The 144,179-nt window shown below is 37.0% G+C and overlaps 2 protein-coding genes and 1 pseudogene across 4 annotated transcripts; all 3 read right to left on the bottom strand.

Annotated features, from left to right (window-relative positions):
- Positions 1-13,569: 13,569 nt before the first annotated feature.
- LUM (lumican) lies at positions 13,570-20,662 on the bottom strand. The gene is made up of 3 exons (XM_037147483.2): positions 20,433-20,662; positions 17,143-18,028; positions 13,570-14,363 (listed from the first exon to the last, which is right to left on the bottom strand). Exons 2-3 carry the CDS (start codon positions 18,005-18,007, stop codon positions 14,209-14,211), a joined length of 1,020 nt encoding a protein of 339 aa, XP_037003378.1. The 5' UTR covers positions 18,008-18,028; positions 20,433-20,662; the 3' UTR covers positions 13,570-14,208.
- Positions 20,663-49,825: 29,163 nt separating this feature from the next.
- Positions 49,826-90,524, bottom strand: DCN (decorin). Of its 3 annotated transcripts, none has more exons than XM_037147481.2 (8): positions 90,283-90,524; positions 86,144-86,399; positions 73,379-73,491; positions 66,291-66,504; positions 65,379-65,492; positions 60,688-60,781; positions 57,544-57,682; positions 49,826-50,210 (listed from the first exon to the last, which is right to left on the bottom strand). In XM_037147481.2, the coding sequence occupies exons 2-8, from the start codon at positions 86,364-86,366 to the stop codon at positions 50,016-50,018; spliced, it is 1,092 nt and encodes a 363-aa protein (XP_037003376.1). In that variant the 5' UTR covers positions 86,367-86,399; positions 90,283-90,524; the 3' UTR covers positions 49,826-50,015. The 3 variants fall into 3 exon arrangements, with proteins under 3 accessions (XP_037003376.1, XP_053514776.1, XP_037003377.1); XM_053658801.1 differs by lacking the exon at positions 90,283-90,524 and adding an exon at positions 87,237-87,337; XM_037147482.2 differs by lacking the exon at positions 90,283-90,524 and adding an exon at positions 87,194-87,335.
- Positions 90,525-116,484: 25,960 nt separating this feature from the next.
- On the bottom strand, positions 116,485-118,150 carry LOC119050951 (asparagine synthetase [glutamine-hydrolyzing]-like; annotated as a pseudogene).
- Between the last annotated feature and the right edge of the window lie 26,029 nt (positions 118,151-144,179).

Below are 144,179 nucleotides of genomic sequence, written 5' to 3'. Positions count from 1 at the left end.
AGAGAGAGAGTTGTTTGTTCTGAGGACTTACATAGTTGGCGGGGTTGGGCTGAAGAAATTACATATTGATTAACAGGTAAAAGTGGTGCCAGCTTTCCTGGGGGAACGTGACTACCCAAACTTAAGTATGTGTGGGGGGTCTGTTAGCCGAAATCCTTATTTTGCTCTAGACCACATTTGTTCATCTTGTCGTAAAACCAATGCGTGACAGGGGGCGGTTAATTAAAGTTGGGGCAGTTATCCAAAGTTATTTATGGTCTCTTTCTGTAAGCACTAGGGACTCCCTCATAAAACAGATAGTGGCCAGATGTAGGTTAATTAACCGAAGTTGTTTTACGGGCTTCTTCCTTTGGGCACTGTGAACCCTCTCCTGCCTTTCAGGCCTTGGGTTGAAAGCACAGTTTCAAAGTCTTTCTTTCCCATTTAGTGGAGACAGTACATAGAACTTTAAGGACTGCCTTCCTCCCATGTTAGCATGGTGTTTCTGGTCATGTTGGAACACCTGGCAATGTTATTGGACCAGGCCCAGGACTGCTGAGTTAGTGGTGAAACATGTCTCCCTTCTCCTCTCTGCCTTTGTTTGCTATTCATTCTACCTAAGTGATAAAAGGTGTTTCCTGGCAACCAGGATGATAGATAGACACTGGCCAGTAACAGAGGCACAGTCTCCAAGTCCTTCCTCAGCTGTCTTCTGCCTCAATTTTACTCCCCACTAAGTGCTCTTTCTGTCTACATGGAACCTCTTACTTGGCCTGGAAATTCTGCTTCCTTTTCTGTGGGGGCGACTTTTCCCTCAAGTCCCCCAGTCTGCCACAGATGAAAGTAAACACTATGAAGACATGATCTGCTTGGGGAGGAGAGGTGGCCGATCCCTCAAAGGGGAAGGGCCTCGAGCCCCTTCCTCCAGGGGCTTTTATTGGGTTGTAATACACAGGAATACAGGGCAGCAAGGATCAAATAGTAGGTAACATTTCAAAAAAATCTGAGGGCTTAGTCTGAGTGAGTGTCTGTCAGGAAAGGGGTTTTGCAGAAACTTTGGGGTTTCCTGCTTGGACCCTTAACATATGAATGGAAGCACTGTTAGCAGAGCAGGTTTCACAGGTTTTTTAGGAATTCTTTGTGATGCCAGATTTTTGCTTTGGGATCTACTCTGGCAAGGCAAGGAGCTGCACCTCTCCCCATCAGGTATTCAGGCTGAAGTGGATTAGAGCCAGGAAGCGCTTCTCCGAGATGATGTGGGGACTCAGGCTTTGTCACATAGCTGGGGGGCAAGGGTCCATTGCTCTTTGTTGCAGCCCCCTAAGTCCTTCCATAATGGCCTCCTAAGTGATCATGTCTGGCTTAGGTTGCTGCTCACTGTGAGGAGACTTACCCGTCATGGATATCGACCATCCTTTGGGGGCAGGGGAGCAAACTGAGGCAGCATGTGGTACCAGGGACAAGCTTTGTCTTCTGTGGCTTTCATTCTGGAGGTTGCTCATTGATCCTTAACTATGGGGGGGTAGTTACAATTCCTGAAACCAGGCAGAGCAGTCCACAACACTCTTCTTCATTTCAAAAATGGGTATTTATGTCTATATGAAAGACTGATAATGCTCATGGTCTTTTGAATGAGACAGATCTGGGTTTAAGTCTCAGCTGCAGAATTTGCCATCTTTGTGAATTGGGCTGGCTTGTATAAATTTTCCAGGCTTCAAATTCCTATTTATACAATGTGGATAGGGTCTACCTTATGGAACTTCTGTGACTATTAAAGGGTAAAATGACATAAGACTTTTGAGTAAAACTGTTAATCACTTTTTTAAAATAGCTTATTTGGCTTGTTTGTATACATTGAAATATTTATTTTATTGATGTTTATGTTTGTTGCTATGGCTTACATGGTCTTTGGTAAAGAAGAAAGAGAAGAACTAGAAGGAGGAGGGCAACAAGGAAGGGAAGGGGCAAGAGAAAGGGAGAGAAAAAGAAGACTAAGGAGGAAAGGAAGGGCAGAAGAAGGAAGAGGAGAGGGAGAAGGAGGGAAAAAGATAGAGAAGAAGTAAAAAAGAAAAAGAAAAGAGACAGAAGTGGGAGGATCCATCACCAAAGCTTACATTTCAGAGGAATAATCAAACCTTCCAGCTCTGTCTCCACTCTAAACTTCAGACAGAAAAGGTACAAGTAACAGAGGATTCTTTTATCTTAAACTGAACATCCTCATCCTCTCAGGGAGGGAGATCTTGAACTCATGCTTTTGGAATTTGCGTATCTAATGCTTTAGCTCTGCAGGTGCTGGATGGGTTTACTTGAGAAACAAAGAAAGCGTTTTACTTCTACACAGAAGAATTAATTGGACCCTGGCAGACTGCTGCCTGATAACTCATCTCTGAAGAGAGAATTAGATACAATTTAGAAAAAAAGTGCACAATGAAAGACTTCTCTGGTACTGAGTGTAGAGACTTTTATGGTGGTTACAAATAACATTAAAGTGTATCTCCAATTGCTTTTTCAAGGTCTAAGTGAAGTCTAATTTTACATGTTTCTTATGTCTGAGGAAGGATAAAGAAAGGCTAAAGATAAAGTAAACTCAGAATTGTTGTCCTGTTTGAAATTGAGAATAGTTAAAAATATATCTATTGCAAAAAGATAAGCAAAATTGCTCTAGAGTTACTTTCTGGCATTCATTAGGCTTACTTTTAGGTGTTTTTTTTACATGCTATTACCTTTACAGCTTAATAACTCAAAGAGTGAATAAAGTAAATAAAAGAACAGTAAAGTTTTTTTTTTGGGGGGAGGAGAAAAAGTATGCTAGCAATAGTTAAGGAAATACCAACCTTATCAATAGCTGGAACGGCAATGAAAACGGGCATGAACTGGGAGTTAGAGGTAGTTCTCAACATTATATAAGTCAAAAAATTCTCCTCCAGGGCCTCCTCAAATCCACATCTGAAAAGAAGGAAGGCGGGACCGCAGCCCTGTGCTTGCATCAAAGGCAGGCAGTCTTTCCTGCCAAAATCTTAATGCCTATTTGCTAGGCAATGGGTCTCATTGACAGGATCTAAACTGTGAGTCTTAGCCATGACCCTAAAAAATCTTTCTTGGTTAAGAATTTGGAGAACTTCAACATTTTTAAGGCTAAGGCATTTGAATACCTTTCTACATTTTAATATCCATGAATCATAGTACTTGTAATTTCTATCTTAAATTAATATGTTACTGTTTTCTTAGATCAATAAAGTTTAGTAAATAATTAAGTCATTTCCATGACTTATCTATAATTAGGAGGAGTACTGAGGAGAAGGGGTATAAGGAGACTAAATGGTAATGGGGAAAAAAAGGTTAAATCAAAAAATAAGATGAAATGAAATAAAATGATGATTAAAAAAAGAAACACAGGGGCTTGTACTCAGAACTAAGGGCCATTTTAAAGTTTTGAAATGAAATCTTTATCCCAGAATTTTTCTGGGAAAATGCCAAGGAATAAAAATAGAAATTCAGATGGATTTTTTTTTCTTGTCAGTGAGTTGACAAATCTAAAAGGTAACTGCACAATCCTGGAAAGCCTGACTTTCCAAAGAAAAGTCAGGCTTTTCCGAAGCCTGACAAACCGAAGAAAAGCCATGTGCCTATCCACAAAATGCTCAGGTCCCGTAAGAATGGCTCAGCTGTCCTGTCTATATTATTTGTCTGGGGACTCGAGCTATTCAAATAAATTAAACTAGCCCAGTGTAAGTAACAGAACAAATGACCTCTCCAGATCACTTCCTCATCTTTTCACAGCAACATTTAAAACCAAGTTGATGTAGAGCAGGAGTGCACATGACATCCACAGGAAAATGTGATACCAGACCATCTCTGATTTAGGTTACTCCAAGCCAAGGGCCCTACGAGTGCATGAGGGACTTCAGAAAGAAAGTTGCTTGGGAATTATCCAGCCCACATATTTCAGTGATGTATTGGCCCATGAAGCAGAACAACTCACCCAAGAACGAACTCTGGAAATCTGATAGGGACAGTGTCGCAAGCAGTTGAGAACACAGGTTTTGGATCATGTCTTTATGAAGATCTTCGAATGTGGTCAACGCATCAATGTGTAAATATTTAGTGGGGGGCAATTCATCCCATATCAGGGAATAAGAAAGGGAGCAGAAAAATGAATTAGAAGCCAGATTAACTGAAGTTCACACTGGGTATTTCAAAGTGGAGATAAAGAGAAAAATTTAAGATACAGTTTGGTGGCATAGTCATTATAAACTGCTGATAACCTGGATGTGAAGTACAAGTGTGGGGGCAACTTTGCCTGAAAAGTTCCCCTGTCAGCCACTGATGAAAGTAAACACTACCAAGACATGATCTGCTTGGGGAGGAAAGATGGCCGATCCCTCAAAGGGGAAGGGCCCAGACCCTGCTGCTCAAGGAGCTTTTATTGGGTTCGTCTGCACAAGAAAACAGGTAAGAATCAGACAATATATAGCATTCAAAGAACCATGAGGACTTATTCTCAGTCAGTGGCAGATAGCTAATGAGACATAAAACTTTGAGGAACAAACTTCTTGCTTGAAACCTTATCATTTAAATGAGAGCATTCTAAACAAAACAGGTTTCACAGGATTTTTACATATTCTTATGCCTGATTTACCCTGGATACCCACCCTTTCCAGCACAAGGCTGCACCACCTTCCCCATCATAGGTTTTTAGGCTTAAGTGGATTAGAACCAGGAAGTGCTTCTTCCAGAAGGAAATGGGGACTCGGGCTATGTCAGAATAGCCGGGATGAGGGTCCATCGCTCCCTCTTTGTTGCAGTCCCCCAAGTCCTTCCACGATGGCCTCCCAAGTGATTGTGTATGGCCTAGGTTGCCCCTCTCTGAAGGGTTGTACCTGCCATGGACATTGACCAAGCTTTGGGGGCAGGGGAAGAAGCAGAAGCAGTGCTTGCTGCCAGAGACAAGCTTTGTATCCTGTGGCTCGCATTCCAAAGGTCACTCACTCATCCTTAGCCATGGGAGGCAGTTACACCAGGCAGAGCTGTCCCCAACATACAAGAGTTAGAGAAAAAGCAAGGGTGTCCTTTAGTTTTTTATCTTGAGAAATCACTGGATGCCATCTGTTAGTTGTAAAACTTTGGACAAGTTACCTCACCTCCTATTTCCTTAGTTTCTTTTTTAAAAAAATATTTTATTTATTTATTTTTAGAGGGAGGGTAAGGGGGGGTAAAAGAGAGGGAAAGAAATATCAATGTGAGGTTGCCTCTCACGGGCCCAGTACTGGGGACCTGGCCTGCAATCCAGGCATGTACTCTAGACCGGGAATTGAACTGGTGACCCTTTGGTTCACAGGCCAGTGCTCAATCCACTGAGCCACACCAGCCAGGGTTCTTTAGTTTCTTTAATTTGTAACTTGATGATGTATCTCATGCATAGGAATGTTGAGTAGATCAAATATGTTAAAATATGTGTGAAGTACTGAGATATATATATTCGATACTATATTCTCTTGATGCCTGGTGCATTTGTGAAATTCACCATTTTTTGTAACAGTGACACTCATGGACACTACATCCAACACAGGGAGTTATCATTACCAGTAACCTCCATGTGCCTACTTCCTTACCCCTCTGCTACACTTCTGCTGCCCATTCCCACTATGAAAACCATTCTTACATTTTTATAATATTTTAATTTTTTAATTCATAATCGCATTGCATACACTAATGCATGAAGTATTCTCTTATTTTACTCAGTATTGAACTTTACCAAAAAATATATCACAGTCTTCTCAGACTTGCTTTTTCATTCAACATTTTATTACCAAGATTCATTCCTGTTAATTGCGTATAGTTATAGTTCATTCATTTTTATTACACTAAAATATTCCATGGGGCACTACCATTTATTAGTTTTTCTATAGATGCACATTTGGGTTTTTACCAGTACTTTGCTGATTTTAAAGAACTGCTATGAATATTTTATACACATTTCTTTTTGCAAACATGCAAAGTTTGTGTTTGGTTTATCTTGTTACTCAAATTGTGAGCTGACTGGCAGTATAAGTGTGAACATTACCTAGGAACTTGCTAAATCTTTTCTCATGCCTAAAAATTTGCAATTTACCAAGGACCTTGTTTTATGTATATGCACATTAAGGACTGAGAAATACTGTAGGAAGAGGATTGCTGGGTTATAGAGTATATTAACTTTCAACTTTGTAAGATAATGACAAATTGTTTACCTAAGAGGTTTTACCAATTGACATTCCCACCATTAAACGATAAGAATGGTTACATATCCTCCAATCTTTTAAATTGTCAGACTTAACTTTTGACAGCTAAAAAGGCAAAAAAATGACTTTTTTAACTTTTCTGTTGTTTTAATTAGTTTTCTTCATTTTCAATGAGTTAAACATTTTTATTTGTCGGTGTTTTCTGTCAAATCCTTAATTAGGATTGGGACCATTTTACAATTAAAATGTTTGTCTTTTAAAAAGTAATTTAGTGTGCTGCTTTATTATTATTGTTATTAATCTTTTATACTTATATACAATTTAATTATCATTTAGTTCATTTCTGCCTTTTCATTCATTAATTTTATTTATAGTAATGTCTATTACAATTGGAGGTTTTGGTAATTGACTAGTCCCCTTAATCATTGGCACACCTGATATAGTGTTTCCCCAAATAAATAATATAAGCTTTTAATGTTAAATAGCTGTGGCCATGCTTTGAGCCAGGGAAAAGGAAGTGACTTCTACCCAGGATGTAACTGGGGGCTAGTCCCCTGAGTTACAGCACCTGCGTGAAAGTTTGGAGTTGATTGGATCCACACCATGGGGCCACACTTGCCCAGACTCACTATGGCAGCCCAAAAAGCTGGGAGGGTGTGAGAGTCCTGGCAGGTATAACCATTTGTAGGAGGAGTTGGAAATGGGGCTGCAAAGGAGGTTGGGCGCAGAGATTTAAACCAAGACATGACAGCCACTGGGGAGGGAGCCATGTGGTTTTGGGTAGAGTTAGGACCCCCTCTTGCTCAGGTGAAAGAGTACCACTCAGCTTTGCCAGAATGGGGACCCCTGCAGCCAGGTGAGGAAGAAAGCCACAAGCTTTTAGTCAGAGTGCTGACCCCTGCAGCTCTGGTAGAAGAGGCCCATGTGGCTTTGGGGTGCTCCTTTTGGCCACGTGGCCTGGGAAGCAGGAGAGACTGCCTGGAAAAAATGGGTACAAAGAACTATGGCCAGGCATGATTAATAATCAGGCGGCCACGAGGTGGTGCCACATGGATTTGGATTAATTGGAGATCCTGCCTGGACAGCGACACAGCTGCCGGTGCCAGTGGCCTGAAATACAGACTTGTTCTTCTTTTCCTGAGATACGGTACCCTGAATTAGGGCAGGGGGAGAAGGAAGCTCTGCGGGCATCTGAGGTTATCCTACAGTACTTTGATATTTTTATGGGGACATTGGGTCACTACTTTAAGTCTATACAGCCTTAAATAAACCTTTCCTTTCCTTTTCACAAATCTCTGGCATTGAGAGATGTCTTTCCTCTGGCAGCAGACAGATGAGCCCAGTAGGTATTAGTATACCGTCCTTGGGAGGGGCCCCTGTTGTTCTGTAACAGTTTTTGGCATCCCTGGGTGGGACCCCCTTGGACCTCTGTTCTGTAGCAGTTAGAGCATCACCCCTGTGAGCCAACATTGCGGGTTCCATCTTCAGTCAGGGCACATACAAGAAGCAACCAGTGAATTCATAAATAAGTATTTCTCTCTTTCTCTCTCCTTTCCTCTCTCCCTCTAAAATTAATAAATAAAAAAATTAAAAATACTTTTAAAAAGAGTGATAGTGAATATCTATTCTATATTCTATATTTTAAAGAAAATAATTCTTATTTAAATTAAATTTTCTTTACATTAACTTTTAGTTTCTTAACAAGATTAAGGGATATAAATTCTCTTTGAATTACTAATATCACAGAATTAAACTCATTTTTATATATAACATTGTCACTATTATCTGCATTATATGCTTAGCCCTTTATTCAGATGGCTTCTTTGACCCATAAGTGGTTTACATTTGTTTTTTTAATTTTTAAATATATGAGAATTCTCTTTTTTGTAAACCTCTGGTATATATTTTTTTATTTCAAAGTGACACATGAGCTACCTATTCTTTTAAATTTGTTAGAACAAACTTGCTTTATGACCAAGTATAAAATTAATTTTCATAACTGCTCTATTTGAACTTGAAAATTATGTTGTCTAATTTTTCAATATGGACTATTATATCTGTTCATTAAACTAAGGTTGAAAAATTTGTAATTCTTTTATATTTTTGCTGATTTTAAATCTGTTTGAATATTAATAATTTAGAGAAATATTTCAAAATCTATTATATTAAAATTTTTAGCATCTCCCTAGAGTTATTAATTTCTATGTATAATTTGATACTATTTCATTAGTTGCAAATGTATTTAAAAATATTTTTTCTTTTATCTTGAACTTCATTTTTAGTTATGACATTGTGAAATTTTTCATTGCTAATGATAAATTTTCTCTTAAAGTGCATTTTGGCTGTTACAATTAGAGCTACACTAGATCTTTTTCTAGTAGTCACCTAATAGATTCATTACCATGCACACTTTTGTAGGGGAGGAATTTGTTGGCCCCGTTCATTGCACAAGGCCACTGAATCCCTAACACCCAAGTTGTTCCTGGAGTGTAGTAGATCTACAGTTCCTTGTTCAATTAATTAATGAAGAAATTACGGATGGAGGCACAACAGAGAGTTGTTAATTCTAGTTTAAAATTTTGATAAAGACTTTTTATTTTTATGATAAAGATATTTCTATAATAAAGGATATTCAGTCTATCTAAGAAGGTTCAGAGACTTTAATGACAAAGGGACAGAGGAATTAACATGGGTCTTGAAAGATGTGTCAGTGCTTCTAAGTGCAAGTGGCATAGACCCCAGGAAGAAAGGAGAGAGTTCGCACACAGAGCAGAGCAAAACTGGCTGCAGGCTGGCAGGAGTAACTACAGCATCCAGTTATTCCATAAGGTGCATCATGGGGCCTGGCAAGGCCTGATAACAGACGCGGCTCCAGAGGTCACCAGAGACCAGGCTCTGGAGCTGTGGAATCTTGGCCCTTCTGTGCTGCATTGAAGACCCCAAATCACATCCTGAAATGATGGTGTATTGTTGAATAATTTAAAACAGGTAAATAATAAAGGACCAACTTTATATAGGAAAACTCACTCTGATCACATTGTGGGTGATGAAGTTAGGCAAAACATGATAGTCTTCAGAAATCTAGATGAAAATTGAGCAAATTTTGAAATAAAGCAGTGGCAATGTGTGGGGGTGACTTCTTCACGAGTCCCCCCAAGTGCCGCGGACACTAGTGAATATGGCCGAGACATGCTGTGATCTGCTTGGGGAGGAGGGGTGGGCTGTGGCCAGTTTTTCAGGGGAGACAAAGGACAGCAGTGGCCAGTTTCTCCGAGGAGAAAAAGGCCCTGAGCGCCTTCCTCCATAGCCTTTTATTGGGTTGTAATACGCAGGAATACAGGGTGTCAAGGATCAAACAGTAGATAACATTTCAAAGATATCTGAGGGCTTCAGAGTCTGAGTCAGCATCTGTCAGGAGGAGAGTTGCAGAAACTTTGGGAGACATTCTCATTTCCTCTCGGACCCTTTCATATGAATGAAATCACTCTTAGCAGAGCAGATTTCACAGGTTTATCAGCAATTCTTTGTGATGCCAAATTCTCCCCCAGGACACACTCTAGCAAAGCAAAGAGCTGCACCTCTCCCCAACAGGTGTTCAGGCTTAAGGGGATTAGACCCAGGAAGCACTTCTCCCAGAGAACATGGGGACTTGGGCTTTTACAAAGCCGGGGGCAAGGGTCCATTGCTCTTTGTTGCAGCCCCCCCAGCCCTTCCATGAAGGCCTCCCAGGTGATCGAGTCTGGCTTAGGTTGCCCCCCGCTGTGAGGGGTCTTACCCGTCATTGACTTCCGACCAAGCTCTGGGGGCAGGGAGAGGAAACTGAGGCACTGTTTGCTACCAGAGACAGGCTTTGTCTCCTGTGGCTGGTATTCCAAAGGTCGTCCCTCTTGCCTTTAGCCACAAGGGGTCGAGATACAATTCCTAAAACCAGGCAGAGCGGTCTACAACAGCAATGGGAATAGAAAGAACTGTTTTATTTTTTTATGGTAAAAGTAGCTAAGGTTCATGCATATTTTTTGAAATGTATAAAGCATTCTCTTTTACAGAGTAGAACATACATTTTAAGGGAGTAGGACACAGGTTTAGGTGATACTCTTTGGGCCAATCAAAATGCGCAAGAGCCGCCACTGCACAGCAGAAGAGGAGCGACAGGGCCACCCACGTGCGGCCACCGAGTGAGATACAGGTGCGCGGGAGCGCACTCATTCTATGGTGCCTAAATTCCTACTTTTCTTTACCTGTGTTGCACTCAATTTCTTCTATCTTATTAATAAACAAAATCTATGAAATTCATGAGTGAATAAATATTTTTAAATGTATTTCTATGCATTTCATGTACTTACGTCTGTTCATTTGTATTGTTGTTTTTATATATACTTTCTGTTTTGGTAGTAACATTGATTTAGAGTTTGCTTTACGTAAAATGAGAGGTTTTTTTTCCGCTTGTGAGTAAAATGTTAAGCAAGTATTAATAATAGTTGCTTATTCAACCAAAAACATATCTAAGGCCATCATCATGATAAAACTACAGCTATAGAAAAAAAAACACCAAAACTTAAAAGGTCACAAGCAAAAAAAAATAGTCCTTTGTAAAACCAACATTTTAACCTTTCCGTGTTTCTGGAAACAGCTATTATCAGTTGGAGATCTTTTTAACTAAAAAAATCAACATTCCTCTGGCTCATTTGGTGCTCTGTCATCCATCCTAATGTTTTGTACTTACTAGGGAATGGTAATTCCTCACAGACCGCAAAGCCCTAGTGCACCATCATTCTCCTTCACCGTAAAGGTATAATCTAGCCCTGATTTTTAAATGGAGTGGTTGAGACTAAAGAGAGACTTTTCACATTTTTTCATTCCTAGACCCCAAATTAGGGCCTACAGTTAAGTCTCCTGTGAATCAGTTTTAGGAAAGAAAAAACCCATATGCATCATTGCTTTAATTCATGTATGTGATTGTTTGTCCAGGAGACAAAAAGCTAGTGACCTAATGTAACATACTTCTCACACATCTGCCACTCAGCTGTCTTGACTGATGACGTGCCTTTGTTGATGGGCTATTTTTCTGTCAACAGGATTAACTAAAAATGTGCTGCTAAAACATATGCTTTAGAGATGTTTCCTTTGTTTAAAATACATTTGAAACTATATGGAATAAGTATATTTTTAACTGCACAATGGCTCCCAACATTTGCTTCATTGTTAAGTAAAGCAAAGATTATTTATATAAATTACATGCTCTATTGTTTCCCATTGTATAGAATTATGGATATTCATAATATGGAGAGCTGAGAACTGTTATTACTAAATTATAAATTCTAAGCCTATGTTACAAATGTATTGGCTTCAAGGCAAATATATTTTTTAAAGTCTCATTTTCAGAAACTTTTATATACATTCAACATTTTTAATCCTGGGAGTCATCCATCACTTTTGCTGAACAACCAAGCAGTGATTGCTGAGATCTCAGCCACTTCTTATTTAGTAGAATACCATTGCATATGACTCATAAAACCAACAGGAATGAAAATAATAGCAAATATCCAAGCCAGCTCTGAGATTTAAACACTGTGATATCAGATGACCAATAACCTTGGTTGCAGTTCCTGGCTCACAGCTCCAAAGACCCTTGGAGTGTTCTGGGCTGAGAGTGACACAGGTATCTTCTGTTAGGTTAACAAGGTGCCCTTTGAAAAGGCCTCAGGTGGCCCGAGGAGAGGAGGCGGGTTGTGGGGAGAACCCACCCTGTGAAGAGAGGGTTGGGACTTCTATCCTGCACACCACCAGCTCTGGGAGGGGAAAGGGGCTAAAGATTGAGTCCAGTTGCTAATGGCCAATGATTTAGCTGATGATATCAAAGTAATGAAGTCTCTATAAAACCTTGAAAAGTCAGGGTTCAGAGAACTTTCAGATTGGTGAGCCCTGGGCAGTGGCATGCTTGGAGAGGGCAGGGAAGCTCTGGGCCCTTTTCCCACACCTTGCCTTGTGCGTTTCCCCCACCTGACTGCTCCTGAGTTAGGTCCTTTTATAATAAATTGGTAATCTAGTGAGTAAAAAAGTTTCCTGAGTTCTGTGAGCCACTCTACAAATTAAACTTAAGGAGGAAATATTGGGAGCTTTATTGGCATCTGAAGAGGAGGTACAGGCTTGTAGGACTGAGCTCTAAACCTGTAGAACCTGACACTATCTCTTGGTTCATAGCATCAGAATTGAGTCAGATTGTGGGACACCTACTTGATGTCCAGAGAATTGCTTGATGGTGGTGGGAGACCCCTCTCCTCATGAACTGGAATTGAGATCTCAACACTGTTAAGTACATAATGGAAAGTATGTTTAAAAATCTTTTGCAAATGGACACTAGAAGCAGACTATTTAGTAGGGAATTCTATTTAACATGAGTACAATATTGCAGGTAAGAGACAGTTTTTTAATTTTAATCTATTACAGCCATATACCACTTAATAGAGATGCATTCTGAGAAATTTTTCTCCAGGCAATTTTGTCATTGTGCGAACACCACAGAGCATGCTCCCACAAACCTAGATGGCGTGGCCTAAGGTTTGCGCAGCCACAGGCTGCGTGCTGTAGCCTCCTGCCCCTATGCTCAGGCTTGGACAGCCAGCTACTGTACTGAATACTGTAGGCAATGCTAAGTATTTGTATGTATAAACATAGAAAAGGAACAGTAAAAATACAGTGCAAAAGATAAAACATGCTCTACTTGTACTGGGCACTTAGCATGAACACAGCTTGTAGGACTGGGAGTCACTCCAGGTGAGTCACTGAGTACATGAGGAGTGAATGTGAAGGCCCAGGACATTACTGTACCCTGCTGTAGACCCAATGAATATTGTACGCTTAGGCTGCACTACAGGTACAGAACAACATGAGACTGCATCAAACATAAAAGAAGATGATGCACTCAAGAGAGATAAACATGAGATGGATGAGGCTGATGCTGGCATAACATGGCATTCTCTTTCACAAGAAACTTTTTAATAAGGAAGAAGAATACACTCTAAAATAGTGATAAGAAGTATAGTATGGTATATACATAAACCAATAACATATTTATTATCATTATTGAGTATTTTATACTACATATAATGGTGTCCTATACTTTATGTGACTGGCACTGTGGTAAGTTGGTTTATGCCAGCATCTCCACAAACACAGGAATAACTTGTGCTACCACATCACAATGGCTGTGATATCATCAGGCAATGGAAATTTTTCAGCTCCATTATGATCTTATGAGACCATCATCATAGATGTGATACATCGTTCACTGAAATATCATTATGTAGCACAGGACTATATTTTTTATATGAGAGACATAAATTTTACAAGAAGTCAAACACAATGATGCAATTTGCTATGTTTTATTTTTCTATTAGCTTGTTAAACATAACATGCAAATAATAAAAAAGGAAGCATACACATGACTCAAAGTTGGAAAATAATTATAGAAAAGTTTAGGTAACTAAAAAGTTCTCAATACTAAAACTTCTGCTTTAAATGTATGTGACCATGAATTCTGTTTAATATTTTTCAAAATCACTGGTCTTAAAATTTGCCCATTACATTTTAGTTAAACAAATTTGAATGTATCAAGATATTTGATGTTCATATGTATGTATTTCATGCTTTTGGGAACATTAGGTTAAGATTTAGAAATTATAAAACTCGGCTGACTTCCATGCAACCAGGAAAAGGCTTCACACATCATTTGACAGGAGAGATGTAAAAAACACTGAATTACCCAATAAAGCGTTAAGTTATTATATGTGTGTGTGTATCTGTGCTTGTGATGAAATAGGCCTGCTTTTCATCTTTTCTTTTTAAAATAGTAAAATGTTTACAAAACATTTTCTCTCAGAATTTAAAATTCATGGAAGTAATAAACAACAACTACAAAATTGAATACTATGAAAACCAAAACACCAAAAAATATAATAATAAAATGTTGCTCCAGGATATACTTCCATATAATTGAAATTAGCAGATATTAATTAACAGTAATTTCATTTGCTACACGTAGACATTCATACATATCAGGTGGCAAATTGGTATGGCTGATATTATTGCCATCCAAACGCAAATGTTTGATCTTGGAGTAGGATAATGGTCCCAGGATCCTACAGAAGCTTTTCACATCAAACTCTGGAAATCAAAGAATGAAAAACTTTAATCATTTTTTATTGTACAAGCTTAAAACAATCATTAAAGACAATCCTCAAGTGCACAGTACTATCTAATAGGATTTCTTCCCATAAAAACAAAAACAAAAACAAGGCACTTATTCAGTATATCTCTGAATTTGAAATTATTGAAAAAATTTAGACTACAAAATGATATAAATAATATTTAATAAAATAACTATGGTAGGTCAGAAGAATCAATGGAATTTTTCTAAGAACATTTATTATAAGTTTTTGGTTTAGAAAGACTTGAATAAAGAGTTTTCCAACATGCACACATCATGACAGATTCAAAACTCCAAGGCAAAAAGCAAGTCATACAGTGTCCATCACCTGAGCCACATCCTTTTCTGTGGTCAGAAAACTGCCACAAGAGAAAAAGTGATTTGGTTTTTAATGAAAACTAAGATTGTTACTAGGTGGCATGGTTTATATGTGTACATAGAAGCTGTCTATGGCTGCCCAAGTCTGTTTCGGATTAACCTTATCTGATCCTTTACCTTTTTTTTTAATTCTCAAATTCTAGTTAACAATGACTTCAGTAGAAGCCCAAATACACTCTGCTCCTTACCTGTATGATGCTGTATTAAATATTCCATTAATCAAATTCCAGGGATCTTTCTTATGGTACCTACCACTGAGAAAGTATGGGACGATGGAAAAAAACACAGGCTTAGGCCTCTGTTAGTTTTCTGCCTTTGCCATTTACCAGCTGGATGACTTTGAAATATACATCTGATCTTCTCGTGAGTAATAATGTATTTATCACACTGTGTTGCATGAAGATTACATTACTCAAGGTATGTAAATCACTTCACAGGGTGTTAGCACATAATATGTACTAAATAGTTATTGGTATTCTTAAATTTTGTGGTTTTTTTTAAAACTGCCTTATGTCACAGTGGGAAAATCTGTAACTGAGCTAGTGCTTAAACTTGTTAAGTTCAAAATAAGAAAAATAGTTTTTGACTATAGATTTCCTAATGGTAGAGAACAGTAAGGGGCTCTTTTATATTACAAACGTAGACAATTGGTATACATAATTATTACATGGCAAGATAAATTAAATTGAAGACATATATGCAAAGACAAATGACAAAAATACCTGAAATGTACATACCTAAATGTCAAGGATAAGGAAGCAAGGTAACTACTCATTTCCAAACAGCCACATGCGGTGGGCACTATGGTTTCAATCTCAACTTGGCACTGAGTGGCTGTTGGCATTTCTACTACAGACCACTTTCCCATCGCCTACATTGGTTCTATTTCTTCTAACCACATAATGAAGCCTGGTCTTTATCCCTCCAAAACCTCTCTTTCCTCTTTTACCTCACAGAAGGAGGTGGTCTTCTACCTGTTGCTAATCTCCACCCACCATGTGTGACAGGATCTCTACAATCCTCAAACACAAGCATTTTGGCCAGTGAAGTATCCTTCCTCCTAACCACAAATGTTTGTAATGTGGGACCACAAATTGCCACGCAGTGAGTTTTCTACTAAAAATCCCTGTAAGGGTTCAGCTCTGAAAGCTTGACTATATCTTGTATGACAAGCAAGTTTTGTAGATATAAGGAAGAGCATGTGGCATGTCAGAATTAGCAGTCATGGTCTCCTTCATGAAAATACCCTAACCTTCCTAGAAGTTATAGGAAAATATTGTGGAATTGTGAAGCATTATATTAATAAGGCATGCTCATTTTTCTAATAGAAATGCCAATATTCTTATCCACTATTACAAGACAACCAACTTTCATGGCATAATGTTGTTCAATTTCAATAGATTATGTTGCAAATATAATTGATTTATGTGTGAAGCAGGGTTTCCCACCTGATTTTTAATTTAGAGAGTTTATCCATGAATCATCTGCTTCCCTTCTGCCAAGCCTTGTTAAAGAGTAAGGTGGGGAATGCTAAATGTCAATTTCCCTAAATCTGTATTGATTAAATTGAAAAATGTCCCAGAGGACTAGAAGAGCATATAAATAGTCCAAGTGGATGAGGTCAAACTTCCACCCAGAAGATCAAAGAAAAATAAACTGTGGTAGCCAGAGAAATAAAGGGGTAACTGGAAAAAGCAAATGGGGTAAAGGGGTGTGTAAAAGAAAAGGAGCTCTGCATCACGACTTTAAAAATGTTCCAAATCCTTATCACATTCCTTCCCTCCTTAGTCTCCCACACAGCCTTCATAAGAGCACTGTGAAGCCGCACACACCATAGCAGGGATAACGGAGGTAGATGGCAGTCTTGACAGCAGAGCACTGCGTGGAGTTCCAAGTACACATGTCAGAGAAGACGGTGAGGACCTAGGGGCTGCTCTGTAACAACCGGGAGGGAGGTTTGAGAGCCACTGTTAGTTGTGCTTCCTCTGCACTTGTTTGGTGCTCCCTCAGCTAGACCTTGCCAAGAAATAAATGTCGGACACAAATCTAAGTCACCAAGGAGGCAATAACAAATAAATAGTAAGTGATAACACAGCAGTATTAATCAGCCCAGAATATTATAAGAAATTAATGATTAAATTCTTTGACCCTAATGGTTTCTTATCTGGACACTGCAAAGGAAGGCCAGATATTGGAAAAATAATCGAGCTAAGATTCTTCTACATTTCAATTAGAGAGAGATTTTTGGCATTTTAATTACTTTTTAATGGAGCCAGATGTGATATCTTGGTTGCACAACTTAGGCATTTAAAAACTTGAGGATACATCAATCAAGCAGAGGCACAACTTTCTACTTACTTTCAAGTTGATTGACCTCCAAGTAATAGTTTTCAAGGTTTTCATTGACAGTCGGGATGTTTTTAAGCTTGTTATAGGAGAGATCCAGCTCAAGCAGCGATGATACATTAAAAGAATTTCCAGGTATTCCACTGTCGGCCAGTTCGTTATGAGATAAACGCAGATACTGCAGTCCCTTAAAATGCTTGAAATACTCATCGGGAATGTTGTTGATCTTATTATTGTCTAAGTAGAGAGTTAGAAGAGACACTGGGAGTTCAGAAGGCAGTTTGGATAGCTGATTGAAGCTCAAGTCAAGGTACTCGAGTGACTTAAGACCTTTGAAAGCAGCTGAAATGCCATCATCTTTCAGTTGATTGTGATGAAGATGGACGAAGGTCAGGTTTGCCAGCCCTTCAAAAGGACGGAGCTTCTTGATCTTGTTATTAGTGAGCTGTAAGTCCTCCAGAGATTTGGGAAGTGGGCCCACTGATTCTGTCAGGTTGTTGTAATTTATATGCAGTTTCTTCAGCTGTTTCAGTTTAGAGAAAAATTTTCCTTTTATTTTGGAATTTTCAAGAAGGTTATGATCTAGAATGAGCCACTGTAGATCGGTGACATTTTCAAAGGCCTTTTCATCAATGTGGTCAATCTGGTTATGCCTGAGATAAAGGTACTTGATTCCAGGAGGCACCATTGGCACACTTTTCAGTTTCAGCTCATCGCAGTACATGGCCGATGGATAGCTTTCCGGGCAGTTACATTCCGGGGCACAGTTTGGTGAGGATCGCCCATACATCGACAGCAGGAAGTCATAGTCATCGTAGTACTGGCTGCTGGCGCCACCGATGAGTGCCACGAGGAGAGTAAACGCACCTAGATTCATTTTCGACGAATGATTTGAATCCTAAATAAAGTGGAAACATATTATGAAATAGTATGCTTTCAGGAAAAGGATACTAGATTTGTGATGTTAAAGATATTAGAAAATGATGTGTTTCATTATTTTGCAGTTGGCCTTGTTTTTGCTGCTTTTTTTAGTGAGCCTAAGGAATGTATTTTTAATTTTTATGTAAGTATGAGGATAAAGATGGATGTTTACAACTTGGAAGGTGGTGAACAGGCTTCTGATGAGACTGCATACACATGCGCCCCCTTCTGGGCGAGCCAGGCTTAACTGTTGCAGACAGTTTCTCCAGGTCCTTCCTTAATTACATGCTTTTCCTACAAGAGGTGTCTGGGTGGTGCCCATCGGCCACTACATTACAGCACTGCTTCAGAACACACTTCGCAACCACAAAAATGAAAATGAGAAGACAATTGTGAACTGTACACTCTACCCTACCATTCAACATCATTAAAACGTCTCATTAAGAAGACCCTTACTGGGAACATGAGCAATCTGTGGGTTTGCTGGAAGGAAAGCTGTTCTTATGTGTGTGGCAAGAGGTGGGGGTGGGGGGAGTACATTCCTTTAAAAATGTCTGGTTATTGTTGTTGGTTCTTGGTGGTGTTGGTGTGGATGTTACTTTAACTTTTGTTTAACATTCCATACTTTTAGTCACTTTACCTGGCTGTGTTCTGAAATTAATATTTAGTATATAAGTTTTAGTAAAACTAGTGTTTACTAATCAGAAAAATGTCACAAATTTTGAACATTCTTAAACCTAGAAAGAGATCCAACTGATAGAAAAATATATTCTTTTCCAACCTTTGAATAACTTTTCCTTCTTGTCAATAACTGACAAGTTCTCTACCTGCTTCATGCCAAAATTTAAGAAGGCATGGTTCACTTATTTGGATTTTAGTGCTTTTACAGAACAGAGTGGGAGAGGTCTGGACACTGAAGAAAGTCTGTATTTCACAGTGGCATTAGGAACAATGTGAAAAAGGATAAAATTGAGATTTTAAATTAAAAACAATTTGTAACAATGATCTAGTATGAACATGTTTCTCAGATGAAGCTGAATAAAGTATTTTTTAATTGCTTGTGGAAGTCCAGGGTCAGGAATTTAGGTTAAGGGCAATAGGATGTAAGCACTGGACTTTTGTAGAGTGAAGAGTATGGCTAAGGAGAAGTTGGTCACAGGGGAACTCTTAGTATGAAGCAGGCTCCAAATCCAATAGATACCATAAGGCAGTAATCTTCCTGTGTGAAGGATGGTTTATGCTTTTGGATCTGTGGAGTTTGGGATAAGTAGGACTTTTAGTATCAAGAACTTTAAACAGCTTTGTTTTAATTTGGAATTACAAGGCACCTTATTTTAGCAGATGAAACACAAAAAAAGGTGTGAGAAATACTCATATAGCTAACACAACTTAATCTGTAACCAGAGTCTTAGTATGTTATTTCCTAAGATAATGATGGAGTCATTTAATTTAGTTGACAGGACTTGGCCATAAGAACAATTAATATTGCTAATGTATATATAGGATTCTTTATGTTACAGTATGTTAATGTTGTAAAGATTTGTCTTGCTTTATTAATAAGATTTTAATTTATTTTAATTTGGTATACCCCAAAATAGATGTAGTAACTATAATATATTGAATAGTAATAAAAATGCTTTCATATTTTTTTTTGGCAGAGTGAAAATGAGGGCTCTTAATTCAAAGAGAATTCGTAGCCATATAAGGACTCCACTGTGAAGTAAAAGTGTGCTTTATTTAGTTTTCCCAGTTTTTGAAAATACCTGTGGTTATGGAAGAAATGCTTTTTTTTTTGAGAAAATAAATTATGCTTCCCAAAATTTCTTCAAAGCATATCCATTCAAACATACATCCCAAAACCCAAATCTTTAAAATTAACAAAATAGTAATAAGTAATCCATAAGAGGTTCTAAGTCCTTTAGCTCACAATTCACAACAACATAAAACATTTATGGCAAATGGTAACAAATTGCAACAACATATATGTGGCAAAATACTTTTAATACTGCTTGAAATGGCCTTTCTTTGCTGCAAAATCACTTCTAACAATATTAACACACATAACTCATTAGCATAAAATAACATTCTAATTGCCATACATTTTCAATGTCTAGTTTAAATATCTTCTCATTCCAACCCTGACTGAAACTTTTATAACTTCCTTTGCCAAGCAACATAGCATACACTGTATAAAATTTATCTCAAATCTCTAACTCATGGAAAACATATTAAGAAAAGTGTGAAAGTAAATACACAAAACTATAGATTTGCTGTTGAATAGCAATTGGCAGAGTTACTCTGGAATCTTTTCTGTTCCTGTTACAATAAACACTGTCCCAAACAGTCAGCATCCCCAGTGTTATAGTTAAAACAGCTCTTACCTTACTGTCCTGACTCTGCTTTCGTTAATTCTTAAAGCAGATGCACTATGGACAAGAATCCACCAATATATGCTGTGAACTCTGTCAGGACGGAACTGGCTGCCAGATTCTCAGTGATACAAGAGCTGAAGGGGGAAAACCCAGCCCAGTCGCGCCAGTCTCTGAATGGAGTTATGTCATTGTGGGGATCTTGTGGTGTGGCATGTGAACGCTCTGCTCTCTAACGAAGTGCAGGTGGACGTGGTGAGTAAGGACAGCCCAGCACATTCCCTATGGAATGGGAGAGCGGTGCGTGCTTCACTAGCCCAAATGCCATAGCTTTTAACCAAAACTTGAGTCCTGCTGCAAGGGAAGCATCTAGAGTGAGAACATTCCTCTTACAAAGCTCTTCATTTTTGTAGCTGTAGCAAAAATTAAATGCGATTCTCTCAGCCAACTCCCATGTTCATCTAAAGGTCTCATAAAACATAAACAGAATAAATAATTTCAGAAAAATGCAAATGAACAGATGTAGAGGAATTGAATTCTTTTGCCCATTACTTTTGAAATCTATATGGATTTATTAGTAATAACAATTTTTTTCAGGAGGGTAGCTTACATTAGTTTCTGAAACATGAAAATTACTCCATTTATACTCTGTTACAAATGATAAATAACAACCTTTCCAGCTTACTTCAAATTTTCAGGGGATCCATTTTATGCTTTTCAGGTCTGGAACCAATCAGCCATGTTCTGCCTGTTTCTTATTTTATAGATTTAATTTAGGAATTTATCCAAAACCTTACTTAGGGATACAATTCTATAGTTTAATGCCAAAAGACATAAAAAATGTATACTAAAATATCACAAAGCAATAATCTTTCACTCTGTCATTGCATGCTAGCAATATACTTTTTCCAAAACTTAAAATTATGCAACATTATAACTTCCTACAGGCTTAATTTGATATATCTTTTATTGCCAGTTTCTGATGCATGCATTTAGCAAATGAGAGATCTACTCATTTGCTTGTCTATTTCATTTTGTGACTGTATCAGCTGTACTTATAGGATTTTTGTTCTCTAAAATTCTCATGTACCCAGGTTTATAAGAACTCTTAGAATCAGACTTTTTTTTTAAGTTGCTACATTGTAAGAAATTTTTCTCTTAAAATAATTTAAATATGTCAATTTCTAACTATAAACTGTGAAAAGTTATTTAATCTTCATGACCATTGATGCATTTGCCTGAAAAATTAATATTAGGATAAATACCTTCTCTTTACCATAGAACCATTAGAAAACAATTAACAACCTTCCTGAAAGTAATTCATAGAATTATAAGGTGATTTATAGCATATTTTATTATTATTATTTTAGGAAAATTATAGAAAGGCCTTAATTTTATAATGGAAGAAATGAATGAACTTAGAAGAAATCAAGAAGAAAAAAGACAAATAGATGAATCTCATAGTTAATGGCGTATTACAAGAGGATAGTTAAACAATCTAAGCATTAACTTTGAGTGTGTCAAAATATATAATGTGAGATTTTGTTTCAAAAATTGCAGCTATCTATTCCTAGGATTTTTCTTTATGACACAATAACTATTTTTTCTAACATTAAATTTTATGCTTTAAAATAAACAAGATTTTTATCACATTTTCAGAAGTAGCAATGGAGGCTCAGAAAGTCTGAACAATTTACTAAAAGTCACTTAAGTAAATAGAAGAACAAAATTATAAACACTTTCAGTAGTTGAGAAGAGGGTGGACAGGGAGATACGACAAGGAGATTATTATAATCAGTTTGAAATATTTTATAGGCAATATTAGTATCCTTTGAGAAAACAATTAAATGTTAGGCAATAGTTTTTAAGGGGCAAAAATGAGGCAATAGTTTATTTCTTTGTATATCACACACATACAGCTACATCTACACTTTAGGCCTGTTGGTGACGAATGAACTTTCTACCCTGGTACGTTAAGTGTCAGGTCATTTGTGGTAATGGAGGTAGTGATGTCAGTCCTGGAATAGGAAATAGTAGAAAGTAGATTTTGAGGAAACAATACATACATTTTAGTAACTTTCTCTAGCAAACTGCCAGGAGTAAAAATGAAAATATATATATAATTTGGTCGCTTTAGTGTTTTCATTTTTAAGATGGATGTTGTGATTTCTGTAGGCATACGTGAGCAGCAAAAGACACCAGGTGTATAATGCTATTGGTATAAGGTGTGGCATAACATAAGAGATTGATGCATTAGAGTGCTTACTATCGTTTTATCCATTCATTTACTGACAACTTCGAGACAGCATGGATGGAACTGAAAGCATTATGCTAAGTGAAATAAGCCAGGCAGTGAAAGACAAATACCATATGGTCTCACCTATAAGTGGAAACTAATCAACAAAACAAACAAGCAAGCAAAATAGAACTAGAAACATTGAAATTAAGAACAAACTGACAGTAACCAGAGGGGAGGAGGAGGGGGATGTTGGGGGAAAATAGGGAAAGGGTCGTCAAGGAACATGTATGAAAGACACATGGACAAAGCCAAAGAAGTAAATTCGAGGTTGGGAGGTGGGGAGCAGTGGGTTAGAGGGGCATGGTGGGGGTGGAAATGGAGACGACTGTATTGGAACTACAATAAAAAGCATTATATTAAAAAATAAAATAAAATTATATAATTTTCAAAAAAGTGCTTACTGTCTTAAAGGTGTTATTAGTTATTATTCATTGAGTCATAGAGCCACAGATTTGAATAAATATCAGAGATTACCTAATTGATGGGTACCGTTAAACAAATTCTTTGTTATGTCTTTTTTTCTGGCGTGACGAGCCGAAGCTAGTTTGTTAGCAGTATTCCGTCCACACTGCAGCGCTGTTCTCCATGTTGGGTAAACGGATGGCAACCCGCGCTCTGCACTCTGTGTGGTACTGTGCGCCTGTGCGTCTGCATCAGTGAAATCATCTGAAAGTGTAGCCTGTGCTCAGGTGTAACGGCGATTCCTTACTATTGGAGGAGGAGGTTCCATTTTTATCACCTTGTGTAACGGTTTTCAAGCTCAACCTTTTCTTGTTACAAATTTCACAAACGTAGTTTGTCTTAGCACATTTGGAAAATACAAGGAAAAGGAAGAAAATTAAAATTTTAGCACATTTAGAGAATACAGGAAAAATGAAAACAAATATTCTAGCCCAAAGATAGTCATCTTTTGGTGTTTTTTCCCTTAGGATGTGAGTGTATACACATACACATTTATAGATATTTTGATCTTCACAAGAATATTACATTATGCTTATAGTTTTGTATCCTTTTCCACATAAAAATTATTTGTGGATACTTTTATATGTCATTAAATATTGTTCTCTAATAATGTCACTTCATTTACTAGGTTAAAATGTAGTGGTTATTTTTTAATATAACAATGAACACTTGCTTTTTCTTATAATTTGCAAAGCTGAGCATGCAATAGAATTTTATTTTTTAAATTAGTTGTACTGGGGGGTTGGGTTGGGATGGGAGTAAAAGACAGAAAACTGTACTTGAACAATTAAATAAATTTAAATAAATAAATAAATAAATAAATAAATAAATAAATAAATAAATTTGTTGCACCTAATCTGTCTACCCTGCTTTTCTCAGTAGGCACATTTTAAATAAAAATGCCTTTTTAGTAAGTGGTTTATATTTTCAAATCAGACATTAAAAGAGTGGATTAAGGCTTTTCTCTCCTCACATCAACCTTAATCAGCATTCTTAATTTTAGCATTTCTTATGAGCCATGAAACTAGTTTTCACCCTCATAGTCCTTATGTTTATATAGGTGTATATTTTAGAACTCATTCTAAGATTTCTTTCAATTTTTTCTTGACATTTTACATAAAATATATTTTAAAATTATCAATAGTACATTTTATTATACTACTGCATTATTTTATTTGTACTGTAAAAATAATATACGTGAGTGGTATAATATGCTGAAACACTTGAAGGCATATCAGGATGTAAGGTTAAAATAACCTGTCACCCAACTGAATTCCCATTCCATTCCCTAAAGGAATGTTTAGATTTTATTACTTCAGATATTTCACGCATTCTTATATATTGAGATATAAAACAGAATTTTATTTCTCTCTCTCCTCTCTCTGTTTGTTTTGTCCTATATGTCCTGTAGTTTTCACCTAAATATCTGTCTTATCTTATCTAATTAATAAGTATGACTTTGCACTATGTTTTATATGGTTACGGAGTACCCCAGTGTAGCAAAGGTTACTTATGTGTTTTTTCAATGTTGAGTGTTTCAGCTGTTTCAGTGTCTGTATTTGTTGTTTTGATTATTTCATTGTTATGAGAACAGTGCTGTAGCAAGCAAATTTGTGCACTAGTTCAATATAGCTTAAGGAAAATTCCAAAAGTTGAATTTCTGGAGAAAAGTATATGCAAATTTTAAGACTATGCAGTTATTGCCTAATTGCCTCCAAAATGTTCTGATTATCACTCCCCTCAATGGTATATGAAAATGTATTTTCACCAACCATTCACGAAGCTTAGATATGTTCAAGGTTAACATTTCTGTTACCTCATTGTTCAAGTTGTGTTTCTTTAACAACATCCGGTAGTGCAGTTCTCCTTTATTCCTCACTTTCAGTCTGCAGGATCTCAAAACACTCTCCATTTGACGCAGCACGTCTATGGAGACGTTTTTTCCACTGCTCAAAACAGTTTCTGAAATTGTTGATTTTGATGTCTTTTACCGTTTTGGCCATCTTGTTGTTTCACCTCTTTCACATCAGCAAAATGTTTCCCTTTGAGGACTTTATCTGGGGCAACCAAAAAAAGTCACTGGGATAAGATCAGGTGACTAAGGTAGGTAGGGCATAGGAATCATGCCGTTTTTAGTCAAAAACTGCTGAACACTCAGCGTGATGTGGGCAGGTGTGCTAGTAAATCACCCATCATGAAATGGGCAAATGCACTGAGAGTCTTCAGAAAAAATTCACTAAACACAGCCTCTCAGAACGATGCCAGCTGGTGCCCTGATGCAGATGGGGTCCTAGAACACTCGCCTAGCGGGGGAAGCCTGTACTACAAGGGGCCCACCCTCCAGAAGACAATTCCAGTTTGTTTGGGTCACCCTTCTATGTAGGGTATACCCATCAATATTCACTATATTCAAAATTAAAACTATAAAATAGTTCAAGTATTTAAGCAATTCATTAATATAACAATGAATCTCTTATGTGATAATGTAAGTAACTTTTTATTAAAAATGCCTGTATTTTCCAAAAATATTTAGTAAGAAGAGTGGAATTATTTTATATTTTTAAAAATCTATTTAATAGATGGCTTCATATAAGAAAGCAGGGTTCTTTTAGCTGCTGCTTTGCTCAGTCTATGGTGATATGTTGCTATGGTTGGTACATAGGAATAAACTCATCTTGCAAAAAAATTACTTGGGAGATATATACATACCATCTGTATATTGTATTTGCCTTTATCACCTCAAATCCAATTTCCTTTCATCACCATTTACCCCCTTACCCTCTCCTACATTCTAATATTACTACAAAAATAATTTTTACATTGCAGACTCCCTGAAGGAGTCTCAAGGCTCAAGATCCACCCTTTGAGAATGGCTGCCTTAAACCTTTTAATTACTGACTTCTTGTCCCCGAGTTCTCAGATTTCTCGGCCAAACATTCTAACCACCTAAATACCAGCTTCCTATAGTTATTCTCTATCATTTGAATGTATTATAGTTTCTTGACATTTACTACTCTCTGGAATTATTTTAGGTTGCTTGTCATTTTTTGGCAGTATATTTTGTAACTTTTACATTGTAGACTGCTACTTCCGCAAGAATGAAGACTTCATGTGTCCCTTTGTTGTGACACAGGTTCTCCTTCTGTATTTCCTGAGTGGATAAAGTAAATTTTCAGAATATTGCTTGTTATTCTCAACTGGTCTTTTTTTAGATGGATTTTCATATACATTTTTACATCAAAAGCAATACTATTGTTTTGATTAAAATCACAGCGACTTTATAAATAATCTGCAAAACAGTTGGTGTTTTTAAAATATTGCATTTTTTGCCCTGGCTGGTGTAGCTCAGTGGATTGAGCACAGGCCTGCGAACCAGACAATCGCAGTTCGATTCCCAGTCAGGGCACATGCCTGGGTTGCAGGTCAGTTCCCAGCAGGGGATGCACGAGAGGCAACAATACATTGATATTTCTCTCCCTCTTTCCTTCCTTTCCCCTCTAAAAGATAAATACATAAAATTTTTAAAAAATAAAATAAAATATCTCATTTTGACATCCAAAAATAGATAGTCTTAGCATTTATCTATGTAGATGTTGTGTGTGTGGATATCTAGCTTTGAAATATGCATAATAAATTAGTTCACTTCTGAAAGAATGCGATTCTATAATACATGTATGTTGTATTTCCAGTCAACCCGTGTATGTTGACTGGAAATCTATATAATTTTATTAACCAATGTTACCTCAATAAATTTAGTAAATTTTTTTAAGTTAAAGGTATTTCCTTTAGGTCTGGTTTTCTCTACATTATTTTGTCTCAGTTAATGAACCAACTAAATCTAGAAGGAACATTTTAATGATGTAAATTGCTGATGTGGATTTTAATTGTTTTGGCAGGATAATAGGCAAGAAAGAATTAAATTTCCTATTATTTTTCCATGAAAGAAGATGAAGTTTAAGTAATATTCCCATGGCATCATAGTTTTGTTTCCAAGTTCAAAGTTCAAACCTAGACATTTCCTTTAGAGTTCCTGTGGCAGACATGTTTCATGTCACTGTCACTATGTGACGCATGTCGACCAGATGTTAAGGCATTATATATGTTTAGTACCATGTGTATCATAATTACACATGTTTAATTGGATTTATGTTGTGTGAAGTAGGAACATGTGTAATAATCATTTAAGATAGTAAAATACAAAGGACATCAACATTGTAGTATACCAACTAAAAAGAGAGGAATAATGACACCAAGTCCTTTGCCTTCTGCTCCAAAACTATGCGTGTGCATGTGTGTGTGCGTGCATGTGTGTGTGTTTACTGCACACATTCTAGCAGCTAGATGAATGCTCTATGACATCTCTGCTACGTGGTCTTGGACAATTCACTTTCTCAGTGTGTTTCTCTTCAAATGGGTATCACCATGGTGCTTATCTCATACAGATTTGTTAACGAACTTAAATGAGGTAATGTATGTAAAGCTCTTAGAATAATCCATCGTATGCAATAAACATTCAGCAAATGTTAGTTATTACTCTGTTGTGGAGGTCCACCACTTTCAGCTTGAGTGAAAGAGAGGAACATGAAAGCTGGTGCATTTTATAGGAGCACGCATTCCCCGAGATAGGAATCTTTGCTTCTATCTCGGCTATTGTCTGCTCTGCAACTAACTTTATGTACATAAACTCTTTAAACCCCACTTCCCCATTTGTAAACTAGGGTTAATTATGCCCATCATGGAGAAGTAAAGAGGATTAAATAAGTCAATACATTAAAGTACGTAGAACATTGTAAGCATATAGTGATTTATTTTTGTAAGCTATAATATATGAAACTAGGTTTAATATTCACAAATGCTTAAATACATACCAATATTTACCAGTACCATGCAAACACAAATACAAATTACAACTTATAGTTATTATGAAATAAAATAATAAGTTGCAGTGAAAAAGAATAGAAGCACGGGAAAACAGAGAAAGCCTCCCTCTTGGATAAGAGGGTATTTAAGCTGGGTAAGAAAAGGTGAAGTGGAGAAAGTGTTCAATGCAGGAGTTTCAGAATTGTTTAATGAGTGGCAGATAGTAAAATCTTGATGGTTAGGTGACATGCAAATTGGAATTGGGCACATAATGATGATCAGTGCAGGCAGGTCATAATAATCTATTCCTTTTGATTTTCATTCAAGTGCTTTGGGATGTGAATGACTGTCCGTTAAATAATAGAATGATAAAAGAAAGCAGAAAGTCCAAATGGGACAAAACAGTATTAGTCCGGGCAAGAAACTAAGATGGTGGCTTGAACTGGAGAAGTGGCAATGCAGACAGACAGTACTTGGCATATACAATTGTAATGTCATCAGAGAATGAGTCAACTGCATAAAAATACTCCCTTCTACCTTCTGTAGCTGGGACCTAGTTAGAACTTGACAGATTTTAAGCACTGAAAAACATCTTAGGGAACTACTCCCCATTATGCAATTTAAGTTAAAATCAATACAAAACTATAAAATAACCGTTAAGATAGTTTTAAAAATTCTGATTTACTCTGTAAAAAAACAGTGTAATTCATCATCAGTCCACACATAAATGTCTATAAAAATTTAGGCATCATATAGCACTAGAGACCAGACACTGACCTCAAGAAGCCCAAGATCTAAGTGGAAAAGGTGTGAATTTAAAAAAAAAATAGAGAAAGAGAGAGATGCAGTTTTGATACTGTGTGGCAACTTCTGCAGGCGGAACAAGACGGTGTTTCACAGAGCAGCAGCAGCAGCAGCAGAACCAGTCCTGATGTTCTGAAGAAGGTTTTACATTGAGAAGTAAAGGATGACCCGAGGTTAGCTAAGGGCAGAATAGTTCATACAATTGCAGGCAGAGGGAAAGGTTTTAAAAGGTACAGAAGGATGGAGGGACCTTTATATGGGACCACCTGGCTCTCCATGGCTGAATACATGAATAGATAAACTCCAGATATACTCAAAGTTCAAAAAAAATCCATTTTCCTTCGATTAACTATGATGGTTCAGAACACATTATTCTCCAAGGAGCTAAATTAACTGAAGGTTTAATTATGTGTAAATAGCATATAAGATTGAAAATATCTTGGGATTAATCTATTTATAAATGAGGACTTTCCTAGGAGATATATCTTCATAAAACTATAAATTTTTGAAGACTTAAATAATGCTAAAGTGTGTTTTTTAGTACCAAAGTCACTTAACATGTTTTAAAAATGACATAAGGTTGACTCATTATGAAATAGTTCCACTGAAAACAAATTGGTGTAAGTATTCATTATTTTAGTGTTGAAAGTCTTGGTCCTGAAATTTAATATGTACCTTTCATTACAAATACCTTCCTTAATTATACTTGCAAGGAAATAGTTGACCTGTTAGAAAAAGTAGTTAATACACTTCCAGATGATACACATTTTCCAAAGTTATATGGTTTCCTCTAAGCTTCAGAAGGAAATTTCAGAAAATAACTCTGGGGTTTTAAAATACAAGCTGTAGTTGACTTATTCATAAGCCACAAAGATGTGTTTATGATAATTGCTTCAATATTTAAACTCTTGTGTGTTTCGAAGCTTCCCCTCTGAAGAATATATATGTTTGGATACTCACCAAAACCTATTATATTCCAAACCACACCCAATTTCTTCCTTTGCACAACAATGGAATTACCACATAAAGTCCTTCAAAGTTGTCAAGAAGAAAATAGGGCAGATACATTATAGTAATTTTGGCAATGACTTGTTGGTTTGAAATTTTTGTATTAAAAAAAAGCCACATCTTTTGGGTCCTCCATTTAGAGTTGGCCATAACTCAGATTTTGAAGTAAGTCAATGATTTTTCAAAGTTGGCTGTTGATCAAGATCATTTAAGGAACACTCAAGAAATGCAGAGTTCCAAGAGATATCCCTTTGTACATCCTGACTGAATGTGTGTGACCATCATTAAAAATGATTAGAATAATCAGATGGTGGAAAGTAAGATATATCTTGTTCATTTCTCTAGTTTTTGATCTGCTGGTAGAAGATACAATCACCCTAAATTTGGAGGCTTTATGCTAATATCAGGCATGGGGAACCCCCTACTTAACACTATTGAAATGATCTTTTAATAATGACTTCAGATTCCAAATGCCTGACTTCTTATGGTCTCCTGCATTGATTAAAGAGCACCTTTACAACTCTTATGCTTTCTCAGCTCCCTTGAGGAGATAGTGTCTCTGCCTTTTTAAAATTTTTAATGAAAATGTGTGACTCTAGTGGAGGAAATTCGTGGTTAAACAGAAAGACCCCACCAGGGAAGCAGAGATGCATTCAGCATGCCCTGCCACATGCCAATATGTTTAATCCACAAAGAAGGCAAGTGTGGAAGCCAGCTGGTCACAGAATATTTATTTATGTTGCTTGAAAATTAATGTACTGTATTCAGATGTATACAGAACATTAGAATATTTATTTTTTTCATTTTTAAATCTTCCTTTCACCAACATTGGATGGCAGGACATTTGAACTTACTAATTGACATTTTGTTAACCTCTATCTATTTAAACAGTCTCTTTCAATTTTGATTATTCCTTTAGCCTTCCAGCATTTAATTCCCTCATCACTATCTTCCACAAGATGGAATCTGGGTGCGGAACCCAGTGCATTTTCCTGGTGTCAGGGAACTAAGGTAATGAAGGAGAGGCTACTAGGATCTGTCTTATGGTACTTTTGTTCATTTTAGTATCTTGATTAATCCCTATGACAAGAGATCGTGGATTCTGAGTCTGTGGCCTCTTATCTCTGGGGTAGTTATGTGCCCATCAGTCCTCCATGATGATTCATCCCCCACTATCTCTGGCTGGCTTTGAGTAACTTCTGAAGTTTAACTATGACTCTCAATTTTTTGCTTGTGTGGTTGACTCTCCATTATCAAAACCAAGGACAAAAAGACTGGAGTATAGTGAGGGAGGAGGAGAAGGGACCCAGGTGAGTTCCAGCATTAGTATTCTATTGCTGCTGTTTCAAATCACCACAAATTTGGCAGCTGAAACCAGCACAAATTTATTATCCTTCAGTTCTGGAGCTCAGAAATAGAAAATGAGTTCCACTGGGTTAAAATGAAGGTGTCACTCTGTCTGGTGTAGCTCAATGGATTGAGCGCGGGCCTGAGAACCAAAGGATGGATGTTTGATTCCCAGTCAGGGCACATGCCTGGGTTGCAGGCCAGTTCCCAGCAGAAGACACAGGAGAAGCAACCACACATTGATATTTCTCTCCCTCTCTCCTTCCTTTCCCCTCTAAAGGTAAATAAATAAAATCTTAAAAAAAATAAAGGTACAAGCAGAGCAGCATCTCTTCAGAAGCTCTAAGGGAGGATTTGTGTCCTTGCCGTTTCCAGGATCTACAGATGCCTGAGTTTCTTGTCTCTTCAGCTCACCATCTTCAAAACCAGCAATGGCCAGGTGGGCCTTTCAAACATCATATTGCATCATTCCAACACTGACACTTCTGCTTACTTCTCCCACTTTCAAACACCCTGTGAGTACATTAATTCCACCCAGGCAGTCCAGGATATCTCCCCTGAACTCAGATGCAGCACCCTGGAGTCCAACAGCATTGCCACCTAAGGTAACATATTCACAACTTCTGGGAATTCAAATGTGGACATCTTTGAGAAGCCACTATTCCACCTACAACAGTTTCCAAAACAGTTTTTTGGAACTACAGGTTCCTTTAAATGAAATCTCCAAATGTGTGTTTGATTAGAAAAAACTCTGCTCTTTAGACCTATGACTTCTAATATGTTTGATAATATTTTTTTCAGAAATCAATTATAGCTATACCACGCAGTATCTCTTAATTTATACTCTAACAGTAGAGGCTTAGACTTTCTACTTTTAAGCTTTTAGAATCAGTTAGGAAGAGCAACTGAGGTGTGATCATTAGTAGAGTAATTAAGCTGTTACATCAGCAAACTGTGAATTTCATATTCTTTTGGAAACCGGAGAAAATAAAAGTAAAATGAATTATTCTGAAACTGGCTAATGTCTCTTCTGGGAACAGACTTTGGAATAACTTGTAAAGCACACTGAGAAATTTGCCTGTGGGTATGTGGGTTGCCCTTCCCAGAAGTGATGCTGCACAGTAGTCTGGGCAACCAGGAGAGGGAGGCATGAGAGCTCGCCAGCCTGCATAGTGCTGCGATCGCCATGATCCTGACTCAGAGTGGAATCCTTAAATGATCCATGGCCTCATTCTGCCACTTTGGAAAAAAGAAGAAGGTGAATATCGAAGTAGAGAAACAGTTGTGCTGCTGTGCAGGATCATGGTTCACAACCGTGGAAAATACTTCCTCAAATTTCTAATATCATTTTGTCCATGAGCATCATCAGTGTCCTCATTAATGTTGAGTCCCCTCCATCCACACATTCCCGTCTACTTCTTGATTATATTTCTCTTTCTTGCACCTCCATTTACTTTGCAATAAATGTGAACACACGTTATTTTTCTATGTACACAGGTGTGTGTGCCTGTGCCCATGTTTAGTGCTTAGTGCATATGCTATCCAGACAGAAGTACTGAAAAGAAGAAGGAAACAAACAAAAGAAGAGAATTTCTGTGATTTTTTTAGATTCACCAGTTTAATTCATTAGGTTCTACATGGGATTTTTGCTTACATCTACTACAGCATAAAGAACACTCTTATAGGATATATTTTGGGAACATTCCTTAGAAAAAAGTCAAAGTTAGTCTTTATTAAATGTATGATTTAAGAAATCAGTTAGTCTTTCTTAACATATGATTTAACTTGAGCCCTATTCTTTCCTTCCTCAATTCCAAATACCACTCTCTGTGCAAGAATATTATGAAATATGGAAAGGAAAAAATAACACTGGGAGTCGGGTTCAAACACAAATCAAATTCCCAGGGCGCCCTCCCTCACCAATACAAAAATCTTTCCAACTGAACTAGTGCAAGATGTTCAGAATATTATTCTGTGTTTTGAGACTGTGACTCTGACGTACCAGGTCTAATCAGGTTTCTTTAAACAGGTCCAACTGTAGATGCAGGGCTGCATCAGCAGGGGATTATAATGCCTGGTTTCTCAGAAGAGTCTTTCAGGGTAGTGATAGCCAGAGAAATTCACCAGTTTACCATTTTTGACAAAGATTATAGTGATCATTAACATTTTAGTGATTTATAATATAGAATTCCTTTCACTTTGACCCGATCCTTATCAAACCCCGGTGAAATACAAAGCATTAAGGATGTGTTAAAGATGAAGAAAAGCAGGCCTCAGAAACAGGACCTTCGCTTCCAAATTCCATGAATTCCCAGCTCTACTGTCTTTGAATTAAGCAGTATTGCCTCTCGTGTTTACCACGTCCCTCTGGGTCCTAGTTGTCTCACTCACCCTCTCCACCACCCCCAATTCAACTCAGATCCATGTAGCTTGCATAGGACCTACAAGTCCTTGGGCCTTGCTCTCAGCATGTTGCCTAGCAGCTTCAGTTACTCTTTTGTTTCTGCCACAGCGCCTATTATTTAATTTTAATAATATTAAATTATTATTTAATGGCAATTAAATAATAATTTGTTGTTTATTAAATAAATACCCTTTATTTATTTTATTTTATTTTATTAAAATTAAATAAAATTTAATAAAATCACCCCTTATTTAATTTTCTTTTACTCTGTGCATGTGCACATATATGTCCCTCAACAATGACAACCGCACTTGTTTTTCTCGTTGCCGTTGTGGTTCTGACACCTCCACCACCTCTCACAATGCTCTCTGCCGGGTAGGCGTCCACACATGTGTCGAATACTTGAACACATAGATAAAGATCACAGTTTAACCCACTCATAGCTAAAACTACTTTTATGTACCAACGGGTTTTGGAATCTATTTGAAGTCTCTTGAATATCCTATAAGAATTAACCCAAATGGAGGTAGTTCAGGGATTATGTGAGATTTTGCAAAAGGTTGAGAGATATCAGAGTTTTCCCACACTTCTTAGGCTGCATCATGAAATTACTTAAATTTGATCCTTATGCATCACTTGAGTCTCTTAAACCTTCTATTTCTCAACTAATTTGTGTTTCAAAAATGTTTATGCGCTGACTCACAGATTTAACAGTCTCTCATACTCGAATTGGTAGTATTAGCTGTTTCACTAATTTGCTGTTTCTTTTTTTTCCTGGATGATCATTTAACTTCTATGGGCTCTCTAGTCATCATTATAATAAAGTTAATGAGGTGTAACTAGGTAGGAAAACAATAACAAAACTAATAGTAAACGGAGAAAAATAAGTTACCATTTTGGACCTATAAAATAATACTAATTCAACCCTGGCTGGGCTAGCTCAGTGGATTGAGCACTGGCCTGTGAACCGAAGGGCTGCCAGTTCAATTTCCAGCCTAGGCCACATGCCTGGGTTGCAGGCCAGGTCCTCAGCAGGGGGCATGTGAGAGGCAACCACACACTGATGTTTCTCTCCCCCTCCCTCTCTTTCTCTCTCACTTCCCCTCTCTCTAAAAATAAATAAAGAAAAAAATTTAAAAATACTAATTCAAGAAACAATTATAATTGCCCAAGTGTACTGAAATGTCCACTGCCTTTGATCCAGTAATCCCTATATCTAGATGTCAAAATCTTAAGTGATTCATAATCAGGACATTATTTTTCTCCATACAATATAATAGAAAATTGAAAGAAATTATAAAGTAGAAGATTAAGAGTATGGACAGTGACTGTGGTGTACATACACATAATAAAATATAACATATTATTAAAATTATAGCCATATTATGTAATGAAGTAGAAACATTTCTATTCAAATAAATCAGTAAAAGTGCAACACAAAAGTTCATAATTTATATTTGCATTGATATAACTGTATGTGCTCTCATGGCCTACACACCAGACAATGAAGCAAGTTAAAATGAAATTGTTGAACCAAACATCTCCTTGAATTAAAAAAGCCCTTTAGCTTTAGTATCATAATTTTACACAGCTTAATATCAAAATAATCTTCTCAAAAAGGGGCAATTTCTAGTTCTTAATATGAGTAATTCCTGAATGTTAATGCCAATTTTATTTTATTATTATGATCTAATTTTCTATCTTATCTATGTATTTTATTCCAACCAAAAATAAAGAATTTGCCTGTTAAACTTATGTGAGCATTTTAGACAAAACCTTAAAAACTTCTAATTTTTACACTGTTACAATTATAGTTTTATAAAATAAAATTATACTTCCTGATTTGAATTTCAGAAAAGATATAGTAATAAAAAATAAAACTATATGTTTTACAAATTCCATTTCCCAATAATATGATAAATATTTAATAAATTTTTCAAGCACATCTCCCCTAATTTCTATGCCTATATTTATTTTGAAGGAAATGCTCTGGGTACTCAGAAATAATTACCTCATCTCAAAGAAATACTGTTTTTCAATAGACGTACAGTCTGATACAACCAAAGAAGGCTTTGCAGACGTTCTGCCTAGTATAAACATAGACAAACCCAAAACAAACCTTAGCTCGGTTTGCAAAAAGGAATTTTTTAGGTGACTGCTTTTAAACTTCATTAACTCTAATTTTCCATTTCACCAGTAACAATACTTTACAGTTTCTGAAGACTGTGTCCTAAGGTAACTGTCTAACTCACAAACATTTATGGAACCCAGTATTACAGATACGATTTTCCCTAATTTACTTGCTAAAAATAATGTGGTGTTTACCACAACTGCAGTTTTCTGGGTTAAGAATCCAACCCAGAGAATGTCATTTGGTTTTCTAATTTGGTTCTGTTGTTGAAATAAAACGATTTTCCTTCCTCTCTTTCTTTCTCCTCTCTCTCAATTCCTTCCTTCCTTCATTCCTCATTCATTGCCTCTCTCTCCTCCCCCTGCCTCTTTCTCTATCTCCGTCTCTTTCTCTCATCAACTATTCTTTGGACATTTATGGCAAAATGAGAGAAACTTTCTTGAAAAGAATGAATTTTCAGTGTCAGAATTGCTTATACCAGCTCAAAACACAGACATCTATGGGGGTTTACAAAGAGTGATGAAGACTTTCCTAAATGTACTAATATTGTGTCACCTTGATCTTACATTTTCTCCTCCTAGTGTTGGAGTTACTTCCTCAGATTCTTCTGGCAGTATGCAAGTTACAAATCATCTCTGTTGACTGGACCTTCCTCCAAACACTCCAAATTAAGGAAAAGAAAAGAAGGTAAATAGAAACAGCTGGCTTGCAGTTTTGGACAAAAATTCACAACTTAGTTGTTAGATTGAGAGCGAGCACAGAAACTAAACAACCAGCCTCCGTTGTTGAGGCCTTCATTCCTGTATTTAATTATTTGTTCAGTCAAGATATATTGAAAGCTCAACTGTGAGTCTAGAATTAACCTATATTGTTGGGTTATAGGAACAAACAGGACAAACAAGGAATTATTTGGGGAAGAAAAGATAATAACCAAGAAACTGAGATAATTAAAAAATAGTTTAAATACTGTGGAAAAGAAAACAAGATAAAAGGATGAAAAGTGAGGAAAATACATGTTGTTTCATAAATAGTGGTCTGGGAATGGCATTGGAGCATAGACCAAAGGGTCCCAGACAAAGGGAAGAGCGAGTATAAATGTCCTCAGGTAGGATGAGCTCAGCATGGTAGTGCTGAGAGTTGGACAAAGAGTTGCTTGTGGACAGCCCTATAGATTGTGTTTTGTAGAATTGGGGTTGTATGGAATGGAGCAGAGAAAGGCAGAGAGTGGAAGCGGGAAGATCACTTAGGATATGTCACATCCCAGGTGAGCTGTGATGGTGTGATTTGGTTGCAACTGATAAAAAGGGGATAAACTGAGGCTATGCTTTGGGTGTTATGCTGGTAGTACTTGCTGATAGATTATCAAAAAGGATTGTCCTGATTTGGGATGAACAAATCAATGACTCTATAGTATATTGATGAGAAACAACCTATGTTCATTTCAATAACATGAAGGCAATGGAAATCATATTATGTTCTCTTGGACAGTAAAAGTGTAAAAATATTGATAATGATTATCAGAAAATATAGTTAAAAAACAGGTACACTAATTACCACTTAATGAGTAAAGCTTATACTCCTTGTTGAAAATTCAGTACATTATTCTCTTTCCTATGAAAAATAGTATGGAGTTTTCTCAAAAAGTTAACAATCAGATTATCATATGACCGGGCAACCCCTCTTCCATGTTTCTACCTAAAAATTTTGAAAACACGTATTTGCAAAGCTACATGCACCCCTGTGTTCACCGCAGCACTATTCATTGTGGCCATGGCATGGAGACAACTGAAGTGTCCTTCGACAAGTGATCGGAGAAGGAAAGGTGGTACATATATGCAACTGAATACTACTCTGTCATAAAAAAGGTAACATGCTGCCATTTGTGACAACACAGAGGGACCTTGAGAATATCATGCTAAGCAAAAGAAGCCAGTCAGAAAAAGCCAAAAACCATATGATTTCACTCAGGTGTGGGATATAAAACTGAAACTCATTGAAAGAGACAGCAGCCTGGTTGTTACCAGAAGGAAGAGGGTGGGGAACATAATAAAGAGTAAAGGGGGTCAAATAAATGGTGACAGAAGATGATCTGACTTTGGGTGGTAGGCACACGATGCAATATATAAATCATGTATCATAGTAATGTACACTTGAAACCTATATGAACTTATTAACCAGTGTAACCCAAATAAATGTAATAAAAATAAAATTTAAAAAAATCTAGACATTAAAAAAAGCTTGCTCTACTCACTTTTGTGTTTACTCCATCTTAATTCAACTAACAAATGCTTATTTATGACCTGCTATATAACCCAGGTCTTAGGAAAATAAAAGAGGGCATACAAATAATTATAAATTTTATCAAAATTCTTTTGAAGTTCCATCCTGTAGAAAAGTCCAAAACAAACACAGTCATTTTCCCTCTGTAGACAGATTCTTTTATTTGTTGTTGTTTGTGTCACATGATTTGTGTGATTTTTTTGTGTGTTTTGAAATCCAAATACTTCACCAGGCAGGTTTCATTAAAATTGGTTTTCTTTCATTAATTTTTTGATCCTCCATAGATACCCTTTTAAGCAGCAGATTCAATCTTCACTCAGAGAATGTTTCTCCTGTTCTTTGATTATTCTTTCCACACTATTTGAATTAGCTTCTTTTTAAAGAACAGCAAGAACTCATGGAATGGTGTGGGGGCAGCTTTGCCCACAAAGTTCCCGTTTGCCACAATGAAAGTGAAACTACCAAGACGGGATCTGCTTGGGGAGGAGAGGTGGCTGATCCCTCAAAGGGGAAGGGCCAAGAGCCCCTTCCTCAATGGGCTTTTATTGGGTTTGTTTGCACAAGAATACAGGTAAGGATCAAACAATAGATAGCATTCAAAGAACTATGAGGGCTTATTCTCAGCCAGGGTCAGTGAGCTAAAAAGCCATAAAACTTTGAAGAACAAACTTCTTGCTCGAACCCTTATCATTTAAATGAGGGCATTCTAAACAAAGCAGGTTTCACAGGATTTTACATATTCTTTCTTAGGCCTGATCACCCCGGGGAACCTGCCCTTTCTAGTACTGGGCTGCACCGCCTTCCCCATCACAGGTTTTCAGGCTTAAGTGGATTAGAGCCAGGAAGTGCTTCTCCCAGATGACCTGGGGACTTGGGCTATGTCAGAATAGCAGGGGGGGCAAGGGTCCATCACTCTCTTTGTGGCAGCCCCCCAAGTCCTTCCATGATGGTCTCCCAAGTGATCGAGTCTGGCTTAGGTTGCCCCCCTCTGAGGGGTCATACCTGTTATAGACCAACTGACCAAGCACTGGGGGCAAGGGACAAGCTTTGTCTCCTTAGAGGCTTACATTCCAGAGGTCGCTCACTCAGCCTTAGCCATGGGGGGCAGTTACAACTCCTGAAACCAGGCAGAGAGGTTCCCAATAGGACAGTTTCCTCATTCTGTCTTCATTTGTCATCACAATTCGTTCCTTTGTTTCTTTCCTTTTGCCTTCTTTCTGCAGTGCTGATGATGTTTTCACTGTTTCTGCAACTGATTACTTTTCTCATAATGCATTCTCATTTCTTTAAATTCTGCCTATCATTTAGCCGTTTATTTTCTTCCATCTCAGTATCTGTTATTTCATACATATTACTTTTTCAATATTTACTTAGAGTAGAACTTTTCAAAATTTGTTACCTAGAGAAATAGTTCTCAAAGCAGTGCTCTTCCCCCCTACAATTTTAATTCTCCCTTTAATTTTATTTATTTTTTTATTATTAACATATAGTATTTCAGTTTATTGTCCTAAGTAATTTTTATGGGAGGTGTCTTTATTATTATTCTCTATTTTCAGCTTGAAGTGATAAACTGATGTGCCTAATGTCACACAGCTTGGATACCACCAAATGGAGACTATCCCAGGCCAATTCAACCAGGGACTTTACTCTTTATGGCTGCTCTCTGCTGGCTTAGGAGCTGACTTCAATTCTGAGAGTACAGTTAAGGCTTCCACCTGAGTGGTCTGGACCCCCAAGAAGATTCTCCCTTAGCTCTGAAACTGGGCCTGTGCAAGCTCATGGACCTTCCTGCAATCCCCCCCTCTGAAAGGCACTGTTCTAACCCGTTCATGGAACAAGGATGGTATAAATTATCTTAGTCACTTCAGACAGCTATAACAAAATACCATACACCAGATGAATTATAAATAACATAAATGCATTTATTACAGCTCTGGAAGCTAAAAATTTGAGAACAGAGTACCAACACAATTGGGTTCTGATGAGTACCCGGTTCTGGGTTGCAGATGGCCAACTTCCCCTTGTATTCTCCCGTGGCAAGGAGCAGAGCAAAGCAAGATCTTTGGAGACTTAAAAGGGCACTAATCCTACTCAGGAAGGCTCCACCCTCATGAACTCATCTAATGGTTATTGCCTCCCAAAGGCCTCACCTTCTAATTTCATCACATTGTAAAGCAGGGTTTCAACATGTGAATTTTGGAGGGTCACAAACATTTAGACGATGACAAGGATGGAACTGATAAATGAGAGAGCAAGGGAGTGGACGGGGAGAGGGCTATCACTAAGAATGTGGAGCAGAAAGAGAAACATTTTCCTTTCCTAATTTTTATTAGCAGTTAAACTCTTTGTTCCCTAGCTAAGGAATTAGGCCTATGTTTAATCTCATTTTTTGGTACAGCTCTTTTAAATTCTTATTTCTTGTCTCTTTATCTTATCAGAATGTAAATTAATTGCACTATTGGTTGTAAAACATCAATGAGAGTATATCAGTGAATACACTTGTCAATGAAAAGCTGCCATATCAATGCAAACTAGCATTGCTATTTTCACGGTCATGGTTACTGAAAGAACATCCAGAGAATGGATGTAAACTGATGAATGTTCACTAAACTTATTGTGGAAATAATTTTGATACCCATATTTACATATAATACCAAATCATTATGTCTTACACATTAAATTTCTATAATGTGAGGTGTCAGTTATATATCAATAAAACTGAAAAAATAAATGTTTGCCCATGTGAAACAACAACAACTACATCAAACCAGTTTGCTATTTGCTACATCAGGATGGGCCAAAGTCAAGGAGTCCTAGCAACAGATGAAAAGAGTGATAAAGTTGTTAGCTGTTTTCCAATTTTTGCTAACTAGGACCTTAGGCATTGTTTTTGAGAGGAGAGTTTAAAAGTGGACACTGGATGTCAGGAAGAATGGCAGGCTTTGTGAACATGACAACTTTCAAACCTGGGCTACCTCATTCATCTTGCTCAGTGGTAGTTGGAGATTTTTACACTCACTTTGCCTTTCATAAAAGTATTAACTCTATTGTCATTCCTATCAGGCAAATAGAACTCTAATATATCTATCAGTGAGAAGTTCTGAAGTTAGAAAAATATACCCTAAAAATTCATTTATTAATCCAGATGGCTTGAGAAGGGTCTTAATCACAATAACAGTATCCAGGCACATCTGGTCTCATAAGCTCTGTTTATCATTTCCCTGACCTCAGTAAAAGCTTTGTGATTTGTAGGTGGCCTTGTATTTCTTACAGTGTTCCAGATGTTTTTCCTGAAGTCAAGGGCAACCACAGGAAATTTGTCTCACACTATAATTTTTAATCATGAGTGGGTATACAATGCTTTTGACATTCATTTCCTCCCAGAAACATCTCATATATTATCTTTTCATTTATTTCTAAAGTTTGTTGAAATAATATCTTACTTTCACATCACGTAGTTTTTAATACAGGGAAGAAAATATAGTTCTTTTTGTTTTTATTTTATCCATATCTAGCATAGTCCCTGTGATAGTCTAAATCATCAATTAATATGTGAAATGAGGGAATAAATACATGAATGAATAATTAAATTAATTAAACTTTTATTTCCTGCATGTGAACGTTAGAGGAGGACACCCCCCTCGCATGCCTACCTGACATGCACACATAACTGGTTTCAAGAAAAGATGGGAAAAGGTAAATTATCTCAATAGAAATGTTTAATATTTTTACACACTAATGCCAGATTAAGTGAACATATGCATTGCTTATAAACTAGTGATCAATATAAGGTATTAGATAATTAGTTATGCTAGGATTCCTTGGAATAATGACCTTAGCTGTGGGATTTATACCCATTTCCGTGACTTTCTAGTTAAATGTTCTGGTTTCAGTGGCCAAGGTGCCCCGGGACCTCCTGCAGTTTCAGGAACATGCCCTCTTTATGGAACAGGACCTTCTGCTCAAAACTGTCAAACCGCCAGCACGTTATCAACCCTCATTTAAGGCATGCTGCACTTTTGTTAATGTGAGATTTTTGTGGGAAACAGAGACTAGACTGTTTTTGTACAACTTGAAGCTCATGAGAGAAAAACAGGGATTTTTTTTTTCAAAAATAATACTATCCTTTCTCCTCAAGAGGTTTGTCTTGGTGTTGTTCAAGTAGGAACTGTTTTGGAAATGTTGACAGGATCTCAGCAAAGGCATCCAGTGGGAAACACGGAATATGTTTATTTATCTTGGAAACCACAGGAACATTGCAGAAGGCCAGGACTGGCCTTGCAAAATGTGTTGCTAATATGTACAGTATGACTGCTTGGTTTGAACAGACTTAAGTCATTTTTGTACTGGTAAAGAAAGACAATCTATATTCTGGTATCTTCCAAATCTGTGTCCACAGTTAGAACCTCTCCCCTGAGCTCGACGCCCAGACCCACAAAGCCTCCTTGATGTGTCCATATGGAAATGGAGTAGGCATCCCAAAAGGAACACATCCGAAGTCAAACTGTTGATTTCCAACCCCTCCACCTCAACCTCCTCACCGTCTTTCCCATCTCAAGTCAGTGACTTCATCCAGTGGCTCAGGTCAAAATTCTTGGAAGAAGAATTTCTGTCTTTATTGTTGCTCTTGCATATTCCATCCACCCCATTTGATCTTTCAGGCATCCTTGTCCTCTGTAGCTTCAAAACACTTCCACACTGTGAAGGCTTCTCATCAACTTTTCTGCTGCTAACCAGGTGAAAACCAGTATCATGTCTGGCTTGATTATTGCAAAGACATCTTAAATATCCCTCCTGTGTGTGTTCCTGTCTCTCCACAGCCTCTATGGCCAGAGGTATTCTTTCACAGGCAGTTGAATCAAGTCATTTCTCTGCCAAGAGTCCTTCAATGGCTTCCTGTTATATTCAGCGAAAACGTTAGTCTTTAAAATGGCCCCCAAAGCCCTGCCAGATTTAGGTTCCCTTTACCTCTCTGACTTCATGTCATGTTTTGCCTCTCCTCTCTCACCTTACTCTGCTTAAATATGCCATCTCTGCTGTTACTAGAATCTTCCTCACATCTTTCTAATTGGAGCTCCTTCTTTTTGTCTTGCTTCCTTCAGCTCTTAAGATCTCTGCTCAAATGTCTCTTATCTGAATGTCTTTCTCTGATCATTCTGTGTAAAATAACAAGCCCCAATTTCTCACATTCCTATTTCCCAGTCCTGCTTTACTTTCTTCCATTTTATTTGTCATGCCTTGAAAGGTCTCCTGCACAGTGCGGATGCCATCTGCTACATGAGCACAAGACACTGTCCATTGCCCTATCTCAGCCACTAGGAGAGTGACAAGCACACAGTAGGTCCTTAACAGGTATGGACTGAAGAAACAAAATCATCTCTGCTAGTAGCTATATCAGGCCTGAACAGAAGGTGTAGATTATTTTGATATTTTGAGTATATATTTAAATTGATTTGTGGTTCCATGCTTGCTCACAGAGGCCTGGAAGCATTAATTACCCCAGTCCTCACAGTTTCTATTTCAGTAAGGCTCCGGGCAGAAAGTCTCCTGACCGGCAATAGCCAACACATTGCTGGGAGTCGTGTGCTCAGGAGGGATCTCATCCAGCCCTTTTCTAATTATCTTACGTTGGGGAAACAAATTGATTTTTTCTTCCTTGAAAACGATTTAATTCTATTTTAAGGTTACTTTATATCCTTGGATGTTTATGTCTGTATTTGATTTTAATAAGTTCAGTGTTTTTCCTTTGTTGAACTTCCTTTGTTTCCCACTGTTATTCATACTTTGTAGTGTGAAATTGACAGTCTGTCACAGACCTGTGACTTGAAGTCACTGTGACAGATGGTTTGCTGGAACACATAGACAGATCCACTACAAGAAATGCTTTAGCAATAAGTGTGGAAAGTGAAAATGAGCAACAAAGTCAAGAATGAAATAGCTGTAATATCAGTGCAGCAACCTATAATACCTGTGCTTCAGAGTCTGAAGGGCAATAAAATCTAGTGAAGAGTTCTGTGTGCATTACGGAGGAGTCTTGGGCCAGGCCTCTTGGGAACTTTGGATGACTGAGAAACTGTTATATATAGCGTTTTTAGTTTACCTGCGGGATTAGGTGTTTCTTTGTTTGCATGGAAGATAAAGAAATGAGATTCTGCAGCTGCAATGAAACGTGGAATGAAGGAGTTCCTTAGAACAGCATTATATTATGGAAAAAGAGGAAGGAAAAAAGAAAATAGTCACAACTCAGTAAAATGAATGAACCAAAAGAGAAATGGAGACCCACGTTATGTCTGATTTATGTGATGAGGATGACATAACAATTTTCTTTGCCAGATCAAGGTCACTGAAGAGGAATGCATTGAAAGAACATAAACACTGTGTTCTGGAAAATGTGGGTCACTTGAGTATGGTAAAACGACTGCCTTTGATGCAGAAAGGATCGCAGCCTAGTTAAACATGAATGGATGTAGGGGCTGACCCGATAGCAAAGGATCAAAGGCAGAGTCACATTTTCCAACCTCTTATGCAAACTGCACACAATCAAACAAAAGTATTAATAGAAATAAGAACAAAATTAAGTAACTTTTTATAATAATAAAAAGTGTTGATGGTTGAATTGTGTCCCTCCAAAAGATATGGTGCAGATGCAATCCCTAGAACCTGTGAAGGAGATTTTATTTGGAAATAGGGTCTTTGCAGAAGATCAAGTTAAGATGAGGTCATACTGAATTGAGGGGGGCCTAACCCAATTTACCAACGGTCCTTAGAAGAAGAGGAGAATAGATGCAGACATCCAAGACAAGAAGAGAGAAAGCCATGTGAGTACAGAGGCAGAGATTAGAATGATAATGCAACAAGCCAAGGATACCTTGAGCTACTAGAAGCCAGAAGCAAGGAAGACTTTTCCCCTGGAGACTTCAGAGTGAGCATAGCTCTGCTGACACCCTGATTTTGAACTTTATGCCTCTACAACTGTTTGAGCATAAGTTTCTGTCCTTTTAAGCCCCATAGTTTGTGGTACTTTGTTCCAGTAGCTCTAGGAAACTAAAACTGGTGGCTTCTCACAGGGGCCAAACAGTGGGAGAAAACAGACAGATGCAGTATAATAGGTAATGAGAGGACTCGATTGCTTTGCTTGTCAGTTGTTTGTCAGAGTCTGAATCAAGGAGCAGCAACATTCCTTGGAGCTTGTTTGAAATGCACAATCTCAGACCACACCACAGTCCTAAAGACCTAATATCCCTTGACATTACTGCAGCTCTAACTATGCAGCCTGGGGAACAGCAGCAAGAGCACCAACATATCTGAACCTTTTTTGTGTACTGGGCTCTGACTGAAAGATCATGCCATGTGTTAACTCACTTAATTCACACACTGACCTGTAAGAGGTATGCTGTTATCATTCCCATTTTTCAGACAGGGAAATAGGTCCCAGAAAGGCTAAGTAACTTTCTGAAGTCATTCAAATAACAAATATTTAATTTTAGGACATGAGCCACATGTATCTTTATTCTAAAGGAAAGTTATAAAGTTATGTGGCTACTTCAGAGAGGAGTGCTGAAAGGTCAGGCCCCCTTCTCTTGTTGCTCCTGAAACAAAATTAGAAATAGCTTTGCTGCTGGAAAAGGTGTGTTACAGGATATGCCTTGCAGATAAAAGTCCAAAATGGTGTTCCCATTCTTCTATCTCCACCCGTCCCTACTGCAGTCATAAATTAAGCAGCATGGTAACTGCAGGCTTTTCCCAAAGAGGAAAGATGCAATTTGGAGGAGGCAGGACTAGAGAAGAGAACGCCAGATTCAAGATCCAGCTCAGAAAAAAAAATCTAGTGATGGCTTAGACCTTAAACTCCTGAATGCCTTCTAATAGAAACTTCCTACTCATTATGAGGATGGGATCTTTTGAGATCATAAGAGACAAGGAGAAGAAAGACATTTTCTCCCTCCTACTGAAGATTCTAGGAAATTGATATTTTGTGACTCAGCCATATTGTGGAAAGAGGATAAATAGTGGCTTCCTCTAATGCTGTCCTTAGCTCTGTGTCTACCATATCTAATTGTAAACCACTGACTCTGCTTCAGAAGAAGGTAAAGGAGGGTGAGAGGGTGAATACACCCTCCTTTCTGCCAGCCTGTCAGAGAAGACTTGCCTAGGCATCCTGAGTCTTTGAACTTACTCTGCCTTGAGTAGCCTCTTTTCCCTAAATCCCCTTTCTGAACTTGTATCCATTCATCAAAACCCACCTCGACCATTCCCTCCTCAGGGAAGTCTTCTGTATCTCTCTGTGCTTGTTCTGTTACCCTTGGCAGAACTGCTCACTCTTCTTCTGAGGCTCTGCTGTAACTTACACTCATTCCTATTATAAAATTTACCCTTCTGTGTTTCTATTTTTGGTTACATGATTGCATCCTTTATTAAATTATGATTACTCTAAGGTCATTATTATATCCCTAGTGGCACAGGCCTAGTAAATATTTTTACATGAATAGAAATCCACTCTATATCATGGAATTCCTATTAAAGCTCATTGGGAGTGTTTAGAAATTGATATCCAGTGTGATATCAAGTAGTTATATGTGGCCATTAATTTTAAATTCATTGAAATTAAGTAAAATTTAAAATTCAGCTCTATAGTTCTATCACATTTCTAGTTCTCCATAGACAATAGGTGTGGCTAGTGGCTAGACACCACACTGATACAGGACATTTTCAAAATTAAACAGTGCAATTCACAAATTCATCATTTTTGAAGTGTACACCACTAATTCTCATGGGTAAGATTACCCATCATTTTATAGCCATGCACAATATTTCAAAGATGATACTGTAAATGTTCAGTGATTCTCCATTGTTAGGCAGAGAGACATTTTTTCCCCTAAAGTAGCAGAAGGCAACACATCGAAATGATGGAAAATTTGTCTTCCTTACTTACAAGCTATCTATCTATGGGAAAATTACTTGACCTCTCTGGGACTCCATTTGCTTATCTATAAAAGGGAATAAAATAACCACGCACAGCCCACAGGGGTAGTGTAAGAATTAAATGAGATACTGTATATACAGTTAAGACATAGTGTTCAATGAAAGGGCAGTTATTATCTTTATGGCACCTGAACCTCCAAGAGCCAACCTGTGCACACAGTGCTGCAGAACTGCTAGGAGCCGTGACTAAGTTCCCTTCTCGGTGTTTAAGACCGCCACCCCTGGTCGTGAGAGTGCTATGAACTGGATCAACTACTGCAAAGGCAAAGACCAAGCGTAACTGGATCACCACATATCGGGGCTATACTGCTGACTCTATATTTCCTGTGTAGCTCAATTTCATCATCTGTAAAATAGGAATAGTATATTCTTACGGGATTTCGTGATAAATAAGTACATGGTCCAAAAAAAGCCTGACTCAGAAGCTGGTAATTTGTGCTCACTGAATAAACTCCAGAAACAAATGCCTATTGTTATTGTTTTCATTTTCCTGCTAGGAGTCATCTCATGTCTCATTTATTCGATGAATAAGTAAATACTAAATCAATAAATAGCTTCTCCCAGTTACTGATACAGACTGTGAGTAAATACCACCAACATGCCCACTTCATGAAGGTCCAGCCAAATTAAACAGCTCACACCAAGATTCGTACATTTCAAGCAGCAACCAGGAAAAAGTAAAATATGACTTTAAATGCAACAGCTTAGATCTCTATGCTTCCATTCTCATGATTCTCATACTTATCCAAATATTACTTTTGTTTTATGCCAAATTTATGTATAACGCATAACTGGCTTCCCCTTAATATTGACAGTGTAAGTTTTCTGTTTGCACTTTGATTTTTAACCTATTTATTTAAATTAGTAAACTCTGTTTTAATCAAAGACGTAAAAATAGCCTCGTGTTTAATAATGGAAAACCAGATTCAGCTAATCATTTGATGAAGTTTCATCAAATATATATATGTGTGTGTGTGTGTATGTGTGTGTATACATCAGCACCTTTGATCAATGCAAAAAAGCCTAAAATCATTGTGGTTCAGGAGAAGTGCCCGGGATAACACGTGATATGAATGCAATGTTCGTCTGAGGTTGGTGGGATTTGCTCAGTGATTGTAATTAGAGTGCCTGGGTTAGTTGTTCTCCACATGCCTTGACCAGATGCTTTTTCCTCTCCTCTTTGCCCTGTGCCAGGAGGAGACTTCATCTGCCTGGCTCCCTTGATGGTTGTCTTTCCTTTAGGTTTGAACAGTGAGTGACAGGATCTGTGTTAGGAGAGAAAAGTAGATGCCCTGTTTTAGCACGTCACCTCTGGTAGAAGTTGTGTTCCTCCAGGAACAAGGCTCCCTGGGTACGAAAGTACTCCATAGCTGTCCTCTCACTTGGCTCCAGAAACTCACTTTCTTCCCCTGCATTCAGCCACATGGTGGGAATGGCTTGATGCCAGTCTCTGGGTGTCTCACTGTCCCTTGTTTGATGCAGTAAACTCTGTGCCTACCCTGTCACAGCCTCTTCATTAAATTACTTTCATGTGAATTATCTGGGGCAAATTCTGTTTTCTACCAGACCCAGCCTTTTTACAAAGAAAAAAGAAAACGCTCTGTTGCAGGTATTTAACTACAGGAAAGTTATTTCTACTGACTTCAGTTTAGTTTTCTCCAAAATGGGAGTAACAGCATGTACTCATTGGCTCTTACAGGGTTGTGAAGTTGGTATGCAAAAATCAAACGGAATCTCATGACTTCTCCTGGGAAAAGGGCTAATATTCTTCTGTGTTCTGAATGGGATAAATTATGAGGTGAGAGGTCTGTTTTGCAAACATAAGAGAAGCCATCCTGAGAATGTAATGAAGGAAGGCAGAGCTGAAAGAACTGCAGAGAAACTCAGCTAGATTCTATCAAACTGCAACTAAAGGCTTGCCTAATAGAAGGACTACTTTGTATTTCTTTTTATGATTTAGACAAGCTTGGATTTGGTTTTCTGTATTTACAACCATAAAACATTCAACGTTGTAAAAGAAACAAACTGTCTTCACATGTTTACTCATTAGACGTTGATGGAACAAATACACTTTTTGATAAATATTTACTCTTGGTAATTAATCCCATTCCCCAGCTTGTTGAAAAAACAGTCTGAAATCAAAGGAAGGTTTAACTAAATGCAGCAAATATCTAATACATCCAGTAATAATAGAAATGTTTAGGTAAGCAGCCTAAAATTATACTCATCTGAGCTTTAAGGCTAACTTAGATCTTAGTAACTGTAAAACATCAGTTTTCTAAGCCATCAGAAAAAGTCAGTCTTGTGCTTTAGCAGCTTAACATTGAATGTAGATAATGTAAGTTACAATACACAAATGTGAAAGGGCAGGAGCAGAAGAAATGCCTAAGAACTTGAAAGAATGTACTGTTTCTATCAAGAAAGCAATGTCTACTCTTTTCAGAAAATTAATTTTAGGAAAAATTTAAAATTATACTTCTGTACAATACTGCTTTTGAATGTGAACTTGTGAATTTATTTTTTTCAAAATAATGACATTAAAATTTTACATAGCCTATATTGAATTTACATATTCAAATGAGGCTTTTCCAGTAATAATGGGTATTAATACAAAGCTAGAATTTGACTTTTGATTTTAAGTCAAAGGTACTAACCATCCTATGAGTTACCAGAAGATTGACGCTTTTTAAATTTGACTTCTCTTGAAAATTAAAAAAGAAAAGCTTTAGTAAATTTTGGACATACATATTTTCTCCACATTTTACACTTAGTGAAATAAGAATATCTGCATAGCTCAGTTAACATCAACAGAAAGCTTCAAAAAAGAATTCAGGCAAAATATTTTTTATTGTAGGCAATTATTTAAACTGCGTATTTGGCTTTATACATAATAAGTCATGTGGGAAAAACATCCACGTTGCAGTCAGGATTTCAATATCTAGCTTCCATTTTCCTTTTTTTCTGAGCAATGGCGTTAATGGGATTTTGCCATTATAAAAATGGGGGCTTCCTTGGGAGTTACTTGTAGTTTCCAAGCTGAATGGCAGAGCGCACATAGACGCATCGGAAGGTAGATGGCTGAATCTCCCAGTACTGAACTGGGTTGCTGAAAAGGCTCACTCCTGAATAAGAAGCCTTCTTTGTGTTGTATCCAGGAGGGCAGAAGTCATTAGATCCAACAGCGGAGATGTTGTTGTTATGAAGGTAAACAACCTGCAGCATTAAATAACGGAGAATCATTATTTTTCTCTGAATGTACCGAGGCCCCTCATGTAAATACTTTATTCTTTTCAAGTATTTTCATTTTCCAGTTTAAATACTGCAATACTTCTCAAACCAAATTTTTTATTTCTCTCTTTCTTTTAAAACTTGCTTTTCCCTCCCTCAGTCTCCTCATTATGGTATACAGCATCACAAGCTTTTCAGATTTTCAAGCAGAAAAGCATTGTCATTATCTTTGCTCCTTCCTTTCTGTCACACTCTCTCCCAGCAAACCCTGCCAGCTCAGACTTCAAAATATTCATAGACTCTAGTTCTCTTCCCCATGTCTACTCCCAAATTCTTCTCCAAAGCCACCATTATCTCCTTCTGGATTATTGAAATTGCACTGATTTTTCTTCTGGCTTCTTCTTTTGCTTCCCTAAAGTCTGTTCTTTATTTCCTTTGTTTTGGTTCACAAAACAACTGTTTTAAAAACTAAGCCAAGTTATAACTTCTTTATTTCAGCATTCCAGCAGCTTTCCATGTCTAAAATAAAACCCAAAGTTCTCCCATTGGCCTTCATATCCTGTGTGATCTGATACCCTTCTGCTCTGACCTCATCTTCCCTTACTGTTCAATACAACCACCCTGGCCTCCTTGCTTCTCTTCTAACATGCAAATCATCGTTCCCCCTCAAGGTGGCATACACCATTTCCTTCACCTGGAATCATCTCCTCCAAGATGTCTGCCAGGTTTACTGCCTCATGTAATCCATTTTTCCTTAGCAAAAATGTCTCACCCAATCATCACTTCTGCCATTCTCTGTCCCACATAAACTTATTTGTTCCTCTTCATAGCAATCATCACTGTATATCCAATTATATATTTATTTATTTTTGTCTATTCTCCTCCTCTAGAATAAAAGTTCCATTAGGAGAAAATCCTTTTCCTGTTTGGTTCATGACTGTATCTCTAGTGTCTACTAGGACAGAGTAGGTGTTCAATAAACATAGGTTGAGAGAATAAATGAATGGATTCATAGTTATTTCATAAATTGTGTCTATGTGAAATATATTTTCAGGAGCAAAGATAAATTATAGAACTTTCAATAAAGTTATATAAAATAAGGAAGTAATAAATAGTAAAGAAAAAGAGGTTATACAATACTGAAATCAAAATCAACTTAAACTCTAAGAAAATGTGTCACAGCAATTGCAATAAATATACCTATAAAGTTTTTTAATGTATTCTCTGTTACAAATTATACTTTATAAATACATTAGAGTTCATTAGACTTTTTTTCTGAAATATATTTATGATTGCATGTAAGATAATGGTAGTTTGTTAATAGATTTCTGTAGGGATACTAAATATAAGACCTAGAAAAAGGACTTAAGAAATGAGTTTTTTACTTCCTTTACATAGATGTGAATTCTGAAGAGCAATAAATGACTTGATGATAAAACCATACAATGATGCTAAAATATAATGATATGTAACATGACAATTTCTGAGGCAAGCTATAAAATCCACGAGGTGTTCCCTTAAAATAGTTGACTTGACACACTGTTCCACCTACCAAAACGCTCACACCCGCTTGGTGGTGAAAAGGACCTTCTTTAAGAAAGGTTTACAATAAGGAGAACAGTAGATGTCATACCAAAACAGGAACAAAGGATATCAAAATCAAAACAATAACTATGAGTATCTTTCTTCTGTGATTCTCAAACTCTGAACAATTCTTATTGTCATTTACCATTCTTTATTTCCTAGCAGTGATTAGCAAGAAAGGGGAAAGGTAAGAGTTTATGGCTAATATTGAAGGTGAGAAAAGAAAACATCAATACATAAAGCAAATATTAGTCTGTGTAAAAAGGAAATTAGATTCTCAACTCATTCTATGAGGTCAATCTTTTCTAATATTAAAGCAAGACAAAAGCACCATAAGAAAACTATAGTCAAATATCTCATATGAATATAGACAAAAACTTTAACAAACTATAAAAAAAGGTATCTCACATGTAAAAAAATTATACATAAAGTCAAAGACATTTATCTCAGAAACATAAATTGGTTTAATTAATTGTCCAACCCCTTCTTAAAATAGAAAACAAGGCAAAGATGTTTAATTTCATCACTTCTATTCAACTTTGCACTAGAGATTCTATGCAATGAAATAAAATAAGAAAAAGATAGCCCTGGCTGGTCTAGCTCAGTGGATTGAGCAAGGGCCTGTGACCCGGAGTATTGCAGTTCAGTTCCCAGTCAGGGCACATGCCTGGGTTGCAGGCCAGTTCCCAGCAGGGGACACACAAGAGGCAACTATACATTGATGTTTCTTTCCCTCTCTCCTTCCCTTCCCCTCTAAAGATAAATAAATAAAATATTTTTAAAAGAAATAAAATAAGAAAAAGAAATAAAAGGAATCTAGATTAAAAGAATAACTAAAACTGTCTATTTACAAGTGAAAATACCTGAATATAGAACATCCAAAAGAATACATGGAAAACTAATTTCAATAGTTTTATAACTAAAAACTATTTCAGCATAGTACTAGGACAGAAGAGCAAGATAAAAAAATGAATTGAATTTCTGTATATCAGCAACAAACAGTTCAAAATGAAATTAAGGTAGCAATTCATTCACAACAACATAAAAAAACAGAAATGAACTTAATAAAAGAATCATTAACATTTATACCCAAAAATGACAAAACACTGTTGTGAAAAATTAAAGAAGATCTACATGTTAGGATATTATATTGCATGCTTTTTAATCAGAAGACAATATTATCCAGATAAAAACTCTCCTCTGATTGATCTAAAGTTTTAATCCAATTCCTATCAAAATCCCAGCACACTATTTTAGCAGAAATGAAAAAGTTGATCCTAAAATTACACAGAAATGCAAAGAAACAAAAAGAGCCAAAACAATTTTGGAAAACAAGAAGGAAGTTACAATATCTTCACTCCCAATTTGAAAACATAATCAAAAGCTATAGTAATCAAAAGGTGCAGTATTAGCAACATTCGCAAATCAATATGTGTGTTTTACCACATAAGTAAAATGTAGGATAAAAGTCACATGATACTATCATTTGATGCAGAAAAAGCATTTGACAAAATCCAGCAGTCACTTATGATAAATAACTCTCAGCAAAGTGGGAATAGAAGGAACATAGCTACACATAACAAAGGCCACATATGACAATCCTACTGCTAGCATGGCACTCAATGGGCAAAAACTACAAGTGTTTGGGTTCTCCTTATACTTGGGAACAAGACAGGTATGTCTGCTTTCACCTCTCTTATTCAACATAGTACTGGAAATCCTATCCACAGCAATCAGACCAAAAGAAATAAAAGGCATCCAAATAGGAAAGGAAGTAGTAAAACTGCTTTTACTCACAGGTAACATGATAGTGTACATAGGGAACCCTAAAGATCCCACCTAAAAATTAACTAAAACTGATCAATGAATCCAGGAAGTAGCAGAGTACAAAATTGATATCCAAAAATCAGTTGTATTTTAATATGTCAATAACAAACTAACAGGAAATGGAAATTAAGTAAACAGTCCCATTCACAATTGCTTCAGAAAGAATAAAATACCAAGGAATGAACTTAACCAAGCATATAAAAGACCTGCGCTCAGTAAATTATAAGATTCTGAAGAAATAAATTGAAGAAGATACAAATAAGTGGAAGCACATACCATGTTCATGGATAGGAAGAATTAACATCATTAAAATGTCCATGCTACCCAAAGCAATCTATAGATTCAATGCAATTCCAATTAAGATTCCAATGGCTTATTTCACAGAACTAGAACAAATATTTCAAAAATATGTACGGAACCATTAAAGGTCCCACATAGCAACAGCACTCCTGAGAAAGAAGAACAGAGTTGGAGGAATCATGCTACCTAATATGAAATTATACTCCAAGGCCATATTAATCAAACAGCCTGGTAATGGCCTAAAAACAGACACACAGATCAATGGAACAGAATAGAGAGCTCAGATAAACCCACACCTTCATAGTCAATTAATATTTGTCAGAGGAAGTAAGCACATATAATAAGCAAGAGATAGTTTATTCAATAAATGGTGTTGAGAAAAATGGACAGATAAAGCCAGAAAAATGAAACTAGACCACTTTCCTATACCACACACAAGAATAAATTCGAAGTGGATCAAAGACTTAAATATTAGACCTGAAACCATAAAAATCCTAGAAGAAAACATAGGCAGCAAAATCTCAAATATGGCTTGTAGCTATTTTTTAACCAGATATATCTCCCCAGGCAAGGCAAAAAAAATAAACAAATGGTACTATATCAAACTAAAAATTGTTTCACAGGAAAGGAAATCATCAACAAAATTAAAAGACAACCGACAGAATGGGAGATTGTATTCACTGATACAGCTAATAAGGGTTTTTTAAAAAAGATTATTTACTTATTTATTTTTAGAGAGAAGGAAGGGAGGGAGAAAGAGAGGGAGAGGAACACCAATGTGTGGTTGCCTGCTGCATACTCCCCACTGGGGACCCTGCCCACAACCCAGGCATGTGCCGCAACTGAGAATCAAACAGGCAACCACTGGTTCACAGGCCCACACTCAATCCACTGAGCTACATCAACCAGGGCTGATAAGAGTTTAATATCCAAAAATTTATAAAGTACTTACAAAATGAAACAAAAAATAAATGACCCAATTAAAAATGGACAAAGGACCTGAATAGACTCATCTCTAAAGAGAACATACAAATGTCCAATAGACATATGAAAAGATGCTCAACATGACTAATCATCAGAGAAATGCAAATTAAAACCCCAATTAGATACTATTTCAAAACTGTCAGAACGGATATCAACAAATCAATAAACAAGTGCTGGTCAGTATATGGAGAAAGTTTTCCTTCATTATTTTTCAATTAAGTTTCCAATTTCTTGCTCTTCCTCTTCTGGCACCCCTTTACTTCTGGCACCCCTATGATTCAGATGTTGGCATTTTTAAAGTTGTCCCAGAGGTTCCTAAGCATCTTCTTTTTTAAAAAAAAATTATTTTTTCTTCCTTCTGTTCCAAATCATTGATTTGAATCCCAGTTTCCTCCCCTTCATTGTTGGTTTTCTGCATATTTTTTATTTCATTTTGCATAGCTTTCACTGCTTTCTTTATTTTGCAACCATACTCAATCATTTCTGTGAGCACTCTGATTACCAGTGCTTTGAACTCTGCATGTAATAAATTGGCTATCTCCTTGTCACTTAGTTCTTCTTCTGGAGTTCTGATCTGTTCTTTCACTTGGGCTACATTTCTTTGTCTTGGCGCAGTTATTATGTTTTAAGGGGTGGGACATTAGGTATTGCCAATTCACTTTGCTATGCTGTGGTGCTTTACATGTGGGAGGGATCAGAGTGAGGTTGTTGCACTTCCAACCAGTTCAATTTCTTAGCAGTTCTGATTTATTTCTGTTTTTAAATTGGTTGTTATCCTTCATTTGGTTGTGTGAGGAACCTACACCTCCATCATGGCCAGAAGCCCTACATTTATATGAATTGTCCAGAAAAGACAAATGCATAGAGACAGAAAATATATTAATGATTCTCTGTATCTGGGGATGAGATTTAGAACTGACTAGAAATTAATAGGAGAATGTTTCCAGGGTAATAGAAATGTTCTGAAACTGGATTGTGGTGATGTTGAACAACTCTATTACTTTTCTCAAAATAAGTGAACTATATAATTATGGAAAAGGAAGAAGAGTAGGTGGAATCCCTTGGTGCCTGAAGGAAGAGGGGTAAAATGAATACACAGAGAATCAATTAGATGTGGAAAACCAAGAGTGAGGCCCTTCTGAATGTGGGACCTTGTGTGAACGTCCATGAGATTTACTGATATTCAACAAAGATGCAAACAAGTATGTTTCATTTTTAATTTGTGATCCACAGGGTGAGACACATTATAAATTGAGGTTTAATACAAAAATCTGTATATGCAAACCAATTTTTAAATACTTAATATCACAGGATATTTTCTTTTATATTCAATTTACTCTGGTTCATCCCACCCTACCCCATATTATACCATTTCATAAATGTTCCTAATGAGCCCATGAAACTGATTTTATTGACTTAATAATATGTTCAGGTTAACATTTGAAAAACAGCAATCAAGAAGGTAAAAATGATTACTTGAGATCTAAAAATGAAAGCCAAACCAAACCAAACAAACAAAATCTACCACCAATTAAAATCCTAGTAATAACAATGAAAGCTATTCCTCTAGGTCTTCCAAGCGGCCTGGCATTACATGTGGCTCCAAACCCTGCTTACTCACTTCTCTATCATCTCCAAAGACCCACTGAAAAGAATTAGCATAAGATAATGAAAATTGCAATATATCAATTTAGTTTGGAGTTGTGTCACAACTCAATAAAAAAATCAGTGATTTGTTCATATTGTTGAGAGCAGAGTAGAAGGGAAACTTATTTTGAACCCCAAGCAGTAAAGCTGAGATTTTAGATTACAAAAAGAGTACACTTATAAAATGATTTTCCCTGCAACAGTGTCGTTGTCAAGGTAGAGTTTCTGAATCACCATAGTTGAACAAAGTACCTATGTACATCTCTGAAGCAATTTAAATATGGCCTTTCAAAAGCCAAAAATTTAGGTAAAATAAGCAAATATGTAAAATCTATAAAAGAGCAAATCTACATTACTGAATTTTTAAAAATACTCAATTTGAATACTTTGTTTGTTTTAGTTCCTCAAAGTAACAATGGAAGTCTTATACTGTCACATATAAAATTATTACCACAACTTAAAGTAATAGCATGTTTATAGATTTATATATTTACAGACCACAAAGCTCTATTACCACAGTGGACCATTGAACTGAATCATCTTATCCTTTTGAATGTGTTATAACTTTATAATTGATATAAAGTTAATTCAGTCATACTGCTGGATAAACATTCACTTTTGACCTATACAACATCTGCTGAAGCTAAAAGTTTAAACTATGATTATATTCCATATCTATGCATCATAGGTTTTGTCACTTCTTCTGAGTAGTATGTAGTTATTACACTGATCTGTTACTTGAAACTACCCTGCCTCATAAAAAATATTATATTCTGGAAGCAAGTAAGTTCAAAGTAATACTCCTAATTTTTAAAAATTAATCATTTAAACCTATAAAACTAGAATGACTATGTGCAAACATTAAACATTTCTCTCTGAAAAATGATTTCTAAGCAGGGCTTCCTCCTCCTGGCAACCTAGTAAAGAGGGTTTGCTCCCTAGAAATTGTCCACGATGGTTAGTGACATTGCATTACCTGGATGTACTTATGTTCTGCCAGCCCAGCAGGCACTTTGGTAAGATTGTTGTTGTTCAAGTGAAGTTCCCTCAAATGAGGAGTGTTGGCCAGAGAGCCGTTGTCAACAGCAGTGATGTTGTTGAAACCCAGTCCCAACCTATAACAGAAAAGAGGAAACGAGCTTGTACACCACACCTGGGTACCTTCTTACAGACGTGATCTACCAAGTCAATGCAAAAGGGCATTTTTTCATTTTTGCATTTACTCTTCCCTCTGCCTACAGTGCTTTTGTAAACTTGCTGAACCTGGACAAAGTCCATTTGTTCTTAAGGTTTCAGCTTAGAGTTTACCCTCTTTAAAATTTTTCTGACAGTACTAAATTAAATGGAAATGCTTATATATAGCAAGCATCCTGCTGTCACCCTCTGATAACTCAAGGGACTGTGTACCCGTGGGTCTCTCCTTGAGAACAGTGACTGTCTGGTAGTATATGTGGTACTAACACAGAGCTTGACATAACCAATGAATAGCTGTTGAATTGATTTCTACATATAATGAATATAATAGATACATTTGGGAAAAAATAAAAAGAACACTATTATTGGTTTGGTTACATTAGAAATTAAGCAATTGTATGTTTATGGCATAGATTTATTATTGGAAATAAAAGGTATAAGATTGTAATGAGTCAATAAGCTTACCTTCCAGAACACTCACCAAAATTACTATCTCCCACTACTTTGAAAGAGTGAATGACCATCTATTACTATCTGAATGGACCAGGTACTGACATCCCTAGTTTCTGACCCTCATCTCTGATCTACATCTCTAGGGATGAGGCAAGAAGATTTTGGAAGAGACCCAGAAAGCTGCAAGTGAGAGAAAGAATCTACTGGGTTTCTTCAAATGCAGTGAAAGAGACTAGGGCATGTTTTATAGGTTCCTTCTTGTCTTTAGCTAGTTATGACATTTGGACCCTTTTAACATTTAGATTCTGGCTAAATTTTAAGCATGACTTGTTATTTGAAATAACTGAGATTAAGGTGTACTGATTTTAGGGAATTAATAGCACAGTTAGTTTATTTTAGCTTTAGATTCTTAACCTAGAAACTTAGCTCAGAATATTTTTGTTTTCCCTTGTCTTAGGCATTTTTCTCTTGTTTCCAGACTTCCCTGTTGTTGTTTTTTTTTTTTGAATTTCAGAATCATGTCTCCTATTTTTTACTACACTTCAAGTCCTACATCTATTTTGGGCTAACACATTTCTTAGAATATAATATTCCTAATAATTTATTCAAGGAAGCTTGATGTTTAAATAATTTATTTATAGATTCAAGAACTTAGTATGGGTAAGACATTATCCTAGGCTTGTGAGGCAGTTGGCACATGGCTCAAACCCCCACAATTCTTTCCATTGAAGAATAAGGAGAGATGACCATATAATGATATGTATTTTGATATATATGGTGGTATGTGTGTATGTATAAGAAAAGGGAAGTTTGCCTGATAATTGTTTTTGCAGGTGAACATACACACTTTTCTCCCCCACTGTCCCCAGTCACCAGTTGGAATATGTGCCCGGCAGCAAGGACCTGAGATCAGTGGCTGCTTTCCCCCCGTTTTCACAGTTTGGATATTTCAGCACCAAAATAATTCTCCTGTACCAACATCGGTAAGGAACAAGCAGCACAAGATTTTAAAAGGTAATAGACAATTTTTTTCCTGAATTTGATTCCAAAAAGAAATGTGTTTGATAAATTCAAGAGTTAGCAAAGTTTGCTTGGTCAGTGAGGCTCAAATCTATTTACCCAGCAATCCTCAGTTCTATTAACCTGTAAAAGTTTACTAGTTCTTTATGCTTCTTTCTATTTAATGCCAGCATATAACATTAGTATTAAAGTATAGAATTTCAAGATATCCGTATCATTTTCAGTACAGAAGTTTTTTTTTTACTAAAAAGGCACAAATATTATGAATGACCTATGACATTCAGAATGTTATGCTATTGTTCACTCTTACCCTCACTGCTCTAAGCAATGACCCAGCACTAACTGCTGTCCTAAAGACACTTCACACAAGCAATGCAGCTTAGTTTCCAACACTTCTCTGCAGCTCCAGGGACTGAATCAACAAAGAAAGGTGGGTGCTGCATAATACTATTTTGAAAAATATTTTCTACATTAGAAGCTGAAAGTAAATAGCTTCAGATAAAGGATTTCTTATCTCTGTGACACACCAGGGTAATGCTCTGTAGCTGTTGCCATGGGCGTGTACTCATCTCCGGCTCTCACCACCCCTGGGTTATGGAGAAATAGCCACAAGTGGGGAAAGCTGCATGATGTACCCAATTGGGCATAGATGCTTTTCAAAGATGAACTGAATATTTTGTATTTACTTATCTACCATGAAATTTATATACAAAGAGATGAGGAGCCCATTTGACAGCACAGCACACTCCTCTGTAAAAACACTCAATAGTACTGGTGGATCACACACAAAGTGTTCCTTAAAGACAACTGAAATAGTTTTCCAGAACTCTCCTCCTCTTATTACTTAACCAGACTGTAAATATAAGAATATTATAGTTAGGCTAGAAAGAAAGACAGGAACTAGTGATCATCTATTGGGGTGGGAGGAGTGAAGGGCCAGACATTTTTAAAATCTTTTTTATACTACATGAAGTATCTAGGGACATTTTAAATTCCTCTGAATAAGAATTAGAAAATCTCATCATAACTGTTCTAACTCTATAAATGGTATGGAATGTCCAATATTTCCATATCCTGGTAGCTTTTATTTTAATGGATTTTCAAACTCTGGACACTGTGTTATGATTTGCTAAACTTCTGTTCAATGCAAGTTAGAACATAATGAGCATACTGATTTAAATACTTTGTAATAAGATATACTAGAATCTAATGACATAGGGTATTCATAAAATAGGAAGTTGATTTGGTAGTTATAGTAAGTATACTATTTCACTAGATTTTTTTAAAGAAATAATTGGGCTAGCTGAAGTCTGAGGTTGTTATAAATAGCAACAAAGATGTGGTGCATTAAAAAGAATCAATCATGTTTCTAATTCTGAGCATGTAGGAACTAATATACCTAGCCATTTTGCTGATAGAATTTTACTGATAGAATTTCATGAGAGATTATTACTTAGCCAAATTGTTCAGTCCTTTCAGGCTAGCTGCATCAACTTTGGTGATTTTGTTGCCATCCAGATGTAATTCGGTAAGGGAAGGAGGGAGACCTAGAATATGGATACAAAAAGTTAAGTTAGCAGATAAACATAATTACAGAATGTAGAAGTATATAATGATGACAAAAGCCACTTTCTAAAAGACAATAGTTCCAAATGATTTGCTTTTCATCTTGTTTATCAGTTTTGCTTTTCTTCATTTTTCTTCATCCTATTTATAATCATATGCGTTCTTGGAAGTAGTGTGAGAACTTTTTTACTTTTTCTCCTAGATTGAGTTTAACAAAAATATGGATTGTGCTTAACAAATAGTAGATTTTCCACCCTAGGAATTGTTAGGGTACAATTATAGAACTGCAATGAAACCCTGAATCTCATTAGGTATTTACACTTTTTTTAATGGGATAACACCATTATTCTTAAAAATATTTTATTCATTTATTTTTAGAGAGGAAGTGAGAGAGAAACGGAGAAAAACATCAATGTGTGGTTGCCTCCTGGGGACCTGGCCAGCAACCCAGGTATGTGCCCCGACAGGATATCGAACCAGCGACCCCTTGCTTCACAGGCTGGCCCTCAATCCATTGAGCCACACTGGCTAGGGTTAACACTGTTATTGACAAAATATAATAACTCTAAAATGAAGAGATGATTAGTTGAACTATAATACAGAGATAATATATAAGTTAACTAGGTATTTGATCATTAAAAATTAACACTGATATACTGGCTTAGTCTTAATCTAACTTTTCCATAAAAATATCAAATGCCTCTCTGCAGCATAGGTACATGGGAGAACTAAAGCTTCTTGGGACTCTTTAATAAAGACTGTTTCTTTGCACAAGCCGAGTGTAGAGGCCCACGATCAAGTGATCTGCCCTATGCAGAGCACCTGGGAAAACACTGCTGATCCAAAGGATCCACAAAACCTCTGCCTACTACTGCTTGAATGGCTAAGATTTCTAATAATTCAGTAATGTCGATGGAAAACTTTAGCTATTTTATTTTCATTTCCTTCTGCCATCTGAGGAGGTATTATATTTTAATACATTTTTTATCTTCTAAATGGAGCATATTGTTCCACTTAGAAGAATAGCAACAACTACAAAGAAAACTGCAAATTGGTTACATGTAGAACTAACATCTGCTTAGCAGGAAGTGTCGGTTATTTGTCCATTAAAAACATAACTGGAAAATTACAGGTTATGTTTGGTCTAAAATTTTCATTGAATCTCACTGAATTCTGTCAAGAGTGTCTATCTACCATAAAAGTTTAGTCTATATTTGATTTGGAAGTGACAATTAGTTTCTCTGTTTATGTGGGAGATGCTAAGGGAAGGGTCTGCTCATTAAATGTCTGTTTTGTGCCAAACTCTGAAATTAGCATTTTCCTAAATTAGCTCGTTTATTTTTTTCATTGGTTAAATTATTTTTATTTATTCCACTTCATCATCTATGATGATGATCTGTGCTTCCTGATGAGGAAACAAATGTTGTAGATTATTGAGATAGTAAGTAGAGAATATAATAAGTTTCCAGATGGCCAAAAGGAGTTAAAATACCATGCTCTAAACTGAAGGAAATGAAATGGAAATTGCATTATTCTCATGAATAAATAACAGGAAATCCCAATCACTCTTGGAATAAGGAATTTCAACCACTTGAATTTGCTTAGAATAAATGCATGTGGATTTGTAAACTATTTCTATGAGTAAAACAAATGAATATATATACATGTATATACACACATATGTATGCATATCTATAACAATGAATGCAACTCTAGAAAATTTTTAAATTGTGCGTATATAGGGTCTGGCACAATTAGCGCTCCTTTTTTATAACAAAAGCATAAGCATGTAATTCAGTAACATAACAATATCTCACTCAAGCACACCATCAACATTTTAGGTGAAATGTTCAAATTAAAACCATAAATGGTTACATCCACATTATTACCCTACTGACCACACTCCAGCAGGCGCGACTTCTGCTGTACCCTCTATTTTCTACCCTCTCGCCATGAAAAGATGTTTCTGAGGGTTAGTGTGCCTAGAACACCAAGCATCATCACATCTGTCATTCTTACCTAGTTTTGAAGTGTCTCCCTTTTGGGCGGGTCAGTTTCCCGGAAGGAAAGTATAGTCAGGAGGAAGTTTGTGGAAGAAAGCTTTGCATAGGTCAGAGGAGTCAAAGTAACAGCAAACATCATCAGCCTTTGGCACTGCAGCATTTAGCCAAAAAACCTATAGTTACCTTTTCTCCTTCTTCCATTTTAAGACAAAATATACTGACAGCTTACTTTAGGCCAAATGCCATGCATGTGCATTACAAGTATTACATCTAGTTATTCTCACAAGAACCTGAAAACAGGTGTCCCTGATGTGTCCACTTCACAGGTAACAAAAGGGAGGTTTCAGAGATGTGGACCAAACAGCCTGAAGTCAAAGAGCAACTGAAAGGCTGACAGACCTCTCACTCAGGTTAGTCTAACTCAAGTGTAAATTTGTAATCTCTCCATTTTATTCTACTGCAACAGTAATGGAAGGTAACGTGCAGAAATTAAGGCTCCTTGAAAACAGGTGATGTTCAGGCAGAAGGGTCCCAGACTAAGAACGCAGACTCTGACATCAGATATGAATGAATATGCAAGGAGTAAGGCCTTGATGGGACGCAGAGCAAAATGGCAAGCACAGGTGCTCTGAGGTCAGCCCAGCACAACCCCCACTCTGCCACTTCCCTGCTCCAAGACTTCGATCGCAATTTAAGCCCCATTCTCCTCATTTGTAAAACATGTCTAATGATGTTACTTACAGAGGATTGTTTCCAGATTCATTTAACAATCCATGAGAAGCAATTGACACACATAACAGAACCCATGAAAGGTATTCAGTACACGTACTGAATGAAATTTCTTTACCGTAATTTTAATATTATTATTTATTAAATAAAAACAAGCTAGAAATGATAGGAGCACTGAGGGTAGAGAAAGGATATAAGAGAGTCTAGAAAAACCTCTCACTAAGTGATAAAATGTATTACTGAGGAATATTTGGGAAGATACATTAAGGAGAGAAAAATCAAAGATTGTTTTTTTAATGCAAGCCATCTGGCAGCATGAAGCAGTGGAAGGATCTGGACAGTAAATTCCAGTAACTTTACTTCACCTCCTACAGCTCTCTAAGGTACATATACATATACATATATATCACTTATAATATAGTTTATATTATGTTGTATAGCATACAACATAAACTATATAGCATATGAATATATAAATATATTAAATATATATAATCCCTGCACTGGGGATAAAAACATCACTTATTACGTGCAACAAGTCACAGTGTCAATATGAATGTGCTTTCTGAACTGGAAATCAATCTCCCTTCTCTATGGATCTCTCTGTCTACACCAATAGTTGCCATTATGAGTCAACAATATCTTCCATAGTAAAAGAAGACTGTGGAGAGGGTGAGGAGTGGTAAGAAACCATTCTATGGAATATGTACTCTCAAAAGTTTAAGTTTTTATAGAAGCACAATAAAGGGTCATTGTTTTCTGTGAGAAAGTAGCTGCCTTTTCCACTCAGTCTAAGAATAAGACATATACAAATGGAGAAGGGGCAGATTGAAAGTAAAATTTGAGAATATAGAGGGTTTTTTTTGTGTGAGACTGAAGAACCTAAGACAGTGACAATGGGAAAATTATAAGAACTGATTTTTGGTGATTTGATGTCTTTCCTGGTTCATGAAGACTGACTTATGTGCCTCTTGTGGGTAGCTCTTCATACAGTGAGCTTACCCCCAGGACGGAGCCGTGATTACTGTTGAACTGTTGTGCTTTGCTCAGGCAATAAGCTCCCTGAGGGCAGGTAGTATATCCTATCCACTGTCCTGTCTCCTGTGTTTGGGACTTTGCCTAAGCAAAATAAACGTTTAAAGCATTTAAAATGAACTACGTAAGGTAATATTAATCCACCACTTATCTATATACCAGATATTCCTCTAGTTATTTGCTTCATTTTAAAACACCCCAGTGAGGTGGTTATTAATATTATTTTCACTTCAAAAATAAAGAAATTGATTTTGATAACTTCCAATTAGTGACAATTGGAAATTAAGCAAACAGACTCCAAAACCCACACTCTTTATAAAAACAACCATTTCTATTCGAATAAGAATGTGGTTACCATGGATCCTCTTACTCAAAGAGTATTAACTGGAAAATCCTCAAATGGAAAAAAATTCATTAAGTGATTAGGGACTCAAAGAAAAAAATGGTTCAATTTCAGAGGTACTTCCATGTATCTAACTCTCTTTTAACAAAGTACCACTAAGGCACTCTGTTTCTTAAAATTACTATGCTTTTATCTTTGTGAAGTCACAATGCTATTATGTGAAATCACTGTGCATTGAGTTAGTTACATCTTAGAAGAGACTTTATAGGTAAAAGAGCTATCTCTACAATGAGCCTAGTTGGCCAAGCGGTCAGCCAGGCTCAGTAGAAACACTTGCAGGATTAGAGAATTTACTAGAAATGAAGTTGGCTACTTGAGTCATCATTCAGGTTTACAAAAAAAATCCTTTTAAAGTATGAAGGTCTTTGAATTTAGATTTTCAAGCTGCTTTGGAGAATTTGCCATCACCTTGAGGGATGGAGGTGATATTGGTGTCAGCAATGCGGATGTAAGAGAGCTTCTTCATTCCCTGGAAGGCTCCGTTATCAATTCCTGAGCTCTTCAGTGGATTGGTGCCCAGTTCTGCAAAGGCAGTAAATGCAGAGCTTTTAGAAGACAATTTTAGGACATTGCATGTCAGAGTAGTGTTTATCTCAACAAAGAATTAAACAGAAATTTGGTTCAATAGCATCTTTACTGAAGAACAAACGAGAAATTAAAGCAATGCTCCTCAAAGGGATTGCAAAATGTGGTAATAATGCTCCTTCATAAAATGAACAACAAATAACAAAAAATACACAAACATTTATAAAATAGTAATAGTATCAAAAACAATAACAACAAAATTATTTAAGGTAGATACCCAACTTTGTCCAGAAATCAACAAAATCAGGATTTGCATATTATACTTATAATGGGACTATTACTTTCCTAAAATACATTAAAATGTTGTTACATAATTTGAATCTAACACTGGTAGGCCAATTATAAAATTCTAATTTTGTCATGCAGAGTGCAAAATATTAGAACACATTTTTAAAGCAAATAGTTTATAGATATTCCAGATAAAACTAATTCCTACATGAAAATGTATCCTCAAATATTTCTAATTAAGCCCTACTTAATTACATCCTACATGTTGGACATGCAGTAGGGTAACTTCAGCTCTAGAGCTTTCTCTATATTCTTAGAATCCCTAGGATGAGAAATAGAAATGCTGTAGAAAGGCACAAATTCGAAATCCCACTTCTCTTGGCCCTGCTCCTGCCATTCTCCTAGGCTTAAGACATGGTAATTTACATTCCTGCAGCTAAAGCTTAACTTGAAATCTCCTAAGGTGAAACTTGAATCCTGGTCTTAGAGTCATATGAATATGTGTACCTATGACGATCATCTGGTTCAGTCCATTGAACACAGATTTCCGCACTTTGGTGATCTCGTTCTCATGGGCACGCAGCTCCTGAAGAGTTTTGGGCATTTTCTCTGGCAATTCCTTCAGCTGATTCTTAGACAGATAGAGTCGTTCCAATTTCACCAAAGGTAAAAATGCTCCGGGGCTGATTTTGCTAATTTTGTTGTTGACCAGAATCAATGCCTGTGGATAGGGAATAAAATAACCTTCTGTTAATTCCAAAACCTTCCACACATGTAAAAAATGAGTGGGCAGTCTGTTCATTCATTGATGAAGCTAGCAGAGAAACAGGCAGGGTTGTAAGAAATCAGTAAATATCAATCAGACATGACTCCTTTAAGAAGTATATGAAGAACTCCACATCAGGAATAAAAAGGAAGGAAATATAATGAAATATATCTATTTATATCAGGTCAGCCAAAAAGTGCATTTATTTTCATCCATATAATAAAAGACATAATTAAAAAAAATTGTCACCAATAACTTTATTGTTTGGATAGTTTGAATATGTCATCTATCTCCTGCTATAGATTTCCACTGGGTAGAAGCCTGGGGAGCTGCTAAACATCTTCCAGTGCATAAGACAAATCCGCAAAGAATCATTTGGTCAAAATGTCCATAGTACTGAGAAACTTCACAAATCACATTTGGCATATTCGATCAGTGACAGCACCTTCTCCATACACTGCACAAATCTTGTGTGTGTGTGTTTGTATATTTCTTAAAGTAATCAAGCATAATATACCAAAAATTTTGCATATTTTCTTACATCTTCAGTACTAAAATGGCTGCACAAAAATTCACCAATTTTCAAGATTTTTAAAAAAATGCATGCTGATATAACAGCTGTCACAGTACAATATAACGAAATTATATTGGATGAAGTTAATGGCAACTATGCATTATTAGAGTCATCATATTGAAAAAAATTAAACAAAATTTTTGGCCACCCAAATATAACATTAAACAATATATAATATTCCTGACAACTGAAATTTCTGGAGTGACCCATGACACCTGAAAAGGCACCCATCCGCTCTCCAGTTTTCCAGCCTCTTAGTCCACTGCCCTGACCTCTGTCGCAGGTCCTGCTGCGAGAGGCAGGCACCACCTGATACTCTCACCAGCAGTGCAAGATGGAAGTGTTTTCTTGAAGCCTCAAAAATTTAAATGATTTGTTTCAAAACGTTGCCAAATTAGTATATTATGTTGTGGCGTATTGCTTTATTTTGCATTTTTTTGTTGTTTGAAAAACTTTAAAAATTTTTTCTGTTCATTTTATTGTGATTTACTATAATTTTTGAAGGGAAGGATTTGCCTGATCACAATACTTCTAATTTCTATTAAATTTTTGTAATTGGTTAAAAAAATTTTACTAATTGGTTAAGAAAAATAAAGTAATTGGTTAAGAAAAATAAATTTTAGTAATTGATTAAGAAAAATAAAGATATAGTTAATATGATATTCAGAACCTAAAAATATTTTTTCTATTCTCTTGCCCCTTTTACATATAATGGTTTTATATAGCTAAGTATATTAATTTTTTGGCAACTTTTAAAATGTTTGTTTTCGGAGTTGTCCTTATATGGGTAATTACTTATCATTCATTACTGCCATTTCTATAGCTATTGCCGAACCTATCTTTGGACTACTTCATTGTCTTCCAATGATCTGTATGTCTACAGAACCACACCAGTCTTATTTTAAATATTTTGTCAATTCTAATTAACAAGATAATTTTTATCAAGTTTTTAAAAACTTGCATTTTTCAACTATAGTAACATTTATGCATCTATGAAAACAGAGGGCCAAAAAAGGAAACTAGAATAACAACAGAAGAGGGGTAACTTCTCAGAGATGCAGGAATAATTTTCAGAGTAACAGCTGGTTAATTAAATCATGTACATCCTCATGTAGTTGACATTATTTAATTAATGAATACTTGTTACAATAACAAGATTTTTATCTAATTCTAAACTATGCATTGGTAATCGAAACAAAACCCTAAAAAATTCTAATGAAGAGTACAGAAAGTCATCAGGGTTTATAAGTCATACAACATTTATATTAACAAACAAAATGCCCAAGAAATCAGTATAAGCCAGAACCAGAGGTTCAGAGGACTTGCATCATCAAAAGACATCCCAAATAGTGGAAGTTTACTTTTAAATACAAAGGAGATCCTCAAATTCTGAAATCTTGATATAATTAAACTCATTAAACATGGTTTGAAAATCTATTTTATTTCATGTTAAGTGTTAAAAACTATTGATAAAGAATCAACCTGAGGATGCATTACCTGCTATTCCAGGTAATAAAATATTATCTCTTTGACTGGTTAATAACTAGATGATGCCGGTGCCTGTGAGTACGCTGTAGTAATGACTGCTGATGATTTTGGGGTAGTATGATATTTGCCTCCAATTGTTTCTTCAGTAACGTGGGAATAATAAGAGCACCTAAAAGGGTTGTTGTGAGGATTAAAAATTACAATAGACTGCTCCTTTGCTAAGTGCCTTTCAAATATTATTGTTTGTTGAAAGTTTTAGTCCAGTGAAAACCATCTCTGCTTTCAGAATAAAACAGATTTGAGAAATAAAACTGAAAATTTTGGCCATAATAAGGTAAATTTTAAGGGCTATGTAAATTAAAGTGTCACCTAAAACAGATTCACACATGAGAAAGTTATTCGTGTATACACACTATTGTTAAAGACAGTTGATGTTAGCTCTGTACAGGGGGATATGTATTTAAGAAAGTTGTACTTATACAGTAACAGGCAACGGCAAAATGTTGAGATGGAAAAAAAACTGACTAATTACAGTGGCTAATGAGAAAGTCCAGAGTGAAGAAAAAGTAAAAGACAAACTCCAGGTGTTCTTCCAGAGACCACCTCACCTAAGGTAAAAAAGAAAAACAAGCAGAAATGGATTATCTTTAGTTAGCTAAGGGGCCGAGAGAACTGGATTAGAAGAGAAAGTGTTGCTTGGGAATGAGAAGGGCCTTGAATGCCATTTAATCTAAAATTGAAGCACAGACTTAAAATCAGGACAACCTACTTCTTAGGTAAACTACAAAAAAGTGATCAAACCTGGGAGGCAGGGAAAGGTGACGAAAGGATGACAAGCAACAGAAAGAGGTGGAAGCAGGAGTGAAAGCACTTTCCCCACCTACATCCAAGAAAGGAGTAAAAGGTACAAAACTTCTGGTTATAGGACAAATAACTATTTTAGATGTATTGTACAACATGGTGACTTTAGTTAACACTACTGTGTGGTATATTTGAGAGTGCTAAGAGAGTAAATCTTAAAATTTCTCATCATAATGGAAAACCTTTTAATATCTGAGATGATGGATGTTAACTAATCTCATTGTGGTAATTATTTTTCAATATGTATAAGTTAATTAATTCTTTATGGTACATACCTTATGATTATACAGTAATGTAGGTAAATTATATTTTAATAAAGCTGAAAGAAAAAAATATAGAAAACTGAACTGAAATGCAAAATTTTCTCCAAAGGCACTTATGTACAGCTTACACTGTACCAGGTGTTGTTTTAAAGAATTGTATGGTGGCTATCAAATTTATAGGAAATTATTGGTGCACATATTCAAGCTAGACTGCTCCTGAGTTTAGATCTCAAGTTTCCGCTCTTATTGGCCCTGTGGCTACGGCCAAGTAACTCCATTTCTCGGTGTCTGAGTGGCCTCATCTGAATAAAGGGGTTATCAAGACTGTATACTTTATAAGAATAGTTACTAGAATTAAGTGAGTTAAGGCGTATACGGTATTAAGAACAGTGCCTAGTTTATAGTAATTGTTAAACAAATGTCTTTATAATTCAATCTTTGACAATTTTCATTTTTAACTTAAAAATTCCTTACTAGATTTTAAGTTTCAATAAAAAGTATTGAATATCAACATGAAATTTTCTATTATTTTATAGAACAAGTATATAGTTTTTCTACTACATATAACTACTCATACAACGTGTACCACTCATATGGAACCACAGAGTTGTAAATTGATCGAATTATTGAGGAAATAAATAGGCATTTTTCTGTTAAATCCTTTTCATTTTAACCCTCATTACATTTTAATTTATTTCCTTCCTTCTCTTTCCAGTGAGGCTTTCCTGGCTGAAATTATGATGTTTATTTGCATAATAACAAGGATAGAAATGATCATGAATGAAAGACTTAGAGAAAAGTGGCCACTTAGCATCCTCTGAATAGTTGGAAGCTCTAATAAAGTCTCTCTCGTCTTCCAATGTGTACTTTCAAGTAGAAAGAAAGAGATTGCCAAGAAGATAATTGCCTAAAAACATACTTAGATGGAGACGTGGAAAATAAAGAACACATTATTATAAATGCCAGACTTAATGAGAACATAGAAACAAAATACCTCTTATTTCAGGATATGAGGAATTTAAACAAATTATTTGGATTATACATAAATACACAGGAAGTAGGGATTAGGGGAAGAAATTTTTTCTTTCTTAAAAAAGTAGCTTTCTCATGAAAATAAAATAAAGTTTTCCAATGTTTTAGTTTATTGAAACAAATAATATTCCACTTTTAGTATTATTCTTTTTAGCTTATTCCAATGACAGTTTAAACACTCACTGAAAACCCTGTTGGTAGCAAGGTGGGCGTGCTCCCAGTAAAGCAGTCACGTGAAAGCAGAGTGAGCTCCGGGCTTAAGCCCCGAACTGGCCAGTGGAGATGGACCCGGGGGGCCATGGTTTGAGATCTCTAGCTCAGACTTTATCCTCTACTGTCTGGAGCCTGGATCTTTCACCCAAGGCAGTTTCTATTTATATTTGTCTGCTTCTTATTGTCTTCTACATTTCCTCCCTTCTTGCAGAGAAAACCCTCTTCTCTTGAAAATTCTGCTAATATTCTGAGACTTCTTTGCTCCATATTTTCTCAAAACACTAACTGGTAACCTGATTTAAAGTGATGCCTGATTTTTCTCTTACTTGATGCTCTTAACATTCACTACTGATATCCAACAGTATACTGCTGGACCCTTCAAGAGGTTGACTACACAACTTTATAAGTGCTACTATTTTAATTAACAGTTCAATGGGGAAACTTAAAATCTTAAGAAAAAAGATATATGCTTCCCTTTAAAATTCTCCTAATGGATACATGTTTATTGCTTTTCTCCTCTTAGCTGTCGAAAAGTTGATTACTACATGTTGTTCTCATTATATGAACTCTGTAGCATATTATGGTCAATTTATTCACTTTACATTACATTATTTCCCTTGAACACACACTTCTTATTCTAATAGATAGCAGCCAGACTATTTTTACATTTATACTTTACTGTGTATTGTTTATATAACTTCTCAGTTAATTTTTATAGTGGTTAAAAGAAATAAATGAATATGAAAATAGAGTTTTCTATGTTTATAAACCTTACAAGTGTTTTTCTATAATATTCATCCCCACAAATAGGTAACTGATCACTAGGAAATCCTCTACATTATTTGAAAATTCTAACTCTTTATATTGTTATTTTTAATGTTGAACAAAAGTCTGCATCTCTGAAATTCCACTCAATTGTTAATAGGACAATTCTGTCATCTTGTAGTTGAAGCAAAAATATTCTCTTCTCTAACATGGCCCTTGGAATATATCACTCATGACCTTTTTGCATGCACTTTAGATAACCACATCTCCATAAGCCGTCCTTCCCATAAAGACATGGTTTCCAGATACTTTACAGCCATGATGGTCATTCTTTGAACATTTGGAGGTTAATGTCCTTCCTAAAATGTCTTGTCCAGGACCAGACTCAATATTTTAAGAGAGGCTTATCAGAATAGGGTACAGAGAGAGCGAGATGTTTAGTATTTATTTGGACATTGAAATCTGGCTTAGTAACACTAAATGCACAATGATATTTTGATAGAAAATCACAGGTGAAGAAGTGGACTAGATAACAAATTTTATAGGAATTCGGATGCCTTATGTGAACAGATAGTTCATGTACACTTATAGAAGGCTACCTTAGCGAGGCTTAAACCTATCTGATTAGGTTGATCATTTCTCATTTTTAATGTACCTCTCCGAAATGCGGTTATATTCATCCTTTGCCCTTTTTGACCTTTGCCTATGTCTTGGAAAGCTGAGCTCTGGTGACTTCATCACCCATATGCCTTTGTCCTCTGGCCTCCAGTTAGGTTCAACCATAGAAGATGCTGGCAAAAAGGAAATCAGGAGATGGGACTATAGCTCCCCACCTCTCTCAAGGCTCTGGGACTCCCTAGTTCCTTGAAGCCTCACAGGCTTGAGTGACTCACAAAACCTTCTTGGTTCTCATACCCCTTTGTGAAGAGTCATTTTAGTAATGCTTCCTCTGTGAAACCCTTTTGAGAATGCCATCTTTTTCCTGCTGAAATCCTGATTGGTAGACTAGATGTGTTGTCATATACCAGAATAGAGTTAAATCATAGTAATAACACAGATACAGATAAGAATGCAGTATGCATAATCCAAAATAAAAAGCAATATGTGTGTGCGTGTGTATATATATATACATATGTATATACATAGATATATTTGAAGATGGAATTATATTTGCTAAATAAAATATAAATATTACCCCTTTTTCTCTTGGTGTCAATCTATAAGCCTTTCCAAAGTAATTTGTACTTCTTAGAATATGAATAAATTAAAACAAAAGAAACAAGGAAATAAAATAATACTGAAATTGGTTCATTTTGTTTCACGACTGAAGTACAATATAATTGGGAAGATAAAGACTTTTAGTCATGAAACATGAGATTAAGATTTAAAGTAATTTTAAGAAACAAACACTAAATATATATGCAGTACATGTAAAAAATTTGGCTGATTTTTAGGAGTTAATGACTATGATGATTTGCTTCCCCTCACCTCCTAAAAATTGAATAAAAATGTAGGTGCTTATTTATTACCATAAAGTATTCCTGGCCATACCTAACTTTTGTTTTGAAAAATACTTTGAGTCAGATCTTGTTACGACTCAAAAATTTAAAAAAAAAGAAAACAAAATTCTTACATGAAGGTTCTTCAGGTCCTTAAAGTCCCCATCTTTGATTTCGGTTATCTTATTGTTCTGCAGGTCCAGCAGTGTAGTGTCGGGGGGAAGCTCTTTCGGTACTCTGTCCAGACCTAGTACGGAAATAAAAGCAATGTCGAGTCAGTGTGAAGGGACACATTACTACAGAATGATAAAGGGTGTGTTTACATACAAATTACGCTGGCAGTGAAAGCTTTACAAGTAGCATATTTTCTTCTAGGAATTATGTTAGTCATAGTTTAAAATACCTGCTTTACTTTTTCCAACCAAGTCAAAGGATTTTTTTTTTTTTTGTAAACAGAACACATTTTTTTTATTATGCAATTACTCTTCTTTAAAAAATAAAACTGTATATTTTGTAAAGGGCATGGCTCAAATAATCTGTACACAGTATATTCTACCTCATTCCTGTTTAAAAAGGCATTTGTTTAATAAGTGTTAAGTGCAAGTTATTTGTAAATCTATAGCTTTTCACATAAATATATTGTCAGTAGAAAAGCCAAGTTATCAGTTAAAAATCTTTTTGATAAATGTAATACTTTCACAAGTCTACATTTAAGATTAAAATTATATAAGCATGCAACCATTTTATTATATCAACAACTTAAATAATTTATCCAAACTTTTGGGATTTCTTTCAATTCTAATTGAATACCAAAATACTATCAATTTTAGTTGATACTTTATGACTGATGGATATGTGGCTAGTTAGAATAAAATGAACTGAAAACCCTTTGGCTTGTCTAAATCATCAATGTGAAGTGTTTCCTTTGCACATTAAATTTTGGTCTAAATAACTGAGCTATGGCTGTAGTTTATAAACATAAACATATTGAATAAAATATTCTTTGGTATTAAAACATATTTTTTTAACTAGAAGTATAAGGATGAGCTGTTTTACTCAAAAGAAATGGCATTTAAAATAAGTCATCATTTTGAATGCTAATGGAGAAAAATATTAAATTATGTATTTGCCTTTCTTACATTTTTTGTTCCATATCAATGAAGGATATTAGTTAAAATTTGAGATTCTACAATATTAACATGAAACTCATGTGATAGTTTCTGCACTTTAAAATTGTATAACATCAATCAGAAATGTTTTTCGACCTTTCCATCGTATCTGAAACTTGAAGTATTGAACATCATGCTTTCATTTATTCAACGATGCTTTATTGAACACCTCCTAGACGCCATCAATTTATTAGGCACTGGGGATAGAGCAGGAACAAGACAAAAATTGCCCCCATCATCATGGAAAATATAATTCAATGTATAGTTTTCAATTTTTAAAAAGTTGCAACAGGGTAGATAGTAACTGCAATGTCCGGAAGAAGATATATTTCCAATTTTGAACCTTATGTAGGGCATACTGGTAAATCATCAGAGTAGCCATATTTTATCTTCATATCTTCCGTGAAAATTACAGAAAATGGACCTGAAATCACCTGCTCTGAAAAAAAGTCTAATTCTCAATTCATTGATCAACAGTTGTTTTAAACATGAATATTAGAATACAGGTGATTCTAAACATGCATAAATTATATTCCAAGAAATCACAGAAACAGTTCATTGAGAAATGACAAGACTGAACTGCTTTTGGCGACAGACGGCAAACCGCCAGAGCAGGCAGCCACCCCGGGGGGGGGGGGGCTACTCCACTGTGCTGCGCTGCGATTGGTGCCATTTTCAGAAATGTCACTTTGCTGATTTCATGCAATTAGGAGTGGTAGGTAGACTTCTGCCAAATCGTCGGCTGATAATTACTGTTCTCTAAGCAAGAAAAGGCAATTCTTTTCATTTCAACAGAAGTTACTGCCTACCTTTCATCATTACTCCATAGGCATCTTTGTCAAAGTGTTAACTGGGGATCTCACCTGCGACCCAGGCTTGTGCCCTGACTGGGAATTGAACCGACGACCCTTTGGTTCGCAGGCCGGCGTTCAATCCACGGAGCCACAGCATCCAGGGCCTTTTATATGTTGTTGGACTTAAATTCTAATGGCTCTCTTAACATTTGTTCAATGCAACTAATTTTTAGATGTTAAGGGGAAAAAATGGTATATTTGGATGGCTGACAATTTTGATTACATTGCCATCCTAGATTTTTAAAAACATGACATGCTTAGGGTAAATCAAAATCTTTTTCCTGAAGACTTATTATAAAAACATCTTTAGGCTTGTGATTTTTGTAATTTAGTTCTTTGAAAGATATTTTTTATGATCAAATCATAATCCTACAATCTTCTCTGAAATTCTAGTTACTTCATACCTATTTGGGGTATGTTACATATCATTATTCTATTATTAAAACTTTATGTAGCTTTATAGTTTATAAAGATAACAATAAATATGTTATTGTATTGATCTTACAGCAATTCAGTGAGATGGGTAAGGCACCATGAGCATTTCATTTTCCAGATAACTTTTAGAAAGGGTTAATAAATGAACAAGTTCACACAGCCAGGGTGACAAAAATGCAGACCAGACGAAAATTCTGCTGGTTTCCAGCTAAAAGTTTTCAGCTGGAACAGCGTTCCAGCTGGAACAGAGCTCTGCCTGTGTGTACCCCAACAAGAATCATTTTGACAGCAGACTCAGTAGCATGGCCGCACATTTAAGGGCCAGACAGAGCATCTGGGTGTTAGTGAACTAGCTTGCTTGACAACTATAGGCGGAGTATGACAGGGAGATTATGCCAGTTGTAAGTTCTTAGAATGTTATAAAAGGAAGGACCATTAAATATCAGCTAGTCTGTGGCTCCCAAATGCTGATCAGACACAGACTCCATGATGAGGTTCTTATCAGACTATATCAAAATCAGAAGAAAATAAAGGCAATCTGGTTAGTTTTAATATAAACCGTGGAACACACACAACAGAGACACATGCACACACACTGCCTTGGTTTTAAACATGCCTTCTTTAAAAAAAAGTTCTAATAGCAGATGGCAGGTTGTTGTTATTTTGTTGGATGTTTTACTTTAATAAAAAATGAACTTGTTCAACATTCAAAAAAAATTTACTTGTCCCAGAAATCAGGAACTTCGAAGCTAGTCCAACAATCTCTTTTTATAAGTAAAAAACCAGAAACTCAATGAAGTTAAATGGCGTACCTGAGGCAGCTCAGAGCTACACTAGACCAAGACTAGGGTGTTATGTATCCTCACTCCAGAACAACCCATTGTGCCATCTATGCATGTAAATATTCTGGATGTTTTAAAGGTGCCAGTCAATGATTTCTCTCAAACATACTGTGCTTATTCCTAGATACTCCTTTTTTTCATATACCACGTGTATGGAATATGCCACCCACTCATTTCCTTTTGCTTCCATTCTAACAATCTTTTAAGGCATACTCATTTTCCTCCCTTGTAATATTCATCCTAGCCAGCCCAGATAATGATGACCTCCGCCCTCCAAACTCCTTATGTATAAGCTTCTGATGTAATACTTCATTTTAGGTCTTTCTTTTCTGAAAGTTCTGGTTAAGCAAGGACAAATTATCCTCATCAGAGCTTTAATCTTACTGCTTTACACACAGGATGTAGATTTCTGATTGATTAATTTTGAAATTATATTCTGCCCTGCGCTCCCATTTCCTGAAATGAAGCCACATTTCTGGATATGGCTTCAGAGTCTTTTCCACTAAGGTTTTGTTACAATCATCTCTTCATATCCTGCTTTCATGAGAAGTATTAGGGTACATCTAACTATAATAATTATAATTTTCCTTCTGATTCTTGGTTGTCCAAGCACATTTTAGAAATAAATGCTACTATCAAACATATCATCCCCAATATGTGTACCTAAAAGTTGCTCTCACCTTCTTATGTGTCTGATATATTTGTGAGGGAACTTTGGTCACCTGTGTGTCTGGAGAAGACTGCCTTTTCTGTCCACATGGTGACTGATCCTGTGGTGACAGTTTCTTTTTTTTTTTAATTAAAAGGTTTTATTTATTTGTTTTTTTAGAGAGAGATGAAGGGAGGGAGAAAGAAAAGGAGAGAAACATCAATGTGTGGTTGTCTCTCATGCGCCCCCTACTGGGGACCTGGCCTGCAACCCAGGCCTGTGCCCTGATTGGGAATCAAACTAGTGATCCTTACTTCAAAGTCTGGTATTCAGTTCTCTTTGAACGACATGTATTTCTCCAATTTCTTGTGGGGGAAGGAGTGAGTGTAGTATTTGGAAAGAGAAACAGATACTCACTTGTGGATTAGTATTGTCAAAAACAAACAAACAAAGAAACAAATGAAGAAACAATGAATCCTGAATCTGGATAAGCCTCAAGATATAAGTCCCAATTTATAAAAAAAATATAGAGGTCAAAGGAATGTGCTAAATCTACTAAAAAAATGGATTCAACAAAATTCCAATTTCTTCAACAAATAAACTTCATGGAAAAATAAAAAAAAAGTTGGTGAAACTGTAATTTAAAAGAGACATGAGCTATTTAAATAATTGCAATGTATATACTGCATTTGGACTCTGATTCATACAATAAACTGTAAATAAACTATTTATAACATTTATAAGATGGAAAATCTGTACATTGGATAAATATTGGAGAATATTTCAAAAATGGGGCATATGTAGTAATGTGAAAATAAAAATGAAGAAAAAATAAAGAAAATGGCAAAATAAAAATTGTTTTTAGTTTTTGATATGATCTGGTTATTGTGATTGTGTTATATACAAGTTTTAATCTTCCTGAGAAGTTCTGATATAACTGTGGGGTAAAATGATATGATGTCTGAAATGTGTTTCAAAATAACAAGGAGGGGGGAAAGTTGCGGGGTATAGAGGAAAATACTGGCATTAGTTGGTACTTGGTGAAGCTTGATGATGGGTGCGCAATTGTCTTTTATTTTGTAAATTTTGTATGTTCAAAAATGTTCTCACACCTTTTATAAAATTGTTATTGGAATTTTAACTTTGGTCTGTTTCTTGATCCTTAAGATCACTGGGAAAGTTGCTTAAACTCTCTAAGCCTTAATTTTCCTGGATCTTTCACAGAATTTTTCTGAGAACTCAATAAACTGTTCTACAAAATAATTTCTTACCACAGTGCATAGCAGTGTCCCAATTATTGGTACCTATAATTGTCTTCAATAAGGAGATGATACCCTGCTGACTACTAGTCTGTATGTCTGTAACAAGAGTTATTTTCTCTCTGAACAATACAATTATAATGCATATTAACTGGAAGTTGAAATGTCTTTTGATGGTATGTCACACACAGATTTTTTATCGAAAGCTCTTGATATTGGCTGGGTTTTTGTTGTCAGTCAGTTCATGGTCTTGCTGTACTCGTCACTGTTCTCATGAAGTTTAGAGCCTTTGGTGAACTTATCTACCCAGCTTCATTTTGGGATGGTAACCCCTCAGTTTAATAAGCCTATGCTCCCAACCAGTAATGAGATTTCTGAAAAATTGTTTATGGTCGATATAATCCTATCTTAATAGTAGGAAATCCTCTACTTTCTTGGAAATCTGTAAAGTATTAGTCTTTATTTATATTAGGGTATTCTTTATTTTTGTCAAGAAATGTATATAATCTAAGTGACTATGTTGATAATTGCATTTTTCAAAGATGATACTAATCATATCTCCCACCCAATATACTCTTACTCAATACAAACTTGCCCCACCCCCCCATCAAGAAATTGAGTCAAATTTGCCTCCTTCAAGTCTGGCCTGGCCTGCTAATGATTCTATGAACTGATGTGGTGGAAGTAACACAGCATGACTTTTGATGCTAGCTCAGAAACAGCTGTCCAGCTGATATCCATTCCTCTGGGATGCCTGCTCTGGGGGCAGCCAGAGGCTATGTAAGAAAGAATTCCGTCTACGCTGAGGTCACCACACTGGAGACGCCACCTGAGGCACTCCAGATGATGGGAAGCAGAGCTCTTAGGCAACAGCAGTGCCTGCTGCCAGTCATGAGACTGAGCTGTTTTTCCTGGGGGTGTAGTTTAGGATAGCAACCCCACAGCGATGAGCACAGCCAATGCCTGGCTACGGATGCATGAGAGACCTCAAGTGAGGACAGCCATTCTGAGCATGGCTCAGTACTCCTGTACCTAAAATCATAATTAAAGTTATATTTTTAAGTCGCCAAGTTTTGAGGAAATATTTATTCAGCAATAGTAAATGGAACAGAGTGGTTACCTAAATTTAATTATTTTTAGTGATCATACTTTAATGTAATCCTAGATTTTCCATTAAAAAACGGTTATTTCTAAGGCTTTTCTAAATTATTTATTTGCTTTCCCACGTTCTGTAAAAGGAACTTCATCATCTTTGGAGTGGGGTTATTTATTAAATAAAAGTCTAAAGATGTTAGTGGAAAATCATTTCTGAAATGAAGGCTTATTAGTAAAAATAATTTTATTTTTTTCTCTAGTCATCCCAGCGATGACTAGTATTGTTCTGTTGGCCACTGTCAGCAATCTGCTAAATACCACGCTGGCCAAAGGCCAGGCCGTCCCATAACTTGCTTTTTTCCCTCTGACTTGTGGCAGGGATCCAAACTCCTCTATTTATCCTTATTGATTTCCAACAGTGTTTTTGTAATTCTGTTTTCAATTTAATAATTAGGATAATGGTGATAAATTTCAGTTTTGGGTATATAACCAGAACAATATGTAGATGTCCATCCCCATCAAAATACCTTCTGCCCAAGGCATGCATGTTTCCCTCTTTCCCTCTTAAAAAAAGCAATTTGACTGTAATGGTAGTCAGACCATGTTGAGAAATAGAAGGTTCCACCTTCCATTGGATTGTTTTCCCAAATAAACTCAAGGAAGATGTAAGCTTCCGTGTAAGGTCATTCTCAAAGAAAATAAGAAAGGGCGAACTATAGCTCCATGACCACTAATTCCCAGTCAGACCTGATCCCTCCTATTTCCAGCTTCACAGAATCAAGAATATTGTAGAATTATGCACTCATCCATAGACTAAGCCTACATTTGTTCATTTATTCATTTGCCAAGTGTGTATTAATGTATGACAGCCTATAAAACATAAGGCAGTAAGTTCAGTAGAGGTCCGGCAAACTTAAATTATTGCCGTGCTTCCCTTCTGGTGAGGGAAGGAGAGCCAGGAACGGTCATACAGAGGAGAATGCACCGCAGCTGCAGTCTAACACAGCTTGATCCCACACAGCTGCCTCTCTCCCCTCCTGGGACTGAGAAACTAAGAATGTGTCAGTTCTCAGTCAGGTCAAGGAGATGGAAGCTCCCTCTGGTTCTAACTCATCTCTTCTTCCTCCTGCCCAGCTTTAACCCTGTGAGTCAGGAGCCTTGGTTACCTGGGTTAACCAGGTTACCTGGGCATTCCTCGTGCTTCATCTGAAGATCTGTCATACTTTGTCTCTATGCAACACTAACTTTGGGAACCCACCGGGCATGCCCTGTGCACAGTATTTTTTCTATACCACATTTTGGAGTGGGCCCTTTTGATGCATCTGAACTCCTAAGGACAGTCACCCCACATCCTTGCTGCTACAGGGCTAGAGATCAGCATGAAAGCAACTGAGCTTCCAGCATTACCTCTACTGCTTTACGAAAGAGCCCTAATTATTTCACTGGGTTGATGTCATGGAAGTCTAACAGTCCATTTACCTCATATGCAAGGTTTGCTTCTGGTACACTAATTTTCCCAGACAAGAGACAATCTGTACTGTAATATGTCCCAAGCTGTGACCACTAACAAAATTTTCAACAGGTGAGAAAATGATTAAAGAGAAGAAAACTAACTTTTTGCAATTTAAAAGGTTATACATTTTCCCCTGAGTAGTTTTTTTTTTAATTAAAATATCATTTGCAGTATGAGGTACATTGTAAGAACAGTATTTATTTATTATGATTTTACATGGCAAAATAAAATCTTCCATCTTCTGACATCATTTCTACAGGGCTAAGTATGTGGATATGAATCCTTTATGATTATAAAATGGCTTAGTGCTTCATTGTTCTTCACTCAACCAAGTCCATTTTGTTCAAAGGAATAGTGTTTGGAGGACACTGATTTGTTGTGTAATTGCACAATTTTCTAACTCATCTACTTACATTGGAGGTGATATGGCCTTCTGTGGGGCAAAGGTGAAAGAAAATGCTATTTTATATCCAACTTGACAAGATGTGTACTTATTAAAGATTCTCAATTTCAAAGAAAAATAAATGAACATGTCAGAAATAACCTCATATGATTAGCCAACATTACCTGAAATAGTAAACTGAATGTAACAGTTTTTTGATAAGTATTTTAAAGCATTTTTTATTCTTACCTAATGAGGATATAGACCCATTTATCAAATGAGAAAACAGATTGTGAAAGTTTCAAAACCAAAGGTAGTAGATGATAAAGCAGGACTTGAGTTCATGGTTGTTGAACTGCATAACCCAAGTTCTTTACATTACTAAATAATTTTAAAAGATACTTCAGTTCTTTTGAATCTTGTTTATAAGAAAAGTATCAATAACAATTCCTTTAAATTGGATGAATAGTAAAAAATACAATGCTTACACTTATTTCATCTGTCAGCACTGATCTGCCCTTTATCCATACAATGAAAATCATAACCAAATAATGCCAATGGGACAGCTGATCTAAAGGTGAGTGGCTAATTCAAAGAGCACACAAGTAAGGGGGACTGTCTTTCTTCAAGATACTGGTTACATGAAACAGAACATCTAGTCACAGGATCAATGTTAGGGCATTTGGGTATTTTCAAAAGATTGGATAAGAATGATCCAATTGCATTGTGAGTTTATTATTTTAAAGTAACCCATATGATCTCACTTTTAACAGGAAGCTAAATAACAAAACAAACAAGCAAGCAGAAAAAAAAAAGACACTGAAATAGAGAACAAGGGGATAGTGACCAGTGGGGAGAAGGAAGGGAAGTTAAGGGGAAAAAGGGGGAGGGATTTGGAGGAACAAATAGGAAGGACACAGGGACGAGAACTAAGGGGGTGGAAATGGGAGGGAGGTGGGGAGCAAGGGGCGGGGGAGGCTGGGATGGGAAAAATAGACAAAAAACTGTACTTGAAAAATAACTAAATAAAATTAATTTAAACAAAAAAAGAATATATAATGATTTAGATAATTTGTGAAATAAAATCAAGTAGAAAAGAAGGCTATAAGAGAGAATAAAAAAATAAATAAATAAAGTAACCCACAGATTCCTGAATTTGTTGTTCCTACATTTATTTTTATATTATTATTTTTTATAAATGCTATAATTAGGAGTGAATTGTTTTATGTTTTAATAGGAGAGTAAAAAAAGAAGATATAGACCTCATAAAAAGCTGGCTCAGATCACAAGCTAAATGGCAACACTTTTAGCCAAACCAATGTGGCCAATGTCTGTGGAGAATTCATTACTTCCTCCAACAGGTTAAGATATATGTTTACTTTCTTAATATGCCATGCTCTAGGAAAGTATAATATATTGCAATTCTTATAAATTATAACTAGAAAACTAACAGTAAGTGTATCTTCCTGAAGGTCTCAAATTTTCCTGTGGAGTAATTATTCAGTTCTATTGTCACCATTTTTACTTCTTAGCTTAAAAGAACGGTTTCAAAAAGCTTATGTTTAACTTTATCAGAAATAACTCAGTGGCAAATATAGTGAAACATTTTAATAAACAAAGTTTTTTAAATTAAACATTGTTTAGGCAAACTGACAAAGGACTTTGTCCTTTAACACTGTAGCTTCTCTCTGCTAATGAAAGGCTCTGCTAAGAATAACCCTGAAGAAAACATTAGCCTTTGATAGAGATAAGCATTTACAATTCTTACCCCAATGTGCTCAGCAGTTTTTTCTTTATTATAATGCAAACTAGATCCCTAGAGATCTTAAAAGTGAATTGCCTTTAGTATGAACGAATTTGCCCACTTCTTCCTTGCTTTCTTTCTACTTTTACTCCATATAATCATCACAGAGAAAAAACATTTTGAGCCTCTACTCTGAGTCAGGTACCTCATACATAATGAGCTTTCTAAGACTGATTGTGATTTTTTTCTGAAGATAGATATATCAAGGCTTTGAGCAGCTGGCCAAAATTATAAAATGATGGTTAGTTAGATAGTAGTTGAAAATGTGAATTGAGTATTTTTGTAAAGGCAAGTAGGTGTGGATTGCTCTTCTTTTTAAGAACTGTATTTTCTTCACTTCATAAGTTAAATATGACAAATGTCTTACCACTATGCTATATACCTGTAACTCATGTAACATGGAATGTCAATTGTAATTGAAAAACTAAAAACCATTTTTAAAAGAAATGTATTTGCTGCCTTAGGAATATCTGACCAACACTTCTGATAACATATTTAAATATTTAGATATATATCCATAAAGTAATAAAGACTAAAATTAACTTGGAAAAACCCATTGCTCATTAGAACTCAGTTTTCTTGGTTAAACATGGTTCCCCAGACAGATCATTATTATAATTTTAGCTAACTCTTTTTTGTGAGCCAGTAAAACTATGTATAGTATAAGAATGAGCCCTGGCTGGTATGGCTCAGTGGATTGAGTGACAACCTGTGAACTGAAGGGTAGCTGGTTAGATTCCCAGTCAGGGCACATGCCTGGGCTGTGGCCCAGGTCCCCAGTGTATGAGAGGCAACTGATGGATGTACATCTCTCTCTCCCTTCCCCCTTCTCTAAAAATAAATAAATAAAATCCCTTTTAAAAGCTAAAGGAATGATGCACACTGGGCTCTTAGAAATAAGACAACATTGCCCCGACTGGTGTGGCTCAGTGGACTGAGTGCCGGCCTGTGGACCAAAGATAACATAGAAAGCATTTTCATCTAAAAATAAGAAAATAAACAAAACAACAACAGCAACAAAACTATCATGAGACACCCAAGTCAATGAACCTTGATGATTCTTTTGAAAACTTCACTTTTCTGTATGGTTTTGCGCAATAGGCGTGGGCCTTTTTCATGATAGACAGTTGGACAATTCTAATGATTTTATCAGAGCCAAGCTTTGTGGACCATTTATCATGCAAATAGTAAAACTATTTACGGAAAAATAAAATTAAGTAAAGGGCCTGGACAAGTCTTTGTTCTTCAAAAACATTAGCCTTTCGTCATTGATAATATGTGGTGGGAGTAATCATGAAGTCTTTCAACCTTGTTCAGAGGCAAAGTGAAATTTAACTTGCACCACTTTTCTTGGAACTCAGCCATTTTAGTAATGTCAGAAAAATTTACCACTAGTGTGTCCATCAAATGATGATTCTTTTGTTCAGACAGTTCCAACCTCATTGTTTTTTCTGCCTAAACCCATAATGCACATAATCTCTAGATACTTATAGAAGTTTCTTTTGAATTGGTAGTAATCTAATCTCCCTGGTAACGATTACACAAGTCAAAAGAAAACAAACCCACCATCAGCAGAGTACCAGACTCACATGAACAGGAACCATGCATGTCTTTCTCATTCCTTTCTTCCCAGGGCCTAGGAAAGATCCGACCCATTGTGGGCTCTCAATATATTTGAGGAACGAATGAATGAATCTAGTGGAATTATCTTATAGTCTTTTCACAACCTTTCTATATGCTTTCTATACATTTATTTGGGTTTCAAAAAGCTATGCAATGCATGTCAATACTGAGGAAACTAGTTTGGTTTTCAGTTATTACTTAACATGTTTTATGTTTTCCTGGGTCTGTTTATTTAATTTATTTCAACCATAGAAGTTAGTGGCATTTTTTCCCTGCAAAATCCTACTGGAAAGCATTTTTTGAATAAATATAGGGTTTCTGAAAAATGTCCCACTATGCTATGGGTTTCTTCCACAAGGAAATACACCATGGTAGAATCATTCATTGGGGACATTTTTCTTTTTCCTTTCCAATAACAAAATGTACCAAAAGAAAAGAAGACAATGAATCAGTTGCCATGTAAACTAAATTCATTCCCATTTGGCCCATGTGCTGGGACTTACAAACTTCTAGAGATTTATCTTCAGAGTGTGTTGCTCTTGAAATTCCCAGGCCAAGTTTTTCTTGAAAGATGATAAATCAAGCTGTACTTACAATGTTGGGCTCAATACATGTGCTCTGTGAGTATACTGAATATGTACACCATGCCTTATAAAGAGTTAGTATGAAACTTTTTAAAGAATATAAACAGCTAGAATACAAAATATCAACAATGAGGGCAAAGATAAGACCCAGAGATTAAGGGAGTATTTTGGTATTTGAAAGATAATTTTTTTTATTTTCAAAGTTCACTTATTTTGCTTCTGATAACTCTGCATACTTTACAGTTGAATAATCTTTGAACTCTGTTGTCTGGACTAAGTCAAGAATAAGGAGATTGCTCATGTGTTCTTACTATCTAAGGTTGCATTAAAAAATCATCAAATTAAAATAAAGTGTCACTCTGTAATCACAGAATGTAAGATGTTGTTTTGTTTAAAATTGTACTTTATAGGAGGGGGACCATGAGGCTGAAAAAAAGTTTTTTAAAGTGATATGTTCAAGATTGCAAAGTGATGGAGCTGTGGTTTATAGAAAAGGAAAAAGAAAAAAAGTCTCTTAACCTTTAAGCTCTTTCTTTCTATCCCACTTTGCTTCCTTTACTTCTCATTAGGTGGCACTGTCTCTCACATTTCGAAATGCAGAGATTAAAACTGAAAGTGCTAACTTCCCAGGGAAGCCATTCCCAGAATACAACAAAGAAGGTAGGTAAAAAGAGCCTGCACTCCACTCACCCAAATCAGAACACTGGACAACTCGAAGGTGGCACTGGCAGCGGAAGGGACAGACGGGTCCCATGGGCTCTATATCAGGGCCATCAGGAGGGTGATCATCAAAGCCTGCACCGGAAGCCTCATCTGCTGGCAAGAGCTCAGAAAAGTCAAATATGCTTCGCTGTTGAAACGGTCCAGCCCAGGAAACTTGAGCAAGCAGGAGGAAGATGAGAGTTGCCTTCATGATTTATTTCATGTATGTTCACAACCAAAGAACCTAGGAAACAAACAAAAGGTTTAAAAGAGTAGTGTTGCCTAGTTTGTAACACCTCATAGCAGAGCAAGTGAACATAGAGAAAAGTTCTATGTGTATAACTTAAATTATATATATATATATATATATATATAATTTATTGTTAGGAAGCAGAGCATTAGAAATGTATTTAAAAGGTGATAAGGTACATTATAGATTAATTTTCACGGCTATTTATTTATGAAGTAAAATTTGAATATTATTTAAATCTTCTTTTTTGGGGTGTTGGATCTGAAGTAAGACAACATCTATATTCACATTATTTACAAAATTGTTACGGATAAATCATGTCGGAATTCTCAGTGCTCACTCAACATGAGCCATGCCACAGTCAAATAAGTTTTATATATACACTTCAGAGATTTTTGATTCCTGCTTCAGAAATACCTCTGGAAGCCAATCTCATCTCTGCATCCTACGGTGTTTATCTTGGTCCAGGCTCTTCTCATCTCCTGAAACTATGGTAAAAGCTACCAAATGGTATCTGCCTTGAATATCCTCTCTACACCAGGCCATATTGCACTCTGCTGCTCTAGTCATCTTCTGAAAATTCGATTTAATTATATTCCTCTTCTACTGGAAACCCTTTGGTAACCTCCATGGCTTGCCAATAAGGTCTACGTCCCCTGTGGTGCATGTAAGGCCATTCATAATTTGGAACCAGCTGATATTCTAGCCACTTCTCTCCATTTGCTCTTCACTCCCAGTCCCCACCTCAATCCTGACCCTCAAAGCTAATTGCTACTTAAAGTACCTACCTTGTAAAAGGGTTGTAAAGATTAAGTGAGATAATGGACTTGCCCTGTGTTCCCCCTGGCTCATGCAGTCAGGACGCTGCTTTCTCCCTCTTCTGTGCTCCCAAAGCTTGCTGCTGTGACTTCTTTTAAAGAACTTACCACACTTTATTGTAATTTGTTTTGCGTGCTTGGTCTGCTTGGGAACCCCCTCTAGAAGATGCACTCCTTCAGGGCGTGCCTTATTATTTTTTGTTTTCTACCCAGCCTTGCACAATATTTTGCACATAAATGACTCAATTAACCATCACTTTATTAACATAAGTTATTCAATGTGTGCTAAGCAAGCAGTCTGATTTTTTTAAGCACAAATTATATTTTTTCCATATCAAATTGCTAGCATAGGAATACCTCAATTTGGTATAAGCAAGACTAATTTAAATATTTACCTTGGATAGTTTCTCACACTGATCATTTCAAATGAATCAATAAACACCTATGGAAAACCCTAACTGATTTTTATATAATATACAGGACTTTATTTTACCTATAAGGCTATCTGTAAACAAACAAAAAGTACACTTTTGACAAATCCATACAATATTTATCAATTCACTCATTAAACACTTATATACATCTATGTTGCTAAATTGGTGTTTAGTTGGTTGAAGTAAACTAAATAGAATTGACTAACTAAATTTCACTAAACTGAGTAACAAAAATTAGTTGATCATGTAGAGAGCAAGGAGTCTACTTCTGAATTGATACATTAAAAACCACACTGAAACTGTTCTGAGTATTCCAGAAGTATACTGCATATATTATCTTTGGTCCCTTCACCTCTGTTTTGAATTTCACATGTATAAGAATCCAAATTAAAGCTGCACATTTATATACAGAATTAAATAATTGGTCAGAGGCATTATCTAATTGTAGCACAAACAAACAAACAAAAAAATCTTCGTATGCCCTAACCCTAATGTACCTTCAGGAAATTTTTGCCTAGATCCGCTAGAGCACAAATAGATATTTTTTCAATTTTTATACTTTTGTTTCTTAGTTTATATTTATTCCAGAGGTATATGTAATGCACATATAAAATATGGGCTTGTAGGTTTTATTTAAAAATACTACTAAGATGGTTATTCACGCTGCCCCTTTAAGTCCAGGGGCCCTTCCCCACTCAGTTGCTGCAGGGCCTCTCAACGGAGACCCTATTGTGTTGGCAGTGTGCCCTTGGATCTAAGGGAAGGGTTTCATGTCTGTTTCACATTAAAATGCAAAGTTTATGGTTTACCGCAAGTCTGCTAGCCTTGCATATTTAATGTCTCACAATTTTTAGAAGAAAAATGTAGCAAAGTAATTGCAGATTTAATAAATAGCATCTAGAATTAATGCAGATGTCACTTTTTGATCTTTTCTTCAGAACACCAAGTGCCTGGTTGTTTCACAAACCCACAAAAGGAAATGTTGAGCTATGCGTTCAAGGAAATATTATCATTTATACTTATTTACTCTTGTTAAAATGGTGCAAGTTCTCTACACAAAATTCTTTTTGGTTGAATCTGAATGCAAACAGGCAGCTTATAGGTGCCATTCCTTCAGTGTGTGTGTGTGTGTGTGTGTGTGTGTGTGTGTGTGTGTGTGTGTGTATTTTAAACCTGGTGGTTCTGGGGAATAAAAACTAGCATGTCCAGGAACTTCACACTGATTCCTCCACAAACTTCTTTTAAATTGGTGCCATAATACTTGAAGATTCAGCATCTTAAAACAATGAATATAGGCAGTTGATACTAATGATTTCTTTAATCATCTCCTTCCTTCCTGAAGAAATCAGAAAAATAAACAAAAAGCAACAGCTGCCCATACAGAGACCAGGCAGCCTATTACTGAGATCATGGTTTGTTTTTTTTCTAATTTGATTAAGCTGTTTTAAGTACTCTTTAAATGTATGACTTTTTCCTAAATGCTAATTGCTAAGAATAATGTCACTACTTCACTAAAGCATCTTGCCACAGTTTATAAGTATTTTAGCAAAAATAACAATCTCTGGTTCCTTAAACTACTTCAGCCCACTAAATTAATTTTTTAATTCAGATCAACATTTGTGTGATGTCATTTCTGACTTTGGAGTGACTTTCAAAGCCAAAATTTAACCTTCAGGAGACAAATGAAGCTATAAATGCAGAGCAAAATTAAAATACCCCAGTCCTAGGTAAATTTTAAAAACCTCAATAATAAAATAAATAAATTAAAAATAAACAATACAACTGTATTTATCCATAAATAAGAGCTACTAGAGGAGGCATTTGGTTCTTTTTCTGGTCAAAATAGCAATTGGAAGGAAAAACCACAGGTATTTACATCACCAGGAACCCACTGAACAAGTGGGTGTCCTGTAGCCCTGTTTTGCAATTAGAAAGAAAAATAACCTACACCCTCATCTCCTAGGGAATGCATCTTATGAAAATTTTCATTTGTATTGAAAATACTGACAGTGTCACCTCTTTACATTTAAGGAATTACGTGGCTAAATGTGATATTTTAGTTAAGTCTTTAATCATCAGCATAAATGTTTTCAATGTTTATTTTCGCCTCTTCGGTGATAATTTTATCTTTTTTAGGTGGCAGAAATGTACACTAGCTTTCTACAACTAATGACCAGGGTTCACTTCTCTTAGGTTTTAAAAGTTCTTAAAATATACAAGAATTCAGAAAGAAAGCACATCCTTAACCATGTAATGCAATACATTGAAACGATGCGTGATATGCTAGTCTAGAATACTTTCTATAAATACATTGTAAAGAGCTGAAAAGTTCATCAGTACAAATATAAATATATAAACATAGATAGTTACGTTGTTAGGTCATAGATGTTAATAAACATATTTTTCCTGTAAGTACAGAAAAAAGAACTAAAACAATGCATTTAATCAATTTAACCAAATATTTAACTTCCATTTCAACAATACTTTTTAAAAATGCTGCATAAAGATTTTAAAAAGTTCACCACAGTTACTTTTTATTTTCTTTTTCTCACCAAACAATCTCTCAGCTTGATCAAAGTTTTATTAGTTTGTAGCAGAGTTCAGGACAATTATTGAAAACCATACCTTTTAATCCAGGGATTTGCCACAGGAGCCCTCAAAGCTGAGATGTAATTACACTAAATATTCAGCCCAAGCAAAAGAGTTTGCAGGTGTGGAAAGGAGGAGGGGGTAGGTGCTGCTCTGTGCCTGTCACTAGGTTGAAAATCTCCTGCTTCTACTCCATAGCCCAGATAAAAAATAAGGTTTCCCTCAATGAACACTACCCGGCTGACACCCACATTAGATCATATGGTAATGATATGTCTCTTGTATTGTAGCCAGAATCTTTATTGGCCTTTTTTTCTCCTCATTTGCTTTATTCCTTTTACATCTGCTTAAGATTCTAAACTGCTTATATAGTATAGTGAAGAAACTTGACTTAAAATTTGCTTTATTGTGTCGATTCATTTCCCAAAATATTCTAACTAAAGGGTTTGTTTCCCCACCCCCATCCCGCTCCACTACCCACCCTTTCTAGTCTTGTTTACAAGGAACATTTATTATATTTCTGAAAGCACAGTTTTTCTTGCTTTCGGGATGGGTAAGTCCTGCAAATGGAATGAAATGAATCTTGTAGCTATTTTAAATGTGGTCTGTGAAAATAAATGAGTAACCTGATGTGAAAATACTCATTCGGATACTTACTTGCCTTAGGCTGTTTGTGCAAATTCAAGTCCTATGCTGTGCAGGTTTCCTATATATTTCGAATGTGTTTCTAGTGTCCTGGAAGAACGCCAGGGTTTTATAGGAAAAGCACATCATTTATTACTTTTATTACTCACAGTTTAAAATCTTTCTTGTTGTCTACCAGGTTTTTTTTTTTAATAAAGCACACAGATACTAGAAGTTGGTCACAATTAAATTCAGCCTGCATATGAAAACATTTATTTCATAGACTATACTTTTATGTAATCTAGGACTCTCAAGAGGCAAAGTCTATGGCTCTTTCCAAATTTTAGTAATAAAAAAAAGACAATGCAAGTACAAGGAAAATCATCTATTTAGCTGCTGGAAGGCTTTTTTTTTTTGAGTTTGTGTAATTCCCTTGCTGGACGCTGTTAGTTCTGTCTGTGTGTCTCTCTGTTTTGACTTGCATCTTTATGCTCTGGCCCCCAGGGCTATTACCAGGTGGAAACTTGAAATCAACATCTGTGAAACATGATAGGATCCCTCTCCATTCATCCCCCTCCCTCTTTCCGTCCTCCAGCCTGCTGAGGGTATAATTCCACAGCAAACACTCTTTTGCCTTGATGGAACTTCAAGGAATTAAATTCTTGACCGGGTAACTAAAGGAGGGGAAAGGTTGCTATCAAATTATATTTTACCTTATTTCCCAAGCCCCGCCTCCCTAATTTTAGCACCTTACCCCACTCCTCTTTTCCTTGATATTTAATAACCTTAAACCCAGTAATTCTGATGGTTTAGAAAAAGGCAAGTATTCTTTTCTCCTAAACAATGGTGCAAATGATCCCCTTACCTGGATTAATTTTTCCTCTGATATTCTTTTGCATGGCATTTATCTCTTTCTTAAGACATTCAGCCTCTTCTTCTTATTATTATAGCTTTTATAATAAGAAGGGAGGAAGCACAGTGTTTTCATATTTATAACGTCTCTGCACCTAGCACAGTCATGGTATATAATAAATTCTCAAGAGACACTTGAATGATTCCATAAAGACATTAATAGCATTGGTTATGGACGACACCATGATTATTATGTTGCCCAGTCCTGCCCTGCTAGTCTGGCTCAGTTGGTTGGAGCTTTGTCCCATAACCCAAAGGTCACAGGTTCAAGTCCCAGTCAGGGCACAGGCCTTCACTGAGGGTTCAGTCCCTATTCGGGGTCTATAAGGCAGGCAACCAAACAATGTTTCTCTCACATCCCTCTCTGTCTCTGTGTCTGTCTTTCTGTCTCTATGGAATCGAAGACAAACAAACAAATAAAAACAAACCCTACTAAATTATAACTCAAAAATAACAGCAATAACTGTTGAAAGAGAGTGAGAAGAGAGGGATAGGAATATTAAAATGCAGTAGAAAGAGGACAACAGAAGGGGAATAAGACATAACTTCATGTGTGTCTTCTCTCTCACCTTTTTTCACTTTTATGCTGCAGAAGGAATACTATCCTTCCCCCTGACAGTAATCTGTGTGAACTCAGAGAGCTTACATAACCACTCTGAATCTCAGCGTTCATATTTGTACAACAAGAAGAAATTATTACCTAATTCATAATGTTGGAGTGAGGAAGCAGTGAGGCAATATACATAAAGCACATTAATTCAAAGCATGACCCCGTAAGGGGAACTCTTTTTAAATGAGCAAGAGAAGTCCTATGTACTACTATCATTTGACAGATGAGAAAACTGAACTCCAATGGTCTGCCCAAGTTCACCTAGCTGGTAAGAAGCACAACAGAAACTGCTATTCAGGTCTTCCAGTTCCCCATTACCACACTGCATTTTAATAAAGATCAAACTCTGAACACAGAAGCTTAACTATCAAAATTCTTGGGTAGCATGTTTTTGTAGAGCATTTTAAAAACTGTGACAGAATTTTAATTGTCTGTAAACTCTATATTTGTATAGGACCAAATATTTCCTTTTAAAAAACTGTAGTAAGACCCTCACCTCCAAAACCCCAACAATTTGGTCAAACATGATTTTATATGAAGTCTTTACATTCAATCAGATGTTAAATTGCATTTATGGTCATGCTTGCTTTTAGATAGAAGAAACTAAGTCACAACAAAATCATATGCAATTAAGCCACAGAGAAACGTTGGGGGCTGTGGTCAGAATCCAGGTCGCTTTCAGTCTAATGGGAAATGGAACGATTTTGAGGCTGGAAGCAGGGCTTGTACAGAGAGGACTGAAACTTATCCTTGTTTGGAATGTGTGGGGGTAGGGTTCACAGAAAGCTTGGCTGCTGTATAGATATTTGAAATATTCAAATGCAGAGCACATACCACAACTGCTGTTTAAACCACTTAAACCGTGATTTCTACTGACAACCCACTAGTTAACAGGGTGACTACATTCTGCATGCTGTCGAAGTTCATTGCAAGGCTAGTCACTCTTCCCCAGTGACATCCAGTACAAGTGATTCAAACTCTACCTGCATATTAAGGATGTGAAGAATGCCAGAGCCTAGAAGGCTCTCCTTATGACATCCTTTTATTTTCTAAGTGGTCTGGAAGCAAGTGATTATCTTCACAAACCGGATGTGACTGGTTTATTCTTAGACTGACTCTTCAAAGTCAGGTCAGCGGCTGCAGTGGGTTGTCTGGCTCTTCTTTTCCCCATCCTGGACAGATTTTCTCCTTTAGCCAAGAAAGAATGCTAGTGGGGGAATTCAGGGCAGCCTTGCATGTGGGACTGCTTGAGGCCAAATGTGGTAGCGGGAAACTATTACCTTGGTTATCTCCTTTCTTTCCCCACCTGACTCCATTCCCCTCACCCATCACCACTGTGTTCAGCGTAACCCTTCTTTTCCTCAGGTTTTTAATCCATAAAATGTGGATAACCATAATACTACCCACTACAGGTCTGTGGTGAGTTTTAAAACAGGTTAATACATAAAGCATTCAGAGCTGTACCTGACACAACTCAAACAATACATGAGTGTTCTCACTTCTGCTGCTGCCACTCCTGCGGTGGTTGTTAACAAGCCGTTCCTCAGATGCAACAGTCCAATAGTCAGACTGCATCCTTTTCCTGGCCCAAGGTGTTTTCTGCAGAGAGATCACCTCAAACCACAATGTAACTGGAAAAACAAGGACTTCATAGTTAGGTAAGCTTGGGTTTAAACTCATACTTTGTACTTGTTAAGTAACTGTCTGGCTTTTTTCATGCATAACATTTTACTGGGTTCCAAGTAAATCCTGCTGAAATTCACTCATGGACTTTACAAAAATCCAGAGGCTCCAAGGCAAAGAATCTCTACTCTGAGTGATGAAGCAGAAAGAGTAATAGAGACAAGGACGGGGTAAGTTATACACTTAGATGGGGAAAAGATATGGAGATGTGTACCTCTCTTTTACTCAAAAAGTATTCAATTTCTTGATTGCATGACTCTTCTTGAATATTCAGGAGCATCTCTTTTGTCAGTTTCAGTCAGAAGACTTATTATTCTTTCTACAATATGGATTAGTCAATTTGCACTGGGACAATAAGCCACCAGTTATTGAATATTTAGTAGTGTGTGCAAGGCACACACCTCTCTCTTAAATATACGGAAACTTCCAGTAATCTATCAAACAATTAATCAATCAGCATATATTTACTGAGGGATAGCTGTGGGAGAAAAAGTCAATAGTAGGCCCTGAGGAGGATACAAAGAAACAAAAATTATGAAGTGAAAAACATGCCCATGAATACTCAGACTGGAGTAAGGAGATAGGGCATAAGCTATATATTTGTGTGTGTATGTGTGTGTGTGTATAAATAAATAAATAAATATAAAATGCATTACACATGTGTATCCCCTCACATACATATTTAGAGTAGTTATACTAGAAAACCTACAATGTATTAAATAATTATAATTCCTGGCAAAAGCAAAATATGTTGTACTTAAAAATAATTATCCTAGAAAAAAATAATTATCCTAGCAAGTCAGAGGAGGGATCGGGAGAAATCGCATTACACAAGGGTGGTTTAGGTGAGTATTTGTTGAGAACAAAGTACAGTTTGGGCTGAATTCTGAGTGATAAAAAGAATGTGAAAGGAGAAAGCTCTGCAGGCTGGTGAAACATTTCTATCAAAACCTTGACAACAGGATAACCAGAGAATAAATGAAGCAGTGCAGCCTAAGTGGACACTGTCTTTCAAGGAAGCCATGAGCACTTTTTATCATTCTTGAATATTCAACAACAGGCATGGTGTCTGATGTATGGGAGTCACACAGTAAATGGAGATCCAAGTCTGTGGGAAAAGCTAAAGAGTGATAAGGAAAGAAATGAGGGGAGATCCCGACTATGGGAGGTCTTGAAAGTCTCTGGTGGAGCGCATATTTATTCATTGACTTATTCAGCAAATCTTCATCTGGCAATTAATATATGCCAATTCCTGTGCAAGTAGCTTATATTATGATAGGTACTTGAATGAGGTAATAATATGATAAAAGTTTCATTTTCGCAAATCAAATCTAGCAAGTACATACAGGGGGTGACACTAGAATCAAGGGAACTAATTAGCAGGCTATTACTTTCATCTTCGTGTGTTAATACTATCTTAGTAACAAGAGATAAGCATGGTAAGTATTGGACCACTGCTTAGAAAGCCGATGCGACATATCAAAGACTGATGACAGAGGACCTGTTCTGTGCCAGACACTGTGCTGTATTCTTTAAGTGTCTTATCTCGACTAAGAGTCATAAGGACCATATCAGTTAGTTACTATCATAATTAATTTTAAAATTGATTTTAAACCAGTTCAGAGCTTGAAGTTATGGGCTCCATGACTCTATTCTCCTCACCACTCCAACCAGTTCTTTTTTTGTGTGAGCAACGTCCAGGTAAGGGGAAGAGTGGACTTCTTTTGCTTGCATATTTATTTCCAAGGAGAACATTCTTTAAATGGGAAAGAGCAACAAATAAAAACAATTAAGCTAACTAAAGCTCTTTGGATATGTAAATATCCTAAGAAATTAACCATTCTATGAGGTCATCTTTTGGTATATTTAAATAATTTGTGGTCTTGACAGTCACTTGGAGAAATCATGCAATCTGAATTATGGAATTAAAAAAGGAAAGAAAGACTTACATAGAATTTTTCCCTGTGAATTCTCACATGGGAAAAGAGCTTGTGTTTAATGAAGGCTTCACACACCCTGATGGCAGAAATGTTGACATTTTACAGATGGGACCACCTTTGGAGAGGTACATGTTAGAAGTAAATGAAACTACAAAAGAGAGAGATAAAAGACAGATGTTCTCTGGAAGACTACCTCCTGGCTACGTGCCTGTCAGTTCACTTATTAGTTGACTAGGCTGCAAGAGTAGGGCCTGCTACCATAAATCCACCAACGTAGACTCCACTGCAAATGCTATACTTTCTTTTCAAGCAAAGAAATACAAGCAAAAAGTTGTAGTTAAGAATAACAGATAGAAGGAAATAATGTGAAAAACCTGGGTGCTAGAAAGCAAAGACCCTATATTGGTAATTTTCTGCAACAAAGATCACTTCTCTTCACTAGTTTTTCAAAACAGTAGCACAGTGTAGTATTTGAGCTCAGAGAGCCTGGGGCCAGTTGGGTCAGGTTTGATTCTCGGCTCTGCCACTAACTATGTCCCTGATCCTAGGCAATATCCCCATGGATAGCAACTTACTACACAGGAAGATAAAATAAGTCTGTAGTTGCAAAGAGCATAGAACAGACAGTCACGCAAGATAAGCTATGTAAGTTCATGTCAAGTAACAAAAATTTCAGAATGCATTGAGGCTTTTAATAAGAGATTGTTTTTTCTTCATCTTGCCTTTGATTGATGCTCTAGCCTGAAAGTTATGTCCTGTTTAGATTGGAGCTTTCAGATGTGTATTTACTGTACGGTACCTACTTGGTCTGTAAATATTCTCCTTTCTGTTTACCCTGTATCCTGAAGAAAGTCGATGTCCCACCACAGAGTACAGCCATTCAGAATTTAAGTAGGCAAATGGATGGAAGGCTTATTCTAGTATCTGCACTATAAAATAAGGGCTTAGTTTAGGTGCTTTGTTTGAGGTAGTTATAGCCCCTTGAGAACTGTTTGATTTCCTTCAAGTTGTCCCTTAAATAGCAATAATCCATCCCTGGTAATTTGCCTTGTTGAGGTCATTTCTTTAATAATACATGAGATGGATTTCTTGATGGAGATAAAGATTAACATGACAACGAAGTGGAACATGGTTTATCATTTAAATCATGAGGGCTTTTATTTTTGTAAACAATTCTGTATTTTTTAATAAATCTACTTTAAATACCTGAGGAAGTATTACTGTTTAGAAATAATGTATGTGCTCTTTTTTTAGAATGATATCTGAACATATTACATATAAGCACATTAACTCACCACTACATGAGCTCACTTTATGACTCTGTGAGATTAACAAAGAAAATTGAGGCATAATCACATTCAGCGTTTCAAGTTTACATCTCCTTGGAGCTTCTTTCAACAAAAGGCTGGCTTCTTGTAAAACATCTTCGTTCTTGGTGGCCAGTTTCGATAACTTCCCCAGCGCTGCTCATGGTCTCAGACAATGCAAAATCCCACTAGAAACAAAATATTTAGTTCTTCCCATATATCAAGAAGCACAGAAGTTTGTGCCATCGAAACAGCTCTTGGCCCTGGCAGGGCAGGGTAGTTCAGTGGGTTAGACTGCTGTCTCCATACCCCAAAGTATGCGTTCAATTTTCAGTCAGGGAACATACAGTAACCAAGCAATGAATGTATAAATAAGTAGAACAACAAATCAATGATCTGTGTCTCTCTTGCTTCCTTTCTATCTCTAAAATTAAGAAATAAAAACAGCTCTTAAAAATAGATGATTTTTAACTTCCTGGATAAGAACATTATGTGCCTGAGGAAAGTAAAACCACATAGCCATAGCTGCTGAGCGATCACAGGACACACTGTGAAGATTATTTTTTGTTTTCGATTTCATGCAGTTGCAAATCTTGATGGTTGCCAACTGGCGATTAAAAGATGGTGGCACCAACATTCCTTAACAACCAAGGGCTTAATGATGCTGTTGCAAATCTCCTGGTTTAAAGGGCTTTTTGTTTGTTTGTTTTTGTTTTTTATTGTGATTAAAATAACAGAAAAATCTTACCACTTTACATTTTAGGCATTCAATTTAGGGACATTAATTACATTTCCAATGTTGTACAACCATCACCATTATCCATTTCTAGAACTTTTTTCCCTCCCAAACAAAACTGTACCCATTAAACAGTAACTCCACTTTTCCTTCTCCCCTCATGTCCCAGTAACCTCCATTTTATTGTCTCCATGAATTTGCTTATTCTAGAAACCTTATATAATTGGAATGATACAACACATTTATTAATTTAGGGGGGAATCATTTCTCATTGTTTTGACTATGTTTTTTCTTTTTAATTTACTTGAGAAAAAAGCAGAATGGGAGGAAACTGTCAGCAGTGGTGAAAGAGCCAATTATGTTACTGGAGGAAGGGTTTCTTCTGAGAGGACCACCCTGGCCTGTGTCAGTGAACCACGACAGATGAGCCTGGGGGCTTGCAATTATTATGTCAGAGTTATAGTCTGAAGACACCCAACCTTCTTTATTAAAATTAGTATGAAATAAAAACATAAAATATACAGATTTTCTGAAAAAAAATACTTTACTAAGGAAGCTTTAATATTACTGAATATTTGTTTACAAAAATTGAAGATATAATCTGAGGACAAGCTCATGCATTTGGAAGGATAGTACCGACTCCTTATTAGGAGGGTATATTTTCAGTACTGTTAATTGAGCATCAGTAAAGTATCTGTGTCTTGTCACAGCAGTTCTACGAAACAAGAAACATAAGGGTATGATTTGTGACCATAAAATAAAGTTAAACAAACTTGACATAGCCAAATAAACTTTTAATTTGGGTCTTACTAAGGATATTTCCTACACCAACTAGCTACTTTTATGAAAGTACTAAAGACAGTATCTTCCTGAAAAAACAGCACATATTTCTACAAAGTACTTATAAATTTTATTTTTAAATATTGAGCAGGTTGAAGTTAAAAACAAAACACTTAAATGTTTAACTCCAAACAAGAGAAATAATTCAAGCATTGTATAGATTCTTAGGGGAAAAATGTCAGTACCAAACAAAAATCAAGGGAGGATTGAAGTTTCTTTCATTTATAATTTAAAATAATAATTCAGTTCATTCCAACCTTAATTTATACTATACCATGCAGGATAAGAAAATAAAAATGAATGCTTCATCACTGCAGGGGTATTTGTGTGTTTTATCCATTGCTATATCTCCGTGCTTAAAACAGGCATGGCACAGAGTGGCCGAGGTGAGCTGTTGAACTTGCCTGATGAACCCTTGGTGTCCAGGCTCACATCCCAAGGGGTTTCCACGGTGCATCTTTTCCACCACAGCTGTCATTTTTCCCATAGCTCCGTGAGCCTCAAAATTCAGCCAACTGATCAGCAACATCCTCAGTTTTTATTATCTTCTGTTTTACGTAATGATTATTCATTACTTAAAAATAATTGCTCTAAATAATTCTAAAGTCCACAAAACCATATTATTATATGGTAGTTATATTTTCATTATATGCTTAAGTAAATACTTAGTTATTCTAATAAAACTATTTATTGATGTGTCACATAAAATAACATTGCCTACAATCAATAGTGGAGCGTTTTACTTTGTGAAAAATATTTATTAAGCCCTAACCCTTCTTTTTTTTTTGTGGACACATTTTTCCTTCCTTTATTCATCCATTTCTATTTGACAAGTACTATTTACACTCCTTTTATGAATAAGGTGTTGTTCTAAGTTTAGAAGATACATCAGAGAACAAAACAGTGAAAATACCATTCCCCAACCTCTGTTTTTGCATTTTTTAAATATATTTTATTGATTATGCCATTACCGTTGTTCTATTCCCCCCTTCATTCCCCTCCACCCTGCACACACCCTCCCCCACCATCCCCCTCCTTTAGTTTATGACCACGTGTCTCAAGTTCTTTAGATTATGTATTTCCCCTACTATTCTTACCCTCCCCCCTATCTATTTTCTACCTACTGTCTATGCTACTTATTTTCTGTACCTTCTCCCCCCTTCTCCTTCTCCCACTCCCCTGTTGCTAACTTTCCATGTGATCTTCATTTCTATGGTTCTGCTCCTGATCTAGCTGTCCTCTTAGTTTGTTTTTGTTTTAGGTATGGTTGTTAATAACTGTGAGTTTGCTGTCCTTTCACTGTTCATCTTTTTTTTATCTTCTTTTTTGTTGGGGGCTGGGATAAGCCTGAAACAGGCTGATACAATCCGACCTGAAGGTTGCGCCTGAATAACAGGATGCTGCGGTTAGGAGCCATGGAACTCCCCCTCCTGGACAGGCGGGTGGCACACCAATCAGTGCCTTGATCACGCGCCCGCCATGCACCCCCGGCCAATTGCAGGCTAGAGCACGCTTTGAAGCCACCTATCCACTGCACTTCCTCCACTGCCCTCCTCTATATAACTCCCTCCATTTTGAAATAAAATTTGCAGCTTGATCAGAATCCTTTGTCTTGCTGCCATTCTTCGCGCCTCCCTGTCCCATCCCCCTTCATCCGTTACAGGTATATCGGCGGACCCCGTTGACTGCCTCGCGGGCCGAGGCAACTGGCGCCCAAGGTGGGGCCCCGCTGATCGCCTGTGCGGACCGCTGTCCCCCTCGATCGCAGCGTTTCACCCGGCTCACGCGACTACTCGGCCGCGCGCCGGTATTCCCTGAAGACCCCCGTTCCCCGACAGCGGCATTTCAAAGGTAAGACCCAGCCATGGGACAGGCATGCTCACAACATGATTCGTTCGTCGCTCAATTAAAAGAGTCTCTCAAGGTGCGCAAGATAAGAGTTCGTAAAAAAGATTTGAATTCCTTTTTCACTTTCGTTTTTAAAATCTGCCCATGGTTTCCTCAGGAGGGTAGCATTGACTCCCGCGTCTGGCGCCGTGTAGGCAACTGTCTAAATGACTATTATAAGGTTTTTGGCCCCGAGACTATCCCTATAACTGCCTTTGACTATTATAACTTCATAACAGACATCCTTAAAAACCACAATAATTCCCCTGACATACAGCGCCTTTGCAAAGAAGGGCAAGAAATTTCCTATAATCTACCTTTAGTATTCATATTACTCCCTACAGCCCATACACCCACTGGAGTTTTCTGGCAATCGAAAACCACAGACCTCACAAAAAATGGCCACCCCCTTCTTTGGGTCCACCTACCAGCTTCCCCCTCACGAGTATTATTCACTTATCCCTCCCTTCTTGCCACTCTAATTATTAAAGGGCTATCCACTAGCCGCCAACTATTTGGTAAAGACCCCAAACAGGGGAAGCGTCAAAAAATGTAATCTCTCATATGATTCACTGCTTTTCCACCTTGGGCAAGCCCCACACCATTAAAACAGATAATGGCCCTGGCTATACAGGAAAAAACTTCCAAACCTTTTGCCAACAACTCCAAATTAAGCATATTACTGGAATCCCTTATAATCCTCAAGGACAAGGTATAGTAGAGCGGGCCCACCAAACTTTAAAGAATGCCATTAATCGCCTAACACACTCTCCTCTTGGATTTTCAAAACAACAACCTCGGAATCTTGTAAATCATGCCCTCTTTCAACTTAATTTCCTTACACTAGACATACAGGGCCGCTCGGCAGCCGACCGCCACTGGCACCCACAAACCGCATCACAACAAGCCACAGTCATGTGGCGCGACCCCCTCACTCACGCCTGGAAAGGCCCAGACCCCGTTCTCATATGGGGGAGAGGTTCAGCTTGCATATATGATCAAAAAGAAGATGGCCCACGCTGGCTTCCCGAGAGACTACTAAAACAAATCAATCAGCTACCCAATACCCACCCAAAAATAGACATAGTACATAATACTAATCAAACCCAGGGATAAGCCATACTCCCTGAGGGACTTCTCTCTCCTTTCTATTACAGGAAACAGAACGCACCGAATAAACATCATTATACTACTCAGAACACTCCCATACCTAAAGACAGACGGAGGACGAGAAGGACCACCCCAAAAACCCTGCCTCGCCCTATTTGGACAACCCTGCGTCTGTAAAGGAAAAGAACTTTCCGAACACACCCTTTGGGGTGGACTTAACAGAATTCTCCCCTACCCCCTTCCCCTCTTAGGACCTTTAGTTTTTATCACCCTCATCCTCTCCTTTGCCCCCTGGATTCTTAGACGTATAACTAACTTAATCAAAGACCAACTTAACAGTGTACTAGGAAGACCTATTCAGGTGCACTATCAACAATTAGAAATGCTAGAACATGGAGCGGACTCTGAGCCGTACAGCTGCTGGGGTGCTAGCCCACGATTCCTGCCAGGTTCCCCTCCTGCGGGAGCAGCATAACCCTCGAAGATATGCTTCACAGCCAAGTAGCTGTGATAGACACCGCTGGGTGCAAGGCAAAGCACTGCAAGGAGAGGCCTGTACATACGGCCACTTCGAGTCTCCTGAGAGGTAAGCTGACTTGCAAAGAGGTTGGTACCCAACTCCTCTCCTCCCAAAAGGTACCCTAAAGCTCAGAATGAGCCCAGGAGGAGTCAGGCCTCTGCCTCCCCCAGCCGGTTAAAGTCTACCCTATCTACATTCTCCTCGCCCTCAAAGCAATAAAAAGGCAAGTCGGCTTGCATAGAGGTCAGCACCCCAACCCTCTCCTCCGAAAAGGGTGCTTCAGAGCTCGGGACGAGCTCAGGAGGAGCCAGACCTCTGCCTCCCCTAGCCGGTTAAAGTCCACTCCTCACCTTAAAAATAAAAATAAGGGAGGAGATGTTGGGGGCTGGGATAAGCCTGAAACAGGCTGATACAATCCGACCTGAAGGTTGCGCCTGAATAACAGGATGCTGCGGTTAGGAGCCATGGAACTCCCCCTCCTGGACATGCGGGTGGCACACCAATCAGTGCCTTGATCACGCGCCCGCCATGCACCCCCCGGCCAATTGCAGGCTAGAGCACGCTCTGAAGCCACCTATCCACTGCACTTCCTCCACTGCCCTCCTCTATATAACTCCCTCCATTTTGAAATAAAATTTGCAGCTTGATCAGAATCCTTTGTCTTGCTGCCATTCTTCGCGCCTCCTGTCCCATCCCCCTTCATCCGTTACAGGTATATCGGCGGACCCCGTTGACTGCCTCGCGGGCCGAGGCACTTTTTCTTAGATAAGTCCCTTTAACATTTCATAGAATAAGGGCTTGGTGATGAAGAACTCCTTGAATTTGATCTTATGTGAGAAGCACTTTATCTGCCCTTCCATTCTAAATGAAAGCTTTGCTGGATAGATCAATCCTGGATGTAGGTTTTTGGATTCCATGACTTGGAATACTTCTTTCCAGCCCCTTCTCACCTGTAAGGTCTCTTTTGAGAAATCAGCTAACAGACTGATGGGAACTCCTTTGCAGGTAACTGTCCCCTTATCTCTTGCTGCTTCCAGGATTATCTCCTTCATTTTAATCTTGGCTAATGTAATGATGATGTGCTTTGGTGTGTTCCTTCTTGAGTCCAACTTCTTTGGGACTCTCTGAGCTTCCTGGATTTCCTGGAAGTCTATTTCCTTTGCCAGAATGGGGAAGTTCTCCTTTATTATTTGTTCAAATATGTTTTGCACTGGTGGCTGTTCCTCTTCCCCTTCTGGTACCCCTAGAATTTGGATGTTGGAACGTTTAAAGATGTCCTGAAGGTTCCTAAGCCTCTCCTCAGTTTTTTTGAATTCTTGTTTCTTCATCCTTTTCTGTTTGGTCCTTTTTTTCATCCTTCTGGTCCACTCCTTTGATTTGAGTCCCAGTTTCCTTTCCATTACTATTGGTTTCCTGCGCATTTCCATTCATTTCAATTAGTTTAGCCTTCATATGTTCCTCTAATTTGTGACTAAAATCAACCAGTTTTGTGAGCATCCTGATCACCAGTGTTTTGAACTGTGCATCTGAAAGTTTGGCTATTTCTTCGTTGCTTAGATTTATCTGCTCTGGGGCTCTGAGTTGTTCTTGAGCCATGTTTTGATCTGTTCGTGTCTGTTACGTATGAGGAGCAGAGCCTTAGTTGTTCACCAGGGCGGGGCCACGCAGGTTGCTGGTTTGTGACACTGTATGTGGGGGCGGGGTCAGAGAGGGACAATGGCGGTTCCCTCTGCTGCTTCCTGTCACTGGGGCCTGCACGGTCCATCTCACAGCTTGCTCTTTCACTGGTTTATCTGTGCGCGAGTGTGTAACCGCAGTCTGCCCTCAGTGGGTCCACTGCCTTGTGTCCTCAGTGGGTCCACCCGCTTCTCCACACCTGGGATCCGCCCACTGCTTGCGCACGTGGGTCGTGCGCCCCGGTTGTCAGGTGGATCTTCCTAGTCCAACCCACCTCTCCACCCCCACTCTGCTGCTGGCTCTGCCCCTCTTACCAGTTTGGCTGAAGGGTTCCTTGTTGTCAGACTTCCGTGTAGTTCAATTTTCTGTGGTTTGGCTGCATTTTTGTTGCTAAAACTTTGTTGTTTTTAAACTTGGTTGTGGGAGAAGGTGCAGTGCTTCCACCTACGCCTCCATGTTGGCGGAAGTCCCCAAACTTCTTAAAAACAAATTCTAATATTTTATATTTAACATGTTAGTAATTAACCCCTAACAGATGTCAGGTATACGGACATTTGGGGGCTATCCACTCAGTGCCCTTTTAGTTTGTTGGGATCAGGTTAGAAATATATCCCTTCGTTTTCCATTTGTGAGGTAATTCGAACCTCTTTTCTAAATGTCTCCGAGATTTTCAGTAACAGCAGTCTATAGGCTATATTGATTGTACTTCCTATGGGTTAAATCTATTATGTGTGGATCTTGGGATACAATGTTCTTACTGGGTGAAGTTATCTGGAGCAATAGAGCCCAGACCAAATCTCATGTATCCTCTAATGCCACTTGCAAATCTTGCATTAGATCTTCCCTCATAAAGTTCCTCACTTCCTGCCTTATCATATTTCTGGACTGGCCCTTCAGTATTTTCTTTGACAGTTAAAGAAGTTGTCAAGGAAATCACATTCAGAGATGTCTTAGGTCAGGTTCATGAGAAAGCAGATCCTTAAAAAACTTTCTTGTAGGAGGTTGATTGAGGAAAGCTCTTAGAAACAACCTTTGTAAGGGAGAGACGAGAGTAGAATTAGAAGTGGAACTATGTTGTAACCACAGCCTCAGCTAATATAGTATGAAGCTCTAGAGTTGGGAGTAGTTTAGACGTGAGTCAAATGCAGCAAGGCAGCTGAACTTCTGTAGCCCAACACTGACCAAATAGAATGTGTGAGATGCGAAGGCGCTTAACCATGAGTGAGGTAGCGCCCTTCATCAATAGAACTAAGCTGTGAAATTTCAGTTGTCAAAATTTCTGACAACTGAAAATTGACAGCTGGAGAAATAAGTGCTTCAACAATGAAGAAAATGTCTGAGTAATGGCCCATATCATCCACCTCAAGAGCTTCCCATCATATCATATAGGAAATTTTTTTTCATATGAATGAACTATTTTCTATTATTTTGAAAATGTCATTGTAGCCCTGGTGGGTGGCTTAGCTGGTTAAAGCATTAACCTGTGCACAAAAGTTTGTAGGTTTGACCCTTGTTTGGGGCACAAACCTGGATTTCGAGTTCGATCCCCAGACAGGGAGCCTCTGGGAGGCAACCAACAGATGTTGCTCTCTCACATCCATGTTTCTCTTGTCCCGCCTCCCTTTTTTTCTAAAATTAATAAACATCTCTTTAGCTCACTAAATCAAAAGTTGGTTAAAAGTAGAGGTTATGTGTGTCTTTCCAAACTTATAATTCATGACATCTGGCATAGTAAGTATAGGTTGCTCAACAATTGTTTGTTAAATTAATAAAACTAAAAAGTTAGACATTTGGCACAAGTCCATAAGAAATTGAATTACAGTGAATTAATAGTGTACTAAAATCATGAACTTGGCTAACAGACCTATAGATAGCTATTTATATATAGTGATCACTCACCTATCACAGGAGTTATGTTCTAGAGACCCCTGAAATAGGTGAAAATCCACGTAGTGGCATTATTTTAATTTTATTATTTATATATATTTTAAGTTTTTCTAAACCTTTCCCACACTCCTATAAACCTTTCCCACTCTCTCATTAACCTTCCCACACTCTTATAAACATTTCATACGCTCTTAAACACTTTCTGCACTCTTAAACCCAAGTAATTTTAACAACATATAAAATTCTATAGGGGTACAGTATACCTCAAAATCCCATGATAAGGTGAAAACTCCACGATACAGAATTAGATATATATATATATATTTAAAACCCTCGATACAGTGAAGCCACAATAAGTAAACCATAATATAGCTAGGGATGACTGTATTGTTGAAGGATACATATGCCAAGTGGGCTATATTACAGCATTTTGTTATGAAGTATGAGAAACTGTAATCTGATTCAGGAGTTTTCAAATATGCTACCATTTGAGAGTTAAGAAAACAAATGGCCAGTTTTTCCCAAGGAGGAGAATACTGTAACTAGAATAATACTGAAATTTTATGTGCACATCATTGTATCAGTAAGAAAGAGGTCCATAAACATTAAACAGTTCTCAGTAGCTATTTCATACCACATCTGTGAAGAAAACACTGTGTCTTAATCTGTTTGGGTTCCATAACAAAATCTTTAGGCTGGGTGGTTTACAAACAACAGGCATTTACTTCTCACAGTTCTTGAAGCTTGGGAGTCCAAGATTAGAATGCTGGCAGATTTGGTATCTTGAGCCAGGGCCACTCCTGGTTCCCACCTAGTTGTTTTATTGCTATTAATTCATGCGGCAGAAGAGGAAAAAACTCTCTTTTCTTTTTTTTAATAAATTATTTTTATTTTCTTAAATTTATTTTGTTGTATTTTTTCTATTACCATATATCCCCCTTAACATTAATCTCAACCATGAGATCTCCACCCTCATGACCCAACACCTCCCAAAGGACTCACTTCCACATGGCATCACAATAAGAATTAGACTTAAATATGTGAGTTTGTTGGATACACACACTGAATTTATAACTCACTGTGCTGCAGTGTTTTATATTTACAGAGAGCTCAAACATAAGACACTGGATTTGATAAAGAAGTAAGGTTAACAAATTTAACCTTTAAATTGTATTTCCTTAGCACTCTAAAAAAATATTTACTAAATAAATAGACAGGTGAAAGATATTTATAAGGACATAAAAATCAGGCGGATCACGTGATTCCCACCCCTACCTTCCGCTTCCTGTGACATTGCCGCTGTTCATCTCACTTCTCCATGTGCTGTAATCACCCAGAACATTGTTACTACTATTTCTTTAACAAAATTATCTCGTAATGAGTAAAAATAAGGAAAACAGAATATATTAATTTTCTCTTTATTTATTTTTCTCTCTGACACTTGTTCTTCAGTCTGACATTCTCCCAACCTTTCTGACACTCTTTCTTTCTCTAGGTGGATCGAAGTTTGTGGCTTGTATTACTTTCCTTTTGCTTAAAGAAATCTTTGAATACTTTTTGTACATAGGTATGGTGGCTATGAATTCCTTCAACTTGTATTCACCTAAGAGAGGTTTCATTTCTCCTCCACTTTGAAGAAAAAATTTTCCGGATATAGAATTCTTGGCTGGTGCTTTTTACTTTTTTCTTTCAGCACTTTACAGGGTCATGTCACTTTTTTCTTCCTTGCATGATTTCCGAAAAGACATCTACTCTGCTCTTATTTCTCTATAGGTAAGGTGTACTTTTCCCTCTCTACATTCTTTTAAAGTTTTTTTTTTGTCCCTTTCTAATTTGGAGAAAGAGGTGTTCTAAATGTGGTATGCCTGTATGGGCTGGGCAAAGGTGGGTTTATAGTTGTGAGTATGAAAAACACACTTTATTCTTTCATTGTTATTAATTAATTATTGTGTTATTTTCAAAAAGGAACAGCTGTAAACCTACTTTTGCCCCATATGTAGTCCTTTGGTATTTATTCTACCTACTGTTCTCTGACCTCCCTGGATCTGGGTTTTGGTATCTTTCTTAAATGTCAGAAGGTTCTCAGCCATTGTTACTTCAAATATTTATTTTTTCTTATGGTATTCCAACCATGTGTATGTTACATTTTTATACTGTTCCATAGTTTTTAGATGTTCTGTGTTTTTTGTGTGTGTGTTTGTTTTATTTTCAAATTCATGTGGATAGTTTCTAGTGATCTATCTTCAAGCTCACTGATTCTTTCTTTGGATTTATCTACTCAATAGATGAGCTTATCACACGTATTTTTCCTGTCTGTTTTAAGATTTGGGATTTCTAGCATTTCATTTGGATTCATCCTCAGGACTTCTATCTCTTTGCTTATGGTATCCAACTGTTCTTACATGTTTACTTTTTTTTTCATTAGGACTTCTACAATATTACCAAACATTTTTTAAAAACCCTGTGTCCTAGCTGGTGTGTCTCTGTTAGTTGGAGTGTTACCTCATGATGAAGTGTTGCAGGTTCAATTCCTGGTAAGGGCACATATTTAGTTTGCAGGTTCATCCCCAGTCCCAGTACAGGTGAGAGGCAAGTGACCAGTCCTTCTGTCTCACACCCTATCTCTAAAAGCAATGAAAGAAAAATGCCTTTGGGTGAATAAAAAAGTGTTTTAATTTCCCTATGATAATTCCAACATCTGTGTCATGTCTGAGTCTGATCCTAAGGCTTACTTTGTCTTTTTAGACTATTTGGCATGATGTGTGTGTGTGTGTGTGTGTGTGTGTGTGTGTGTGTGTGTGTTTTATTAAAGTTTACCATTTAAGTGATTCTACTAGTCCATGACTGCAGCTGCGTCTGCTGCAGTTAAACAAATCCCAGCTATGACTCTCTGAGTTCTTCTGTCTAGCCAAAGTGCTGTGCAGTGCTTCGGCCTAAACCTTCAGTTTTCTGGTTGGTCCAAAAACATCACCGATATTCGGTTTGTTTGTCTTTTTCTTATTGCTTATTGCAAAAGTTGCTTCCAAGCTTTGTTACTGAAACTGGAAATGTCTCAGATCTTTTAAGTCAGTGACTTTTATCCTTCTCCCTTTTTCCAGAATTCTATTATCATAGTTTTGTTTACTCTCTTCACTGTTATTTTTGATGTATTTTAAAGGTTTTGACACCTTTATTGGATTTGGTAAAATCAAATGAATTTGATTAAATTGTCATCCATACTTTAACACTGTATTCCCTTAGTACTCTGTGAGACAATTTCCCCATATATGTCAATATCTATTTTTATTTTGAGAATTATCTTCTTCACTTTTATATCTTGAAGCCAAAACAGTACTTCACAAATGATAAGTACTTCAAAAACTATTTACTAAATAAATTGATAGGTGAAGGAACAAATAAATGCATAAATGGTCACCTGTTGATGTGGTAGCTATTCCAGGAACAGTCTTCCCTTGAAACCATCCCATCCATACTTCATTTACACTAGAAGTTCTTTTGGAGTTTCACAGATTTCAGTCCAGAAGTCTTTTCACGTTTCTGGAGTTACATATTGTTGACTTACTCTGGGAGAAAGGACAGAGAAATCAATATCATCTAATGTTTCAGTAGAAAATTTGTATGAGCCTAAACAAAATAATCTGAAACTGTCAAAAGTAGAAGAACTCACATATTTACTTTGGTGTATTTTCTTCCTTGTGATACCTTGGGAAGAAAGAAGATAACTTTAATGTTAAAATTTCCTTTATCACAATTATATGTGCATATTTTTAAAATAACTATGCTAAATTATTTTCATTGAACAATTTTTATATGTAATTTGTTAGCCTAATGCCCAGAACATAGATGCTTCTTAATAAATATTTCCTAATTGACTCAACAAATGAATGACTGGGTTTCCCTCACACATTTGATTGCGGTATGTGGGTTAGCCACACAGAGACTAATCTCCAGTGCTAAAGTAGGGGTCAGCAAACTTTTTTGTAATTCAATATTAATGTTTAATACTGTTGTTGAGTATTTTTGTTGGTGATATATCGCTATTCTATCTACTTAACTCTGGCATTGTAGAGCAAAGGGGTATGTTATCTAAATAAATAGTCCTAACTGTATGCCAGTAAAACTTTGTTTTTAAAGGTAAGCAGTGGCCTGGTGTTGGTCATGCACCATAAAGTATTGGCATTTATCCTGTGCTCTGAAATTTTCTATTTCTCTTTCTTCTGAACATTCCTTCTAGAATATCTCACAGGCACCTCAATCTCAGCATATTCAAAATGGAATTTGTTGCTGTCCAACATATGTGTTCTCTGTGTATTTTTTTTTTTACTTTAGGAATGGGCAAAATCATCTACCCAAATAATCAGCAGTCTAAGTTTTCTTTATGTGGTGTTTATCCATCATCTCTTCTTTTCCTCCATTATGCTCCCTTGATGAGTTTCTCTCTCACTGTGCCATAAATAAACCATTGCTACAATTTGCCTCCAGTATTGCCTTCCCCTAACCAACGATCCAATAAGCCACCACTATGATATTTGTAACTTAATAGTCTGATTATGATATTTGTTGCTTAAAAATTTCAAAATCTACATAAGTATTATAAATAAGAGGCTAAACTTTAGATATAATCTTTAGTCCACAAATTTTAAATCAATGAATTTATTGAATATATTATCTAGCAATATTGGATCATATATTAAAAACTATTCTTACTTTTTAATGTTATCTATGTTAAGCCAGATTCATTCATTTTTATTATTTGCCTATTCTTTGTAGGCATTAAATTATTGGATTGTTATTCTAAGTGACTCAATGCTGTCCAACAGAATTTTATACAATGGTAGAAATGATTGATATCTGTACTGACCCACAGACTTGCCACTAGACATAGTATACTATCTATTGAGCAACTGAACTGTGGCTAAAGTGACATGAAATTTTAAATTATATTTTAACTTAATTTAATTTATTATATATTTAAATTGTATAATTATATTAAATAGTTAAATATTTATCTATTATATATAAACATATTTATTTATTTTTAATATATTTTATTGATTATGCCATTATAGTTGTTCTATTCCCCCCTGCATTCCCCTCCACCCTGCACACACCCTCCCCCACCATTCCCTTCCCTTTAGTTTATGACCATGTGTCTCAAGTTCTTTAGGTTATATATTTCCCATACTTTTCTTGCCCTCCCCCTATCTATTTTCTACCTACCATCTATGCTACTTATTTTCTGTACCTTCTCCCCCCTTCTCCTTCTCCCACTCCCCTGTTGCTAACCCTCCATGTAATCTTCATTTCTATGTTTCTGCTCCTGATCTAGCTGTCCTCTTAGTTTGCTTTTGTTTTAGGTGTGGTTGTTAATAACTGTGAGTTTGCTGTCCTTTCACTGTCCATCTTTTTTATCTTCTTTTTCTTAGATAAGTCCCTTTAACATTTCATAGAATAAGGGCTTGGTGATGAAGAACTCCTTGAATTTGATCTTATGTGAGAAGCACTTTATCTGCCCTTCCATTCTAAATGAAAGCTTTGCTGGATAGATCAATCCTGGATGTAGGTTTTTGGATTCCATGACTTGGAATACTTCTTTCCAGCCCCTTCTTGCCTGTAAGGCCTCGTTTGAGAAATCCGCTGACAGTCTGATGGGGACTCCTTTGTAGGTAACTGTCCCCTTAGCTCTTGCTGCTTCTAGGATTCTCTCCTTCATTTTAATCTTGGCTAACATAATGATGATGTGCCTTGGTGTGTTCCTTCTTGGGTCCAACTTCTTTGGGACTCTCTGAGCTTCCTGGATTTCCTGGAAGTCCATTTCCTTTGCCAGATTAGGGAAATTCTCCTTTATCGTTTGTTCAAATAAGTTTTCCACTGGTGGCTGTTCCTCTTCCCCTTCTGGTACCCCTAGAATTTGGATGTTGGAATGTTTAAAGGTGTCCTGAAGGTTCCTAAGCCTCTCCTCATTTTTTTGAATTCTTGTTTCTTCATCCTTTTCTGTTTGGTCCTTTTTTTTCTCCTTACGGTCCACTCCTTTGATTTGAGTCCCAGTTTCCTTTCCATTACTATTGGTTTCCTGTGCATTTCCATTCATTTCAATTAGTTTAGCCTTCATATGTTCCTCTAATTTGTGGCTAAAATCAACCAGTTCTGAGCATCCTGATCACCAGTGTTTTGAACTGTGCATCTGAAAGTTTGGCTATTTCTTCATCACTTACATTTATTGGCTCTGGGGCTCTGAGTTCTTCTTGAGCCATATTTTAATCTGTTCATGCCTGTTATGTATGAGGAGCAGAGCCTTAGTTGTTCACCAGGGTAGGGCCACCCAGGTTGCTGGTTTGTGATGCTGTAGGTGGGGGTGGGGTCAGAGAGGTACTTTGGTGGTCCCTTGTGCCACTTCCTGCCCCTGGGGCCTGCAGGGTCTGTCTCACCACTCCCTCCTTCACTAGTTTATCTACGTGCCAATGTGTGACCTTGGTCAGCCCTCAGTGAGTCCACCTGCTTCTCCACACCTGGGATCCGCCTACGGCTGCCAGGGCGCCTGGTCTCGCACCTGCGTCTGTCCGGTGGATTTTTCCTGCCAGACCTCGCTCTGCTGCTGGCTCTGCCCCTCTTACCAGTTTGGCTGAAGGGTTCCTTGTTGTCAGACTTCCATGAAGTTCAATTTTCTGTGGTTCTGGCTGCGTTTTTGTTGCTAAAACTTTGTTGTTTTTAAACTTAGTTGTGGGAGGAGGCACAGTGCTTCCACCTACACCTCCACTTGGCGAAAGTCCCCAATATTTATTTATATTATATAAACACATAATACAATATATATTTATATATAATTATATAAACATATATATTTATATGTAATTATATTCAATCATATAATTGGATATTTAAATTATATAATATATTTAATTTATTTAGTTTTTGTTGTATATTTAATTTTTAATTATATTTAATTTTAATTAACTAAAATTAAATATAAATACCCACGTATAGCCAGTAGCTATCTTATTATACAACAGAGAAACAAACCATACGACCTGGACTATGAGATTAATGTCAGTTGTTGCTTAGGTCTCCAGCCTCATCTCTAAAGGTGTCCTTCCATGCCCTGTGCATGCACCAACCACAGCAAACAGCTCAGAGGGCCCGGTGCATCGGGTGTTTCATACCCCGCGGCTCCTGCTTATGCTTTGTTTCCTCTCCCATCAACTTGTGAAATCTACCCGTTTCAGTGTTTCTTTAAAATATAATTCTCTATAAAGTATCTTGATATTTGCCATTAGCTCAGTCCTTTGACTTATTATTAACTCTTTCATGTTATTTACACCATCATGTACTTAGGACAGATTTTCCCAAGTTATCTATGTCATTCAATTATGCATGTTTGTTTACATGTCTTTCTCTCCTTACTAAAAAGTACATCTAGTATATATATGTATACATTTAAAATAAAGACATTTTTACTACTTAGACAGTGCTTACTCTATAGATACTGAATAAATATTTATTGAACTAATAAATAACTGAATATAAATTTAGGACTAAGGTACTAACCAATTTAAAAACCAGCTATATGGTATTATAAATATTTATTCTGAAAAAAATCCTCTTCTAAATAAGAGCCATATTATCAGCATCTCTAAAAGTTTGACAGAGATTAATCTCATTTCATTTTAAAGGCTAATATTTAAAAAATTAAAATATATAAAATACGATGTGGAATTAGTAGTTCTTTAAGAATTATGATAATAGTTTTTTAAGATTTCACCAGTGTCTCTGTGACTATATGTAAAATATTACTTGAAGATAATGCTAAAAGTCAAATTTTGAAATTCCATGAGTGTCAAATCTAGTGCCAAGTGATCCTATTATACATACATACACATGTATATATACACACCTTGTCCCAATGGTGGACTCTAATTTTTGTATATGAAAACATAGAGTAGAAGAAATGCATTTATTTGTGTATATGTAAAATTCCTATTTTTGAAACTTTTATAAGTTTTCAGGGAGAAAACATAAGAATTTTGGGTTAACATATAATATTGTCTTGAGCATAATAAGATGCTTTTAATATTAACTCAATATTTTGAAAGTTCTTACAAATTAACTGCCTTTTTTCCCCATAATATTTTGTAAGTAATTACCAAAGATGGTTACTCTCCCAAATAAACTTATTTTCTCATAATCTTTGAGTGGACTATGGTTTATGAATCATAAGGACACGTAATTTGTGCATTTTGAAGGATGCATTACTACATGTTTTCACTTGCAATTAAATTATACCCTGAAGATAATAGTAAATATCACTCAAGTCATTTTCTTTAACATACAAACACAGTTACTCAATCTATACTGTGAATAAAGATTAGAATCCAAAAGTTATTTTCCAGTAAAGGAATATTAGCTTGCAGAAAGTGATTGTTTTATGAGAATTTCTATCTATGAACAGAGGAAATTGCAATAGACATAAAACAGTTCTACCAGACACTTAATTAACTTTACTGCTTTAGGGATTAATTTATTTACTGCCTGATTATTCACACACTCACGGAAATACAGTAGAATCTGTTGACAGCTACATGTTCTCAATGGTATAGTTAACTATCGATGAGGGTAATGTTCTCCAACCACTCAGATCATTTTATCTGATCTTAAACATGTGTCCTTACACTCTTCTCCTCATCACAAATATCTGTCCTTTGGTTGTACATGGCTCATTGCCATGCTGTTTATGCTGAAATTTTCTAGGCAAACTGCTCATTGGTAGAGGTAGTTCCTCGAAGTGTGCTGCTGCTGTAAGAAAACCTAAAATACTGAGTATTGGATTTGAGACTGATTAGTGAACAGCAAGAAAACTGGTTTTGAAGAAACACTCAAAAAATGGAATGGACAACAAGATAGGAGACTGGAAGAAAGGTATCCCATAGTATCCATTCATAGTGAAAACTTACTGCTATATCAAAGAAAGCATATGAACCCAATTAACTTGTAAATTTGGGCAAGTTGGTTTCCCAGCAGTGTTGAAACTGGAGCTAATTGCTTTTAGCAGCATCCGATGAGTTACACAAGACTGTCTTTTGTGTTAGTCAGATCTGTACATGAATCATAGCCTCATTATTTCATAGCTTATGAACTATGGGCAAGATCCCCTCTCTGAAATTTGGTTTATAAACTCACATTTAGCATTAGGATAATAATCACCTACTTCAGAGAGTTATCATTGGGCTTTCATTGTCAGAAAGGATATGTAATATGCTTGCCACAATGCTTAAAACATAACAATTCATCAATACAGCCACTAACTCCACATCTTAAATGAATACATATCTTTCAAATAATTACATACAGCGGGGGGGGTCAAACTCATTTTCACCAGGGGCCACATCAGCCTTTCAGCTGCCTTCAAAGGGCTGAATGTAATTTCAACTCCTTAACAGTTGAGGGGTAGTTACATTTATATAGTCCTAAAATTATTTTGGTTCTTTGCAGGCAACTGCAAGGCTGATGTGGCTTCTGATGAAAATGAGTTTGACACCCCTGACATATAGCCTTTGCAATAAAATATAATAGGGGAGCCCATCAAGTTCCATTAAAATCCCCATCAGTTAGAACGAGAGTTCTCTGAGGGCAAGAACTTTGTCATTAACATCACTATATCCACACTTCAAAACAGTGCACATCCTAGAAACTCAATAAATATATGTACATTAGGTAAGTAATTAATAACAATGCTAGCTTTTAGGAAGGGAGGGAGAAGGGGACTGGTGAGACCCTCCTGTTTGGGGGCTGCTGATGCAAATGTGCTTGCCTATGTTGAGCTAGTGGCACCAATTGTGTCCGTCTGAAAGGGCACACATACTTTCTAAGGAGATCACTACTGCTCATCTCCAGCTGGCTGGTGCCAGTTTAGACTATCAAAGGTAAAAACTATGGATTTCTATACAAAATTTACCAATTTTAAATAATTATCTAAGTTAATTTTGAAATATTCTCATCTAAACAAAACTGGCAGAACATACACCCCAAAACCACCCATTTGCAATGTCTGAACTTTACCGTTGTCTAATGCCTTTAATTATGATATTGTTTGCGCCTTAGACTCTACATCTGAAAAAATGCGGAAACAATAACTCTCTCCCATAATTGGATGATCATCTACCAGTCTGATGCCTCCCACCAGGGAAAGGTTCTCTAAGTGATAAAGTGCTCTGCAAGAGTAATTGATGGCTTGTGTTACTCCATAGCTCTAATGCTGTGCAAAGTTTGGTCAAGGCTGCTAACACTTAGATCTATGTAATTTCTATGGTGATTTCTTGTTTTTCATTTGTGTAATCACTTGCCAGAGTGTATAGGCTGATTAGCCTCTAATAATTACCCTTTGTAAAAAAAAATGTTTAGCTTTAAGACGTTTATTTTTTCACCCCCTGAATGGATAATGCTCATTGTTAACTTGCTAGCCCGTAAACCCTCTACACTTTATAATTAGAAAAAACATTTACTTTTAGTCTCTAGCTTAGAATGTTTCTAATCCTTGGTGTCAGAGTACATGCAGAAGGGTCAGCAGCATTAATCCACCTGGGCCTCCAGCAATGAGTCAACCAGTCAGCCCAGCCTGGGTAGTGGCATTCAAAGATTTGACAGTATTCACAGCATTCTTTAGTTTTTGGAATGTTGAAGGGAAACTTTTAGACAACTGTTGCCATCATTGCATCATCAACCTGATGTTCAATCCAGTCCTATAATATCCTAAACCAGGAATTCTTAACTGAGGTTATGCCATACACTGAACGCTTCTTTTGGCTGCTAGAGAATCTCTTTAGGTATCAGATTGGAGTCCTAAACTGTCTCTCTAAGCAGATCTTTTTTATCCCATTCTTGGGAATTCTCGTATCTGGTGAGAGAGACAAGTACTAGAAACAAATTTTGTTTGTTTGTTTCTCGATGACCCAGAAATGGGACTCTCAATTTAAGGCCATGGGAAACAGTAGTTCGATCTGCACAGAGAACATCAAACGAATAGAGTTCCTTCAGAAGCTTCTCACTCTCCTCCTCCGCTTTTTCAGAGGAAGAACCCTTCCCATGAAATATATGTAATCCTGTGTAAGTTCATCTGAGCTGTCTCCAGAGAATATCACCACACAATATCTGTTCTTCCAAATGCACTTGGAAATTATGTGTTCACTGAAGCAAGAACTGTTGTGCTGTCCTAGGTTTCCAAGAAAGAGATGATTTCATCCAGGACTTGGGTATCTTCCTCAGGATTACAAAGGACTTCATGATGCTCACTCCCAATATGACTTGCCACCTTCCTGGCAGCCAATAGATCAGGACTGTCTTCCATGCTAATCGCAAATGTCTGGAGAGGGTACTGGACTCATGCCTTTTTTAGCTGCTTCAATGGGGTGGCAGCAACCAAACTGGAATCCAAGCCCCCTGATAAAAGACAGCCAATCCTTCTGTCTCTCATCAAACATTTCTTACAGCATTGTTAAAAAGTCTCTGGATGTTGCTCTTCACAGTTTCTGTCCCAAACCTAGGAATAGTTTCTCCACACTATCAGAGTGCAGTGATGATATTTAACCATTTTCATTGACACAACTTTGCCATTTGGCTTTAAATCCAAAACTTTATAGTGTCCCAGGAGAAAGGGCTCTACTTTCCCCAAAAGGAGCTGTGGAGTGTTTCAAGTTAATGAGAACTTTAGTTCTGGACACAGAGCCAAAAATCTATTTTCTGTCATAGCTATAAGCAAAGGTCTAACTCCATGGGTAGCTCTGGCCAGGAACACTTTGTTATTGGCTGTATCCAGTAAAATAAATGCAAATACCTGCTCCCACATACAAATCATTTGCTTATTTCCTCCTCTTCCATAAAGATGAAGGATTATCTCACCATCTACTTTGGTCTGATATTCAAATTTAAATTAAAAATGCTTTTGGTAGATTTCTCACTCATAACATAGTCACAAATAAGAAAATTTCTTTGCTCAAATTGGTTGCATTCCAAACAGCTGGTCAATCTCTGCCAACCAGCGGCATCCAAAGGAGTAGCTGGTATATCCATTGACCTTTCAAAGCAAAATGCACCTGGACCGCTGTGTGCAATCTTCATAGAAATCAGACACTGAACAGAAGGACAGTCATGACTAGCTAAGAGGGCCCAAATGCTACACATTGTGCAATGGAGCTACGGGCTCTCTGGACATGAGCAGGGCAGGTAAGCAAGTGGTGCAGACACAGAGAGGCAAAGGAGAGACATGAGCTGCAGTCAGCAGGCCAGTGGGTAGGCAGAAAGTACTTTTAGAAAGTCCTTCCAGAGGCAAAGCAATAAGATTAGTTATTGGGGGTTTACTTTGTACAAATCTCCTGAATGCCCTTTGGGTAGTTTAGGTGCTGGCTCAGAGTGCATAACCATGGCTGTGAGTGAGGGCTTAAATAGAACTTTTAGTCTATTATTATTATAATCACCATTATTGTTATTGTCTAAAGGGTGGTGCTCTTCCCACTGACCTTAAAATGAAGACTTTTTTGAAAAATCATTTTTTTGTTTTTCACTTACAGTTGACATACAATATTAGTTTCACATATACACCCCAGTGATTAAACATTATATAACTAAGTCATCACCCCAATAACTCTTATATTTATATATATCTAACACAATATATAGTGTTTAGGATATTATTGCCTGTGTTCCCTATGGTATACTTTACATCTCCATGGTTAGTGTGTTACTACCAATTTGTACTTCTCAATTCCTTTTTCTTATTTACCCAAACATCCAAACCCCAACTCTCTCTCTCATTTGGTAACCATCAAAATATTCTCATTTATTTTGTTCTCTAGATTCAGTTGTTGATAGATATGTATTTATTGCCATTTTATTTTTTGTATTTTTGATCTTTCTGAGGGTAATATAAGGAGCCTCTGAAACCACTTCAATCATACAAACATTGGCATCATGTGAGTGCTAGAAGGAGAAAGAGAGGGCAAGAAATTGAAAACCTATTTTAGAGCTTATTTCAATGTTCTAGCAGGGGAGTGCATCTACTCATGAACTCTTGGCTGAAGAACGGTCCTCTCCTCTATCAGGAAAAGTCATTTTCTTTGACCAAGCATGCAGCTGGGCTGAGTTAATGAATTAAGAAAAAAAGAAAATCCTCATAGACAGACGACAGCATGGTTATTATAAGAGGGAAAGGTGATAGGGGAGGTAGGAGAAGGTAAAGTGGGAATAGATGGTGATAAAAGTAGATTTGATTTGGGGTGATGAACACACAATACAGTATACAGATGACATATACAACTGTACACCTGAAACCTATGTAATTTTACAAACTATCACCTCAACACATTCCATTAAAAAAAAGAAAATAAATTTATTTGAAAAAATAATGAGGGGAAATTTTCCTAACATAGTGAAGGAGATAGACATACAAGTCCGAGAAGCTCAGAGAGTTCAAACAAGATGGATCCAGAGAGGCTCACACCAAGACACACCATCATTAAAATGCCAAAGGTAAAAGAAAAGAATATCTAAAAAGCAGCAGAGAAAATAAATTAGTTACTTACAAGGGACTTACAATAAGACTGTCAACTGATTTCTCAACAGAAATGTTGCATGCAAAAAGGGATAGACAAGAAATATTCATTGTGTTAAGCAAAATAAGCCAGGCGGTGAAAGACCAATACCATATGATCTCACCTTTAACAGGAATCTAGTCAACAAAACAAACAAACAAGCAAAATATAACCAAAGACACTAAAATTGAGAACAGGCTGACAGTGACCAGAGCAGAGAGGGGAGGAATTCAGTGGAATCAGGGAAGGGTTTGCAGGAACTAGTGTAAAGTACACATGGACAATAACAAGTGGGGGTGGGGACAGGAGGGAGGAGGGGAGGGCTGGGGGGGTGGGCTGGGATGGGGGTAAATGGCAGAAAACTGTACTTGAACAACAATTAAAATATAAAATAGAAATACAGCCTATCAATTATAAAAAATATATTTAAAGCAATGAAAAGCAAAGACCAACAACCAAGATTGCTCTACCCAGCAAAGCAGTCATTTAGAATCAAAGGATAGATAAAGAGCTTACCAGACAAGAAAAAGCTAAAGAAGTTCATCATCACCAAACCTGTACTATAAGAAATGTTAACTTCCAGTCAAGATGGTGGTATAGACAGGTATGGTTTACCTCTTTGCACAACCACATCAAAACTACAACTGAAATATAGAAGAATTATTACTCAAAACCATCAGAAGTCAAGTTCAGTGGAAGTCTGACAACTATGAAATTAAAGAAACCATATCTTTCCAGTCTGGTAAGAGGGGTACAGGTGTGGAATGGGCTGGTATCTCATCCACATGTGATGGATAAAATTTTGGGACAAATGTCCAGGAGTGAGGAGTCCCAACGCCACACCCAGCCCAGGGTTTCAGTGCCAGGAAGACAAGTAGCCACAGCTTCCAGCTACAAACAATACAGGGGATTGAGTCAGTGGAAGAAACTTCTACAGCCCCAAGTTCCTCTTAAAGAACGCACACATGAACTCACCCACTCAGAATAATTTCCTCCGAGCTCCGGCACTGGGATAACAGCTTGAAATGCATCAGTGGCACACAGGGAGAGACTGGAATTCTGGCATTGAGGCAAGCAGAGGCCATTGTCCCTTGTCTAAACCCTCCCCCACAGAGTCAGAAAGCTGGTGCCATATTTGAGATTCCAACAACCTGGCTAACACTGTTTGACCTGCCTTGGAGATCCCCAGAAACTCTGCCCCACCCAGCTTGTGGACCCATACAAGCTGCTTTTTCATATTAATGACTGATCTTGGGTCATGCTTCACAACTTTCTAAATCCTATCAAACAGGCAAACACTGGCCTCAGTGAGCCTCTGGCAGCACCAGCAGCAGCCAGACTAAATTTACAGCTTGACTTAGCCTGGGAATTTCCAAGCCCAGCACAAATAAAAACCATCTCGGATGGCTTTGTAGGTCAGGCAGGGTATCCCTGGGAAAGGTGGGGGTTGACCTTGGCCTGCACCACCCAGGAAACCCAGGGTCAGAACATCAAGTGGACAGCTACAGATTATGTCAGAGCACCACCACTCTGACCCTGCAAAGCTGATCCTCCATGGAGGGTGGAGATTGGTGATAAATGGTCACAGTCGATTGTTGCAGCTGACTGGCCTAAGTAAATTCCTCTCATTGATCTGCCAACAGCAGTCAAGGCTCAACTACAAAAGGAAAGTGTACTCAGCCTATACAAAGGGCACACCTCAAGTACTCAACTTCGAAGATAAGGGAGGCTATGCCACTAGACCATACAAGACATCTACTACATTAAGGCACACTAGCAAGACACAGAGTCAAAGCAGCTCTACCCAACACACAGGAATAAACAGAGTAAGTCTGGCAGAACAAAGAGACAAAGAAACATGGCCCAAGTAAAAGACCAGCTCAAAACTCCATAAAAGAGCTAAGCAAAATGGAGATAAGCAATCTATCAGATGCAGACTTCAAAACACTGGTTATAAGGATGCTCAACAAACTTAGTGAGGACCTCAGCAACATTAAAAAGATTCAGTCAGAAGTGAAGGATACACTGCCTGGCTAGTGTGGCTCATTAGATGGAGTGATGGCCTGAAAACCAAAGGGTCACTGGTTCAATTCCCAGTCAGGACACAGGGTTGCAGACCAGGTCCCAATTAGGGGGTGTATGACAGGCAATCACATGTTGGTGTTTGCCTCCCTTTCTTTCTCCCTTCCTTCCCCTCTGTCTAAAAATAAAATAAATAAAATGTTTTTTAAATAAAAAACATGAATAATACACTAATTGAACTAAAGAACAAATTACAGAGAAACAACAATAAAATGGATGAAGTTGAGAATCAAATCAGTGATTCGTAGCATAGGGAGCAACAAAAAAAATGCAGAACATCAAGAAGAAAAAAGGAATCCAACAAAATAAGAATTGTGTAGACAGCCTCTGGGGCAACTTCAAGAGGTCCAACATTTGCACCATAGTCGGGCCAGAAGAAAAAGAGAAAAAGCAAGAATTTGAAAATCCATGTGAAAAAATAATGAAAGAGCCCTGGCTGGTGTGGCTCAGTGGATTGAGTGCTGTACTATAAAGCAAACAGTATCTTGTTCAATTCCTAGTCAGGTCACATGCCTGGGTTGCAGTCCAGATCCCCAGTAGGGTACACGTGAGAGGTTACCACACATTGATGTTTCTCTCCCTCTCTTTGTCCTTCCCTTTCCTGCTCTCTCAAAATAAGTAAATAAAATCTTTAAAAACTAATGAAAGAAAATTTCCCTAATTTGGCAAAAGAAATAGATATACAATTCTAGGGAGCACAGACAATCTCAAATAAGATGGATACAAAATGGCTCACTCCAAGACACATCAAAACTAAAATGTCAAAGGTTAAATATAAAGAGAGAATCTTAAAAGCAGCAAGAGAAAAGCAGATAGTTAATTACGAGGGGGTTCCCATAAGACTGTCAGCTGATTTCTGAAAAGAAACTTTGCAGGCTAGAAGGGATTGACAAGAAATATTCAAAGTCATGAAAAGCAGGGAACTACAACCAAGATTGCTCTACCCAGAAAAGCTATCATTTAGAATCGAAGGGTGGTAAAGAGCTTCCCAGACAAGAAAAAAACTAAAGGAGTTTGTCATCACCAAACCATCATTATATGAAATGTTAAAGGGACTTACTTAAGAAAAAAATCAAAACTATGAACAATAAAATGGCAAAAAATACAAATCTATTAGCAGTAAAATATAAATATAAGCAACTAAGCAACTAAAATATAAATAAAAGCAACTAAGCAAACTAAAAAAACAGAGACAGAATCAGTGATACAGAGAGCCTTTTGATGGTTGCAAAGCATGAAGAGGGAGGGTGGAATGAGTGCAGAGGTGAGGGGATTAAGAAGTACAAATAGGCAGTTACAGAATAGCCATGGGGATGTAAAGTACAGTGTAGGAAATGGAGTAGCCAAAGAATTTATGTGCATGACCCATGGACATGAACATGATGGTGGGGGATATTGCCTGAAGGAGTGGGGACTGTTGGGCGGAGGAGGCACAAGTGGGGAAAATGAGGACAACTACAACAGCATACTCAATAAAATATATTTAAAAATCTTTTTTTAATTAAAAAAATTTTAGTTATTTTTCAAGTACATTTTTTTGTCTATTTCTCCCATCCCAGCCTCCACCCACCCAGTGCTCCCCACCTCCCTCCCATTTCCTCCCCTCTAGTCCTCATCCCTGTGTCTTTCATACTTGTTCCTCGAAATCCCTCCCCTTTTCCCCCCTTATATTCCCTTCCCTCTCCCCTGTGGTCACTGTTCCCTTGTCTCTATTTCAGCGTCTTTGTTTTTATTCTGCTTGCTTGTTTGTTTTTTTGTTTAGCTTCCTGTTACAGGTGAGATCATATGGTATTTGTCTTTCAATGCCTGGCTTATTTCACTCAGCATAATGCTTTACAGTTCCAACCATGTTGTTGCAAATGGTAGTAGCTCCTTCTTTCTCTCTGCTGCATAGAATTCCATTGTGTATATATACCACAATTTTTTGATCCATTCATTTACTGATGGGCACCTAGGTTGCTTCACAACTACTGTAAATTGTGCTGCTATGAACATTGTGGTGCATAGGTTTTTTGATATTGATGTTTTAGGATTCTTAGGATATACTCCTAGCTGTGAAATTGCTGGGTCAAAAGGCAGGTCCATTTTTATTTTTCTGAGAAAATTCCATACTGTTTTCCATAATGGTTGCACCAGTCTGCAATCCCACCAACAGTGAACTAAGGACCCCTTTTCCCCACACCCTCTCCAACATTTGTTGTTTGTTGCTTTGTTTATTATAGCCATCCTGACCGGTGTAAAGTGGTATCTCATTGTGGTTTTAATTTGCATCTCTCTGATAGCTAATGATATTGAGCATCTCTTCATGTGTAAAAAATCTTAAAGGGTCTTCTTAAAGAAGAAGAGAAAAGCATTTGTTGCCAGTAGAGTTACTCATTACTTTAAGAGAAAATTTGCTTCACTTGTATGAATAGAGATTTTATTTACATAGGAGGAAATCTACCAGTTAAGGATTTTAAAGCATGAAATTCATGTCAAAATGCCTAGAAATGCTGATGTGCCTGATTAGGAATGATGCTTTCCTAGAGTCAGAAGAACATCATATTCAAATTCCAGTTATTTAGAAATAGCTGTAAATTTTTTAAAACAGCATCTCCTGTTTATTAATATCATCTTTATTCATACTGTATGTGTTTTTCCTGGATGGTATACTCAAAATTTTGCAAGCTAGTCTGTGAACTAATATTTAAAAAATTAGTCATCACTAATTATATGAACTCACTTTAGAGAATTTCCATTTCATAGAAAAGTGTGTCCCAGATGTGTTCTAAGTTGTTTCTCCTAAAATCATTAGCAGAAAGGGAAAATTCAGATTCTTGACTTGCCACCCCAGAACTCCACATCTTTTCTGACAACAGAAGTCATAGGGGTAGAAGCCCATGAAATATTTTATCAGTTTTAACCTCCTGACAACAAGGAGCAGCAAAGGTTGTCAGGGATGAGCGGGTGAGCAAATATGCTCTGAGGATCCAGAAATCTGGATCAAAGCATAGACAAAAATCTTCCACAAACTGTACATAACACGCATGAACAGATCAAAATATGGCTCAAGAACAACTCAGAGCCCCAAATCCGATAAATCTAAGCAATGAAGAAATAGCCAAACTTTCAGATGCACAGTTCAAAACACTGGTGATCAGGATGCTCACAGAACTGGTTGATTTTAGTCACAAATTAGAGGAACATATAAAGGCTAAACTAATTGAAATGAATGGAAATGCACAGGAAACCAATAGTAATGGAAAGGAAACTGGGACTCAAATCAAAGGAGTGGACCGGAAGGAGAAAAAAAATGACCAAACAGAAAAGAATGAAGAAACAAGAATTCAGAAAAATGAGGAGATGCTTAGGACCCTTCAGGACACCTTTAAACATTCCAACATCCGAATTCTAGGGGTACCAGAAGGGGAAGAGGAACAGCCACCAGTGGAAAACTTATTTGAACAAATAATAAAGGAGAACTTTCCCATTCTGGCAAAGGAAATAGACTTCTAGGAAATCCAGGAAGCTCAGAGAGTCCCAAAGAAGTTGCACCTGAAAAGGAACACACCAAGGCACATCATCATTACACTAGCCAAGATTAAAATGAAGAAGATATTTCTAGAAGCAGCAAGAGATAAGGGGACAGTCACCTACAAAGGAGTTCCCATCAGACTGTCAGCTGATTTCTCAAAAGAGACCTTACAGACAAGAAGGGGCTAGAAAGACGTATTCCAAGTCATGGAATCCAAAAACCTACATCCGAGATTGATCTATCCAGCAAAGCTTTCATTTAGAATGGAAGGGCAGATAAAGTGCTTCTCACATAAGATCAAATTCAAGGAGTTCATCATCACCAAGCCCTTATTATATGAAATGTTAAAGGGACTTATCTAAGAAAAAGAAGATAAAAAAGATGAACAGTGAAAGGACAGCAAACTCACAGTTATTAACAACCACACCTAAAACAAAAACAAACTAAGAGGACAGCTAGATCAGGAGCAGAACCATAGAAATGAAGATCACATGGAAGGTTAGCAACAGGGGAGTGGGAGAAGGAGAAGGGGGGAGAAGGTACAGAAAATAAGTAGCATAGACAGTAGATAGAAAATAGATAGGGGGAGGGTAAGAATAGTATGGGAAATATAGAATGTAAAGAACTTGAGGCACGTGGTCATGAACTAAAGGAGGGGAATGGTGGGGGAGGGTGTGCAGGGTGGAGGGAAATGAAGGAGGGAAATAGAACTGTAATGGCATAATCAATAAAATATATTAAAAAAAGAAATGATGAAAAATACCGCATGGATGAACTTCTTGCAATACAGTGTTGTAAATTACTATGACAAGACCAACGGGTAATTAATGTTATTTACATTTCTCTAATGCTACCCCACCTGGCACCCATGGCACTTCGTGATGGTACTGGTTCCCTGACTACAGAGAAACCCATATAGAAGGTCCAATTTATACTCAGTGCAATGGGCATAAGGCAGGTCCATTTCAGAAGGGCAACTTCTGTGCTGAGGCCATAACTAACCTAAACTATTAATAGCCACTTTTACTGGTTTCTAAAATAGAACATGTTAGATTTGGTTACTATTGGATTTTTCACAAAACGTTTTGGTTTAGAGTTAGATTAAAAGGTAGAGTTAAATAGACATGACACATTGTTTTGGAGTACTTTTACTTTGGAGTGATCTGTATTTTTGTAACTAGTTTTTACTGACAGAGCCACAGAATGACAGTGTGGTTTAAAATTGCCTACAAAGCACAATGTATTCATGGAGAAAAAGTTATAGAAATGCTCTTTTTTTTTTTACCATTATTTTCAGTTTCTCCAAATAGTGGATGTGACATTGGGGTAAGAAGGCTGGTTACTCTTTCATACATTTTTAAATCAAAACCTCCTATACAGCCTCCCTCAAAGAATATTAGTGGTCAGTAACCCATGTACATCAAGATATCTTTCCTGCCACTCCTATACAACATCTGGAATTTATGCCACCTCCCCCTCTAACCCAGCCCTTAGGTCCCAGGCTTTGATTCAGTCCTTGTCCATTTGGGTGCAGAGAGAGTGTGGTGTGGAGTGAGGTGTTTCCTTTGCAGTCTGTATTAGTGTCCCATTGCTACTGTACCACATTAGCACATATTGAGTGGCTTGAAACAATACAAATGTATCATCTTACAGTTCTGGACATCAGAAATCTGAAATGGTCTCACTGGTCTAAAGTGAAGATGTAGATAGGGCTGCATTCCTTTCTGAAAATTCTAGACTAGAATCTCCTTTTTTGTTTTTGTGTGTGATTTTGTTTTTTCTTTCTTTAACTTTTCCAGCCTCTACTGGCTGTTCACATGTCTTGGATTTTACAATCCTCCCGTCTTCAAAGGCAGCAGAGGCTGATGGTCTTCCTCACAGCAGATCGCTCGGACCCCATGACTACACCAGGACCACCTAGATCAGCCAGGATACTCTCCCTATTTTAAGGTCAGCTAATTAGCAACCTTAATTCCACCTACTACCTTAATTTTCCTTTGTAATGTAATTAAACATATTCACATGTTCCAGGCATCAGGGCATGGGCATCTCTGGTGTGTGGGGGGTAGCATCCTGCCTACCCCTGAGTGTGACACAAATTGGAATCCTTGCTTCTCTAACAGTTGAACGTTACATTATCTATTGAAGATGGTTTTCTGAAAAGAAAAATCAGAATATTTGTGCCTTATGGTAGTGATAATTACCATTTATTAAACACTATGTTTCTGGCATTGTACTCAACAATTTTAAGTTTATAAGCACTGAGGAGTATTTCTCTACTCTTTCTGTTCCCCTTCATTTGGGTCCCACAGCTGTGTGCAGCAGCAATCATTGGTGCGTGCTCAGTAGACAACTAATTTTCTTCAGTGGATGTTCTATGGTCTAGCAGGGGTATCCAAATGGTTGGTGTCTCTGGGCCACACTGGAAGAAGAAGAGTTGTCTTGGGCCACACATTAAATACATTGTGACACATAATCACAAAAAAATCTCATAACATTTTAAGAATATTTACAATTTTGTGTTGGGTCACATTCATAGCCATCCTGGGCTGCATGTGACCTGTGGGCCATGGATTGGCCCCCACCTAGAAATGAAGACAGGAGTGCATGTGAAGAATGGAGATCATTACCAAACACACTTAGCCATTCACCTAATCTATCCTTCAATCTAGGTTTTATTGACAATAAGGCTGACATATTTATTCTATTATTTTATCCTCTATAAGCAGGATGAGTTCTATTTCTGGATCCTACAAATTCAATATCCCTTCTATACAGAAATTCTGGATCTTTTCACATCTGCAGCTGGGACTCAAATGCAGATCTGAAACCAAAAGCTTTATTCTTAATTATTCATCATCTTTGCCTACATGCTTCAATTATTTTAAGGTTCAAATAACTTTATGAACCAATATCTCACTCACAATAAGTGTTCAATAACTGTGAATTCCCTCTTACTGTCATATGAATAGAAGGAGAATCAAGTAAACTAGAGACTTTAAAATTGTACAAGGTAATTGTTATATTAATGAACTCTCCATGTGTAGGGCAAATAGTTTTCAAACTAATGGTTTGTTTGTTCATTTGTTGGTCCCTTTATTTATACATTCAATTATTTTTTACTTTCTAGGGAAAATATAAGATAAAATGAATAAATTTGTTTTGTATATGGCATTTATGTTTTTAAATGAATATAGATGGATAGAATCCAAGAATGTTACTGTAACTCTCTGGGCTAATATATTTGTTATCCTAATATAGAACAACATAACCAAAGAAGATGAACTGCCTGGAACTTATAATAAATAATACCAGTTCAGCTTCGTGTCCATAAGTTTTACTTACATGGCTCCAAGGTGAATTCCTCCTAATGTCATCTTCCAATAACATATTTTGGCATAAATCTAACAGGAAGTGGCTGAATATCACAGCCCCCATAACAATAAATAGGTGATGTTAAGACAAAAGTTATTTAATTCTTAAAAATATATTTGTGACCAATATACTCTTCAGTACTATTAGGCTTTTCTGGAAAAGCCAACTATCAGCATTTAAGTAACAAACCAATGACAGACTTGCTGTGTGACAGTTGGTGATGTTTTTCAGATCAGTAGGTATTTCTCAGAACATCAAATGCAGGATGAGATCAGCCTGCCCCTGTGGGATTAGTCTGCAAAGCTCTTGGTGTTTTTGAGGAAAAACAGTGACAGATGTTATATCATTCACGTTTGTTGTTGGGCAGATTTATATAGGCATTTCACTACCACATAGCTAATGTAAAAACCAGAATCTCTACATGTAAAAATATACACTAATGGTTTAAGAATTCTGAATACCTTCTGTATCATCTTATGCTGCAGTAGTCAAGTAGAATGTGGAAATTTTACTCTTTGGAAAAATATTTTGGAAAGCCAGTCCTGGTTTGAACTTTTTTTAACTACAAACTTTTTGAGCCCTTTAATACATAGGCACCTTTAATCTCTGTTTGAGGGTGTGATGATTTGCAATGTAGGATCACATAATAACTCAGAGACTAAGCTCTGGAGTCAGAAAAATCAGAGCTTGCATCCTAGTCATCCACTGGAGCTGTGTGATCCTGGAGGGGCCACTCAACCTCTCCAATATGTATTTGTAAATTATGCATATCAGCCATAGAGAGATATTACAAACTTTTATAAGTCATTTTCACTTCTTAACATAATATTTGGCATGTAGTAATATTTGCTAGCTATTATATTACTTTTCATTAGTGAGGATTTGAGCATAAATGTAACAAATTACTAAATCGAAAAAATTTTAATGAAAGGGCCATATAAATGTGTGGTCAGGCTACAAAGAAACTAGAAGGAATGGTTGCTCATCCAGGAACAAACAATAGTCACAAACAATGACTGACCCTGGTCATTGGAAATGGAAGGGATTGGTATTATCAGACTCCATAAAAATCTCTAGCCTTGGGCAGAGAGAGCAGATGAGGGGGGACTCACTGAACAAGGGCTGCATTAAAAACAGGGCACATGACCACTGATACAATCACACTTGATGGGAAGGGAGGGGAGAAGAATCAAGTCTCCCCAGCCTTGCAAGCTCCTCTAGTTTGTCAGACCCAGCGGAAGTCTGACTTCCAGAGACTTCCCAGAGACTAAGAATGCCCCATGATGAAATCTATAGAGGTCAGTTGCTGGGGATAGGATAGGGCAGAGGTGGTAAATGCAGCCGAGCCCACACAGCATTAAACTTAGTAATTTCCTCCTGCAGTCCTGTGTCTCCTCTTGTATGAACTGTGACAATCTGGGCCTGCTTGCTAGGCATGTGTTTGCTCTGTCTTATCCAGGGTATGGCTGTGGCCTCCGTTCAGCCCCATCGCTCTAGGCTCCAGTTACTTCCTCTCAGCCATGTGGAATTCTTTAAACATAGGGTCCTGGGGTCACAAAAATTCCCTGCACTGAAGCCTTCTCAGCCTGGCCTAGTAATGGAAAACCATTGTCAAGGGTACTTTGATGGGCAGACAAGGTGTTGGCCTAGATGTGTAATTCTACTGAATAATTTCCAATACCAGCAGTCCTGAGATGAGCAGCCAGACCATCACTGCATTTTCCTCTCCCAAAGAACTACTTCCTGGATGCAAGTAGTATTTACTCTCTTCTTCTGGGTCCTTAACAAAATACTCTAAATAGAAGAGGGTGAATTTATTAAATATCAAATACTTGTCAATACTTGCCCTCTATTCAGTAAATTTAGTTTAGGGATTCACTTTTTCATGAAATGATTTTAAATTGCCTCAATTGCAAAGTATTTCAAGAGGAATAAAATACTGGCATGACTTGTGATTGAACAGAAAATATGCTTTTATAATGTCTCTTCTCTGCTGCTGTAGAAGCAGCTAGATATAAATTAAAGCAGAAAGACTGAGGGACATTTATGACTCCACTACTCTCAGCAGCTCAGAGAGCTCGCTTCACCTCACTGGATGGTCATGTTATCTGTGACATTAGGGTATCACATTTGCTCTGCTCTCGAGGTAAAGTCACATAATGGGTAAGGGACTCTTTATGTAAATTATGATTCACTTGGAATTTGCTCTTTCCCCCCTCCACCCTGGCAGCAGGAACTGTACTGTCCTCTGATTATGGAAAGACCTGGGGTTTTTGTTCTGAGTTATGATAGGCTAGCTTTGAGGCTTTGAAGAACATACGTAACACAAAGATAACAGATGTTTTTAAAGGTACATGCTTTTTAAAGCATACTGAATAAAATGCATTTAACATTAACTTTAATTGTGCAATGTTACTTACCTAAAATCATATTTGAATAGTAATTTTTTGAGATTTGGTTGGTTTTACAGTTTCTTAGAAATTTAACAAAGAATAATATTATTTCAAATAATGTGATTGATAATGATTAATGCAGTTATGCTGTTAGTATAAGTTTAAAAATGTTTATTCTCATTAAAAAAGAAGAAGGATATAATATTCTAGATGGAAACTCACTTCTTCCTTGGGGGTAAGGAATGCAAATAAAACAGCTATGTCATAATGTGGTCCAGCTGTACTTTTGGGCTTAGCAATGGCCCCAGTTGTAATGTGACATGGGGAAGATTTTTCACAACATGTTTTTCCAGCTGAAATTTGTCATGTCTAGATACAGAGTCTGCCAAATTACAAAAATCTACCCAGATGCTAAATTTTATAAAAGAAGGGATTTATACAACTTGGGAATTAAGAAGAAAAAAGCAATCCAACAACTCGAAGAAATATTGTTCACTAAATCTATAGAATAAGCAGTTCTACCTTGTTCTATGTGTTTATTGTCTTTAAGCTTAATTAAGATCTAATTTACATGTAACATTGTACAAGTTTAAGGTGTACACATAATGATTGGATACATGTATGTACAGCAAAATGATCACCATAATAAGATTCGTTAATACCTCCATTACTTTGCGTGTGTGTAGTGAGAACCTTAGAGAACTACACTCTTAGAACTTGCAAGTATACAATGCAGTACTGTTAACTACAGGCCCATGCTGTACATCAGATGCCCAGAACTTATCCATCTTAGAACTGGAAGTTGGTGCCCTTTGACCTCTATCCCCTTATCTTCCCCTCCCATAGTCCTTGGCAACCATCATTCTTCTGAGAGTTTATCTTTATTTCTTTATATAAAAGGCATAAAAAGACCCTGACAGAGGGTGTGTGAGTGTTTGAGTGTGTTTGTGTGTGCATGTGTATGACCAAACATGTATACATGTGCATGTGTTTTCAGAATATGGACCATTACTGGGAAAACCAAAAGCATTCAGGAAGTATACATTCACATATCCATCGCTGTTCAGAAGAACTCAGGCTTGGTGGCTCTGCATCACTGACTCTCACTCTACTGGATCAGTCAGTTGGTGTAGTGAAGAGCATTATGAACTCCACGTCAAGTAAACTGAGAGTTCAAGTCCAGATTCTCCCATTTGTATGCTTTGTGGACATGATGATGGTCATTAAACTTTTTGGGTGTGAGCCTCCAAAATGAACAAAGATATGCTTAGACTGGACAATCTCCAAGGACCCTCTGAATTATAAATGCATTGGAACTTATTATTCTAATTTTATAATTCAATTTTCTGTGGCTTATGTTCCCCCAAATATGGCCTGTAAATAGAAGTTTTTAAAAAACTTCAAAAGATTTTAGTTTTAGAGCAATTTTAGGTTTACAGAAAAGTGGTACAGAAAGTGCCAGAAGTGCCTGTTATTAATCACATCTTACATTAGTGTGGTGCATTTGCTACAATTGAAGAACCAATGTCAATACACAAGATAAAGCCCCTAGTATGCACTTGGGTTTACCCTTTATGTTGTAGGTTTCTCATATGTATATGATGCTATGTATTCATCATCACAGTGTCATACAGAATGGTTTCAACAATGATGAAAGTGCCCTGTGTCCCACCTACTCAGCCCTTTGCCCTTCTCCTTAACCTTAGGAAATCACTGATTGTTTCACCATCTTTATAATTTTGCTTTTCCCAGGATATCATATGGTTAGAATTATATAGTGTACAGCCTTTCTGGATTAACTATTTTCTTTTAGCAACAAGCTTATAAGCGTCCTTCATGACTTTTGTAGCTTGATAACTTATTTATTTTTATCACCGAATGATATCCATTGTATGAACATCCTATTGTTTGTTTATCTGTTATCCTACTAAGAGATATTTGGTTGCTTCTAATTTCAGGCAATTATTACTAAAACATTAGTGGGAAGTTTCTACATGAACATAAACTTTGACCCATTTGGGAGCATGATTGCTGGGTTGCATTTTAAAACTATGCCTGACTTGGTAAGAGACTGCCAAACTGTATTACATAGTTTTTCTATCATTTTGTATTTTACCAGCAAAAAAAAAGAGTTTATAATATTTTAATTTTTATTTAAAATTAAATATTAAAAAATTATAATATTTAAAATATTTAAAAATAAATGTTTTAATTTTAAGAAATACAATATGAATAAAATCAGTAAAAATAGCATCTGAGTATGAATCATTTAATAAAAAAACATAAATTAACTTGTACTTTGTATCAGGAATTATTTATATATGATAAAGAATTAACATATGTTTAACAGTGTTTTTCAGACTTTGGTATCCATTAAAGTATATGAGATATCCCATATATATAAAAATGTGTTTTGTAGACACTTTTAAGAACACTTTTATAAAGAAGGGGAGTAGGATTACGGGTGGGAGGTGGGGATAGCTGGGGTGGGAGGAACTGGTGGGGGAAGAATGGAGACAATTGTACTTGAAAAACAATAAACAGAGGAAAAAATAAAGTAGATACTTCTAAATTTGTAAATTTCAAAAATTCTATAATTTCTTCAATTTTATGGTATTTTTATGGCAGTTAATCAGAATGTACATATTATACCAGAAGGGAGATTATTCATTTTTTGTATTTAATCATTCTAGAATGATCACATCTACTTAATTGCTTTACTTTCTCATTTAGAGTGGCATTTTCACAAAAAATATAAAAAGAGCATTTTTAGCTATATGCACTGATGCTTATTACATCCCATATATGTCTATACTATTTCAAGATTTGTATACAATCAATGAGCCCCATGAATTTCTGTAACATGTCTGAGCTCATCACAAATCACACTGATATTGTGGACTCTCAGTACTTGGCCTCCTCTTGATGCAGGTGTTTTTGCTGATTAAACATGTCTTCATGAAATCCAAGAACACTGAGAATCCCATTGTGTAAGAAATTAAATTTTTTAGGCCTAAACTCTATATCGATATCCTTTTATGATACAGCTCTTGAGATCCCTTCTGCTTTCATTTATTTTTACTCCTCCAAGGCTCCAGATATAAAGAAATAATTCACAGAAGAATATCTGTTTAGGTGTCGAAGTTCTGGAAGCCAGTGGTACGTAGTGGACTTGGATGAGCATCCTGGAGTCAAAATGCTTGGTTCAGTCCCAGATTCTGCAGCTCTGCTGTTCAAAAATGAGGAAGTCATTTAACTTTTTCTCGCCTCAGTTTCCTCACTTATAAGAAGCACTTAGTTTAGAGAATTGTTGAGGAATTAAATTGGACAATACCTGTAAACATTTTAGCACAGCAGAGAGACCAAACAAAGGGTAATGAGTACGATTTTGATTAAGTGTTGGACTTGTTTCATTCGACTGACAGTTCTTTTTCTCTGCCTCCCTTATTTATAAAAGCCCCTTCAGGGATCTTCCTTGGCACCTCTTCACTGTCCCTCACTAACAGGTTTAGTGAGTTCTCCTTCCTGGATGGACCCTTTATCCTAAAACTCATCACTCTACAATTTGTTGCCTTTATGTTTCTGTCACTAACATGTCAATCCCTTGACATTACAGATTCTGTTTTCCCTTCGTTATCTACAGTGCTGGGAATATAGTAGTTGTATCACTTAGGTATCCCTCAATTAAGGTAACAGAAAACATGACTCAAACTCAGCCTTAAACCAACAGAGAAACAGCTGGGCAAGAAACTGAAATTCAGAGGTATGTCAAACTCTAGACAAGATTCCTCTGTGTCTCAGTGACATCACAGAACTCTCAATTCCTTCCCAAGACTTCTCAGTGCTGTTTAAGCCTAAGACTGCTTTCTTTAGGGTTACAAGATGGTTGCCAGCACCTATTAGTAGCTACCAGGCTTCTTGCATACAGTGAGCAGGAAAGAACATTATTCAGAGGCGCTCTGGTGGGAAAATAAGAAAGCTTTTTTCTGAGAACCCCTGAGAAAATATTTCTAACACCCTGACCTAAATTAAAATCATGTAGTGATCCCTGGAGGCCAGGAGCACGGGCTGTGCCTATTGGCCTGGGTCAGTTTGGCCACACCTGCAGCTGGGTTTGGAGTTATCTTCACCATTACATGAACTGCGCAGAGAAGAAGGAACTTAGAATAAAATTAGCGTGACTGTTCTCTATAAACTGGAAATGAATGTGGCAAATATAAGAATTGATATCCTCCCCTTTCAAAGGCACAAAACTGGATCAGAAAATATCTTGTGACCTTTGCTATGAGAACGCCTATGAAAGAGCAGGATTTCCCCCATGTCCACTCCGTGTCTACCTCTGTGAAATGATTCAGATCACATGTATAAGAGCTAGCTTTCAATATGTGCATTGTAAGTTGTATGCAGGGTTTATGTTTTAATATGAGCTTCATGAGGACTGGGTCCTGTTTCATCTATATTCTGGTGAATTCCCAAGTCAGAGAATAATACCTCACACATAGTAATATACAATAAATATCTGTTAAGTTAATTAATGCAATTAATTAATGTTTTCAGTGTTAGTTTCAATGGAGAAGCCACAAACTCAGAAGCTGGGGTATAAAAATGAACATTTGTTCTGTCTAGATTATTAAGGTGTCCAAAATTCCTTTGCTAATGACTGATCTACATGGCATTAGAAAAAAAGGAGAAAATAAAGGCCATCTGTTCCAAAGAACTTGTTCAAATCATGTGAGCAGCTGCAACACAAGATGACAAATAAAGAAATGAGAAGTGGTGAGGCAAGGGCTTTGGACTTTCGTGCTAAGGGAGACAAGTTTAACCCATTCCAGGCTACTCCCACTACAGCAACCTAGGTGAGGTTTTAACATCTAATTCACAACACACCCTTGCAGTGGCTCTGCATTCCCGCTAACACAAAATAAGACAAACAACAACAATAGCAACACAAACAAAAAAATCCAGTAAAAATATTTAAAAGGCCTATGAGACCTTAAGAAGTACCCCCCATACCTCCATGACCATGACGACCACCACCACTACTAGTATAATTTCTCTGACTAATCTTGTGACACTCTGCCTTCCTTACTTTCTACCCCCATCACCACTTTCTTGCTGTTGCTCAGATAAGCCATGCAGCCTTTTGCCACAGGGCTGTTGTACTAGGAATTCCCCTGGTCTGAAAATCTCTTCTTTTACATTGCACACCTTTGCTGAGAGTAACCTCTCTCCGAGGCTAATGTGGCCACCCTGTTAAAGGCTTAATCCTGTTCCTCCCTTTCACACTAACCCTAAGTCCCACTACCAGACTCTAACTGTATTCCACACCATTTATTGCCTTTACACATGCTACAGAATGTAGTTTTATCATTATTATTCATTTACTAACCTCCCCCATCAGAATGTAAACTCTATGAAGGCAGTGATTATTATTTTTTTCATTGATTTATTCTGAGGCATAGAACCAGAGTTTGGCACATAATACAGTTTTAACACATATTTACTAAAGCAATGATTGAATGAGCTTATACAGCATTAAGCATTTATTCAAGTCAGTGGTTCAGATTATTCTCTCTAGAATGCTAACCCAAAAAGGCAAACTGAGTGTCTGCTTTCTTCTTTCAATATGCTGCCCAGTATCTATCCAGGCCCCTTCTATGTTAGGGGACATTGGGCCAAACAGAATGTATTTTGAGTACATTCAATACTTCAATTTTTCCTGCATTTTAATAAACTCCCACTGTCAAATGAAACTCAATAATGACATCATTAAGAGGCCTAACAGTGACTAGTTCACAGCCAATTTTGGGTTTCTGAACATTTGTCAAAGGTCCAAGTAAATAAAAAACTTTAGAAGCTCAAATATGTTTTTTTAAAGATTTTATTTATTTATCTTTAGAGGGGAAGGGGGAAGGAGAGAGGGAGAGAAACATCAATGTATGGTTGCCTTTTGTGCCTCCCCTGCTGGGAACTGGCCTGCAGGGAACCGGCCTGCAACCCAGGCATGTGCCCTGACTGGGAATCGAACCGAGATCGTGTGGTTCGCAGGCCCTGTGCTCAATCCACTGAGCTACACCAGCCAGGGCAATAATTCTTGTATCTTGCCTTTTGTTTAATAAATGTCTCTCTTTTTCATAGTACATGGCTGGATATCTTCTGGACAGACCTCATATATTCATATATATGAATACATATTATATACATCTAACATCCCCCACCTTCTAACATCATCACTTGGGGGGTTAGAATTTCAGCCTGTAAATTTTAATGGGACACAAACATTCAGTCTGTGATAGCAATGCTTTTTTGGCCGTTTTGCCCTGCAGAGCTTCATTCTTCAAAGATATTCATTATTGTTTTGTTCTGTTTTTCTTCCAGAATGCCTTATTTATATTTGTTTACCAAATGTTGAGAAAGAATAGTGGCTAAAATATGAAATGTTGTACCTTTTAAACTGTTTAGATAGCCTGACTAGTGTGGCTCAGTGGGTTGGGCATCAGCCCACACACCAAAAGGTCGCTGATTTGATTCCCGGTCAGGGCACCTGCCTGGGTTGTGGGCCAGGTTCCCTGGCTGGGGCCTGCGAGATGCAGCCCATCAATGTTTCTCTCTCTCTCCCCTCCCTCCAACAATAAATAAATAAAATATTTTTTAAAAGTTGCTTAGATAACTTGATTTTCATGAAACTGGGCCACATAGTTTTCTCATGTGGGGCTTCTGACAGCCTCCTGTCTCCTGTGCGAACCTATATTTTTCAGAAATCTCTCACCTGAATTCATTCAAGCTTTGTTCTTCAAAACTGGAAATATTTCATTATCTTACCACAGCCCTTTACCTAATTCTTTCCCTCTTTAATCAACCAATTTTTTCTTATTCTTCATATAATTTATCCATTCCATCACTAATCATTCTGATACATATTTTTAGCTCCTACTATGGGCCAGGCACTGTTCTAGAGAAAGGAAACACAGTGGTGAACAATATCAACAAGTTCTCCGCCCTCTTGGGACATACCAAATGTGGCATTGTGTTACCCAATGAATCATGACTCCTTGTACTCCCACTCATATGAAGTCCTTCTCCTTAAATCTGGGCTTATTCCATGACCTACTGTAACCAGTACAGTGCAGAGGAAGTCATTCTATGCAAATGTTAGCCTAAACGGTAAGAAGGGTGGAAGATGTAGTTATCGCATCCTGGGAAATATGCCCACGGACTTTGACTACCCTGAAACTCTCATGCCAGGAGAGAGGCACACTAGCTCCACAAAGAGACCATGTGAGTGAGGCTATCTTCAATGTAGATATTTAATTGGTGTCCCCCAAATAAGATGCCTTGGTACCACCTTGAAAAGAGAAAAACCTCAGCGACCCTGGCCCAAATTGAAGAATTATCATTGAGTGAACAAAATAATTGATGTTTTAAGACTGCAATAGATAACCAAACCTCCGGATCTTTTCAGATAAGATTGATTAGAAAAAAAGCAAAATTCACAAAATATCACCACCCTCAACTGTCCTATTATATATTTACAGATTTGGGGAATAAAATATGTTTACCAGTAATCACATGAGCCATAAGCCTGTATAAAAATATTATCCACTTTCATGATGCTCTATATATTTGATTAGCTATACTCTCACTACATTTTGAGGAATTTATTATACAACAGATAACTAATTCAGAAGCTCTATTTCCCTCCATTCCCAACACTAACATTCCTGCTAGACTCAAGACCCATAGATATCTTGGTTTCTTGCAAAACAGATTCTGAAATAAGGTAGACCTTACTTCTGAATACAGATTCATAACTTCTTAACCATGTGTCTTTTTCAGCAAGTCAGCTGACAGTTTTGAGCTCTTCCCACATCTCAGGAAAATTGGGCTGATGATATTTATTTCTTCTGGGTGTTGTGAAGATCAATTGAGGCAATCATAATTGTAAGCTCCTCCTTCATTTCTGCTCATAGCACATGTCCCTTTATAAGAAATTCTCTAGTTGCTCAATTCATAATGGAACTGTGGTGTGTGGAATAAGAGTGACTGGGAGAGGACACGTGACTGATTGTGGCGGAGGCCCGGGCATGGCATGACGGTGACTTGGAGAGAGGGTCAATACTGAGAAGGTAACAGACCCAAAAATTCATCTTGACGGTGTCCACTGATAGGTTCTTAAAACTTTTATAATTTTTTAATGCAGCTCCACATCTTCAAGCTAAGTATTTTATTTCATTTAATATTTCTCACATATGATTGCTAGTCACGCATATATAAATGTGTTTTAACCTGTAGAAATCTTTCTAAATTAAGGTACCAAGAACTGAAAGAAATACTCCAAGCATTTACTAACCAGTATGGAGCTGGACTGTTGTCACCTTAGTTTTAACTACAGTACTGCTTTTCATGAGGTTTAAAATGATATCACTTATTGGTGATTATATCATTCCTTTACAGGACATTGAATTTACTGTTAACGCAAAAACTACTAAGTTATGGCCTTTTTATTTTTACTTTTTATTTCTGCCTGCACAAGTGTGAAAGTATCATATATACACTTGGCAAATTTCTCCTTGTAACGCCACATCTCAGTTTATCATTATCTTTTTTTTTTAAGAAATTGATGGCAGACTTTTTAGATTTTTAAATTTTTTTGTATTTATTTTCAGAGAGAGGATAAATGAGGAAGAAACAGAGGAAGAAAAAGATTTATATGCGAGAGAAACATCTATTGGTTGCCTCTCACACATCCCCAGCTGGGGACTGAACCTGCAACCCAGGCATGTGCCCTGACTGGGAATGGAACTGGTGATGTTTCAATTCTCATGCTGGTGTTCAGTGGACTGAACCACACCAGTCAGGTGTCTTTTTGCAAACAGAATTGTCCAAAGGCATATTTGTTCTTTTCCTCACAGCTTACCATTGGTATAAATTTACTTAATTTCACCAAAATTGTGACTAATTGCATGTAGGTCTTTTTCCATGTGCACTGGGGAAATATAAAGAGCTATAACATAATCAGTACCTAAGTGTAGTGGAATGTATTTAAAAGTCATCTCAATAAGTATCATCCAAATAACCAGGTATGCATGCTGCACACTTGTTATGGTTACATTTCTCCCATAGCACACATTCGTAGGAACTCATTCATTCACTCATAATTTTCTTTTTAAGTATATATTTATTGATTATGCTATTACAGTCGTCCCATTTTGTTCTTTTCCTTTATTTCCCTCCACCCTGCACCCCACCTCCCACCAGCATTCACCCCACTTAGTTCATGTCCATGGGTCGTACATATACGTTCTTTGGCTTCTTCATTTCCTATACTATTCTTAACCTCCCCCTGTCTATTTTGTACCAACCATTTATGCTTCTTATTTCCTGTACCTTTTCCCCCATTCTCTCCACCCCTCTTCCCAGCTGATAACCCTCCATGTGATCTCCATTCACACATAATTTTCTTCTGTGTGTGTGTTGTATACTTTGTGAGGATCTGAGGCTGCAGCAATGAACAAGACAGGCTAGGTCTGTGACATTACAGAGTTAAGGACAAGCAAAGCATGGCAACCCATGACATGGGGTCAACCCTATTTTGCTGACTTAATCTTTGCACAAATTTTTCCTGTGTAATCATTTTTAATTGCCAGAATAATTGCAACCTGATCACATTAAAATGAATTACAGAACATTTTGTTCTACTACTGAGATAGAACAATTTATCTTAAAATTGTAGGCTGTTTTTGCAATGACAGCAGGCTATTTCAGAATGTTTATTTTACTAGCATATTTGTGATATTATCAGTGTTGTTTTTCATTGATTTCATATATGTGTGATATATATATAATCAAGATAAATCTAGCCTGTGCTTCTCTTTTGGTACATCAGCAATTTTTTAGGAGTTGACATCATTATAATGGTTGAATTGCTATGATTAGAACTATTCTATTGTAAGTTCTGTTTTCTTTTTTAAATTGGTTGTAATTTTGCCTTTGTGGTGTAGGTAGATTATATCCCAAGTGCCTATTTGGAAAGAGAAAGGTCACAGAAGATGCAGGGTGTGTTCAGTGGACCACACAGGGCAACATACTGTGCTACAGCCCTGTGTGTAAGACAAAATTTCAGAGAGCTTAAAGATTTTGCTTATACATGCATTATGTTGTAGATAAGTTACAGAGGAACCAGAAGTTTCCCAGGGTAGATTAAAAGATTTGGACCCAGATTCTGTGCTTCTCATCCAGGGGTGTTTTTACCTCACTACATTTACTGATTATACTAAGAATGTTTGTGCTGGGGCAGATGCAGATAAAGCAGAAAGGGCTGTGCACTGGCTGAAAGTCGTAGTGATCCTCATTTTTTGTTTTTGTTGGAAGATATCTATTTAAGAAGTTTAAAGATAAGTAGAAGAGTTTATCTCTCATTTAGTATGTCATAATTTATAAAGTATTATAGTTTCTAAGGAAAGCAGTTGCAGATTACAAAATACTTTCCAATTCAAAAAATGTGCTTCTAATCATTCTAGCAAGAAGAAACCAGAAGCTGTTGTGGGGTGTGGGGGAAAGGCATGCTTTAAAGTCACCATTTCAGCTTTGGTAGAATGTTGTTTGGCTTTCTTTTTATGTTGATTGAATTTCACTGCTGTTGATAAAGTATTATTTGTATGAAGTCCAACATGTGAACATTTGTGACATCTTACATACCACATATCATCCGATACTCAATTTAGCAAAATATTAATCCAACAGAATTCTACTCATTGGGATCCCGCATCAACATTTTGTCCATTTATCTGGGTAAGAGTAGAATGAACACAAATAGATTGATAAGAGAAGATGTGGTCATTGAAAAATAAATTCCAGGATATATGATTTCTGCAGATTTGCAAAACCTCTTAGAAAAATTCACAAGAACTTATAGCAAATTAGATGTTTTTAAGATACATAAAGATACTGCATCTACATATCTAGAGGAAGATAGAGCTGTTCAGCTACACAAAATACAGTCAGGTCACAAAGTATGTTAATGAATTTTAGAAAGCTGCTAAAACAAAAACAGAAAATAGAGGCTTCTTTGTACATTTTAACTAAGTAGAAAATTTAATAAACAGGACTGATTATTTTCAGTGAATTTGAGGGTTATTTATCAAGCTTCAGGATAGTAATGCCATGAGGTGCAACACATTACTCAAACAAATGCAGTTTTGGTAACAGCCCTGAGTGTCAATAACAGTCACAGAAATGTCCTCATGTCTTATCTCATGTTTATAATGAAGAATAAAGGAATGGAAAATTTTGCCAATGACTTTAAAGACAGTGGATTGCTAAACTGTTTCCCAGAATCAAAACTATTCTTGTGGCTTAAAACACCAGCAATTCATATGATTTTAAATACTCATTTAAAAGAGCTCATGTTGTGTTACAAAACTTGTGGCTATAACTTTGAAGATTTATTTTTTCCAGAGTTTACAAAATGAGCAAAAATATTATAGTGAGCCACTGAACTTGACTGACTTGGAGTTTCCAGACTTCTCCTTCAGAACCACAAGCTGCCAACCCTATATGTGTCATCTGAAATGATCCAAAGGTTGCTCACCCAGGATACATCCCCAAATTCCCAGTTTGGGCAAACACAGGCGTTTGATGAGGAGCCAAACCCAAAAGAGCCTGCCTAGGCTCTTTTGAACATGGAATTGCCTAGAATTAAAACTAATTTATTCAGGAACCCCAGAGCAGGTCACAGTTCCTTCACTCATTGAGCTCAGCAACATACCAGAGAACCATTGTATTCATTCATTCATTCGTTCATTCGTTCACTCACTCATCAAGCACTTATTGTCAGAAATCAAGGCTCCTGTCCCAGTGAGATTTATATTCTGGTGGGTGTGATGGAGAACAAGTATGGAAGTGAATAAACAAACAAGACTTTTTTAGTAGGAATTTATGAAAATTTAATCTCGGATCCCCTTTTATCAGTTGTGCGAACTTGGTAATGTTTCTCAACCTTTTTGGTACATTAATTTTTATGATGTCAATGGAGCAAGAGTTTGCCTAGGCTTTGTGTGTGGACTAAATTAGATTATGAAACAAAGCATCTGGGAAATAACATGTGCTTCACTTTCATAGAATATAGGCTAAGATGCCTGCAGTGCTGTTAGTAATGTGGAAGAAGGGAAATAACCCAACCCCTCAGAGGCAAGTGGAATGGGTAAATGGTATATATGTAATATTCATGTCATGCAATGATGCCCAGCTGTGAAAATATACGTGGAAAAATTTTTAAAAGACCTTAAAATATAATTTGAGTGAAAATGTGGAAGAAAATACATGCTATGCTATTAACAATAGAAGTCATATACATATTAAGTACATGTGGAGCAATACTTTTTTAAAGAACAGGAAAATACATATCAAATTTATGATGATGAATGTACCATTGGGGAAGAAAAGAACAGTGCAACTAGGAAGAGGACAGAACAATTCAAAGAGCACTGCCCCTTATATATATTATTTATTTCATTCTAAAAATAAAGCACATAGAAAATTGAATTAAAAGTAATAAGATAGGACGTTCTGGGGGAGATAATATCCATTGCATGGATAATTGAGATACCAACTAAACCTGTGATCTTGCGAGAGGAAAATTCTTTGTGTTTGTGGCCATCCTTCCCACCTGCAGTGACTTTACGTTTGACAGTTCATTTCCCCTGCTTTAGCAAGGTTTTGTGGAATGAATGTGCCCTTGGTTTTAAATTAGCTTCTGTTTTTGAGGTAAAAGGTGCTTAGGAAAATCAAGTAGATTTTCTCAATATTTCATTTCATTCTTTTCTTATTGTTTTGTTTCTACATTGTTTCCAGCCCAAGACTTCATCACATCTGGGAATACAACACAAAGCTCCTGACTTCCGTCCTTGACTTTCATTTAAAAGGTCAGAGTGTTCCAGCGCATTTTAACAGAATAGTCGACAAAATTTCTCCCTGCCCTACATAATACAAAGGCTTGACTGACTTTCACAGATTCCAAGTGGTCTTTCTTCAAGGGCTCCTTACATTACTAAATACTCACGTCTGTCTAGCGTTGTCCACCTCAACCCTTTCCGGCTCGGCCGGCTGGGTGCTCACAGAGGACTGGCAGTCCGTGCTCAGAGCTGCTAGGTGGAGGCCTTGAGTTCCCATTCTGCCCTCACATGAACAGTTACTCCAGCAGACGGGACTGGGACGGATGTGCCCCCATACCGAAGCCCTTTGGCACGGCCTTGTCCAGA

This window comes from Artibeus jamaicensis, unplaced genomic scaffold, assembly GCF_021234435.1.
Source record: "Artibeus jamaicensis isolate MK-2021 breed Jamaican fruit bat unplaced genomic scaffold, CSHL_Jam_final scaffold_584, whole genome shotgun sequence".
Taxonomy (NCBI): Eukaryota; Metazoa; Chordata; class Mammalia; order Chiroptera; family Phyllostomidae; genus Artibeus; species Artibeus jamaicensis.
Note: the sequence above shows the minus strand (reverse complement) of the source record. Positions and strands in the feature narration are given on the sequence as shown.

What these genes read in the sequence shown, in the direction of transcription:
- LUM (XM_037147483.2), bottom strand. Translation starts at nt 18,007, where the DNA reads ATGAATCTAGGTGCGTTTACTCTCCTCGTGGCACTCATCGGTGGCGCC. An exon ending in GGAGGTCAATCAACTTGAAA is followed by an intron (nt 14,364 to 17,142) that starts GTAAGTAGAAAG and finishes TTTGATTTCCAG; the next exon opens with AGTTTGATGTGAAAAGCTTC.
- DCN (XM_037147481.2), bottom strand. Translation starts at nt 86,366, where the DNA reads ATGAAGGCAACTCTCATCTTCCTCCTGCTTGCTCAAGTTTCCTGGGCT. An exon ending in AGGACCTGAAGAACCTTCAT is followed by an intron (nt 66,505 to 73,378) that starts GTAAGAATTTTG and finishes CCCTATCCACAG; the next exon opens with GCATTGATTCTGGTCAACAA. An exon ending in TATCACCTCCATCCCTCAAG is followed by an intron (nt 60,782 to 65,378) that starts GTGATGGCAAAT and finishes TCCATATTCTAG; the next exon opens with GTCTCCCTCCTTCCCTTACC.